This window comes from Lutjanus erythropterus, chromosome 3 (genome assembly GCF_056507025.1).
Source record: "Lutjanus erythropterus isolate fLutEry1 chromosome 3, fLutEry1.hap2, whole genome shotgun sequence".
Classification (NCBI taxonomy): Eukaryota; Metazoa; Chordata; class Actinopteri; order Lutjaniformes; family Lutjanidae; genus Lutjanus; species Lutjanus erythropterus.
In genome coordinates, this window is record NC_139319.1 from 15,888,119 (window position 1) to 15,997,789 (window position 109,671).

The 109,671-nt window shown below is 38.6% G+C and overlaps 2 protein-coding genes across 2 annotated transcripts; both read left to right on the top strand.

Moving 5' to 3' along the window:
- Positions 1–4,342: 4,342 nt before the first annotated feature.
- LOC146329816 (ovochymase-2) lies at positions 4,343–36,672 on the top strand. Its single transcript, XM_084715179.1, has 25 exons — positions 4,343–4,529; positions 7,543–7,673; positions 9,522–9,615; positions 11,364–11,504; positions 11,740–11,837; positions 13,964–14,084; positions 14,557–14,760; positions 16,130–16,342; positions 19,724–19,864; positions 21,776–22,021; positions 22,243–22,428; positions 24,105–24,214; positions 25,148–25,248; positions 27,405–27,682; positions 27,902–28,065; positions 28,298–28,481; positions 28,583–28,801; positions 29,815–29,949; positions 30,114–30,338; positions 30,459–30,641; positions 31,081–31,193; positions 31,282–31,376; positions 32,686–32,975; positions 34,457–34,617; positions 36,207–36,672. The coding sequence occupies exons 1-25, from the start codon at positions 4,370–4,372 to the stop codon at positions 36,402–36,404; spliced, it is 4,191 nt and encodes a 1,396-aa protein (XP_084571305.1). The 5' UTR covers positions 4,343–4,369; the 3' UTR covers positions 36,405–36,672.
- Positions 36,673–38,835: 2,163 nt separating this feature from the next.
- fam13a (family with sequence similarity 13 member A) lies at positions 38,836–109,414 on the top strand. Its single transcript, XM_084715180.1, has 26 exons — positions 38,836–39,084; positions 44,502–44,691; positions 47,361–47,570; positions 51,227–51,404; positions 53,818–53,965; positions 56,872–56,946; positions 57,900–57,986; positions 64,728–64,975; positions 74,503–74,544; positions 83,097–83,138; positions 83,306–83,500; positions 85,066–85,270; positions 89,575–89,633; positions 90,005–90,047; positions 96,367–96,523; positions 99,078–99,143; positions 101,522–101,738; positions 101,822–101,963; positions 102,277–102,358; positions 102,469–102,674; positions 102,895–102,978; positions 104,128–104,223; positions 105,348–105,431; positions 106,954–107,150; positions 107,903–108,004; positions 108,119–109,414. The coding sequence occupies exons 1-26, from the start codon at positions 39,058–39,060 to the stop codon at positions 108,240–108,242; spliced, it is 3,306 nt and encodes a 1,101-aa protein (XP_084571306.1). The 5' UTR covers positions 38,836–39,057; the 3' UTR covers positions 108,243–109,414.
- Positions 109,415–109,671: the final 257 nt, after the last annotated feature.

Genomic DNA, 109,671 nt, shown 5'->3' on the forward strand with positions numbered 1-109,671 from the left:
TGCAACGTTGGGCTGTGAGAGTGTGTGCCTCTATCAAACAATTCCAGTTTTCTGCTGCGTAGCCCTTTTGTTTCCTCAAATTTGTGGCCATGCACTGTCCTTCTGTCTGTCTGTATGTCCTTTGTATCCAGCACCTTAGAGCTCATCATTGATTTCTTACCATTCAGCTCACAAGCACATGCCCTCGTAACCTGTGTAACAGAGCATACATGTGCAAAGATGCACGTTTAGAAAAAAAGCACACACCCACACACCCACACATAGGGTATACACATATATGCACAAAGGTCACCTTCCCTGGCTTCATTAGAGGCTGTTTTATTATGGCTGACAGATGTGCCCATAAATCATAGGTCCCCTGGTGCAGCGAGAAGATCCAAAACAAACTGAAAAGGGTGAAACACAGTGGGGAAGAGAAGGGGAGAGACAGGAGAATACATAAAAACATATCAATGCACAGCAGCTATTGAAAATGTCTTCAACGGTGCTTTGAACCATCACTCTGCCTCAGGAATGATTTCTTCCGTCGTCTTCGGCGTCCCTGTGGAGAGATAAGGAGCTTTTGTTACATCACTGCCTTTTGTCACACAGAGAAAATTGAAGGAAACTTCTTATCGTGAGAGGAAAATGAAGTGTTAAAGATGTGTTTTTGCGTGACTTAAATGAATACAAACAAACCCTTTAAAGATGCCATGAAGTCAAAATCAATGTTTAAGTGTTTTTATCACATAGCCTATATATTTTTTACCTACAGTATCTCACCCAACAATGACAAAAAAGTTGCTTTATAGATATTTGTGTATATTATTAATGATTTTTGATAGTTTGTCTTTTCCTGGAGAACAATTTGAAACTGTTAATCATATTTTATGGAGGAAATATTTTCTGTTTTCCTCTCTAAGGTCCTCCAAAGGCTCAGCTACAACTCTCAGTTATTTAATCACAGAACTTTCCTGATGGATAAATGGTTCTAGCTTACTTGTTGCTAAAGTAGCTAACTGCATGCAATTTGTATTAAGGTGCCTGCAATAAGTGTTAGTAAGGCCATTATAAGATGCTTATAAACATTAATATATGTCAAGATTATATGTGTTAATAATAGCATAACAAAAATGTTTATTATGAGATTCTTATAATCATTTATAATAGCATTACACACACATTTATTGAATTTAACTAACTTACCCACCTTATCATTGTTAAACCTTCACTAAGCTTTTGTTGTTGGTTTATTAAGATTCGTTAGACTTTGCATGCTTTTTTTTAATCATGCATTTACTAGCAGTTAATTAGGCACATATGAACAGTTGCATTTTGGGGATATCAGATGCAAAGTGTGAACAGTGTTTATTAAAGTTTATTAATATTTGATTGTGCACTAATTAACAATTAACTATGCATTTTAGGAGTATCAGATCTGAAGTGTGAACAGTGCTTGAATACCTTAAGTGTAACATTTTATATTAGGGTGGCTACAAAAAATGTAATAGGTAATTAAGCCATTGTAAGATGCTTATTAACATTATGTTAATAAGATTATATAGGTGTTAATAATAGTATAATAAACATGTTGAACAATTAGAATATAAGATGTATATGAGAAACTTGATAACATTTTGTAGGCTGCAAAAGAATGTTAATAAAAGCCTGCTTGTAATAGTTCATAAGAGTATTATGAACCCATTTGAGTTCAACTAACTTGCCCAATAAGTCATTGTTAACCCTAAATGATTAACCATTAATTAGTGCATAATGAAGCATTAATTAAACTGAGTAAATGTGGTTCACACTTTAGATCTGGTACCCCCAAAATGCACAGTTAACTGTTAAAAAAATCATAGTTAAATCAGAGGAATACATACACACAGACGTCAATGCACTGCAGCTATTGACAGCGTCTTCAACAGCGGTTTGAAGCATCACACTGCCTGAGGAATGATTTCTTCCCCGAGGAGAGATAAGCAGCTTTTGTTACATTACTGCCTTTTGTCACACAGAGAAAATGGAAGGAAAGTTCTTATCCTGAGAGGAATATGAAGTGTTATAGAAGACAGACAGACAGACAGATTGCTGCTTCAGATTATAAAATATCCAAAGTGAATCCAGGAGATGGACCTGATAAAACCTAATCGAGCGTCTTTGTATGGAGATTCAGATCCTCCCTGTGAAACTCATTACCTCTGACCTCGGTGCTTTTGTTAAAACGCAGCCGGTGACGCTCTGCATTGTCTGAAACACTGCAAAGGAAGTTAATCCACCTTCTTTTACCTGAATAGACACAGAAAAAACTCTCCTTAGGTCTGTGAAAGAAACTCTTTGAATAGACATCACAGTTATGATTTAGGATGATATCCATTTTTGAATGTGCAAAGCAAGGACTGAGTCTTCAGACACAAAGATGTTTAAATGCTGTTATCTCCTTTTAACCCATGCTACCCAACTTTTCTAGGTTATTATAGTCCACGAGTCCCCCTCAATGTGCCCTTCAATATTTGACCAAAAAGCAGACAAAAATGTGTTTTTTAAAAAAATTTACTTGAATTATTTTTAGCAGTGCTAGCAGGCAGGCCAGCTGATTGGTCCATTAGAGCCCAAGTCGGACAACGCATCACCCAATTTTAGGGAAAAGTCTAGAAAGTGAATACTGGGCTTAGGTTCATCAGATGAACAGAAATTGGACTCTAAATGAATGATAATGTTGCTCCATAACAGTTGGATGTGTAAATAAGCAACTGTTTGCTAACAAGGTCGCCATATCCACTTAATAATTATGATGCGTCAATGCTGTGTATCGTCTGCTAACAAGTGGCCCAATAAGAATCAGTTATTGCAAGTTTAAAGCACTGAAAGATCTTTGAATTCTTTCAGTTGTTCCAAAGATCCTGTCAGAGGATCTGAGAGCAGCTGAGTGTGTTGAACATCAACTGGACATACATTTGAATGTTTTATAGCTGTTATTTATTAAATTCAGTAATTAATTTTTTACTATATTTATGGTTAAAAATATGTTTAATCCCTCTTATCTATGTAATTTGTAATTGTATTTTATCTATTTTATTTTTTCAAATGTATTTTTTTGGTTTTATTATAATTTTTATGATCTTTGTGTCACATGTAAATTAGTCTCACATTGTTTTATTGTGTATATTTTTACTGCCTCATTATCAGCTTGTCAGTCATCTGTGAGGCACTTTGAACTGCACCAAGGTGCTTTCAAGGTTCAAGTTCTCAGGGAAAGGCCTGAAGGTCATGGCGGTTCTGGACCAGTTTTCCTGGGGAGCCAGGTAAAGACAAAGACAAAAAAAAGTTGCAGCAAAACAAAAGCGTCATAACAGATGTGACAAGACAAACAAGATGTAAACAACACACAAAAAAAGATGAAAAAGATGTCAAAATGCATCGAGACAAAAAATACGTAACAAAACAAAACAAAAAAAAGATAAAAGATGTAACAAGATCAGGAAAGACATAAGAAGACAAAAAAAGATGTAATGAGAGAAATTGATTGATTTACCTCTGCATTTAGTCCATGAAATACCCACCATCTGTAAGTGGTTAGTTGAAAAATGTAAACCCCCAGGTTGCTTAAAACTAAAAAAGTGAACAACAGTGAGGACACTGAAGACAGACTGTCCTCATTAGTAATGGCCCTGAGTCACAGTCTATGGTCAAGGCTTTCTGCTGATTTAAATCTCTTGACTATCAATAAATTTCACACTGAGAGCTGTTTATGAAAGAGCTATAAATAAAACATTCAGTCATCAGTTTTTAAGATAATGAATTTGCTGCTTATAGCTTTTGCTCGCCTGTAGTGAGCACTGTGAGTAAAAGACACGGCACTTGATTTGCAAACAAATTTGAATGTCATTAATAAAAATAATAACTTAAAAGACTATAAAATACTGTATTGTTGCATAATTTTACAGTTCACTTTTTTATCACAGCAATTCCCTTGTTTCTTTAGCATCCTGTAAATACTGAGGTTAAGTCAAAGAGTGAATAATCATGCTAATAATAGGATCTTTCAGAGGATTCATGAATAATGTACTGAACTCTGAGCATCTAAAACCAGCTTTTCTGTGCAACAGGTGAGAGGTTTGTCTTTTACCTTCTATTGCAATCCCTTCAAAGATATCCTGCTGACCTTTTGATTGGGACACAGTCAGTGTTCATTAGCTTGCCATTATGATACTGTTATGATTTATGGCTCGGCCTCATCCACACCTCTCAGGCTGACATGTTGAAAGAGCTCAAGGTTTATCTGTGCTGTCAAAGTTCAGTTCAGACCCTGGTCCTCCTCCTCCTGTTGATAATAAAGTGGTGAACTGCTGGATGAGGCACAGTTTGGAGCATCTTCGCCGCTGTGAGGATGAAGACGGATTTGGAGAAGGGTCATCGTCGGTCCAGGGGGATGAGCACCCTGGAAAAGTGTCTGATATGTCTCTTTGTGGCCATGACCGGCGTCTGCATCGGGCTTGTGGTCGTCTATGTCACTGACAAATCTGACTCTGACTCTACTCAGGAAGAAGGTGAGTGTATACTTAGAAAATGTTTTGTATTTTCCGTGTACCAAAATATATCTGAGATACAATACTTACAAACAAGCTGCAATATTGTGCTGATGCTGTTTTGATATATCACTAACTTACTGTACTCAGCTGCATGTAGTCCTTGTCAGAAAAGACAACTGAACTAAAACTGAACTCAGCAGCACAATAATCTCTAAAGGTCCTGTGTGTAATATTAATGGGGATTTATTGTCAGAATATGGCAGAAATTGAATTAATATTGATAATATTCATCAAGAATTATTGTGTTTTTGTTACCTTGGAATGAGGCATTTAAAAACACGGGTAAATTTACGCGGGCCTTGGATGTTTTTCACAGGTTTTGGAACCAACATAGTTTCTCCCCAATGATTAGAAGGGGAGGGTAAGGCAAGTTGGTTGCAATCACCAACCTCTGGCCTGGATGCCACTAAATCTGACGCTCTGGTCCTCTACTGTAAGATAACAGTAACAGTCAAAATACAACTATATGATAACATTATAATGGTAACATTTCAGAAAACTTAAAAGAATTTAGGCGTTTCTAGTATTCTGCTTGTAATCATCATCAACAACAACAAAAAAGATAATGATCTTGAAAGTGTAATATCAGCCTGACAAAAACATATGAAAATGCAAACAATTCTGAAAGTCAGTTGTACCTTGTTTTAATCCACTCCAGTAATACCTTTAGTGGATCCAGGGTTCCCGACCTGATATGACCAAAACTTCAAATTGTGCAATACTTGGATTTATAAGCAAATTCCTGCAACTGATGGCATTCCCATCAATCTCAGCTTCTTTGTGTTTATTGCTAATTAGCGAGTGTTAGCATTATGAATACTGAACTACACCTGTAACATGGTGTAAACACCTGCCTAACATCAGGATGTTAGCATGCTGACATTAACATTTAGCTCAGAGTACCACCAGTGTGGCTGTAGATTCTTGTTGTAAGATGTCCTTTAATTTGAAAATTACCACAAACTTTTCTGAAGCAAATATCAGAAAAGGATTGTGAAATAAAACTTGTAAGAGAAGAGATAATTTGCTGCAATGTAAAAGATATGTGTTACGATTGTTTCTACCTGTTGCGGGGGGAAAAATGCAAATATCCTAAATAACCACATTATTGACAGCTTCTCAGTAAAATCTATTTTCCAATCCTCCCATTCTCTTTCCTATTCTCCCCTATTCTCTGCACAGCAGAGCAGAGGGGACACAAAAAGAGACAGAACTGTAATACTACGATTCGTACAGCTAACTGTCACCATAATTTCAAAGTAATAATGTATGTGTCATCACCACATATGTAGTTCTTCCTCCTCCACTTCTCCTTCATCTCATTCCAATTTCATTTTTCATTTAAGGAACACATTATTTATTCTGGTCCTATGCAAGTAAAAAAAAGACCTCTTCAGTATGAGAGCAGACATGTTCATGCTGCCTTCTTTTCTTTGGAAATCGAAGTGGGTGAAATTGAAATTGTTTGGGTTTACATGAGCAGAATAAAATAAAATGAATATCGGCTGAACCTATTTGCTCTGAGCATTACACACCTGTCTGCATGACAAGTGTGCTATCAGATATGACACGCAGTGACGAGTGAGGACTTGCAGACTGTTGTCACATGCTCTGAATTATTTATTCATGCACTATTTCAGTGTCGGATCTTCATCATCGCAACCGATGAAAAAAAGCAGCCTGTCTTTATAAAATGCATTAAGAGGATCATTGCCCCCCAAAACGACACGGCTGTTTTACATAACAGAACAACAATGTGATTATGATGACAGTTATGTTCTGCCTAAATGACAAAATACATTCCAGTTTTTTATTGTTAAACACAGCTGCGCTCCAGACTCCCAAACAGAAGCTGCTCCAGCCACAGGGGAAAGCATGCTGCGACCGTGCATGATGACATGCTGTATAATCAATGCTGTTACCAAGGCAGCTCGATTGATTTTAATTTTTCACTGCAGATACTGTAAGGTGTTTTTAGTCATTTGAATTTCATGGTAAATATTTCTCCTCTCCTGCGGTGAAATAAACAAAATGACAATTCTGTTTTTTTTAAGTCATGGTTCTGTGGACAGTATAGGTTAGTTGATCCACTTTGAAAAAAAACATCAACAACTACTGGATGGTTTGCTGTGAAATTTGGTGGAGACCTTCATTTATTGTATACACACACCGCTCGTTTTCCGCTAAAATCATGCACAGCTCTTATCAAAAAGATGATGTCCCACTGCTGTGTTGCAAGTTGTAAATCGTATAATTGTATGTAATCTGTGTTATCATTTCATCACCTCCTGATTGGCATCTGAAAAGACAATGTATAGAGACAATGGGCCATATTTCAAGATTACACAATTACAGCTAATAATTATTGTTTGATAGTGTTACATTATACAAAACAGGCATTGCTTAATTCTGAAATATCAACACACATCTTGGACATTTATTTCAAACTAGAAGTAAAACACACTATCAAACTGTAATATTAGCTGAGAGGTCATTAAATGCTTGCATTGGCTGTTGTCTAATGGGTTATCAAGCATGTTATTTTAGTTTGAAATATGGACCGATGTCCCTCCAGATTTCCACTATCCATTGTCTTTTCACTCGCTGATCAATTGGGAAGCGATGAAAGGATCATTTGTCAGATTCTCTACGATTTTTTTAGCTTGCAACCTGAGATCCTTTTGATAACAGCGTTTGACCTTCCCACTCTGAGCAGAAAATGGCTGCTATGTGACCATGGTGAATGTTTCCCAGAGGTCCCAGGCCAACTCTAAGAACATGTATGAAAAGCCCTTTAGTCTTGTTTTGGGAGAGGAGTGCTGTAAGAGGCTTCTTTTCTCCATGAGCAGCACCATTATTTAGTCCATGCAAGGTAAAAGCTCTTTTTTACTGTAAGAAAAAGGGTTTATATTGCTTGAATTTAAAGAAACACAACACAGTAACAAGCATCCACCTTTGTCGTATATTTCAGGGACGCCCTCAGGGTGCGGTGGTCCTCAGGAGCTGTCTGGAGAGTCCGGCACCTTCACCAGCTGGAACTACCCCAGCAGCTACGACAACGGCAAGAGCTGCTCCTGGCACATCACTGTGGACCCCAGCAAGGTGAGTCACGGTCCCTGGGTTAAGGGCTACATTAGCATAAGACACCCAAATCCCCAACTGAACTGCTAGCGCTCAAGCTGCAGTGTGGGTGATATAGGCACCAGGTTCTGACACGCAAGAAGAATACATGAAATCAGAAAAAGAAATATTAGTGGTTCTGTTGCACTGATTTTGATCCTTTTGAAATTGCCACCGTGAGTCAGACAGTGTCGTGGGAGTATAAGGCTACATTGGAAATCTTTCATTAATTGTAAGATTGACTAGTAGTGTGCATAACCAAGAAACTGAACTATCAATATCAGATTCTAGATAAAAGTTAAAAAGCTAAAAATGTGAGTTTTGAAAGGTCACTTTATTGCAAAAGACACGACTGATGTTACTGTGTTCAGATTCTGAGGCAGATAATTCAATAGTTTGAGTTCAGAGCTACAAAAGAAGCTTCACTGTGTGACTGTAATGCCCCAAAATAATAAACACATTCATCTCATCTCTTTTTTTTTTACAGGCTGATCAAAACAATTCACTCATGTGTCTGTTTCAGACTGGCTCTTTTATACCGTTCGTGTCTGGTGTCTAATCAGTTTGTCAAGTTACTGTTGTGGAAGCTGTCTTATGTGAGGCCAAGTAGTGGAGGACAGCTGAGATGAATGCAGCGGCAGCGTTTGGACAGATGGCTGCCTTGTCTTCTTCATTCTCCTCAGCTCTCCTCCCTCCACACACCCACAGGACGAAACAAAATCCTTAATTCTTCTCTCTCTGTTCGGCGGCCTGCCTCTCCGCCTGCTGATGCAGTGGCTGCTTTTCATCTCTGTCTCTCCTCTGCTAAATTCTTAGAAATGAGGGTTCCAAAAGGGTTCTTCTTCAAGGGTTGAGGTTCTACTCAGAACTATTTGATTCTGAAAATCCCATTTTTTGGAGAAATGGTTTTCGCAAGGGCTCTTTGTAAGACTAAGGACCTCATTAAGAATAATTTTCATTCAAGGAACCCTTTTGGAAAGAGAATGTTCTTCAAGGATTATTGGAATCCTTGTCAAGCGTTCTTTGTACCATACCATAAAAGGGTTCTCAGTAGAACCACTGGGTGGATTCTCAATAAAACAAGAGAACTCTTGGGAGAACTCCTCCATGTGGGTTCTAAATAAAATGCTTGGAATTTAAAAGGTCTCGTGGTTGAACCTTCTCATGGGTTCTAGATAAAACCCTTGGTTATAAAAGGGGCTTTGGCAGAACCCCTCCTCATGGGTTCTAGATGAAACCCTTGGGATATAAAAGGGTTCTCAGAAGAACCACTGGGTGAGTTCTAGTTAAAACTCTTATGATATAAGAAGGTTCTCTATAGAATCCGTTGGGTGGGTTCTTGATGAAATGCCTGGAATATAAAAATGTTGTCAGTAGAACCCTGAGCATGTTTTGCCCTCATGGGGTGTTGTAATTGGAACCATTACACTATATAAGGGTTCTCTGTAGAACCTTTCACAGCTGAATCTAGGTATGACCATTTATATTGGGATCTAGGTAGAACTCTCTGAAAGTGTAACCTTTATAGACGGTTTTGCCAGGAACCAAAAAAAAAAAAAAAAGGTTTGCCTATTGGGACAAGCCGTAGAACCCTTTATAGTTGTAGTTTGCACCTTTGTTTCGCAGCTGTTTCAACTGTAAACCCTCATAAACAGACACACAGAGACACACATGGCTGCACAGACTCTCACATATGTTCACAGGCATGAACTCATATCTCACACCGAGCCTCTTCTGCCTCATCCACCGTCAGCAGCACGTTTCTCCCACAGCATTAGGTTCTCAGATTGAAACAGAAAGATGAAACACCTCTGCGTGCTCCTGTTGCAGGTGATCCATCTGTGGTTTGAGGAGTTTGCTTTGGAAGACACCCAGCTCTGCACAGGAGACTTTGTCACACTGCGAGACTCCCTGGGAATCATCGGTAAATCTTGCATTAATTCCAACCTGAGCGGGAAAAGAAATAGGTTTTATTTTTAGATAGATAGATAGATAGATAGATAGATAGATAGATAGATAGATAGATAGATAGATAGATAGATACTCTTTCAGCCTGCAGTAGCAGCTTTGATGTCATCCCCAAATAAGTCCATCCATCCATGGGCAGACTCAGCTACTGATCCGCTCAGTCCTGCTGGTCCACTGCACACTGCTCTACTTACCCTGGGCTGCAGAGTTTAAAGCAGTGTGCTTGGTTCACAGACATCTTTGATTTCTGCTCTCTCGTAGTTATTTAGAGGCAAATTAACCCACAAGCGGGCCACACTGGGACACAGATCCACACGCAGGGGCACAGTTGTAATAATACATTCAAAGCCAAGGTTCTTGGCAAGAATACACTTTACATTATTGATAGTTACAATATTTATTCGTTGTAATATAAATGAGTGCCAAACGAATGACTTTAAATATTCTCATTTCAATAAATATCTGTTTTTGCAACTCCCAAAAAAAAAATCCTTCTGCAGTCATGGAAGGATTATGAGACAAAGGGCCTTGGACACAGACATGTAAAAGGCCCCCTCCCGTCCTACATGAGAGCAAGACACACAGACTGAAAGAGGCACAAAACATTTTGTGCATCATTAAGCATCATTCTGTGGTTGTTCTACAACGCATTATAGTCATTTTGCACCTCTTTGTGGGGGTTTGACTTTTAATAATAATAATAAAATTTTGGTACGATACGATACCACTTTAATGTCAGTATACACTGAAATTCATTTTACATCCCTGGGCAGCTCAGCTCAAAAATTAGACACAGATTAAACTTACAGTACACATAGGACACTTTACACAAAAGTAGTGAATCACAACAAACAGTCAAGACAAACAAACGGTGCATATCATATCATTTGGATTTTGATCTCATTTAGCAGCACACAGATTTGTTTTAGCAATAGGACAGACTGTAACAGAATTCAAACAAGGGGAGATATTAAATAGTAAAATATGTAAAATATTAGAGCATCACTTGGTTAAAGGCAGTGTTGGATAAATAAGTTTTCAGTAGGGTGACCACGTTCAAGTGGTAGAGCACATGGTCCGTGTACTGAGGCTATCAGTCCGCTGCAGCAGCTGTGGGTTTGTCTGCAGCACATTCTTCCCCGGCTCTCGCTCCCTCTTTCCGTTCATATCTTCAGCTGCCCTGTCCTTTGAAGGCCTAAAAGCCCAAAGAAAATTTAAAAATGGCAGCAGAGGATCTAAGAGGCCATAAAGGATTTCAAAAGACAATGAATCGACAATGTAGTTCAGTCCCAAAGCATTAAAAGCCTCTTAAACAAGTGATAGAACTTAAAAATCAATCTCAAATCTACATGAAATAAATGCATGCCTAAGTTTTTCAGCATAAAAACGGCCTTACCTCAAATGACAGGAAGCTGCTTTGGTCATCTTATTTATGTGAGATTTAATATTTAAGTCTGCTCACCTTTTCAACAAGTAATGTTAACAGCTGCTTAGAGAGGATCTAATACCAACAAGCTAACAACCTCGCACCTTTTTACTCAGTAGTGTGGCACATGGAGTGGCAAATCATATTCCCCGTCTCTGAAATTAACAGCTTCATGATTTGTGTTATTCTGTTGTGATAATTAACCCCATCTATTAATTGCAGATGAATAAGCTGTGCAGAAGCGTACTATTTCTACATAATGTGTGTGTTATTTGTAGGTAAATACTGTGGCTACACCAAACCTAGGCCGATGGTGTCCCTTACAAACCGCCTGACGGTGTACTTTGACACCAATGACAGAAAAACAGACCAGGGATTCAAGGCTCATTACAAAGCCGTGGCTCCAGAGCTCGCACCAGGTAAGAAGATGAGTGGAAATCCATTTCAGCAAGAAAATTGCCTCGACTCTGGCATAATGTTGGATGTCTGTCCTACAGTGATTGACCTAGAAAGTAAATGTTGTAGGAATGGGTGGTGGATGAAGAGATCGGTAGGAGAAGGAGAATGAAAATGGGGTGGGGTAGGTGGGTGTATTGTGGGTATCCTTGAGGTATGTGTAGAGCTGAAGTGCCCTCCCTCCATCCCTGCTGCCAGAAATAGCCGGAGCTGGTGGCTTTCTCCAAGGTGACCAGGGGGATATGATGACCCCCGGCTTCCCTGAGCAGAACTACCCAAATGGAGCTCTATTCCAGGTACAGTACTGACACACACACACAAACAAGAATACACAGTATAATAAAAACTTGTTTCTTTTTTCTTTTTTTTTTTAATGCATATGAGGAAGCACTGCTGACCTGTAAGGATGTTAAGTTGTAGTTCATCATACTGCAGTGAGCAAGTCTGCAGCAGACTGGAACTGGGACAAAACCAGTGCTGTAAAGAATACTGAAAATCTTTACTCAAGTACAAGTACTGATGCATTGCTAAAATGCTACTCAATTACAAGTAAAGGTAATGCCAGAAGACTTATACTTAAGTAAAAGTCTAAAAGTATTCGGAGCAAAAACTACTCAGAGTATTAGTTACTTTTAACCGTTGTTGCCAGAGTCACCTCTCCAAACTAGGGTTGCAAATTTTATGCATTTTTCTGAACCAATAGTAGAAGAACACTAATAATCGATTGATTATTAATAATTTTTAAGATACAAAACATGTTTTGTAGTCTACATTTATTAATGGCTGCAGATAGCTCTGCCAGACAAAACAATGTCAGACGAGGTGCAGTTTCTGTCATGTCTATTGATTAAATATCCATGAATAAATTTTTCATTGGTTAAATTAAATCGATTAATGCTTATGCATTAACATCCTTACTCCAAACGTGCTGCTGCACCTTATCGGCTACTAAAATGCAGATGAAAGTTTGGATTAATTCAAATTGTACTCAACCATGATTTTAAAAGTAACGAAGTAGATTACATCTTGCAACAAAACATCTTAAGTACGAGGAGAAATACAGACTTTTAGAATTTAATTACAATAATTTGAGTATTTGTAATTAGTTACTTCTACCCCTGGCCAAAACCATATTTTGAGGGGGTTTTGATTTTCACTCTTCAATTACACTGGATGATGAGGGTGTTAGATATCTGCCTTGGCAAACAGCAGTCGCAGTAATTTACTGACCTCCCAGCTGAGAAGCCACTATCGCTGCCAGTCACAGTCAAATAAAATGCAATATTAGCACTAATATAATAATTCATGTAAATTCAAATGAGTTATCGGTTGTTTATGATCTTGTACAAACATGTAACACAAAAGATATGGTAATTTCAAACAGGCAAGCAGCGTGGGGCGATCATGAATACTAGAGGTGCTGCCAGATGTTTAAAACTGTGGTAGAAGAGGCAGGTCATTTCACTCATGTTTGATCTGAAGTTGTCTGATTCTGGTATTTTATGTCAAGCTAAGTTAATCACTTCCTGGCTCTTGCTTCATGCTTAAAATATAAAGACATAGAAGACATTGCTAATAGAAAATAAGCAGCAACTTTAGAAATATGCAGCATGTGGGGACATTATTTAGCTGTGGTCTACTGTTAGTCTTAGTTAGAGTAAAAGATAAATCAATCAAGAGAGTTTTCACAGGTTGTACTGTTTAGTTTTTAATGTAACTGTATAAAATTTATTTGTAGCTTAACTATATTAATTTAAGGGCCACCTTTTTGGTACTATTTGAATTGAGCCTTCAATAAAGCACAGTGATGAGGTCAATTCAGGAGTTGTCACTCATTGTTTAAATCTTTGCCTGATCTCAAAACACGATCAATTTAGAGAGAGAATCAGATTAGTTACAGTTTTCTGTTTTATTGACTGACGAATATTTTAGTGTACCATGTTATATGCAGTGTGTCAGTATTGATTATATGATATGGTTCTAAACAAACCTAAAGATTTCAGATTACCAACTCAGAGTAAATCTATTACTTATGGATTTCAACACAGTCACATTGACAGCATTTGTGGTTTTGATGATTAAAGCATCCAATTAAATCAGAGTCAATTTTAATGTCAGGGTTTGCACGCTGAGTTTGGATATGGAGTCATATGGTGTTATTTGGCTGTCATCATGATTTCATCTGGCGGTGCTTTAGCTTGACAGTTCACCACCTGTCCAAACAAGAGCAGAATCAGTGATAAAATTAGTTATGAGTTAATGGTGTGTCAAAATGCAGCTCTGCAGGATCATGAGGTTTAAGCCATTTGCACATGCAGATCAACTGTGCTTTAAAGGGGAAATGATTTGGGGAAATCTGTCTATGCAGGTACAAACAATTGATGCATGTGTCTGTTGGTGCTTTATTTCTATGTTGCATCAGTGGAGAATCACGGTGCCTGAAGGCCAGAGGGTTCGTCTGACAATTACTTCCTTTGACCTGGTCCCCGATGTCTGCGGAGACTTTGTTCAGGTGTATGATGCGACCACCTCCTCTTCACTCGGTAAGCATGACATTAAAAACATGTTTGCAGCATGCAGTGAGGACTACAAGGAAAAGAATTTGCTTCTGAAATAAATATATGTGCTTTTCATGTATGAGATTAACATATTTTAAAATATACCACAATATTTTCACACATTAGCACAGATTAAGTCGGAGCTGGCTGTGTGATCAGAGGGCAAAGGGATGTGTTAGAATTTCAGAATAGACTGTGGGCTTTGTCCAACATTAGCAATGTCAACTATGTGGTGCCATGAATAAAGATGAGCTCAATTAAAAGTTTGAGAAGTTGTACAATAGACAGAGATTCTGGAGTCTATTTTTAACTTAATGAATGTAAGTCTGTCTGCGTAGGCTTCATTGTTAAAGCAGCACTGATTAATTGTCAATTGTCTCAACTGAAATTTGAGGATGGTAATGTTATTGCACAAGCCTCATCATCACGTTTTAACACTGACTATAATCCATTAAAGGTAAGTTCTGCGGGGGGACGATGCCAAAGCCAGTGGAGTCCAGCGGCAACACAATGGTGGTCCGCTTCAAATCAGACAACAGTTTGACTTCTAAAGGATTCACTGCAACTTACACCAAGTCCGGCCTTCCTCCAGTGACAACGCCCAAGCCCGCAACCACACCCAGACCCACGATACAAACCACGGCACCGCCCACATCTTCAGGTAAAAATTCTCTCTAAATCTACCTCTGTGTTTCAGTTTCATTCTCGTGCACTTAAAGGTCCAGTCAGCGTATAAGATTTATGGGGATTTATTGGCAGAACATGGCACAAAGGGAATATAATATTCATAAGTATGTTGTCATTTGAGTATAATCACAATTGTTGAATTGTTGTCTAAGAATGTCTTCTGTCAGAAAGGGCTTTCTGTCAAAAAGTCTTTCACAGAATTTTCATCTTATATGAAGTGTGTGGTATGCACTTGCTTTGGACGATGTCTGGCAAATTGGTATGTGGCAATGTCCACAGTAAAACAGTAAATCTGTTACGTGTGTCGGCAATAAAGCTGAAAAAAAGAAAGTAGATTCTTCTTTTGGAAATAGAAAATAGAAAAAATGGAAAGCTTACCAGTGCTTGCTCCGCCTTTTTAAAACCAGGAAGTGAGACAGGGGTCCTTCAGATATAACTAAAACCTTTAAAGCCTGATTAAATCATGTTTTTGTAAAAATCTGACTGAGTTGATGGAAATCTAGGACACAAATTTAAAGGGGCAACATTTTCATTAAAGATTTTTTTCAATCAAGGATGAGCATAATAGTATATTTCTAGACATTTGTTATCAGTGGCTATTCTTAGTTTTAGATTCTGAAAGGCTTTTAACACATTTTTAAATTGTTTGAAATTGTGAATTCTTGTCTGGGACAAGGGTGTTTTCTGGCAAGTTGGCAAGTTTGGAAATTAAAAAAATTTAAGCAAACCAAAAAATGTCATAAATTACATGTATTTCATAGCTATATAAATCTTTAGAGAATACATTTTCATGGTATGGAAATGGTTTCGTGGAATGGGTGTTATATTTGATAGCCTCAGAAAAATCATCCATTACCATCCTTTTTTAGCTGACTTAAGAGACTTTTTTATCAGACCCACAAACTGTAATCAGTTAATGCTGATGCACAATAACCTATTGTTGATACCATTATCAATATGCTCACATGGTTTATGAGGGTTGTTTCTCTGTCTTATGTAACTGAAATGCCTCCCTGTGCATGTTTCCCTGCACAAACACGCAGGTCTAATCAAGTGACAGCTACAAAATAAGGATGAATGCAAGCAGCTCTGTGCGAAGGCGTGGGGAGATCCCCCTCGAGGATTATCTATTCATCACTGTATTAAAGCTATTGGTAGACAGAACAATTCTCTCCAGTGGCCAATTAAGGAATTTCATAAGAAAAAAAGAACGAAAAAAGAACTCTATTAAATGGAGCTGAGAGACACAGAAAACCCAGCTTTTTATTCTAAAGACAATCTTCATAATGAGGTGTGAATACGATGAAATATTGTTCTCAACATGACTTCCTATGTTATTACAGGAGGTGGTCCAGTAATCCTCAATGGGCGTAAAGGAGTGATCCAGTCCGAGGGTTTCCCAAATCCATATCCTGCTCATTTAAGAAGCGCCTGGAAGATCTCTGTGCCCAAAGGACTCATGGTTAAACTGCAGATCACTGACATGGCCATCACAGGAGAGACTGGACAGTGCAAAGAGGACAAACTGGTCATCTCAGATGATTACAGCACATTAGGTGAGCCAGAACTGAATCCTTTACTATTTTTAATTAATTACACTGATTGTCTTTTTCTTTTATTTACAAGTTGGACATTCTGCCTGTTTATGTGTCTTTAAGTTAGCATTCTGACCATCTCTTAGACTATAACCTTATATTAAATATGAGGACTTTGGCTTGTGTTGGTTGCACGTTGAAAGACTGTTAACAACTCTTGTGCTACAGTATAGCTCTGTATCTGTCTCCTGCTGTAAAAGTGTTGATTAGGATCTTCATTGCAAAGAGCCCATAAATTACCTCTCCTTATTATTCAGTTGAGTGGCTGCGGTGAGGCTGATACAGCTTTATCTATTGCTGAGTTCTCAAGGACTAAAGCGCTGAGGTGCGGGCGCACGCTCTCCGTGAAACACACACACACGCACACACACAAAGATAGGTGATGAGAGTGTGTTAGTGGTGCGTCCTGTTATTTCAGGGGGTGTGTTTGTAGAGAGAAATGAAAAGCAGACAGAGGTACCAGCTGAAGGTCTGTTTTGAAAACCGGAGAAGTGTGAAAAATCATTATCTGTAAACGTCCCTTGAAGTCAGACTACATGACTTATAAAAGAAGAAACACACTATTCCTTTTACAAATGAAAACTTAAATATACAGTAATAAAATGCATTGTAGCTCATATCAGCAAACTGCTGCTCCAGTCTTACTTGGTCTGGTATGACTGTTAGCTTATAGTTGCTAATGTTGGCTAATGTTGGCTAACTTTAGATTGATATTGATATTGTGTAATATGCTGTGTAACTGAGATTACACAGTCAATTATTGACTTTATGGGCCTTCTCTAAGTTTCTAACTTATAACTTGCTATAGGGGTTAAAGAATTTAATACTAGTACTATAGACCCCACTGGGAATCAACTCATCTATCTGCAGGTTCTCAAATATGGTGACCAGATTTCTGAAATGAAAACTGGGAACTTTTCCAGTTTGGCGGTCAAAATATTATTGAAATATCAAATGTTACTTTCTGACCATGGTAACTGTTACACTATACTATTGTGCAGGCTGACTGGAAAAATCGGGTAAATAACTTTAGGACTAACTTTGTCAAAGATAATTGTGGTGATTTAGTGGTTTCATTTGGCACCTGCTAGCTTCTGGACAAATTTTCCACAGCAGTTTTCTCTCTGTTGGCAAAAAAAAAAGAAAAAAGAAAAAAGAAAAAAAAAAAGCACAGGGACTTTTCTGGGGACAGGCTCCATTTGAAAATGGGGATGTCTGGTTGTCCTTTTCTGAAATCATAATACGCTCACGGTTTTGCTCATATAGAAAGGTAAATACCTCATTGGCCACTTCTTTATATCTTTGCAATATGTTGGCACAGTCGCCATATTGGGGAGGTCAAGATCTGTCAGTTAACAATACAATGTGCAATGTTATTTGCTTATTTCTGACTGATTTTCACAAAATTTGGGTTGTTATATACCTGAGAAATTCAACATGATGGTGATTACTTGTTGGAATTAAATTCAGGTACTTATCTAATCAGCGACCCCAACATGGTAGACGGGCAGATGCACGTCAAATCATGAATTCATGCAGTTTCTGTTTCTATGGTTTTGCTTTTACAGCCATACCTGGTCTGTTATGATCAGTTGCCTAAAGTTGCTAATGTTTGCTTATGTCAGCTAACCAACAGACATTGTTACATTACAATTTTAGCATTTAACATTTTTTGCAGCTATTGTGGCTATAGCAGCTGCTCTTTAGGAAAGGTTTCATAACCTTATGCTAAGCCAAAGCTAACAAATGATGATTATAAGGGGAAAGGGCTAAAGGGCTAGATTCCACTGGGAATCGACTCATGAATCTGCAGGCTCTCGAATCACATTAATACAGTCATGGTTTTGCTGCTCCAGCCTTATCTGGTCTGGTACAACCATTAGCTTATGGTGGCTAATGTTAACTAATGTTGGCTAACTTTAAACAGATGTTGCAGTGTAACTGACATTGCGGAGTTTGTTTACTGACCTCTGTACTTATGCTACTGTTTCAAACATTTTACAGTTTAGCACTTGTGTGGGCGACAGTAGCTCTTTAGCAAAGGTTTCATAACCTTGCATTAAGCTAAAGATAATAAATGACTCGCCATAAGGGGAAAGGGTTAATAGTTCTGTAGATCCCACTGGAGAGACTAATGTTAAATTATATCAGTCTACTCAGGGTTTTGCAGCTGCAGCCTTTCCTGGTCTGGTATGAACAGTAGTTAGTCACTATAGTGGCTAAAGTTAGCTTATGTTAGCTAACTCTGTACACGCTTTTTGTATAACCAACATTACAGAGTCAGTTCGCTGACTTCTCTACTTACATTTTGGCATTTAACATTCTTCTGTAATTGCAAGTTGTGGCCACAGTAGCTGCTCTTTAGCAAGCATTTTATACCCTTGTTTTGAGCTAAAGTGAACCAATGTTAGTGTTGCAGATCCCACTGGGAATCAATTCATGAATTGGCAGCTTTTCAAAGCATTTAAAAGACTTCAGCCAAATGTTTTGGTTTACTTTTGGTCAAGAGTCAGACAATTTCTCATGAGGGCTGAAAGGCAAGAGAACATTGGGCTTAGATTTGTCTGGTGGTGAGAGGGTTTGCTGTCAAAATAAATAATTCTGAGCAAATTGTGATAGAAAAGAGTTTTTTGTGTAATGCACATTGGAACATAGTTCACTGCATTTATTTTACAAGTGATTATGTACACATATAAGTCATATAATTTGGTCATTGAAAACTATGGTGAAAACTATTAATTAATGGCATTTTTGCATGGTGAACACAACAGTGCAACTACCAAATAGTAATCTCTGAAAATTATATGATGACAAAATGACTACTTGGAATAAAAAATGGGCTTGTGATCTAATTATTGTTCACATGTTGTCTTATTTAACAGTCTGCATGCATCTTAAGAATCACACGCTGAATGCTAATGCTTCTTCAGAAGTTGATTTAGCTGCACAAATAAGCAGCATCTCGCATTTCAATAGCCTTGTGTATTTACCAGTAATCTTTGCTAACATTACCAGTCTGCACCATCCTTTGTGTTCACAGTCTTTTGGTAGGAACAGTGTTCATATTTCACCTGATTTTGTGTTCAGTAGCTGATGAAGTCACACACAGAGACAGTAAAGTCACCTTCATTTGTTGGTGCTTCAGCAGCCCCATCCATCAACCACTGACCGCACCCGACACACTCCGCCTCACACAAGCACACACTTATTTACACCCAACGGTGCTCACAGTATTTACCACTCTTTATCTGTTTATTCTCTGAACCATCCCTCCATTCCTGACTCTAATCTCTCCTTTTACCTCCACCTTTTTCATCTGTCCTTCCTCTCCCTCATCCTCAGGCACACACTGTGGCTACATCCTTCCCCCCGTGATCATCAGTGCCGGTAACACAATATCTGTCGCCTTCCAGTCCGACAGTCGCCTCACAGACCGTGGATTCTCTGCCAAGTGGGAGGCTGTGTATCCTGAGGATATTGCAGGTACTGAGGACACACATACACACGCTCACGCGCACATGCACGCGCACACACAGGAACAAACTCACACCTGCCGAAGCAGCTCCACACCTCATTAAGAGTATCATAAAACATCTGACTCCTCTGTCACATTTGTAAAAAACAGCAAAGTCAGTGTGCAGGCAGTGTGCACTCAGGTCAGAGTACAGTGTGAAGCATAAAAAGCAAGATAAAACTTATTTATCTCCTTCTTTATCACTATTATCAGGCATGAACATAAGCCTCATGTGCAGTGGTGGAGAAAGTACTTCAGTAAGTTTTTACTTAAAACTGTGGAAGGCAGTTGCAGAGAGATAGTTGATTATTGAGCCTAATTCCCAGGTCTTCAAACTTCTGTTTTGTGAGGAAGACTCAACAATCAACTATCTTATCAATCTGTGATTAGCAAAAGTTTCCCATTAAGGGCTAGATTTTCTAAAGCCTGAAAACAGAGCCAAGAGAAGGAGCAGTATTTTTCTCTCTGACCACTTAAATTACATTATACTTAAAGATTATTATGGACGTTAAGCCCAATGAAACCAAAAATAAACTGCCTGCCCCAGCTTTAAATAAAAATACACAACGATATATGCCCCAGACATAGGCTATAACAGTTCAAGGTGCTACATCATCTTTATTATTACAAAGTAAAACTTGCCTAAATGTATCCTGTAGTTGCCAGATGTAGATGTAGGCAGCTTACTGCTACTTTGGCACATATTTCTGGCTCTGTCCTAAAATAGTTGTTGGAAATTCTAATGTCATATTGTACATATGTAGTTATGTGCCACTTTCTCGTACATATCTATGATCCTTACCCTTCATACCTGGACACGTCTATATTTTGGATTTTAACCTTACCATCCACCAGTTGATATTCATTATCACTTCTGTTAATCTCTGTACATTTTTTTGGCATAATGGTTTTTTTTTGGTTCTGCTCCTCCCTGTTAACCTGTTTACCTTTTAGACATTGTGTATATTTGTGTACATTTGGTTTGCACCTTATTTATAATCTGTACATTTGTCATATATTTGTTTATGTTTGCACTAAAGATATTTTCAGTCTTTGTACTGCAACTGCTGCACAGCAGTTTCCCTCTGTATAAATAAGGTCCTATCTTATCTTAATATTTCCCTCTGAAATCTAATGAAAAAGACCTATAAATTAGCATAAAATGGAATATCACTCAGTTATGAGAAATATACATGAAAACCTTATTTAATGCATTTAATTAAAAGTAGTTAGTTACTGTGCTCTCCACGTTACACAGAAATGCTTCTCTGTACCAGAACTAAATGAGTAAAAATGGAGCAAATGTTTAACGAAACAGCAGAATATAACTGTGATATGTGCACGTTACTTGAGTATCACCTCTGACACTTTTTACATCTCTGCATTTACTTGACAGCTTTAATGACTTTGCAGATTCAGATTATTAATGCAAAATGTAATCAGCTAATAAATGATGATTTATTATACATGAGATTATATATTAAACTACTCAGCAGTACATAAAGTGATAAATGGGCTCCACCTTTACCAGCCGCAACATTAAAGTAATGAACACATCAATGCATCAATAATTCCAGTAATATAATACACTTTGTACTTTTACTTAAGTAACATTTTGAAGGAGCTTTACTTGTAATCGATTGTTCCTACAGTGTGGTTTTGCTACTTTTATTAAGTAAAGGACCTGAGTACTTCTTGTACCACTGCCAACAGCTGAAGCTTCTACTTTGCCATGAAGCTCTTCACATTTTGTTATGATAAAATTGTATATTTACTCTTCAAGGCTCTCTCTTTTCACAGGCAGATACTGTGGCCCATCTACTCTTATCTAATTGCAATCACACATTCAGTTTCTTGATCACTCCCTCTTTCTGTTTCAGAAATCCAAGGCTGTGGCTTTTCTTCCAAAGAGGACACCGGGGTTATCAAGTCACAGAACTGGCCCATGAACTACAAGGCTAACACTGAGTGCATGTGGAATATCGCTGTGCCGTGGGGGAATAAAATCACTCTGAACTTCACCCACTTCGACCTCGAAGGCAAAGATTTCATAATGAATAAATGCTATGATAACATCATGGTGTACGACATCAACGGTATGACGAATGCACTGATGAAAAAGCACGGTAAGTTAGCTTGTGGAGTTACTACATGACTCACTGATCTCAAAACTATTTCTCACAATACTGAGTCACATTTAAAATAAAAAAAAACAAGACCCAGCCATGAATTCATTGACACCATTTTTAAAACTACATATGTACCCCATTACTGTATAAACACTAGTACATATATGGCCTCTGTGTCACTTTATTTATTAAGGACAAAATGTCTTTCAATATTTTAGGTCCATTTTGTGGAACTAAGATGCCCTCAGCCATCAAGACAAGAGGCAGCAGGCTGCTGATTCGTTTCCATACAGACTTGTTTACAGAGGCCAAAGGCTTCAGGGCCTACTGGACTACAGATCCCAGCCTGCCTGCTCCCACTGAACCGCCTGTTCAGCCCAACCCCTGGGACAACATCCCCATAGGTGGAGTATCTGCGTGAGCCTCATATGCATTTTCATTACGCTGCACTGGTAAAAGTGCATTTATATCTGCACTAAACTGTCTTTTTTATGTTTACAGTGAATTAACTGACGATGAACCCGTCATCTCATTAACTTAATTTCACAGCAGGCAGAAAAAGTTTGTAACGAGCTGGTGAACATACATCAAGCTGGCAATATGTCATCCAGCCCAAATCAGTGGAAAACTCGTGGTTTCGTATGATCGGTCCCTCTAGGAAGTTGCAATGTTGGGATTGGTTGATTTTGCATTAACTGCTGTGATTGCAAAATCACAATTTTGTCCAAACTTTTACGCAAATTAGTAGCGTCCCACTAATCAAAGCAGCCCCCCACACAAATGTCATGCACGTACGTCTCGATGAACTGAGTCAGTCTCCTGCCTGACGTGCACAGTGTGAGGGGAGACGGAGGCTATGCTGCTGCCAGAGGAGCACTGACTAAGATTACAGCATGCTGTGTGTGTATTTCTCACTTTCCCTCGACGGTCTGAATAACTCACAAGATTTGTTTCAAGTCGCTTGATTTATATATTAAATATTTTGGCACCCATCGCTATAGGTAGGTAGTGGACCAAACCACTGAGAGGCATTTGAAGGAGTTGGGGCGCAATCGTTCAAAAATTAAAAATGCATTATTTTGCATCTATAACTTTATAAATAACATTGATTAGATACTAATGGACAGCAGTGGTTATATTTTGAATTATTTTGAATTATTCACAATTATTGCTATGGGATAATTAGATATTGGTAGTCAGCAGTAGACATGTCCCTACCGTCTCTACCCAGTTCTCTGCCGTTGTGGTTTACACATCTCTTCAGTTACTGTATAATATACAGTGCCTTCAGGTTAGCAAGGCAGTATTTTTCACCAGTCAGATAACCAACATTTAGTTTGCTTTAGCGGCACAGAGACCTGCCTTACATTCATCTGATTCATGCCTCCTCACATCTTCAGCCCTTCCTCACACCCCCACCTCTCCCATCTCCTCACCGCGCCTCGATGCGCAGTAAAACAGGGTGATGTGGTGTTGCTGAGAACATAACGTGAACTGGCCTAGTGCTTCACTTTCCCCGGCTGTCACCCGATCCTCATTCTTCACCCAGCGATGAGCCCCAGGTGGCCTCAGCTCCTGCCAAGCCAATTGCTGAAATAGAGTTTTATAGATGCACTCTGCTGCTTCTGTTTTTTTTCCCACCTGGGCTGTGACCAGAGGTGCCCTGTGTGTTGGGGGAAGGAAGGAAAGAGAGGGGGATGACGGGTGTAAATGTGGGATAAGAGTGACTGGGACAATTTAACGTCGACTCCTTGGATCTCCAAAAGAAATTTATATCTTTATGTGTGCTGATGTCAAGGAGTCTGGCCTGAAAATGGTGATTTTTACAAGTCCAAGGCAGAAGCCATTGTTTCTTTGCAGCAGGAGGACGGTGTTATTGGAAAATTATTTAAAATATATGAATCAGAATGACAGAGCCAGTGACTGAAAGCCCCTTCCCTGCAACACAAAGGCTTATCTGTTAGCTGCAGATATGTTCTGTATATTCAGGCTTTGTTTATCCACAAACAAACCACAAAGTCATACATGCACAGTGAAGCAGACACAGGATATATTACGGGGTTTTTTTCTCATTCTCTAGACTGGCCCAGTACATGTGGGAAACCAGTCATTCCTCCTACTGTTGTGTCACGCATTGTGAACGGAGAGCGAGCCCGACCGCACTCCTGGCCCTGGCAAGTGTCCATGCAGGTGAGAGACTCTGCTAATAAATATAGAGCATTCATGTAAAAATACAATAGTCACATCAAAATTTACGGCACACTGTGAAAAATCCTACAGGAATTTAGTGTAATCAACTGATCGGTTCTCATTAAAGGTCCAGTGTGCACGATTTAGTGGGATTTATTGGCAGAAATGGATTGTAATATTCCTAAGTATTTTTTCATTAGTGTATAATGACTTGAAAATAAGAAATATTATGTTTTTGTTACCTTAGAATGAGCCGTTTACATAGACAGCCATGTTTCTACAGCAGCCCAGAACAGACAGACCAAACTGGTTCTAAATATGGCATTTTGCATTTCAAGTTTCATGATGTCATGACTGTAAGATAAGTCATGGTTGTTTCTTAAATCTTAAGCTTATTGAACATGTTTTCTCAGGTACAACTGAATTAGTATCAAGTTTATTTAACTAGAAAAGTTTATTTGTTTTGAACATTTACAGAATAACCTCAGCTTTTATAGGTGAAAACAAACAGTTTTTATGGTGCATAGCATATCATTGATTTCAAAAGGGCCAATTCAGATACAGTTAAACAAGAAGAATTATTATTTATCATAATGTGATATCAACAAGTTTTTTTTCTCTTCTTCCTCTATCTTTTCTATATCTTGCATTAATTCACTGACTGACACCATGAATATACAGTTTAAAAAACTGCATTGGTCAACGGTGTATATAATCTTCTTTATTGATTTGATTTGATTTTTTTTATTATTATTATTTTAATTCACGCATATATACAAAATAAAATGCAAGCCAACACTTTAGTTGGAACAAAACTAATCTGTCTTTTCTAAGATAAAGACTCATCTAATTGTTCACTTAGAAATCATGTTGACTGCACTTTATTAATGATAGTATTATTAATTTTTATTTGTCTGTGTGTGTTTGTTTCAGGTTTGGCCCTCCAGTCGTCCAGATCCCACTTTCTTCCACACCTGTGGCGGTACTCTTATTCATAAGAACTGGGTTCTTACAGCTGCTCACTGCTTCATAAGGTAAATGCTCTCTGTCATCATTCTTCAACACATGGACAAAAACACTGAGAAATCGGAACAGTAGTTCAGGTTTTTCAGGAATAATTCTAGTATTTTTAAAGCTTGGCCCTATTTTTCCCATATTTTGGGGTCTAAATGGCCATAAATCTTTGATATAACCCTCTTTTTTGTCTCTTCCCCTGTAAATTACATTAACAGTTCCTTTAATTTGGATGGTGTTTTGCAAAGATGCTCCCATTCCTTATGTTTCTGAAGGTAACCTCTTAGTTGCAGGAATCTGTGGAAGTCCGGGGCTGGAGTTCCTGCCTAAGTTGTTTGAATGACTCAGTGGTTTTTCCATATGACCATATTTTCATTGTTACCTTGATCCAGTCATCACCAATCTTGAGTTTCTTCCATGTCATGTCAGTCAAGAATGGAAGTGATTCCAAAGGTCTCTACTGACATGTCTTTAATGATCCATGCAGCCTGATAGTAATTTTTTAAATTGGGTAAATTCAACCCACCACCCTTTCAGGCAAAGAGGGGTTTTATGTTTTATATTCAATTCTGGCTCCTTATTTTGCGATATGATTCTTGATATGATTTTGCCTGGGGTCTAAATGACTAATAGATGCAAAAAAGATATTTGGAATTGGTTCAGTTGATTGTCTCAGCCAGCGGCCGTGAAATGGGCTACAAAAACAGATCTGAACTAACGTGTTGAAACACCAAAGTCGCACAGTAACACAAGCAAATTAACAGATCAGCAACTCCCGTGTTGTCAATGGAGTCTGGTGGATTTGAACAGAGCAATATCACAGCTGCTCTCTGATTAAACACAAAGGTCTATCTCAACAGGGATTTTTTCAATTATTTTCTCAGATACTTAGAATAACAACCCGAGTCTATCAGTGGCAAAAAAAACAAGTAGACATACTTTTAGGGGTTTATTTGGTCCCAGAGATTATGTTGCAGCCATGTTGCTGACTGAGGCCCTACTGGACCAATTCCAAGGAAATTACTGTTCCTAGACTATCATATGTGAGTTATGGTCCGATTATTAGGTTCAGATTTATTTGTCCTTTATTATTTAAGAATTAATTATTTAATAAGCCTAAACCTTTATTTTTGTAATTTGTATATATATTTTTTCCCTTTATTTTGAACATTTCTCCTTTTAGATCAACTGTTTATAACTGTCAGTTGTCTGCTGATGTAAAGTTAAGCCTGTTGTCTTAAAAAAAAATCCCACTGCTCTGAAAATACACACAGGAGTTTGAGTGAAGTAACATCCTGTCTCACTGCCTGCCAGACTCCATTACCATATTGCTCAAATTAACTGTTAAAAAACATCTACTCCTTGTAAAATATATTGATAATATTGACTTGTTACAACTCATAAACAGACACCTGTTTATTCTTTGAATATTTGGCATTAATTTGAACTCTAATTAACGTGAAATTAGCAAACTGAAACAGTTATTCTCGCCCAGATGTTCCAGCTGTTGTTAGAGAAGCGAGTATATCAACTTAACATGTTTCCTTAATATCTGGTGACATATCATGGTCATTTAATCATTTTTTACAGTAAAAATATTGCAGACTTCTCCTTTAAAATGAGCACTGATGCAACAGAATACTGTATGTATAATGTTCTTGAGCTCACTGAAACATATTTGAACATATTATTCATTTAGACCCCAAAATTTGTCCCCAAAATAGGCCCTGTTTTTACAAACACTGGAATGACCCTTTAATGCTACTTTTTTTTTTTCCAGCAGAGTTTTCTCAAACTTTCTGGAAGGCCATTTGCTTAATCTCAGAAGGCAGATATTGGTGTCTGTGCTTTTACCTCAGGCTTATTACAGTGCAAGAGCAATGGCTTGTTAGAGACGCCTCAACGCCTGGGATAATGGTCTCCAGTGCCCTTCAGACAGAGATGCTGTGCAATGAGGAGCCTGTGCACTGTATAGTTCTCTGCTGTCAGCCTGAGTAGGCTGTACACAAGTTTATGTGCCACAGAGGTGCAACTCAGAATATGCTGTGCACACTGCAAATAAATTTGTTTTTGTAAAGCTAGAACTGTGCAAAGCTCTGATATCCTGCCAGCTTATACGGTGCAGTGACAGAGACATGAGCCTTATTATTGATTCATCCGCTGATCTGTTTCCCAGATATGCTGATGAGCTGCAGCGATGGCACATGTGCCTCGGCAAACACAACCTGACCTACACAGAGCCGAGCGAGGAATGCTTCAATGTGACTGGTATCTATCGCCATGAGGGGTTCAAGTATCCCACAGTGCCAACAGTGGAGTTTGACATTGCCCTGGTCAGGCTGGACGGAGAGGTGACACCCAGTGATGAGATCTCGTACGCCTGCCTTCCCTCCAAGGAAGAGGTGCTACCTGGGGGCAAGAAGTGCTACGCCACCGGCTGGGGAGACGAGACCGGTACTGCACCTGTTTATACTCAGATATTCAACTCTAATCTCACCTTTTTGAAACTGGTTATTTTGCACCATTCAGGAGAGACTCACCCCTCATGAAATAAAAACTCATTGTTGGATCATTGGTGCGCCCTCTGCTGGACTCCATGTGCAAACACCTTCTGTGTTTATGCTCCACAGTGTTGAAGGTTTTTCTAGCAGTTTATTTTGTGTGATTTTTCAGGTGATTCAATGAATGCTAAAGTTGCAGAGGCCCTTAACCAGGTAGCCCTGCCTGTTGTGCCTTTTGATACCTGCAAGAGGATGGATTACTGGTGGTTCCAGGTCAAGACCTCCATGATCTGCTGTGGTTATACCCTGCCTGATGAGCTCAAGTCCGTCTGTCAGGTAGAGTGATGGTTTTATAGCATACTGTTCAGGATATTTTACACACCTAACTCTTAGGGTTCTTATACAGTTTTTTTTTTTATCATATTATGTACATGTGCTCATCTATGGTATTGAATTCTACTATTTTAGTAGGGCTGGGCCTTTCATAAAGTTGCAACCCTACTAACTGTACACAGATGGTATTTAATAACTTGCTGATGGTGTTTTTGATGACTCCGACCTCTGACAGGGAGATTCAGGTGGTCCTCTGGTGTGCCAGGACGCCCCCAATGCTCCGTGGGAAGTTCATGGTATAACCAGCTTCGGCCCTATTGGCTGCATCATGAATAAGAAGCCGTCCGTGTTCACCCGCTCCTCTGCCTACCTCCCCTGGATCGAAAATGTCATCCGCAGGGACATGTACAACGAGCACAGTATGAATCCAGCTGCTCTAAACTGACCCACTTTGCTGAAAAAACTAAATATGGCACAAAGAATTTATGGCTGGTTTTCACCCTCTGTCCTCCCTGTGTAGCATCTGGCTGTGGAGGACCAAAGAACCTGAATGGCACAGGAGGCACGCTGTCCTCTATGGGTTACCCTGCCAGCTACAGCAACAAAGCCAGATGCCAGTGGAGCATCCAGGTGCCCGTCGGCAAACTGGTCCACCTCCACTTCAGCAATTTCTCCCTGGAGGAGAGTCAGATGTGCATGAATGACAAAGTCAGAATCGCAGACAAAACAGGAAGTCTAGGTATGTGGATGTCCACCTGCTCTTTGTCTCCAGATGATCAGGAATTTGCTGAGTCATTTATTGATGACATGTTAATGTTGCATGTTAATGACTTGTCCCAGCAATGTCTCACTCTTGTAACTTTGATACAATTTGTTTTTTCAACTTATCAGGACATTTTGCCAAACTGCCCTCTGCACAGTGGTGGAAAGAGTACTGAAAATATGTAGAAGTACTGTTACATTGCCAAAATATTACTCAACTACAAGTAAAAGTACTGGTGTTACTTCAGTAAAAGTACAAAGTATTCTTCTCAAATCTAGTAGGTCCAGTATTATTTATTCTGAACTGCTGATTTTTAAAGCATTATCGGTAGCAGACATTCATTTGAAAGGAGTTTGTGTTTTCTAAATTACTCCTGATAAGGAACCAACAAGAACAAGAGTACAGGATATCAGTCAAAATAGAAAATATCTTGCATTCAAATTAGGGAGGCAATCCACAAAATGCAAATGTATATGCTCACATATAATTCTCAAATTCAATATTTGAGGTCAAATAAAGAAAGTAAATTTTATTTTTTTTAAGCCAGTGCATGAAAAATAAATGTACAAATAATTGCTGAGCAAAAATCAAGTAAATAGAAAACCATTGGCAGGAAATTCATAAACATAATAATGCATTTGGAAATGAAAATGAAAATTAAATATGAAGGAGGAGCAACTGTCCCTTAATACGTTTTATTAAATTCCTTCAAAGTCTTGACTACATATATTACTTTACTGTGCAGTAAAGTGACATATGAAACACACTGGCAGGTGTTGCTCTGAGCCTACTGTCAATTGTAATCTCCTGTGTCTCAGTCTTAAATGTTATGTATACATGTGTATCTGTTGTGCAGCATGTGTAGTATAGAAATAGACAGAAAGAGGCAATAAAGATGTCAACATGCTGAAACGTCATACACAAGCTCTCAGGACAGAGGCTCCATAGAGAAGTCAGCCTAATGGTTCTTTCTGCTCATTTCTCCTCAGGCACATTCTGCAGCCATGTACCCCCTCAAGACCTGGTGAGCGATGGAAACACACTCCACATCAGCTTCTCCTCCAACGACAAGGTGGTGGACACGGGCTTCACCGCCACCTGGAGGGCAGTGGACCCTACAGAGGGTACGACAGGAGAAAAGTGAACCTGACAAGTCACTGAGGGAAACAGCCTTCAGGCAAAAAAAACTAATGTATCTCATTGTTTCTCTCCCTCTCCTTACACACACACACACACACGCACACACACACACACACACACACACACACACACACACACACACACACAGCTCCTTGTGGAGGGAGCTTCAGCAGTGCTCAGGGTGAAATCACCTCTCCTAACTGGAACATCGGTGACTACCAGGCCCAATCCGTGTGCACATGGCGTATCGCCATTCCTTCAGCAAAAAGTGTCCATGTAGCCTTCACTCACTTTGAAATGCAAGCTGTAAATCTGATTGGAGACTGTGTGGACTACGTGGAGATCTTCAATGGAGAAAGCATGCAATCACTAGGTTGGTTATCGTACTATCGTCTTGTACATTTTGTTTTTGAAGTTTTGGGGTGTCAGTGTCTGAGGCGCTGTTGTCACTTTACTGCACAGTGGTTAAAAAAAAACCCTCTCTGGTTTGCAGGTCGATTCTGCGGCTTTGCCCCTCCACCCACCATCACCGTCCCTAGCAACACAGTCGTCATTCGCTTCCTGAGTAATGGAGAAAATCAGCAGAGCGGTTTTCGCGGTTACTGGACGACTGATGCCAGCGTTGTCCCAACTTTACCTCCTCCACCTGCTAACCCATGGGACAACATCACTATCGGTAAGTGTGTGCTGAGCTGAACTCATATCAACCCTGTCTCTGATGAGTGGGGTCATACGTTGGAGTCAGACTGAATTCTTTTGAAAAATTCTGAGTGATACTGAAGTTGTGAAATGATTTGCGGTATTTGAAGGAATGATCAAGGATTATGGTGTGACTTCTGGACCAAAGATTTTTTAACCCTATAGCCTCATTTGTATCATCCTTGATACACAAGTTTCTGAGACCTCTAAAACATCAATATGATCAATACTTTTATAAAAAGAAAAGCTGTTTTAGCAGTGCACTGCTGGCCGTAGCAGACCTGTGAGTGCAGAATCCAACATGGCTGCCTTCACGTAGTAACTCGCCTGTTTTTGGCAGGGAAGTCTTTGCTCATTTGGAAAAAGTTACAGTAATATTAAATAAATTAATATAATTGGATATTTTCTCTTCCCAGACTGGCCAGTAGATTGTGGAAACCCAGAAGTGAAACCCAATACAGCCACCCCGAGGGTGGTTAACGGGGAGGAGGCGATCCCCCACTCCTGGCCCTGGCAAGTCTCCATGCAGGTATAGTCAGCTCCTGTTTCTCTGTATTCCTGATTACCAGTCATAGAGAAGAAATTTTATTTTGAACAGATGTCTTTCTCTTCTCCAGGTTTCGGCGATGCTTCTCACGCCGTACATGCACAGCTGTGGAGGGTCTTTGATTCATGAAGAATGGATCCTAACTGCTGCTCACTGCTTCATGTTGTAAGATACAACCACAGTACATGCCATTTTAAAGCCTCACAGTCATTTAAAGCAACTATAAAGTTTATTTTTTATCATGCCAGTGTATCAGATGACACTGTGAAGACAATGTGAAATGAGTCATTTATAGTGCTGTGAACTCATAGTCCTTAAAAATTATTGTTTCCTACTACTCAACAGACAGACACACACATGAAGTTAAAAGAAATGATATGCCAATGTTATGTTCAAAACTTGCTTCCACTGCACACATGGTAAAAAAAATCAGTTATTGTAGGCTTGAATGCAGCTATTATGAACTCTTTTTTCCCTTCATTTTAATTTGACTACCTAAGTCCCGCCCCTTTTTGCTCTGTGCTCCAATAACAGCTGAGTGTCTTTGGTATCCTTGGTATTAACATTTGCCTTAACCCCAAGATTAAGCCTAATTGTAACCTCAAACAAAGTTGATTTTATATTTTTTGTGATCATCGATTTATATAGATACACTTAGATTTTTACTCCTTTTGTCGGTGTCATAGTTGTAACCGTGACAAGACCACCCTGCAGATTTTCAAGTGACTTTTACCTGACTGTTGGTAAATTCTCAAATTGACCTTTATAACCTTGTAGCAGAAATATAATAGCATTATATAAGGACATTTAGATGTACTACATTACGTCCAACAACAAAAATCTACTCCGATGGGGGAATCTGTGTTTTGATATCAAGGCAAGTTAGCATCTTCCACATGAAACAGTCTTACGAGGGAGACGATCAGTGTCCATGTACAGACTGTAGGTGTGAGACCTAATATGCAAATGACAGGAAAACATAAATAGTACATTCTGTATGTCTTCATAATTGACATGCATTAAATAAACTGATCACATGTTGTATGCGTGAACTGAGACACTCACAGAACTTGTCAGTGAGCTTGCCGTAGCGTGCACTACTACATTCTGCAAAACCACACTCATACAGGTGATATAGCAAGTTTTTATGGAGTCCCCCGACTAGCCAGCTAACGATTGAAAATCTGAGACCTAATATTAGTTAGATAACTTGTTCAGACGTTCTGCTAACATTCGCTAACTTAAGATGTGAATATGTTGCTTTAGCGGGTCCTCCAGCAACATCTTTTAACCATTTCAAAATGTGTTTTTCTCTGCAACATGCTGTGTACATGTGAGGTTCCACTGGGTACCAAGCTTCCTCCACTGTTATTGAAGCATGGAGCAAAAACAGGCGGGGTTTAGGAAAGGTCAACAGCCAAAGGGACAAGTAAAGCAAATTCTAATTTTGACTACCATTCCACCTGCTTTCCAGCCCACTGAATAAACCGTCTTACTGGCGCATGTGTTTGGGCAAGCACCACATGAACTCCTCCATGGACGTCCCCTCAGCGGAGGAATGCTATAAGGTGGACGGCATCATCCGCCACAAGGGGTTCGTCTACGAGCAGGATCGCAGTGACATCACCAATGACATAGCCCTGGTGCATTTGGCCAAACCCGTCAATATGACGAGGGAGATCAGCCCCGTCTGTCTGCCCAAACCTGAAGCTTTGATGCCTGCTGGGAAACCCTGCTTCGTCACCGGCTGGGGAGACGAGAAAGGTAGAAGTGATCATGAATTTCAATGTCCTGTAAAAAGATCTGTAATTATAATGTTTCTTCAGCAACTAGAGGTAACTGTGGCTGTACGAGTACGTATCATCGCTGCTCCTAAAATTGTGACTCCTTTTTATCATTTTTGATCACTTTTATTGTTTTTCATTATAACTGAACATCTAGGAAATCTGTGACACCAATGTCTATAATACATTACATTTAATTATAAACATACAATAATGTGTTATACTGTGATTATAAAAATGTCTAATTATTGTTATAAACAGTCATAAATATTTAAAATGCTTTATAACAATGACCATAACACATTTTAAAGCGTTTTATATATCTTATAGCTTCAAGTATCATAATGCCTCATAACTGCTTGTCACTCTGACATTTTTTGGCAAGAATCAGAGTGTATTAGGTTTGCAACAAATGATTATTTTGAGTGTTGATTAATCTGTTGATTATCTTCTCAATTTATCTATTAGTTATTTGGTCTATAAAATGTCAGAAAATTGTGAAAAATGTTGACCATTTTTTTCCCAAAATTCAAGATGATCTCGTTTTGCCCAGAATTTAGACTTTTTTTTTTCTTAAAATAAATAAATAAATAAAAATAAATAAAAAATAATAAATTATAAAAATGCATAAATTATAAAAATACTTTTATAATACGTTATAATGTGATTATACTGTATTTTTGGGAAACATTTCATTAAGGGACTGTAAATGTTCATCATTCAGTTGTGCATCATTAAAAGGATCTGTCAAACTGGAATACTCAATTTAAACTTAAAGCAAACAATGACCACTTATAGGGGCTTATAACCACCTTGTAATGTATCATATCTGTATATTCAAGAGGAACTTCATTGCTTTACTTAAAGCACAGAAGGACCACTCAGAGTAACTTACAGTCACATTATAGCAGTGATTGCAATTACTTTTCTATCGTGTTTGAATGTAGATTTTTATGATTTTATATTACTATTATTTCAGATTTTTTATATTGTAAAGAAACTGTCTAATTACAATTCAGTTGTTTATGGCTTCAACAGTATAAGATTTTCATAGCACAATAACAGAACATCTCAGAAATTATCATGGTATACAGATTTATTTAATTAATATCAGTAACAATAACCCTTAAATGAATGAAAATAGAGAGGGTTTTTTATCCTGATCAAAATCCTTATAATGTCTCCTGCTTTGATATTGTTACAAAGCATTATGAAAAGTTGACTGCTTATGACTATAATTAGACATTAATATAAGCACAGTATAACACATTATAAGTATGTTTATAATGCATTATGTGGACATTGTTTGGTGGCTTGTTTTCATGTACTTGGTACACTCCATGATGAGAATACCTTGGTCTGATTGCTACATATAAAATGTATGTTGGTGTATATGTGTGCATCTCTGTGTCTCTGCCTCCTGCAACAACATAAACTTTTACTTTGTCACTTCTGTCTCAGGTAACCTTTTCCCCAAAGTGTCTGAGAAGCTGAATCAGGCTGCCCTTCCCATAATTGACTTCGAGACCTGCAGTAAACCTGCATACTGGTGGGACACCTTGAGGCCCTCCATGATCTGCGCTGGTTATGAGTCCCCGGATGAGCTCAAGTCAGCCTGTCAGGTGAGAGGACAAACAATCAAAAACCACAACAACTGTTTAAATGCACACACTGGTATCTGTCAGCTGCGGATGGCACTTGGTTGTTGAAATTCTTGTCAAGCTTTTCTCACACATTACATTAGTACGCTGGCCTCTCATGATTGTTTTGTCTTTTATGTAACACTCTGTAAACTGTTTTGTTTGGGATCACTCAGCCCTGATTGCAAATGGCTTCAGGCATAATTGGACAAAAGAACATGGGAGCGACCATGCATGGGAAGATTAGAAATTCAGAAAACACTTCAGAGCAGTACCGAGGGCTTTAAAAATTCAACAGGGCTTTACAAAACACAACGCTGGCACTTCCTCCCTCAGCAGAACTCTGTCACATTTCTGATAAACACTGACCTTTACAAATTCCAGATGATTTATGGTGGCTGCCAAAATTAAATGTTCACCAATGAATCTTCTTCACTGTTAACAACACTTAGCTCACTCAACTCACAAGTTTATTGTTAACAGCAAACAAAAATGTTCATGTTTTCACAGAAAATCATTTTGAGCTAGTTCAACTTAAAAATGGAAGTTATCTCAACTTAGGTTGAATAATTTAGTTTAAAGTCTTATTAAGTTTTGTAAAATCAGCTGAGCTACGTTCGCAGAGCTTCAGAAAACATGTCCAATTACTTTAAGAGTTTAAGTTGAACCAACACCTGCTCATCACATTTACGAATATAACAAAAAAAAAAAAGGATTCCCTTTTATTTTCTCTGTTTGAAGAGAGAGGGATTTATTTCACCCAAAGAACTCACGGCTTCAGCTGCGCCTGTTGGAGCTTCTTTAATCAAGCTTTTTTTTTTTTTTTTTCAATTTTTGCACTCAGCATTAAACTGCAGCTCATATTGTAATGATGTGCTTTTGTTATGTTCAGCAAACACACATTATTTGTTTTACTGAACAAAAAATTGACAACACACCACACATACATAAAAACACTGACTGTGTATTTTTACAAAAATATTTTTAAACTTCATTCCACTATCAAAATATCTGATTTTTAAATTTTTGCAAAACTCAAAAATAAAATTTTTTTGACTTAAATCTACTATAAGGAAAATTCATATTTTGATTTTGGAGCTCCCTGTGATTAAAAAAGGTAGTGTTTCCTCTACCATAACCAAAAAAATATAACATCAAAAATAGAATTATCTAAATAAAAATCTCCTCCTCCTTCCTTTTAACTGGCTAATGTATGAGTCACTGTAACTTTTCCTGGGAAAATGTAAACACAGGCTCGTTTTATCTGATTTCAAGGAGAATCTGACAGTGGCAGACATTAAGAACAACGACACAGAAACAGTCAGTCTTCTCGCTGATGGTCTTGTTTGCTTGCAGTATGTAGGCCATATAGAGGCATCAGTAAGAAACTGAAACTGTTTCATAACCTGTCAAAAACTCCTTGTAGCAGCATTAAAATAAAATTATGTCAAAATTAAAAGGACTGAGTGTTTGTGACAAGTGTCTTAAATATTTGTGCGGACACATTATTTTTTCACACTTTTACCTGTAGAGTAAATCTTTCATGACCGTTTTCTCCTGCTCTCCCGTAGGGCGACTCTGGTGGTCCTTTTGTCTGTGCGGCCCCTGGAACAAACACGACCTGGGAGGTGCACGGCATCGTCAGCTTCGGACCTCAGGGCTGCATCAGAGACAAGAAACCTTCGGTGTTCACCCGCGTCTCTGCCTTCAGTGACTGGATCAGCGACAACATCAAAAAGTTTATCTATGAAAATGGAAAAACCAACTAAAACTCATATCTTAAAGTGAATATTTTGTTAATTTGTCAATTTCTGTTGTTTTGTTTTCAGCTGCCACAGACCAAGTCACTGTAGCTTTTTATTCAGGGTTTGCCTTTAAGTATTGTTCTCTGCTGCTAATAGGATCAAAAGTATTATGCACACTGATACTGTTAAGCTGAACCATCTGCCTGGCAGCAAGTGGTAACAACTTTTATTGAATACTATATTTAATATTTTGTGTATTTGTACAGTATACAAATTTTTTAAAAACATTGCAAAATATATTTAAATAAATCACAAAGCAATTTTACTATTTTTCCCCGAAGTTAGGTAGCTGCACTTACAAATGGAGCAAGATGTTTTCTGTATGACTGACTGAAACAATAAACTTTACATTTGTTTGTGCAATTCTTTCGCTGTGCTTTCCTATAATTCTGATGTTTAAATGTAGATTTTTATGACTGACTGATTACTCTAATTATAATATAATATGCAATATAATTACAATTATTACAATACAAAACTGAAATACTGACTTTGCAAGTGATGTTTTGTTTTAAAAACAGTTACATTTCCTTTTTCTGTGTTGTTTTACTGTGGCGACAGTTTTGACAGCAACATGACTTTCTTTCTGTTCCTGTGGTGGAAGTGCATTTACTCGAGTCCTGTACTGAAGGACAAATTAGCAGTACTCGTCAGTCCCTCCAGGAAGGAGAAAAGTTGCGATTCATGCCAATTCAACCAATCTCTGTAAATTCTGCACAACCTTGCAATTTTGTCAGATGCAACTTTTCCACAACTTATAAAATTATAGCTTCCTGCGCAACGTCATACATGTAAGTCTTAATGAAGCAACTCAGTGCTTTATCATTTATTATTTTTTGTATTATGTGGTGTTATTCTCTCTGGAACAAATTGCCTTTCATTTTTTTTAAAAAAAATATTCAGATGAAGATGCAAGCCTTTTTTGCAATTTTCATTTATTCCTGCAATTTAATTGAAATCAGGCATTGCAGGCTGCAACTACAACTACATTTAGCTGACAGCACTGTCCCTTTATGGGCTGAGAATATTCTCCCCTTAAGCAGGACTGGCTTTACACATTGAAACTTTCGTGCAACTTTAATTGGTTGAAACTTAGGTGAAATTTGCACCTGAGTTGTCTGGTGTAAAGTCCTCTGCTACACACTTGAAACTTGACACTCTGCAGCAACGGTTGCAAAACTCTCAACTTTGTGAAAATAGTTTCAAGCAAATCAAAATGCTGATAACATAAACACCAAACATTTGACAGTCCAAACATTTCAACCAATTTTTCAGGATTCAGGAGGAAATTATTGGCATAGGCTTTGTGCAAGGTTGGTAACACCGTCAACAAACAAACTTGAGTGAGAAAAAATGTTTACATTGCAGTTAGCTCCTTGAATAGACTGTGACATTGACTGGTCTCTCTTTTGAGTAGCCAGTAGGCCATGTTTTTTCCTCCAGCAAATCAATAAGCATCGATGCACTGATAACTCTCTTCCTGTTCATTGGAATAACCATTATGAAACAAGGTAGCTGATACAACACTTCCAACTCATATTATCCAGCGAGAAAAATTATATAAAATAAGACAAAGATGCAAATGTATTTACAATGACACGTCCGACTCGATATTTAGCAAGAAAGCAAGTATAACAAAAAAAAAAAAAAAAAATCAATCTAGCCAGCTAATTTTAGTGGCTAAATTGTGTTGCACAGGACTTTATTAACTGTCAAGTTGCATGGAAATTATGTTTCATGCAATTTGAAGCCCACAACTAGTTTCACTGCGTAAAGCCAGCTTTCTCAGATTATCTGAAAATGCATCGTCACAAAGCTGAATGCACAGCTGTTTTTCTGAGCTCATGAAGTCTTATAGACCATGATGCATGGCTGTTGAGTGAAATACCAAACAGTACATAAAACAGTTAAAATAGCACAACCTTAAACATCTACAGCAGTAAAATGCAACATACTGCTGCAGTAATTCTAATACAAAAACATCAGATACAACAGTAAAACACTGATAGGGACAATCAGTGCTTTCACTTTTCATACTTTAATGACATTTTAATACTTTTACTTAAGTAAGGGTTTTTAATGCAAGACCTTCACTTGTACTTGAGTATTTCCACAGTGTGGAGGTAGTACTTTTAATTCATTGAGGGATCTAAATACTTCTTTCACCACTGTTCAGTTCTCAGAGTTTGCGGGCTCCCTCCTCCTTTCCTCCTTCAGTTGCAGACAGATGAATCCTGCAGGCACAGATTTAAAGTTTTGGGTTTTAACCCCTTAATCACATGACCAGACCACTCGGCCAATGGGAGAGCTCGGCTCAGATTTCAGCCTAGGAGGAGAGAGGGGAATGAAGAGGGAGGAAGAGAAAGAGACAAGCTCTAATCTGTGCTCATGATTTGGACAGCCTGCCGGCACTGACAGCACTTTAGCGCACTCTCTCCCGGCTTGGATTATATCTGTGTTGTGTTTCTTTGGAGTATTTGGATGGCGCATTTTGAGGTGAAAGGGATTCCCACCACTGGGAAAAGTCCTGGGACAGAGTGAGGAGAGGAGGAGGGAAGACAGCAGCAAGTTTTCCCCTCATCTTTGCCTCCGCGGGCGTTTCTTCTTCTGTGGGAGAATGGGGGCAGGAGCTCTGACCATCTGTGTGAGTAGAAGCTATAAAGCAGCCAGAGTTGGCTCAAAGACTTCCCATTCAACCTGTGATTAAGGGCTAAAGAATGCATTACAGGACTGTGCTGCTCCTTCTTTTGTGACGGTCGTGTGTGTATTGAATGTTCTGGTAGAAATAAGTGGCTTCTTAAAATGTCAAGGAGGGACAAATGTGTCCTCCTTCAATCTCTTCAAGCTTTCCCTCCTTAGGTTAAACTTTGTTCGCTAAATACATTATGAAGATGAATACTTTCACTTGCAGTCTAACTGAGAAAGTAGATTCCTTGCCAACCACCACTATTTTAAGTCTGTCACCCTAGTGCAATTGTGTAACAGTAGTATAAGAGAAAAAACAGAGATAAAAACACATGGTAAGCTCCATACTGTAAGTTTTTCCTTGCAGTGATTCAGTGCCTCGATGAGGTCACTTTCCATAAAATCTCCTTAGTGTCTTTACAAGAACTAAACCACTTCACCAGTCTAGTTTTTGTATGCTTTTTTAAAACTGCTTGCCCCTAGCAGTTCTTTTAGTTGAGCAGCTGTTGCTTCTGGTGCCTGTGGAGCTTTTGCTACCAGTTGCTTCAATGGCCACCCACACAGGGACAGAGGCAGAGGCAGAGGGAGGGCTGGTGGGAAAAGAGGGCACATGCTTGGACTTGCTATTCTCCTCATGAGCAAGTTAAAAACACAGGAAGATGGCCTTGTCTGTTTGTGTTTAGCCTCTTTAAATTTAACTTATTTATTCACCTTAACTGCACAAAATGTCTCAGAAATGTATCTCAATCAGGCACTTGAGGTTTTTGGAGACGTTTCTCAAGAGGAGAGGCAGACTTGCAAGAGTCACCAGCTTCTAGAGTCACTCAATAGGCCTTTGACAATAGGTGCCTTTTGCACTGTCAGAAGTTGTGGTGTGAGGATACTTTAAGGAGGGTGGGGGAGGGGAGAGGGAGATGAGGATTATTATTATTAGGCTAATCACTGCAGACTCAGGCAAATGGGTACCACCAGGAAGTGTTTCCCTTTATTGCTGACTGCTTTGGTTCATGCATTGGCTCTGTAGCTGTTTGTTTTGCCAAGGAACAACTTTCCAAAAGCCTGAAAATCGACTGTAAACACTAAGTATAACTGCCTAACTACAGTTCATCCAGGAGACGGACTCTCTGGTATGAGCTGCAGCTCAGAGAGAGGGCTGTGATGTTTTTATTTGCTTAGTTTACAGTCATTTTCACACTAACATAGTGACAAAGGCCCAAGTATGTGTTTCCAAGTGTTTTACATGTGTCCAACACTGTAGCTCAGCTTTGGTGTGAAGGTGGGAGAACAGATGACACACTGTCTGCAAATTGGTCCTCTCACATTTAAATTACCATCTTAATGGTAATTTACATACTTGTAGAATCTAAGTTGTTGTGTCACCTTTTTGCAAGATGAGTTTAAAAAAGAAAGAAAGGACTGTACCATCTGTCGTGTTAAATCACTGTACCAGTCATTAAGAAATTATTTATTTAAACTTTTGAGGGCTTTCAAGGATACTTATTATTGACCTGTTTCTTGTTATTCTTAGAATCAGGCCTAATATTTTCTTATTAATAAGTTATTCTCATATACGTATGTTTGCTGCTCTGTATTTATTTTGCATATTACAGTGAGAGTTAACTATTTCACCTGCATGAATTGCCTTTTTTTGTTCTTTGATATATGTTGTTGAGGCTGTTGATCACATTTTGGTGTTGTTTGGGATTAGATATTAGATATTCTGAATTTAACAGACTGTTCTTGCTGTTCTATTTTTTGTTTTTACCAACGTAGACATTATACTCATATTACTGATGATTATTTATCAAAAATATCATGGTGTTAATATTTTGTTAAAGCACCAAGTCAAAATTGTAGCAATATTGAGATTTTTTGGTCTAAAATATCAAGATATTAGATTTTTTTACCCCCCATGTCACCCTGCAGCCCTGCTGTGGGTAGTTTCATCAATACATCATATTCTATACGATCATCATATGTTATGTGGCATGTTTAAGAGAATATGTGTATATCAAGATATATATTATTTATCGCAGCATAGAGAGATATTATGTATAAGTCATATCACCAAGCCTTATGTTGACATAATTCTTAGTAAATCACGTGTAAATGTGTAAATTAATTTACCTGAATGGTCCTTGAATGTGAAAAGTGAACCAGGTATTAAACTGTGACAGATGAACTCATATAAAAAGGTCAAAGTGAAACCCGTTTCAATCTGTCATATCATAAATGTAGTTTGTAAGTGAATTAATAGGGTAGGGGAAGGCAACTGGCCAAAAAGTAATATCACAATCATGATCCACAATCTAAACTGCAATCTTTTATTCTCAGTTTTGAAATGGCCTACAGACAACAGCCAGACTTTAAATGGCCTAGTACACAGTACACAGACAGCTTTATGAATGATGGATGTAGGTATGAGAGTTCATACTGACACCATTCATACACCTGTGTGTGCAGACTGATAAAACCAGTGTGAGGTTAAAAAATAATGTTTCTATGAATATCTCAATGCCAAGAAAAAAGACTGTGTGTGTGTGTGTGTGTGTGTGTGTGTGTGTGTGTGTGTGTGTGTGTGTGTGTGTGTGTGTATGTGTGTTTGTGCATGATAGTAAAGACAGATTTAAGCGGACATCTGTTCAGTATCAGAGTCAGATCTGTAGCTCAGACTGGATTAACTCTTTAACACCTGCATGAGTTGTAGTACCACTGCAACCAGTTTGTAGCTACTTAAACAGTCCTGTGACCTACTAACATCATTACCACCAGTGGACTGTTACACCTGTACAGAATACTACAGAACCATATGATCTGTCCATCTAAAGTTACAGAATGATTTTTTAAAATGTTGTTATTAAAAAAAGGCTGCATTTTAAGAAATCACCATCATTAAAGTTGTGTTATAAATCTTCTTCAGACATACAAAGATATATAAAACTTAAAATGTATAACTTTTCACTCTGTTGTAATCTTATTCTCTCTCATAAACCTGAAATACACACACACGCACAAACAGGACCTATAGACAGTCATATCAATGACTATTGATAATTTAATAATATTGGACTGTGACAGAATTTTAATGTTGTTTGTGATATAATGATAAATAAATCTTATCTTGTATATTGTTGCAAAATCAATGCAATCCTCAAAAAATCACTATATCGGCCATAATACTGGTAATATTGTTGTTTTTCCCTTCTAAAATCATTGCAGGTGTCAGTCTCAAAAATCCAGTACTGGTCAGGTTTAGATGCACTAATAAAGGCTCTGAGAGCCTGAAAATTTCTGGTTCAGGTACTTTGAAAGTGCTTGAAAATCTGTGTGAACCCTGATATCATTAAAATACAGTATGTCATTGTTAAACCCATTAATTCATGGTACTTTGCAGGCCATCCAAGCATGAAGCAGCCAGAATCAAAACTCAAGTGTTTTTAATTACCATTTGACTTTCATCAGGAGGGTGCAACTGGCATATCTTGCTGTACCTGTCAGAGAGGAGTGGATGAGCGAGCACCATTAACACATACAAGCTTCTCAGATTCACGTCGTATTAACTCTGCCAGAGCATCTGCCATGGTAAAGATCTTGTCTCTTTAGCCACCTCAGCACCATCTGTGAGGTGGGTTTTAATCAGCTGACCTGAGCGGGGCACATGCCTGCTCGCACCCATTCTGTCTAAACAATTGTCCCCATAAGGAGTAAATTCAGTGGCGCTTCCTCTTCTCCACCCACTCCCACCATCCCAACACTGCTGACCTCACTGTGATGAAGTCATCGGGTGTCGGGGCCTCTCATTTCACTGTGTGGGTCAGTTCACTCATTTGAAGCACTGAACTCTGGACAATATGTCACATGGTGTAGTCGTAGCTATGGATACAACAGTAAAACTTGTTCTGAATCTGTGCAGGAAGTCTTTTCCTCGTCAGCCAGTGTCCGAATCCTGCCTCTGGTTTGTGTGCCTTAACTCTCTTTACTCTTAGTACTGACTGCAAAAAGACAGATGCATTATGCTGTAGTTGAATGTGACTCAGTAATTTTCCTGCTGCTCTCTGTCTGATGTTGGCTGGTTACATGGAGATGTCTGTGTGCACTCAGTGTTTACACTCAGAGGAAGACAATGAGAGTGTGTGATGTTCAGTCGCACAGTCAGAGACAGCATGTGGCTCTGTTTGCCTTGACAAGTTATCAGATAAGACAAACTAAACAGCTGGTGTATTAAACACAATAAATATATGCTTAGACTGGTTTACAAGGTGTGTCCACTGAGGGGAGACTGGACTCAGTTTGGAAATCACAGCACAGCAGAGATGGAAAGTAACTAAGTATATTTACTCAAGCACATGATTGAGAGATCAAATATACATCTCTGTGTCTGCTGTCTATAAAACTCAAGTAAATCACTAAATAAAAACAATCAGTGTTATGTCTGTAAAAAAGAAAATGTTTTCATATTGGCACATATTCCCGCCTGAAGCCCATTTGCTGCGTGTCGTGTCCCCCTCTGTCTTTACCCCCTTCCACTGTCATATCTTCAGCTGTCCCCATCAAAAATAAAGGCAAGAGCCAAAAAAGCTCCAGCTCCACCTCAACTAGCTGTTACACTAAAATGCTATTTACACAATAATTAATAAAATAATAACCATATGATAATACCAGTACAAGTACTTTTATTGTAAGAACAATATGCTATTAATACTTTAAAATAAAATTTTGAACGCAGGGCTTCTACCTGTACTTTTTTGGTATTATATTATTGCTACTTTTATTTATGTAAAGGATCTGCATAGTTTTTCTACCACTGGAGCTCACTGTATCAAAAGAAGTTTCTGTTCCAAGTGCCAACTGTTCTTGAAAACTTCTCCTCTCAGTTCATACAGAAGCTTCATAGAATCCTAAAAGGCACACAGCGGTTCATCAGAAAGCTTCTCAGTAAAACCTTATTTTCTGCTAATCTTTCATGTCTAAATATTGGAATTCAAATAAGTATTTGTAGTTGTCAATAACAGCTGGCCATCACCTCACCTGAGCATATTTGTGTGTCTACATGTCTATTTGTGCAGGTGCGTGTGTCACTCTGGCAATGCCTTTCACCAAAGGTGTTGCATGGTAACCTGATATTTGTCGTAGCAACAGCCTGCGCGGCCAGCCCTCCCAGCCCAGTCCATGACAGTGCGACTGCAGGAAAAGTGTGTGCATGGACTCCACAGAGACAACCCCACCACCACAAGCGCACACACCTTTTAGTCCGTGGAGCAGAGTGAGCCTCTCTCCTGCAGGACAGGTGTCTGTGTAGTGATGTTGGCTCCAGCGCTGCCCTCTGTGTCAGTAGTGTCAGTGGCTGACTGCTGCTCTCTGCTCTTCTCCCTGCAGCACAACAAGACAGCGGTGCAGGTTAAAGAGGACATGAAGAAGATTGTCCAGATACCCATCCTGTGGCCCAGGACAGTCCAGCACACCAAGCTGTTTGGAGTGTCCCTGTTTGAGCTGCAGGAGAAGGGCCTGCTGAAGGATGGTGTCCCTGTGGTGGTGCGGAGGATGGTGGAGCATCTCCGCAAGCATGGTGAGGAAGACAGAATAAAACAACAAAGAATTATAACTCAATCATTTGTAAGATTTAATCAAGAATTTCCTTTTTTTGTTTTTGATTAATGTACAAATTTAGTGTTTTCATTTAGTGTAATTTGTAACATCATAGTTCCCTCTAAATAAGACAATATATTATTAGTCTTACATTTTTAACCTCTTATACTCCTCTGACCAGCTGGTGGGTCAATACAAACTTATGCTGTGTAGCTAAACATTGTTCAAACTCAAAGAACCTTATATCTAATTCTCATGGAGAGGAAAATGTTTACAAAAGTGCTAATATGTCAGTCTGATTTTGGGGTTAATGTGTATAAAATGATGCACAGAACATCTATAATTAGAATATTTACATTTGATGGAGCAGCCATAAAACACGGGATGTTGAGTTTGAATATTTCACTCAGTTTTAACAAGACAATACAGAATATAAATGTAATACTGTCCCAGTGTGGTATTAGATGGGAAACAAAAAGCAAAAACATGCACATGTAGCATGATATGAATACAAATGATATGTTACAGTCTGGCGTCTTGTATTATTGTGTGATTTGGTCCAAATAAATTAACGGTTTTAGCTGTGCAATAATCAGAGATTTAACCATCACAATCTATGCTCAGGATCTACTGATGTGTTGTCATAAATTCTCCTAGAATAAGATAATTCCAGTGGTTTTGCTTGTAGACAACATGCTGCAAATCGCAAGTTCTTCACTATTTTGCAACCCATTAAGCTGCATTTCCATAGTCAGGATTTTCATATTCATATTGTTGCTGTCAGACAGAGAGCTTGTATGTCAAAAACTATTACTTTTGACTTTTTATTTTTGAATACTTTTCAGCAGTTAATCAAAATAGTTAGTGATTCATTTAATAGTTGACAACTAATCAATTAATTGTTGCAGCTCTATTCTTAATAAGGAGTCAAAATAAAATAAAGTTTTATAGAGAAAACGAAAAATGCATTATTAAATACTTAGAAAGTACAATATCATTAATCCCACCAATTTGAAAACATACTGGTGTGAAGTGTTTGAGACTGACCTACTATATCATAATGTGTAATTCATCTGTTTGACCTCTAGATGTCAGTACAGGGAAGTGGAACTCCCTCCTCATGGCTACTGAGACTTAACACACATATAATACAACTACTAGAGTTAATTACTGTTACTTTACACTTATGACTATCTCCTAACAATTTAATGTGAACACAGACACAAAGCGCCTCTTGGAAAAAAAAGCACTCTGCTCTATGAAGAGTTTGGCTTTTTTCTTTTGGAGAACTCCATCACCGAGGTTTCTACATCCACCCCAATACAACGGGAGTCAATGTCTGAACAAATGAAACATTACATTAAAAATGCAAAAGTAAAAACTCTTTTAAGAGACTATGCTCCTGATACGTTTGATAATCGACAGATCACACAATCAGCTGTTTTCGTAGGAACTATTTCTTGGGTAGAAAGTAGTTCCAAATGACCGCTCACAACTTGTGCGGATTGTTCAACCGTTAATTTGCTCTTAATTTTTTTTTTTTTTTTTTTTAAACAACAGACTCTTTCACAGAACAGTGGCAGATATCTTTGAACACGAGCAAACAACTATTATCATTTAAACTGATCGATATCACTACAGTACAGTACCACTACTGAGAAAATATATAGTCTTGTTGTAATTTAGGTGACCCGACCTGTTCCTGGTAAAACATGGTTCTCTGGTAACATCTAGTGGTAGCCATGGAGACCTACATTAACAGCGGTAAACTCAAGTGGCCCCAGCATCGTCAGTAAACTAAAATTTGAGTTAGAAATATCAGGTTTACCATCACAATAAGACAGGTAAGGCTACATAATGTTCAATATGTCAGCGTCTTTAAAGTTTAAAGTCAAGAAGGATTTGCAAATTACAATCAGTAACTGCTCAAGGATAATGTTAGTAAAAGCTGTAGCTAGTTTACCTTCTGTTTAACGTTTCAGCTGCTAGCTAACATTGTTCAGACAGACGAGAGGCTAGCATTAGCAAGAAAAGGCACATTGAGAGTCGATTCAACTTTCACACGTTAATGTTAATCCACGGTTCACACAATTTATTTATTTATTCATCTATTTTTTGTGACCCAAGTTTTTTTTTCTTAACCGAATTTGAATTTACATAGTTCATCAATTCAATTGGATTATCCCATAAATCCCTTACACTTCTACACTTATGGGATCAAAATCATTTCCTCTGACTCTGATGCAGATTTCAAGATAATCTGTTAGTATGCCTTTTTGACAGCACCCATACTGATATGAAATAGCAGGATAAGTAGTAGGATAGCTGTCATATTCACTATCACATTTAATGGAAATTTTGCTTGCAAGAATTGTTGTTTTAATAGTTGTTGGGGTTGCTTGGATGAACACTGTAATCTTAACATCAACTAAGAACTAGCCACAGTAGTGAAGTAAATTAAAATGATTTTAGACTTGTATTAAAAATATTTTGCAGCCCTCACTGGAAAACATCCTAATTTGATCATGTTTGTGGAATCAGCTTATTTAATTTCATTCCCAGTCAGTTTTCTTATTGAACTTTTTATAGATAGGCTGATACCTGTAACTAAATGAGACAGCTTACATTGTTTCTCCGATTTTCCTCCAGCCTTGCATCAGGAGGGTCTGTTCAGAGTGAACGGGAACGTTCGTGCTGTGGAGACCTTGAAACAGCGGCTGGAGAGTGGAGAGCATGTGGACCTTCTCTCTGAAGCTGATGTGTGTACGGTGGCCAGCTTGCTCAAACAGTACCTCAGGGACCTTCCAGGGGGTCTGGTAGACTCAGCAGTCCAGCAGGCACTGATACATCACTACCAAGGTAAGGGAAAGCAGTTTGTTACAACACCAACTTGTTGCCCCAGTTCTATCACGTGGTTATTTTTATTTCTTTTTTTTTTTAACGCTTATGTGCTTATTTGTCTTGAATTATACCACAAGTTCAAGGAAATCCAGTTTACAATGCTACAACCAACATGATTCCCAAATCCACAATTTGATATTAATACCCCCAAGTGTAGTGAGTATGTAGGTCATGGCTCTGCTCTTGGATGATAAGCAAAATTATCTTTCAGTCCTGAAATCAGCACTGCAGTCATTGCAGTTAGATGAATTAACTAAGTATGTGAGTGTGTGTTAGTGTGTGTTAGAGAGAGATATATGTGACTGGAGAACTGATGAACCTCATATTTCTGTTAATATTCTTGGAGGTCATAAAAGGTAAAGTGAGTGATTTGGCAGGGGAAGTGTCTGTGCTCACTCTCTGCTCTCCTCTCTCACTGGGCTTAATCTGTTTAATGGGAGAGGAGTGCACATTTTGACTGCAGTATTCGTTTTGCCCTCATAGACCCCATAAATATCAGCCTAGTTTTCAGGGCCTATGGCCAACACTGCAGTGGAACAACGCTCTTTGGCACAACACTTGGCAATAACTACTGAATAAAATGATTTTGGTGTACTTTGTAAAATTGGTTTGGCCATGTGTGATGAATGGATAGGAAAATTAAGTTGCAGTAGTGACTGACAGTTCAGTATATGACCAGTATAATTGTGCAATGTGTCATCCATCAATTAAGTTAACAATGACTAAACATATGGTAAGATAGTAAGACTAAATGGCTAATATGTAATATTTCCACATTAAAATGTCTGAAAACAACAGGACTTAATTTATATATTTTGTTGAGATGTGTACCTATATTGTCCTAAATGTTCCCAAAAATGTTCAAACCAAGAAAAGTCTATAATTTTATTCAAAGTAACCGTGTTTCATTTGGTCACCTGTTAAGGGGTCGTATCCCCTTTACCGCCTCTAATCGCTATAACTTTGTGGGAAGATACGGGAAACAACTGATGATATGTTGGAGAGTGAGGAAGGACGTCAGTGAACGTGACTAAAACATAACATTAATAAAACTTTAATACATTACCTCATCACATCAGATAGATTTTCAACAGCAGTAGTGGTTGCTTAACAATGAAGACAACAACTGTTGTGATTCACTCTCATCTCAAGCTCAAATTCATCTTCATATATTGATTTGATTGAGAAACACCTAGTGGCTGAAATTACATACTGTGCATTTAAGAGAGACTGTGACCTGAATTAAATAACTAAAACAACATTCCATTAGGGTTGAAAACTTTGTGGTATATTTAATTTTTGGGTATTACTCTCCTATAAAGTGTATCATATAGTCTATTGATTTATTGATTAGCGGATCAATAACTGCTGCAAATATTACAAAGTAGGAATTAAGAAACACTTCTGCAGCTGAGTGTGTATCTGATCAGTCATGTATACAAAAAGACATCACAGTAAAACTGCTTCATCTCTAAGATGAAAAAGTAAAAGCAAATTACAGGATGAATAAGTAATATACAAATACATATACACACATTTGTATAAATGAATAGAACATGCCCAGTTTACTGATATAATACAACACTTAAAAAAAAAAGCAAAAACAAAAAAAACAAAACAAAAAACACTGGCAATACCTTTCATTTTTAGTGTAATCTCTTTTACAAACAAAAACATTCAAAAACAGTGTACAGTTTCTCACCTTAAAGTCGGTCTCTATGTCCTTGCACAGCGTATTTCATTCTTTGCAGTGATTTGGTCTTGGTCTTTGGTCTTGATCTTTTGATATTCATTGTATGTATGATGTGGCCTCTACATACATACAAGGGCATAAAGTAGTTTTTTTCCACCCCTCAAAGTGTTTGTCTAATGCTCTAGCCTGTAAAAACTGGACCAATTCATGATGATAAATAGTTTTAAAGCCACTCGCAAAAAAACTCACATGTGACCTTGTACTTAACAAACGTGCGCACACACACACACACACACACACACAATCTGAACTTTATTTAACGGCATCAAAAGCAATTGTGAATGTTCTAAGGCATTATTCCCCCCTTCCTCCCCCCTACTTACCCAGACAGACGTACACGCATGCCCGCCTTCACATGCACACTCTCACGTAGACACACGCACGCAGAATGTTTTGCGTCACTCATTCATTAGGGATCAGTAGCCATATCCGTTTATCCAACTCTGACCCAATTATGTACCCCGAGTAATAGCATCAACATATTTTCAGGCTCTTTGCTCTAATGCTCACGTATTACTAGCCACCACAACTCAAGATTAGATGTTACAGAGAGCAGGCGGATGGAACTATCACTGCCTGCTGGAGCCCCGCTGTAAAGCTATTTACTAAACTTGCAAGGATTTGAACATTATTTACTAAAAGTCTACATTTTATATTTTGTGCTTCAAAGAAAAACAAGTTGGTTGTGGCAAAAATACAAATATGAGGTTATGGGATGATATAATCTGTGATTGCCATTGACCTTGGCAGTTTTGTCTGGTTACCAAGGCTATTTTAAAACAAAATGTCACACATGACACATAAAATAATTATGAAAGATCTGTCTCATTGGCTAAATTCAATCCAGTTCTTTTTGGTGTTGTATGGAGTACGTCCTCTTCTATTCTAGAGGATATAGATGTTGAACAACATTGACAAAGAGGTCTGAAGTGAGACCAAAAAATATGAGCATGATCAACCATGATTTCTCCACATTCCCTCCAGCAGCATAGTTGAGTGCTAGTTTGCTTAGGCTTCTGTTTGGGAGTGATAAAAAAAAGAGTTTTTTCAATAGAAGTCTCACCAGATCCAGGAGGTGGTGGAGGACAACTCTGTTTCCCAGGCATTCAGCCATGTGGCTTCAGTTATATCTGTCCAGCTCGTTTTCCCATCATTGTTTCACAATGTCTCAAGTGTCCTTATTAAGTAATGTGATGACATTGTGTAACTTGCTCATGAGACTATTACTGTTTCCTGACTTATAAGCATCACTCACTATATGAAAAACAATCTGTGGCTCTATTAGATTAGAACTTTTTACCTTTAAAAAAATAATATGACTAAGCTGTTAATACCTGTAAAAATGCTGCCTATCCAGCTCATATGCTCCCATATCTTCTTCTATCTTGCATATGGAAGTAATAACAGAATAGATCGATTTGCCTGTATCCATGATCTTGGGATGCTGGGGTAAATTCAGGATAATATACTGGTCAAACTGTTTAACCTCTCTTTGGAGTTGTAGATGTTTAACCACTTCCAGCCATACCTTCTGTGAGATATTCACCCATTGACTTGACATCTGTAATATTTCCTTCTCCACAGCCAAGCAGCGATAATTCCATAGTGTCCCATTTGGCTACATAAGATAGGTTACACCAGTATACAAGAAGCCTCAACAGACTTGGTGAATACTAATCCCTCAGAGATGGGAAGGCCATGCTCTCCCTCTCCTCTAGCAGCTAAAGAGTAAAAAAATTCCCCCTTGGTCTCTTTTTATCCTAAATGAATCGTGAAATATCTTAACTCCATTCTCTAAATTGTATCTGGGGGATTTCTACATTGCTTTGACCTGTTCTGATGTCCTGCTCTGTGTCTATAGAGTGCGGTGACGATGTCTCTTGGTCAGATATGAGAGATCTGCTCCAGCAACTTCCAGAAGTTCACCACAGCCTTCTCCGCTACCTCTGCCACTTCCTCACCCTTGTGGAGTATAACCACAAGGAAAACCGTATGACTGCCCTCAACCTCGCCACTGTGTTTGGGCCCAGTGTCTTCCAGTGAGTTGAACCTTTTCATTTGGTCAGGCTGGTAAAATAAATACCCATGGATCAATTTCACCATCACTCCAACATTCTGTTTTTACTTCACATACTGTAAAAACAAATAGTAATCTGTGAAACTGCAAAGGTCCAGTGTGTAAGATGTACATGTTCTTATTTGCTATTATTTGCTATTTCACCTGTATCTACGAGGCAAAAATTTACATTTTATGTACATATATACATATGCACGTGTGTGTGTGTGTGTGTGTGTGTGTGTGTGTGTGTGTACATACACACACATATACACACATTCCCTGCTTGCAGCCTCGTCCCATAGCAGCTCTCTTCCTCTCTTTCCTCACCTCCGTCTCTCCTGTGTGTAGAACAATCAGGGGACTAGTTGTTGAGGTTGAAAACTATCCTGAGCTATGTACAGTATGCCATGCGTGGTTGATGCGCTATGGCACTGTGCTTGCTATTGGCACTATGGCTGGCACTTGGCATGTATCATATGCTGCACCATGATGCCATGCAGGCTGTTTTAGCCTTATAATGCTCTATAACTATGAAGAGAAACTCTTATATCAGATGATAATGGGTTTCTCCTTACAAGTGAAACTTAAGGAAGGCTGTGAAAGCTTGAGATTGCAGCATGTGATGAAGTAACAATAAAAGAACAGTCAGAAATCTACAACTATAATCATTTTAAAAAGGTTTACCATTCAAAGTGTAAGCACCTTATCATTACCATAGTCACAATCCAATTTTCAATTACTGGGTTAGGATTAAATGAATGCCTCAGTCTGACATTGGGTTTAATGATTCACACTCAAGGGCATCAGAGTCAACATCACTTAACTAAGGTAAACTAAACTTATTCAGTAAAATGTGCAATCCTTTTTACAGACTTGCTTTGGTGTGTTCATATCCTTGAAGAGCATAACTCGCATTCCTGAATGTTTTGGCAAGTTTGGCGTCTTCACTGTGACCTTTACAAAACATGTTTGTTGCCATCTTTAAATAACATTCTCTGGAAGCAGTTAATATGGCTAAAGCTGAGGGATTCAGGGATGTAATCATCTTTCCCGTATTTCTGTTTAGTGAGTCATGTGTATAGTCAGTTTCATATGTCAGAGCAGCTGGACGGGTAGAATGATTCCACTCTTATAACATGCTGTACATATTCAGTAAGAGCCACAAGACAAGTGTACTCAATGGACATTCCAGCTGATTTTTTAAAGTCTGTCCCAAAAAAGGCTTCAGATGGTCTGGCCCATGTATCAGAATGGGAGACCGTCTTTAATTTTTCAGTGCAGGCAAATTGCTGAAACAAATTAATTAATAAAGAAAAAAAATCAGGGTAATGTATACTTACAAACAAATGAATCTGAAAGTATCAACACACTGAGCACGACTGCTGTCAAAATATGTGGCCAGCAGATGGTGCTCTAACTTATTTAGTGAAGATAAAATCATGACAGTGTAGAAGTCGACTGGTGATATACAATATACATTACATTACATTATATTGTTCATAAATATCCCATTAATGTCATTGCACCTTTTGATCGGCATGAACCTCTAGAATCAGATGTTCAAACCTTCAAGTCTGACATTATATTAATCAAAGGTCACATGCTGTAGGTTAAGAAAACTAATTGAATCTAGTGAGCAATTTTGAAGTAAATGTCATATGACATATAAGAGACGGTTGATGCTAATGTGTCTCCACAAGTTACTCTGATGTTCATAAATAAATAATGCATCAGGGGCTCATGTGCCTCCCTGCAGCTGCTGAGCTAAGTACCTCTGTACTCACTAGTCTATTTTTGATGGGCTACTGGGTAGTAAGTTTCAAATAATGCTCGTACATTTTGACCTACAGTGAGTGTTCTCCAGACTGGTGACACTGGTGAGCATCTCCATTTATAAACTGGGGTATCCAGGCTGGGAAACCCAGTCTGTGAAAAAAAAACAAAAAACAAAAAAAAAACAGGTCTCAGAATAGAGGCAGAAGAGAGATGAAGAAACTGTAACAGATTCTCTTTCATACTGTACAACCTGTTCTCTCCATCTGAGCCCGTACTTGTGTGTGTGCGTGTGTGTGTGTGTGTGTGTGTGTGTGTTGAAGTTATATAATTAGGCCTACAGTTAGGCCTACAGCCCAGTGTACACCTCACACAGCTGTTCACTGACATCAGACATCATACTTACTAGGGCAGCTGAATTCTACTTTGTTAGTCAAGTCGACTAACCGATCATTAATGATTAATGATTTCAGTTTCAATATCAAAATAACTGTTGAATGAAAACCATAAAGTCAATCAGATATTGAAAAGGAAACTGTAGGAACCCTGTGTCATGTTTGAAGAATTTGAAGAAATGTTATCGGTTTGCATTATTTTTGTTTCTTCTCCATCTTTTCCAGTGTGACTACTGGTTTTGAAGCAATCAAGGACCAAAATATCTGTAACAAGATCATGGTCAAGCTCATCCAGAACTACAGCAATATATTTGAGATGGACAGAGATCGAGAAGGCTGCACAGAGGAACAGTCCACACTTACTATTGTCAAGGTGATGTATACTCATAGGAACACCAGATGCTGATGATTATATGAAATAGATGTGCTCTGCTGGTGGTGTACAGTACAATGTAGTGCAACTGGTAAGACAACTGAGTCACATGTTGTGCCCATGCACTTTAAACAGTGTGAGTTCTTCTCTGGTCTGTGACCTCAACCACTGCCCGTCCACTTGGAGGAGCAATGGTTTATAAATACAGACTTACACGTCAAGCTAAAATTGATTTCACTATCGATCTTATATCACGGTGTTGCAGGAAGGACTCCTCCACAGGTGGCTGTTTTGAGTTTCTGGTTGTTGATTTACATTTGCTGCTTCCATGGCTGATGTTTTTATTGATTAGCTGGCTTGTCTGCTCTCTGCCGGTTTTCCTGGCAGCATCTTGCTGCTGCTTCTCATGGTATGATAATACCATGATAAAAAATTGACAATTTGATAGTTATTGCGATATTAATTACCTTAGGAAATAATAAATATGATGTGTAAAGCATTGGTTCTTAAAATAATGATAATTATGAAATTCACTTTTCCTTTTAACTCTGAGTGATTTCTTTTTTTGATAAAATAAAATAAAAGCAGCCAGCCATGACATCATAATGTGCAAAAAAAAAATGCACCAATGCATGCATCAATTGTCTTTGGGAACCAGTAATTAACTATGTAATGTCATGGTAGATATCATCAAAGTCTGGCACTGTGTTGAGACATTTTTTTATTTTCAATTTCCTAAATCACTTGCATCAGCAAACAGGGCTATCAACAAGGAGATTGGCGATTTCTGTATAATTAATCATAATGTCTGCCACTGGGTCCGAGTCTCTGTGAAATCAGATGAAATGAGCCTGTGTTTACATTTTCCCAGGGAAACTTCCCAGGGAAGCAGGAAGAGATTTTAATTCTGATAATTTTACTTCTGATATTTTATTTTGTAGTTATTATGATGGAAACACTACTGCTTTTGTCTCCAAAATCAACACAATTTGAAAGTTCTTTGTAGTAGCTTTAATATTTCTCAAAATACATGAATAATAGCATAAATAGATTTTGATTATTATTTATTTCCAATAGTTTCACATGTTTTGTGAGTCACAAACAAATGTATATCTATAGCTGTAGCCAGGGTTTAAAAAATAAAGGTCATAAATTCAAGTTCCCCATACGCAGAATACTTTTGACTAGAAACTAAAACTAAAAAGTCAGATTTTTACATATATATATATATACAAAGCCATAATTGACCAATCAAGTATGTATCAAGCTGTGTAATAAAATACTATAAAACATAATATAATATATTATAATACTGTAATTAGAATTAAAATCACAATAAATATAAGTTTGTTCCAGTTCAGTAAAGAAGGTGAAATGAGAGGAATATTTATTGCTGCAACAGCTGTAGTATGAGTGTCAAGCTATCACGAGTGGAATTGCAAAACTTTGGCCAAATTTCCACTTTTGGAAAGACGTCCTTCACCACAGTCTATAGCAGACATCTCGATTGTTGATTGATGACTGTGTTATTGAAACGTGACATGGGCCATCGGATGCCACGGTGGGGACCACCGAGTAGGGTGATCTCCTGGTGGGTTTGACCTCTCATCTCTTCTCTCAGGGCAGCTCTTCTACTATTTTGAAACATCATCAAGCATAGCGTGTCCCATCCCATGTGATACTATGCTGACCAGGCAAAATAAAACTGCAGAACATGCTAATAATGAGAATGAGGTCATCACATGTAGCCTGAGCTCATTAAATCCAAAGGTCCAGATTCATTGTAGTAGTAGAATTAATACTGGAAATATGGTGTCATTCTTTGTAATAACATTTTTTGAGTCATAGATGTCTGTGCTGTGTTGTAAATGCTTGTAAAGGCCCTGCCACATGAGACCTCGCTGACCTATGGGAAACCCCTCAGTCAGAATGAGATTGTCTTACACATAAACATGCACACATACACATAAACACTAATACATATGCATAGGCACGCGAGGACTGAGGCCCCTCTCCTGAATGTCTTTGAACGCAGCACATATGATCACCCGTGTTGCCTTTTCCCTCAGTGACAAAATGCTGATGAGCCGGAGGTGTACATATAAGTGTTTATGAGAGTGTATGTGTTTGTGGATGTAGGTTGTAAAGGTGTTAAAATCTATTCTGAACACTGTTGTTAAGGCTCACAGTGGAAAAACAAAAGTAGAACACACATATTCAGGATAACAGTTCACAGAAGACAGACAGTGTTTACGGTCAGGTACTGGTGGACTGCAGGAACATCTTGAGAGAAGATCAAAATAAAACACTGCACACTGAAGTGACTTCATTGTGTTTTCATGTGGCGTGAACAACACGTTTCACCTTCTTCCTTAGCTTCTTCAAATTCTGTCAGTAAAATTACATGACTAGTTATCATATTATTCATTTTTTTCCCGACCATTTCAACATTTTTCCAAAGGTGAACATTTATCAAAAAAACATTACACAAAATTACATTTCAACAGTTAATATTACACAATGTTACAAGAATTACACCAATTTACATAATTTAATTTAATTTAATTAGACAACAACCGGCTGAGTAAGACATGTTAAAAATCTTAATATCTTAAAGAAAATCTAAACTAAAAAATAAAAAGACTACAAAGACAAAGATTTCTTTACACCAGTAGTCTAGAAGGTTGTTCACATGCCCAGGAGTTCTTCTAAAATGACTTCCTGGTTGTTCAAAGATCTTTCATGACTACTTTATATATAAAGCTATAGTTGCAACAATAACAACTGGGGAACAAAGCTGCCTGGCTTCTGTTAAGGATAATTTGTTGCTGCTTTGGTCACTCTTCTGTATATATGACATGGATTACAAATGAGACCGTCTTCTTTTGTCCTGTTTCTGGTCCCAGGAGGCGCACGTGACGGATGCAGACACAAAGAAGTCACCCGATGCAAAGACACAGACACCAGTTCCCAGGACAAAGGTGCACGTTTGACTTTACAGCAGCATGCCTGCATGTGTGCAACTTTGCTTATGCATTAATTCTCCTCAGGGTACACACTGTGGAAATGTGCCTGAGTCTGTGAATTGCCATGTTGTTGTTTATGCGTGACATGCCCAGGTCAGACTTGCATGAACACTTTAAATTCCCTTACATAGTCCTTTTTAACACCAACCATGTGATCTGTGTGACGTGATTAACATAACATTGGCATGTTTTGGAAAAGCTGTTTTCTAACACCGAAGCCATTCCTGTGTGCGTCTCTGTAGGTTTCTGTGGGCTTTAAAGATGTTATCAGTGTCAGCTGACTTGTGTATACTGCCTGGAATTGTTTTCAGGTCACTCAGATGACAACCTTTTTAATAACAGGCAACTGACAAGTTATCATTTGTTTTCAGGATTAGAGGCTTTACTAATATCACTGTTTAGATGAGCATTTTCTTACACTTGATGATAACATGAAAGAGGTTATTCTATATTCAGATTTATAGAGAAAACATCACATGCACTTGGAGGCTACTGTGTTGCACTGCCATGTGTTTACAATAGCCCAGAAGAGACAAACCAAACACTGGCTGCTGGTTGCAATCTACGAGCTCCCCACTGCCTCTAAATCCTACACACTGTTCTTATAATTTACAGTAAAATTTAGCAATAATAAAACATAAAACTTTTTTCTTCAAGAACTGCCAATGTAGCATGAAAGATTTTGTCAAATTAATGATAGAAGATGAAGAAAATGTAGTAAAGTGATCACTTAAGGTTATTTTGATTCATGATTTTTATAACAACATCTAGCACATTAATTAGGATTATCTTGCAACCTGACATTGATTCACATACTCTCTTATTTCACACACACATTCTTCTACATTTCATTGCTATGTATTGTTTTATAAATAATGTTTGTATTTTCTCTCCATACATTTTCCAAGGCTGGACAAAAAACCCCACCACAAAATGCAGAACCTCTGAACAAATCCTCCACTGACACTCCACAAGCGAGGCCAAGGAAAAGGAAGGTACAGAAAACAACAGCATTTTGTAATTAATTACTACGATAACCCGTTCAGTTGTTAGTACAGTCTATGTCTCACCTATCTAATAAATGATTCATGCTTTCTTATCTGCTGCATTGCCTTGGTGCTGATTAGGCTGAGGCCATCTCTCAGACTGCCTCTGATGCCTGTGGCCTCGCTGTTCAGGTCACATGATGTGATTTGATAAAGGCAATCTGCTGCAGGAAACAACAACAGGCTTATTTGCAGAGAGAGTCAAACATGGGCTATGGTATGCTCTTCCGACTGTGTTGTGGTATTATTACAGATGAACTCTGCCACAAGAGCTGCATTAAGTCATAAATGTGATTACAATGCAGGCTTAGAAATTTCCTGTTTGTGTACTTGTAGTAGAAACTGAGCTCTGGGTGCATTATTTTTTATCAAGGTCAATAAGAGAGCTACAGTTATAGAAGTAAATTCTAAATTCTATGCATAGGTGCAGACTCAGGTGCATGTATGTTCACATTTATGTGATAAAATGATGAGTTATTTCTGTGAGTTTGGCTTCAGTTTGACAACAGTGACAGACTGAAATGATCTCTCTGTAGTTGTTTCCGGAGCAGTTTTAAAGAAACATCTGATATCGTAAATGCGGTCTACATTTCAAGAGCAGTGTCACTGTTGAGATAAAAGAAATGCTGACTGACAGCAAGATGAAGAAAAGTGTAAGAATGTTTTTATATCCCTGAAATTACTTTAAGCTATGAAGGTAGCTCCTCTATCTCACTGTGCTTGTAGGCGCACAGCTCTGCAGCAAGCTAAACACACTTTTAGTAAAGGGTGTTGACAACAGGTTGCCCTTGAAGTTTTTATTGGAAGCAATTTAGTATTGGACAGCAAATTCAATGACAGTGATTACAAACCAGGAAAGGATGAGATTCAATTACAAAAGTTAGACAATAGGTATTGTAAACACAAATTAGTAAAGGAACAAGGAAACAGGATTCACAACAACTGTGGCTGCTGTCAAATTACTTACTGTATATATTGTGCTTCATATCCGGAAGAAAAAATATCACTAAGACCAACATTAATTTGTCACACACATAGCATCCACACAAGTGAAGCTTAAAATAATAAATATTACATGGTTCCATAATAATAAATATTCCAATATTAGCCAACAGTAATTCAGCAGTTAGTTTAAGGGAAAAGTTGGGACTTTCCTGTGGTTATCCAATCAGTGTTGATGGTAAATGTAGCCAATTGAAGCAATACATTCCTGCGTTCTGTACCGACAGAGAAAACTGAATTCTCCAACAGCAAAATCTGTTCTTCTTTTTATACAGTGATGCCATTGCATACGTGGAAGAACTGCAGGCTATTTCAGCTTGAATTTCTAGTCTCTTCCTCTCAGTAGCTGGTGCTAGATAGGCCTCGGTGTCGGTACTCGATAACTTTAAGGTGTTAACCAAAATAACCCAAGTGGTATGGAAACTTCTCGAGTGAAGCGATGCAGAGTTGGCAGAGTTGGCAGTTGAGCATTCTGAGATGTCACCAAAAGTTAAAAAGTATAGCTACACTACACCCCTGTGGCATCTGGTCTGGTAAAAATAAATACATAAAATGTAGAAGGATTATTTCAGGATTGCTTCCATCCACATGATGGATGTTGAATGAAATAGAAAAAAGGTATCAAATGAAGTACATATTGGTACTGTTATTGGTACTGGTATGATGTTTTTTTTAAATAATGCTCAGCTCTAGTGTTAGCTAAGTCTTTTCATCACATAAGACTGTAGGCTAGGGTGGTGATACATGGCAAGGTGGACGTGGGTGTCAGAAGCTTGTGCACAATTCATCCTGGTACATGTAGGCACTGCCAACATGGCTTCATGATGAGCAGGAACATTTAGGTTTCTTGGTTGATATAGCGCACACTGAAGAATTAATTGTTTCAGCTGACTACATTTACCATCAACACTCACTGGACATCCACGTGAAAATTGTTGAATTTTACCTTTAACTAGAATGGTGTATTAGCAACACATGAGCTCCACATAGCTTGTGTAGTGACTAGCAAGTGCTAGTGCCAGTAATGTTCTTGTTGGGTCTCTGTAAATAGTATTATAGTACAATCTAGACCTACTTTATATGAAAAGTGCCCTGAAATAAATGTGATATGATTAGGCACTATATAAATAAAATTTACTTGACTTAGTTACCAGTAAGCTCATCATTGAGAAACTAAAATCACAAAACAGCTATAGGACCACCTGCAGATAATGCTCCAACAAGGACATCTTAGGAGTAGATAAAAGATATCAGTGCTTCCTCAAAGAAAGATTTGATGGTGCATGTAGCAAAGTCAGTTTAAGACCTGTGGCAGTAGTGGTTGCTACTAGCAACAGTATGTTCAACTGAAACAACCTGATGTTGTCAGAACAGTAGCCAGCAGCAGTAAAGCAATCTAACAATACCGAGAGTCTCTGTTTAGGAGCTTTTGTAACACTAAACCCATTAACCTGAATATCCAACTGCTGATTCCAAAAGACTCAATTCCTCTGAAAATGACAATTGCTTTTACTGCTCTAAAAGGTGTGACCTCCTTAATGATTTATCAAGTGATTCATCATCGCCTTTAATATTAACTTTTATAACTACATTTCCCAAACACTGCTGGGAACCCCTTCCATAAAAAATGTGTCACCCTCAAGGCCAGACAAAACAAAGATTTGGCCTTTAATGCTTGCTAAGATTTATAAATACTATTGAAGTGTAAGTTTTGGACTGATCTCCACTCACACGTCACCACCAGAGCTATACCATACTGGATGTTTTGCATGGTGTTGCTGTGGTGTTATAAATTATACAGTATTTACTAGCCTCAGGTCAGGTCTAGTGGTGAGAGGAAAGCACTCAAACAAACAAACACACCCACACACACTTCAGTTAGAGGGCCCTAAACATGTCTGTTGTAACAGTTTGATTTATGATGCACCTGTCATTAAAAAGCATGAACGTGTGACCAAAGGGGAACTTGTGTTTTGTTGAACACACAGAGATGTTCATACACACACTGAGAAATCCAAAAGGAATACAGTTATTATTGGCAGTGTACTAATTCCTTGTGGTTGCATTAATTCAGCATTGCAAAAAAGCCCTGTGTTGCTATGGTTAGAACCACAGAAACATGTCAATACTTTTTTGGGAAATATGCACATGTCAGCTTTGCGCTTATACTAACAACCACTATTTAAAAAGGTTCAGTGAGAGTAGTTGTTGTGGTTGTGCAAACAAGAACAGCTATGGATCAGTTTGTAAAGACACTGCTGAAAAACTATACATCTGACAAATGAGCTGTTACCAGTCAGTAAATAGAGATCGGTTAAGAGAGGCAATTGCCTTTTCATTTTAGCAGGTTACAGGAAAAAAGGCATACCAAAAGTAAAATATTAAGTTCTCAAGTTTTTTTTTCTGGCTTTCTTTGCAGTCTTTTAATATTTTAGTCACAAACAAACTATTAGTTAATCCATGATTTAGAAACCAGGTCACATCCTCATTTTGGACTGTCAGGCTTCTTTGCCATCTGGCCTATTTAGCTTCCACTTGTTGTTGCTCCATTTGAGCTCTTTTTTATGCATAGGCAGAAACTGAGAACCAGGAATGGAGGCAGCATGACGGGTCAATGGTTAACACTATTGAAAGCGACCTGCAGTTTGATTTTTAGCTATCGCTGTCAGGAGTTTCCATGACTGTGTCTGAAATCATTCACTGCTCCCTATATACACTATGTCACTACCAGGCATAGAATTTCATTACTTTAGGCACAAGGTCACTTAGCCTTGGGTGCTGTCAGTTTTTTTAAGGGCACAAATTCCAGATCAGCAATTAATTCAAATAAAACAATGATTATAAGTGCATGGAAATTTTAACTAAAATGTTAAGGATGATTTTATTTTTATTCAGTTTTTGACTAATTTGTTAAAGGGATAGTACTGATTATTTGATGTAGGTTTGTGTGGGGCACGTATCGATAGTCAGTGTATTACCACAAAAATATTCTGATTGTAGTGTACACTTAAAAAGAAATTGATTGTTTTAGGTTGACTTTTTTAAGTGGCTAAAATACCTCTTGTTGCTGACCCTGTCCACTGCTGGGTCTTTCTGTTGGTCACAATGCAGGTGCTCTTTGAATACTTAAGGTATTTTGAACTTATTCTTCAGGTGAAGGGCTCATTGCATGGATCAAACAGTCTTTGCAAAAAATCAAAAATGCAAGGCTCCTTCAAAAAGACATAGCACTTTTCATATACAGCTTGTCTTACCACTGCATGCAAGCTCTAAGGTAACAGTGTTGAGGAACACCTTCCTTTTAACAGGCAGAAATATGGAGGTTTTGTTTATTTGTAGTGTGTGTGTGGTGAGGATTATTATACACTATATAGCAAACTGAAATGATGTACACTCTAATTTACTATCATTACCATCATACATTGCATGGACAGAGGATATTTTAATTTAGATGAGATGCAGATGAAAGGAATGAAGCAAGTAGTTTTCACATTTTTTTGGACTGGTTAGTTTTCATCATACCTGTCAGACAAGACCTTCTCAATTAATGTTCATAATAATGCTTCATCTTCTGAAGCTCTGTTCTGCAGTGTTCCCCAAGGTCTGTCCCTGATCTGATGCTGTTTGCTTTGTACCTGCTCCCTATTGGGCAGTTAATGAATAATTTTAAAGGTATCTCCCAGTATTGTTATACAGATGATATTCAATTATATATTTCATTTGAGCCTGTGTATCCAAACTGACTGTTCTACTTAATTGCCTTAACTCGATCAAAGCCTGGATGGCTGATAATTTTCTGCACCTTTACACTAACAAACCAGAAATTCTATTTATCCTCTTCTATAAAACGTAGATGGCTCTATGGGCCAAGCTATGTGTCTTGACCAGCACATAAATGCTTTGCTTTTGTTTCTATCACCATGGTAACATTGCTAATCTCAGGGCCATTGTCTCCATAGCTGAGATGGAGATGATTATACCTGCATCTATTTAATCCAGTCTTGATTATTGTAATTCTGTTTTCACATGTCTTAACAAAACATCCATAAACTGCTTACAAGCAATCCAGAAACGCTGCTGTCAGGTCCTCTAAAAGGTCTCATGTATCACCAAACCTGATGTCTTTACACTGGCTTCCCGTCAGGTTCAGAGTCAAGTTCAAGATTTTTGTAATCACATTTAGAGCCTCACATAGGAAGGCACCTGCCTGCATTAAAAGAACTACTACAGACATATAATACCAGCAGGAATCTGAGGTCCTCTGATCAGGGTTTGCTGGTTGTTCCTCATTCCAGACTCAACACAAAGGGTGACTTTGCTTGTGAGATTGTTACTTCTACATGTTGGAACTCTATTTCTTTGGCCTTGTAATCTGTGGACACTGCTGACACCTTTAAAAAACAAGAGCCATCTTTGAAGACTTGCCTTTGTTTAATCACTTCTGTTTATTTTGGTTTTTAGTTGGTCATTTAATGTTTAATGTCTGCTGTTTGGTCTCTTATTTGGTCTTTTTTTTATTTTTGTGAAGTAGTTGTTATTAAGAGAAAAAATTCAGTTCCCGTTTTTTATACAAACACAAAATTGATGCAGTGCCTGTATGAATGTCATAACTTTCAATCAGCTTTGTTTGATAAACTTTTTTACTTTTTTCTTTAAAGCAAAATAAGAATACAAAAAGGACAGTGCAGTCAGAAAAAACCTAAAACCATAAACCAACCAAGATGACAGCACCATGTCACCAAACACCATTGGAGTTTTTGGTTACCACAGCACTGTTTTCTACTTGGATTTTAGGATGGGGATGTTTCCCTAGGAAAAACAAGCCAATGTCCACATTCATTTTCTCTTTCTCTGTTTCTGTGAATAACAAATTTAGCTAAACCAATTACTAAGCCCTGAGAGGCAAAATCTATACCAGGTCTCGCTTTTTTCCAGCTAATTATGTTCCCAAAGATTCACCCATTAAGTGCACCAATGACTAAATGGAGGCAGCGTCCATAGATTTTAGAACAACCCATTAAGTTAAACCCCAAATGGAAATGTTCTGTTGATAATTGGTGTAAAGAAAAGCAGAAAGCCTTTCAATTCAACCAATGTTTATCTAGAGCCCAGCCTCTTTTAGCACTGGTTGTTTTTGACCATCATCAATACTCAAGCTGCTGGCGTCAGACCCATTTCATACCCTGTTTACCACAGCCAAGCGGCTATTTGGCTTCAGCTATACCAGTCCTCTCCATATATACTAAGAGAAAGCTCTGTGACACATTCTTTAATACTTTTCTCAGGCTTCCTTGGGTAAAAATGCAGAAGGATTCTTCTCAGAAAGTGGCTGTAGTTAGGTTGAGGTTCTTCTCCTACATTAAAATCAATGGTTCACGCAGCTTATACCCACTCAGGGTCAGCACGGTAAGACAAACACCAGTCTAACCTTACAGTATTACTCACTAACCTCTTTTCTCCCTTGCCACTTTGATGGCTCTTTTACTGCTCTCTGCTTCACCTTGGAAGATCTTCAAATGCATGTATCTTCAAATGTAGTAACCCGAGAAAAGGTTGAAAGCTTGTGTGTGGTTGTATGATAAGCTTGATTGTTCAGAAATGTTAGTGTATCATTTACGTCTCATGCTGTCTCATGTTTCCCCGTCACGAGACTCACCTGTTGTTGGCATGTCCCTCTGTGTAAAACAGGTGAGGAAAGGGAAGAGTGACAGCATGGCTGAAGTGCTTCCTCAGCCACGCCGCTCTGCCGGGTTGCCCCATGCAAGGCCCCTGTCCATACCAATAGTTTTGCCCCTGACCTCTGAGCTGAGGAGCTCCAGTCCAGAGGTGATGGACACAGCTCCGGTACCCCTGGCTCGTAAAGATACTCTGGACACTGGATCGTCACTCAGCCACCTCGACATCAGCCTCACTGGCAGCATGGAGGCCCTCAGCAGGTCAGTGTTTGTAAGAAAACTATAAATACATACTGATATTTCTTGCAAGTCGCAGACTCGGAATAATAAGCATATTTCTGAAATCACCGTATGACCCATTTTTAGCATGTGGTGAGTTGATTACTGCAAGTTAAATACTATGAAAAGTTAAGCTTGCGATAAAGATATTATATTCGTAGATGCATTATGTTTACTTTATTGCTTTAAATGTACTACAAGTAGTTTTTAACTTGTTAGGAAAATGTCTCAATTTATAGGTATATTATGCAACATTTCCCTAAAATACAATGTGTAGATCCATTTAAAAAACATACATCTGAATCATCACTTATGACCCACTACAATTGTGTGGTGTGTCTGTATTTACAGAGACCCTACTTGTATTTTGTCTTATTTTTCTGTATTTTGAATGCTTCTGGGATTTAGCCTGTTTTGCAGTAGTGTTTAGCCCCCAGCCAATACAGCTAGTATGGTTTTGAGGGCAGAAATAAAAACTAAACGATCAACAGTTACATTACACTCACTTTCCTCTGGTCTTGTCTGTGAGAGCTACAGAAAGAGTTTTACACACAGACACACAGAGCCTATGTTTAAATTTTCAGAGTTACATTAGCCAGGAGCAGGAAGAAGAGATTTTTCTTCAGATAGTTGTGTTTTTTTACATGATATTTTATGGTGACGGGCCTCTAAAATCAACACAATATGAAAGTTCCTTGTAGTAGCTTTAATTCATTATTTGGGAAGGCTGTTTTTCAAATAAATATCTTCATCTTCTTAACAAGAGTGAAAAGAAAAGCCCAAAACTGAATTCGCTCTTGCAGTTAATGTTTTTGTTGGGATCACAGACTTGTCATTTTCATTATATCATATCAGTGTTGTCATTATTGGCATTGGTCAGTTCTCATTCTCATGTGCTTGTTTGGGTTTTCTGCGGGTACCCTGATTTCCTCGACTATCAAAAACACATATGGTAGGTCAGTTCTCCAGTACAACTGACCAAGAACTGGAGTTGGTCCCTGGGTGCTGCACAGCTGCTGGGCTAAATACACTGACTAAATCTCAGTGTGTTACTGTATAATATCTGCATTTGTGACCTTTACCTTTACCTTTATCTGTATTATGAAGTGTGACCATTTATGATATAAAACCTAAGGTCATATACATACACAACACAAAACAAAAATTCACTGCCACATACATAACAAAAATACTACTTGTTAAAAATTTAAAATTTTTCCTTTTGTGATGTCCAGTGTCAATGTGGAAAACTAAGGGGATTCTAGCTGTGGTAAATAGGTTATGACCACTGTTTGCGTAGGTGATGTGCTATCACTGGAGGGTGAGAGTGAAGAATCCCGCTTGTCTGACAGCGATCGGGGATCTAAAGCCCAAAGCCTCGTGGCAATGTGCCTTTGGCATGCAAACAAGCCTATTATAAGAAGCTGAAACTGGAACCACTCGGTGTTGAGTGTCATCAGCCCTGGAATAGCAAGGCTACAGCTGTGTCTGTTGTTGGGGCTCTCACTGCTTTGACCAAGGGCTCAGACTAGTATTCACCTTGGCTGTGTCCACACCTGCACCTGTACTAATACATTGTTGAAAACTTTTCCTCACCCACTCCAAAATGCAGTTTATCCACTATGCCTGTTTTCATTTGTGGGATTTTTCTCAGTGACCCCCTTTCCACCAACTGGAACCTAGTGCTGGTGCTGGGGTGGTGCTGGAGCTGGTTCAAAGTTGGTTCAGCTAGCGAACCTTCTAAGAACAAGCTTGCTTTTCCACAGGCTAGAGAGCCAAGTCATTACGGAACTGTATACGCCTCCAGTTTCATAGCACTTCTAATTTCAAGCGCTACTTTTTTAACTATTACTAATTACTACTGCCTACAAACGAACGATTGTGTCTGCCATTATTGGCAGACTGATCACACTGAAACATACTCAAGCAAGAAATAAATTCATCATGACTGTCTGCCGCGACCTCACCTGGTGTTACACTAGATGTGGTAACCCATCAGATTTTGTGACCCACATTCTTGGATGATGTACTTTGTTTGGCTGTGACTGACTGATGTATTGAAATGCTACGTATGCATTAACTCATCAGTATTAATTATAATCATTAATCATATGACATCTCCAAACCAGGGGGAATCTCATGGTTACTCTCTTGCCTAAAAAAACGCTTAATTAAGTGACATTAACAGCATTTAGCTTAACTCAAAATCTCCACCACAGTAGCAGACATTTCCTTTTGGTTGGTCATGATAATACCCCCCTCAGTCTTTGATGTAACCGTTGTTACTCTAGGCTCGGCAAAGACTTGGTGCCACCTTGGAAACAGTTCAAGGCTAAGAGCCAGTTCGTTGGCTGTCAAAACACAAAGTACTGGTTCAAAATTAGGCTCTGGCTCCAAACCAGCCCTGGAACTGCCTCGGTTTAAAAGAGGTAGTAATTGAGTGTCAGTATTCAGTCGGAAATATACGAAATATTAAGCAAATCAATAAATGGCATTCTGTATGTGTGATATTGAAGTAGTAAGATGATGCCGTTCTGGCTTCTACTACAACTTGTCGAACACACCAGTGACCTTTGGTATGACATTAATCAGACTTTGAAACTGTGTCAGCACCAGATCCATTAACACATTACATAAAAGTTTAGTATGACACGCACAGGGGTGTACTCTCACACATACCTGGATACTAAATTACACATCTCACTTCACTCACTTATGTACTTTGTATTTAAAAAATTATCCTCCAGATCAGAGGTTAGCAACTTTTTTGTCCCCCTCCAGTGGTTTCCTGTGCCTTTGACAAATAAATTCATGGAAATTAATAACGGTTCTACTTTAAAACATTAGAATTTTTGTTTTTCATTGTTGTAGGCTTAAAGTGAGTCTTACACTTACACTACAATTTTGAATTTATTAGTTGTGGCTCCAGACAGACTTTTTTTTTCATTTGATAGTAAAGGTTACTGACCCCTGCTCCAGATAATGCAAACTATTGCATTTGCGACCATCACTTGTTATGGAACAGGTGTTCTTGTCTGTATGAAGTGGCAAATGTAATGCTTCCAAGGTGGCAGGAGCTTTCCTCACCATGTCAGGGTAACAGTAAATCTCCTGGTAGCTTTCCCTCACACCCTTTTAAATTCTCCTTGTCAGGTCGCACTGGGGTACTGATATACACACAGTATGACGGGGAACCCCAGTAAAGTGCGTCAGCAGTCTGAACTCTCTGGTATTTACTAATAAACACCTGTGGTTTACAGAAAGACTAAAAGGATTTTACTATCTCTAATGCTAGAAGGCTTTTGATACCCACTAGGAGTTTTTGGTAAATTAAAGACACTGGAGCTTTCAAATATTCAAATTCAAAGCATTCATGTGAATAAAACAAAAAACATAACATTTATGAGTTTGTATATGAAAATAGCTTTGATTTTAAAGAGCTGTGATTTTGACACATAAGCCCATTGCAATTGCATGATAATTTTCCATAAGTGGGTCCATCAGTGTTTTCATCTCTGTAGCTGTTCTCATGCGGGCTTGTCAGCTTGCTCTCACTTTCTATAGGTATGTGTCAGACATATCTGTGTCAGCATAATGCAGCACACACAGCCAACTGGGCTACATTTGAATTAAAGAGAAAGAAAAGAAAAGAAAAATGCCATGTTGGGCAAGTAAATCTGGCAAAAGAAATTGAACTATTAAACTATTTTGATAATCAATTAAATGTGAAATTAATTTTTCATGAAAAATGTCAGGAAATGTTGTTTGCAGCCTGTCAAATATTAACTTTTCCAAATTTATTATGATATTAAACTGAATATGTTTGGATTTTAGACTGACACAAATTAAGGCAAGGCAATTAAGGCAATTAAGTTCAGTTGTTCTTTGATAGCAACCAATAAGTGACACAGTTTGTATAGGGGGAAGTAAATATTGACTTCAGGCAAGTACATTTCTGACCCACTTGCCAGACCGGACAAGTGGGGAAAAAAAATATTAACATTGAACCCTGTAATTTATCCATCTAGATAGTTTTGGTGTGAGTTGTAGAGTCTGCCTTCTCTTGAATGTATTTGAACTAGATGGCACTTGGCTAGCGGCGCTCAAAGCTCCCGAAAAATACATTTGAAGAACTCAACAGTAATGTGTTCTGTCAGAGTCCCATGTAGAACTACACCCACCAAATGTATCGTCTGTGAATTATCATGTTTTTATTATGTTGTTATTTTTTGGAGCTTTGAGCACCATAAGCCAAGTGCCATCAAAATCTAATATATTCGAGAGAAGGCAAACATCTCTACAAGCTGATATCACCAAAACTTGACAAGTCACACCAAAGCAATCAAGACGGATGAGCACTACACAGAAAAGGAATAATGCATATTTTTGATTTTGGGATGAACTATCCCTTTAACATGTTTAACGTAACACTTTGCCTCCTCTTTATCACAAACACTAATCCATTAATTTTGTATGCCACAGTGCTCTCACCTGTACCTGAAATATGACACCAGCCTCAATCACCACACAGAGCCAACATAAGCCAACATAGCAGCGTCATGTGAACTTATTCTGCTCTCAGCATTGCGTATTTTTCACATAGGGAATGCATACAGGCTTTTGTGTAGAGTTGCTATGGTTCACTGACTCTTGTGATGTAACTATTGGGTTTCTTAGAAGCCCATTGGAAATAGGTGGGAGTGAGGAACGTAACAGTGTGGTGTGAGGGCAGGTTCCCTGTGGGTATAACAGTATTGTTGGCCGCTTGTCAGGAAGTCTCATCCGTCATCCTGAAAGCCTGACGGCACATATTTACAGCATGTCCTGCAGGCTGGATCAAACTGGTTCTCCTGCACTTTTCATGTTAGTATCTTTCTTTTCCAAATTTCATACAGGACTATGACCCTTAATTGTACTAAGATTTAAGGTCTATAAAGAGTCTCAATCAGCTCACAGGATATCTAGAAGTGCTAAATCAAAGCCAACCAGATATGCAGATTTATTCTTGAAGATATTCCCCACCTGACGTGAAGACTCCCCACCAGGGGCCAAAGATAAACAAAGGCCCTCCACATTCCCTGTTCTCTGTCTTTTCCATTTCTTGAATAAATAATAAATCTTAAAAAATAAACTTTCATTTTGTCTGTGTGCAGACGATGAATTGCTGAGTGTCACAACCTTAAAACAGAATCTGTTCTTAAGTCTAGTGGTATGGCAGCAGATACTTCTGTATCTCTTGGCAGATGGCAGCAGGATGAACAGGCTGCAGATGACAGCCTGCATCCTTTAGTATCCTTCTGCTTCCATCTTTTTTCAGGTTAGTTTCCCTTCTTCCCATTCAAATTAGTGGGAAGGTCCTGAGACACACATACACACAATTAAGCATTCTGATGCCATTTCAGCACATGGATTTTTAGGAAAACATAATTAATTAGTGAAAATTAATACAGATATTTTATTGGGCCCTTAGTATCTTTGGGTCTAAGGCAATTGCTGACATTTGACTAATGATACAGTAGAAAGATGACATTCTGCATAATAAGTCTGATGTTCATGTTCAGTTACTGACCTAAATTTATGCCTGGATTAATTGTAAGGGGAAAAATGATTGCAGGTGTTACTAAGTAAGCAGCCAAAATCATCTGTACGTCTTTTAAAATGTAACTATTAATGAAACGACAATTTAATTAATTGTTCAAGCAACCTTTCAAAGATAAATACCAAAATTTACTTGTTTTAGCTTCACAAATATGATTTGTTGCTTTTGTCTGAGTTCATTTGGATTTTGAATTGTTAAAGATGAAACTTTGGGTGCTGGTCTCTGAGAAATTGTGAGGGGAATTTTTTAATATTTTCTAATATATAAAGAGAAAACAATTAGGCAAAAAAGCAAATAGATTCATTAACACGAAAATACTTGTTAAATACAAGCTTAATTTCACTTAGTATTTGGAATTCTTTTAGGTCCTGCAGCAGTAATGGTCATGATAAAGAGAAGTGATGCAAAAACTCCATCTGAGAACTGAGGACTAACAGGTTTCATCTGCAAGTGGTTACATTTGTCTGCAGGTCTAATCGTGCCTCAGCTTAAAACCTGAAGCATGATGGTTGATGGCTGTGCTGCTTTAACACTGTTTTCTCTGCTGGAATGAGTATACTAAGCATAGCTTAGCCAGGCTTATCCAACAAATGCTTTAGGTCGTGACCACCAAACAATTTGTACTCAGAGATATTCTAAGAATGTCTAACACCCATCAAAAAGCTGATGGTTTGGGGGTCCTGCATGGAGTGGAGACTGAACAGAGGAGATACACGAGGGGACTTTGGCTACACAGGTCCTGAATCCTCAATAACTCTTTATTAATTAGTGCAGTAAATTATAAAAAAGAGAACTTCACTAAAGAGTTGATGCATTTAAGAGCAACTTTTGTCAGTTTTCCTTAACCAGACTGTTCTTCCCCCTTTTTTTTTTTGCAGTACTAGCTCAAAGAATAGCCTCACTTAACATGTTTTCAAGCAAAGATATGGCACCACCAAAATTGTGTTCGTATCTGAAATTCAATAAGAACTGAACTTATTTACACTATAGCGAGTGTTGTTGCATTGTGTTGTAACAGATTTTGGAAAAGGTAAGACAGGGTGGAAGGAGAGGGACCCTGCCAAGAAATTTCTCGAAAAAATGACCAGCATCCGTTTAGCCAGACTATCTTTGTCTACATATTTTTAAAAATTTTGAAAAAGTGGAACGTGTCCAGATTGACCAACTTGTCATTGGTAGTTTTCCGTTCACCCTGGAGGGATCAGGCCCTTTCTGAGTACCCCTACAAAGCTTCTCGTTATCCCCTCAGTAAGGTAGTGGGTAAGCAGGATTTCCGCTTTTGCAATTCACGGCGGCAGTGACGGCACACATTATTTTAATACGCTTGCCAGACTGTGTAACACCAGTTAAGAACAAGGGAGTGAGGAAAAAAAACCATTCACCCCTGTGGTTCCAAAAGAATTTGGAAGTGTTTGTGGTGAACTACACCTGCACCGAAGAACACAGGCCCGTTTCCTGTACATTGTGTCATTTGAGAAGAGTTTTGAAGTTCAATGAACTTTGGCCCATTTCGATTCCTGCCTGAATTGAAATCTAAATCCTTTGTTTTTAACTTGTTGAGGTGCTGCCCAAAGGGCCAAAGTGGTTTCCCCTCCTCTCGACGAGCCTGCCCCTTACAGTAAGCCACATGAAAGCACGTCATGTACCAAAACACACCAGGGAACCAAACGTTCACTGATTGGTCCACTCAACAACAGCTCTGTCTTTTGTGTTTCAGAACATCAACATGTTTACAACCTACAGTCAGACTGTTCATTGTGCAGTAGGCAAAGGTATCCAATATTGGAATGTGTCTCAGTTGAGGTAGAGACCTCATTTCCAATGTATCTGAGGTTTCTGTTCCCCTTTAACACCTCAAACAAAACCAGCAAGACAGAATATTTTACTGCTGTGTGCATCATCAGTGTGGTGTGAATGCTTCTTCTGGCTGCTGCTGATCTGTCTACTGTCTGGTTATAAAGGACAGGAAACTTTGATTACAGAAGACGTTTATTAATTTATCTGCTGATTATTCACCTGATTTTGGTTGTGTACTTGTTTGTTCATATAATGTTTGAAAGCTGTGACAAATTACTTAAGTCCAACCTGTCACACACCACATTGCTTGTTTTCTCCGACCAACAATCCATAACTCAGCGAAAAACACACAGAAAAGCAGCAAATTATCACAATGAGAATGTGCATGTAGGTATCTTTGCTTAAAATAGTTCTGCATACTTGTATTGAGACATTTAGAGTAATAGTTTTGGAGAACAAACACAAAGTTATGCTGGGCTCTTGTCACACACTAAGTGATAAATACTCAGTTGAGTAGTTGACGTGTCAAAAATAGTCTGTAATGTATGTTCTCTGCATCTGCTGAACCTGGTTTGTCAACATTTTTTTTACGCTGACCTTTTGTCCAAATCCTTTCTGTTGCATATTTGGAAATTGAGAGCACTGGTAGAGTTCACGTTGTCCCAACAAGTGTTTGCTTGTCACGGGTGAATTTCCAAAGGCAGACTGAATAGTGATAAACTGTCACACTGCTGTGTCGTGTTTAGTGAAAAAGTAGGCCATTTTCACAGCAGACATGCTGACCTATCATAGTAGGAAAAGTGCAGGTATTACTAACAACACTGACACTGGCTTTGTTCTATTCAAGTATCCTAGTAAACCATAACAATTAGCCTGTTTCCACCAGCACATTGCTACATCATTTCTTTTTGCAAAAACCAAAGGCTCAACAGTAGTGACCAACATGCTGGGACAAATGGAAAAAAAGACATAATTTAATGTATAACATTTGCTGAATTTACAAGAATGCCCAAATAATTAAGAATTTGTCATGGGCAGCATTTCACAAAGTTTATAAACTTTCTCCCAACTAAACAACTCACAAAATTGTGCAGTTTTTATGGTAGTCTGGGAACTTAATCCCTGGACAACAGAGACGTAGCCTGTGCTGGTTACTGTTTGTGTATTTGTTAACTTTAACACAATTACCAACAGTAAAATGTTGTCTTTAAATATTTTGTATAAATGATGAAATCAGTCTAAACGGGGTATTCAAGTACTTAGCTGCTAAATGTTAGCAGGTAGACGCACTTCAGATGCAGAGTAGCCACTGGTACAGCAATGCAACAACAAACTGACTGACTAAAATGTTTTTTTTGTTTTTTTACAAGGAAATTTAAAAAAGTCAGCATGCACATTACCAGGGCACTGAAACTGATGCAGCTAAATAGGCTTTGACCATCAATATTTTTAGAATTTACAATCTGGTTGATTTGCAGTTATAAAATACATTTAATATAAAGTTTAGCTGACACATCAAGTCATTGTAGCAAGGCATGAATTAATTTATAAAATAAGTGGCCCTTACCAAATTAACTAAACATATACAGTATGTAAAGACAGCCTTCATTTAACAAATTTATTTGTTACATGATCTAACTGGTCAGATTTGGTTACAGTGTTTTTCTTGCTGCTTTGACTTTGGAGGAGATAATACAACATTCAGCTCTGCCTAGGCAAACAAGACTAGGCGATTATGAAATTTTCAGTGTCTAAGTGCCAGGATATGAAAATGTTAGGCAACCTCAACATTCAGTGCCAACACCGAGTTCCTCTTATCGTTGCATAATTTCATCATGTGTTGCTGGCATACATCCAGTGGCTGCCTATATTCTAGAGCAGCACCCATTTCTCTCTTGGTTCATAATAATTACCAGAGACAAGTTCCACAAAGCCACTGATCTGCAGCACAGCATGGCTATTATTCTGCAGACAAAAGCCAGCCTTATGCTCCTATTTTCAGCCCCAGTGACATGTAGAGATGAAGAGGGGGCGCTTCATGTTTTTATACCATAGTACTTTATAACCACATCCTGCATCCCGTCTTGATTGTGTGTTTGTTTTCATATTGCAGCTCCCAAGAAGAGGAGAGGCCAATATCTCCCTTCTACATGAGGTAGGCCTCCTGTGTTTGTGTTAGAAAGCTGGCAGAACTGGGCGACAGTGTGTTGTTTTGAACTGGAGGTGTGGGGGAAGTGGCTGTGTGCTGCCTTACTGCATTATCATCGGAAACAATGGAACCACCAGTTAGAGGGAAAGCAGGGCAGCGTGCACATGCAACAGTTTGCTCACCACTGTTTTGGTTATTGTGGCGGAGGCAGCCACAGCACATGTTTCAGACACACCACTTAAACAAAACACATATCTGGGTGAAGACACAGTGTTTCACAATGGTTAGATCACTGAACAGTGTAGGAAGAATAATAAGTAGAACTATTTTGATTAATTTTATTATTATTTTTTTATTTCAACCAGATTATGAAAACTGAATATTCTATTTCCTCACTTGCAGAAAAAAAATGCGTGAGCATTGCGCTGATCATATCTGACTTTATCAAATCAATATTACTGAACTTAATGTCTTGTCTTGTCAGTAGTGACAGCGTGGGTAAAAATGAAGCCATTACAAGTGAATGTAATGATAATGTACAGCATTTATACAATATACAGTAAACTCCACGTGAAAGTGATAATGTTTCATTACAGTTTCATTACACCTTCTTGATAATCACCTGTTAATCATCAGTGACCCAGTTTCCCCTCAGTTTATGTTGATCTAAATTCAGCAGCTTGTTCAGTCAGTGTTAATGTCTGGTTCATCAGTTAGTCATTTGACGTTGGAACATTTTGGCTGATATGACCTCGGCACTCATATGGCTCCATTGTGGCTGTTTGTGTAATCAGTCATTTTTATTGCTTTTTCTCAAAAAGAACTGAATAGACTGAGGACAAAAGCTTCAAAGGAAAATACACTTTATGATTGTGTGCTTCATATAATAAATTGGCCATTCAAGCTTGAACGCTAAAAATTCACTGAGACTTTTACTGTCTGATTACACCTTGCTGTTGCAGGGTCACAGTTAAAAATACGTAGGTGACCAAAATTCTTAAATACAAACTTTTGTAGCTTTTGCAAAATCATTTTACAGTGTTACAGCTGTAAACTTGGATAGAACAAAAAGCCTCTGTATTAACTCTGACCGGGACATCTTGTCTCTTGTTTATAATGTAATAAAACAAATCCTTTCTATCCATGAAAGAAGGTCAAAGGTCCCAATTTATGCACTAATCCAAGTCCTAGATATGTAATTTTCTGAATTTTATGTATATAATCCAAAACTATTACCTGTTTTACTGTAGCGTGAGATATATAATCTCTTTGTCTGACTGACATAATCTCTGTACTCATTAAACTGGAGATGACCTTTTACTACTCACATTTGCAAGTCACATGAAGTCCCATTTACGACATTACATAGGTCTCTATGACTCATTATATGCATGTAAAGGCACTCAAGTATGTATACTTATATATATTATTTGTATACAGTAACAATGTAGTTGCACATGTGTATATGGCTACTGCGCATAAGGTACATGTATATAAAACATAATTGATGACTCTTGATTGAAAATAGTTCAAATTTGACTTGGAGATCCATCCAATAGTTGTTGCGATATTTCACTAAAAAAAGACATATATCAACAACATCCAGAAATGCCAGTGATTTCTCTGGACCCAAGCTCATCTGAGATGGACTGATGCAAAGCGGAAAAGTGTGCTGTAGTCTGACGAGTGCCCATTTGAAATTTCTCTTGGGAACTATGAACATTGTGACCTCTGGGCTGAAGAGGAGAAGGACTGTCACCAGTGCTTCCTTCAAAAGCCAGTATCTGAGATGGTCTGGGGGTGTGTTAGTGCCAGTGGCTCCATGGGTAACTGTCACATGTGTGAAGGCCCCACTGACACTGAAAGGTACATACAGGTTTTGGAGCAACATGTGCTGCCATCCAGACAATGTCTTTTTCCGAGACCTCCCTGTTTATTTCAGCAAGACAAAGGCCAGACACATTCTGCACATGTTCCAACAGCGTGGCTTCATAATGAAAGAGTTCAGGTACTAGACTTGCCTGCCTGCAGTCCAGACCTGTTCCATGTTGAAAATGTGTAGTGCATTATAAATACAAGAACAGAAACCCTGTCATATTAAGAAATGATGATGAAAGAATTTCACTTTCAGAACTTCAACAATTAATATCCACAGTTACCAAATGCCTACTGTGTGTTGTAAAAAGAAAAGGTAATGTAACACAGTGTTAAACAAGCCCCTACCTCAATGTTTTTGGGACGTGTTGTAGGCATTAAAAATTCAGAATGAGTGTGTATTTACAAAAAACAAAATGGTTTATCAGTATGAGCATTAAATATCTTGTCTTTGTACTGTATTTAGTTGAATATAGGTTGAAGAGGACTTACAAATTATGAAATTCTGTTTTTATTTATATTTTACATAGCATCTCAACTTTTTTGGAATTGCCGTGATTGTATACGTAATGTTTATGAGTTTGGGACTGTTATTTGGGCTAAACAAGGCCTTTGAATATGTTGTCTTGAGCTTTTTTTATACACTAAAAGATTAATCAGTGAACCGAAGAAATTCTTGACAGATTAAATGATAATGAAACCATTAGTTGCTGCCCTTATCTGGCTCACTACAGTGTCCTTGAATGACTAAGACTACTGTCTGTTGACGCTTTCTCTCCCCCTTTACTTCTCTCTGTCTCTCTCCCATTCACTTCTCTTGCTCACGTTCATCAATGACTAACTACATGGCCTACTTGCACTTTGGCACATACACACACACACACACACACACACATCCCATACAGACTTTCTGTCTCTCTGCTGAAGTCTACTTTCATTCCTTCACATACAGAGACTCTCAAGCTGCCACCACATGGGAGCTTAACCTCAGTCCAGTCAAAATGGATCATAGATCAACTTAATTTTCTTCTGTGAGTGTTGACCAAAGACTCTAAAGGTCCTGGCTAATATCTGACTGTGGTGTAATATTGGATTACCTGAATGGACGCCTCTGGGTACACAGTGTGGGGGATTTAACTGGCATAAGCCTCTGCTGTGGAAGCTTTGGAGTTGTTTCCGCCTTGCTTTTTTATGCCTTAAAGAACAATTGACTTTAAAACACCAAAACAGACACTAACTAGTGAAACATATTATTTTGTTCTTATTATTGTTTGCATAGCAATTTTCTCAGTTAGGAGGTCCTGAATGAAGCAATTATATACAGCAAACTTTAAGCTCTTGTAAAACAAAAACTGGCACTGCTGGCCTTTTATTCACACTCAAAAATAGAACATTTAAACCTCTAGACCTATAATTACACTACAGACCTGACTTAACAGTTCAGTAAATCTCACAGGAAAATAAAACAGTTGATGACTTGTAAATGGTCACAGGGTGAATTCAAAAATTGTATTTTGATCGTATTATATATACCTAATTGAATAGTTAAATAATTAAATGTTCTTCTTCTTCTATATCAAATATCAAGGTTATAGCTTGGCTGTGCCCAAAGCTAAAGAAAATCAGTCTGCCAGCACTTCCAAAGCTCACTAAAAGGAAAAAAGGAGAAAACCCATCTAACAAGATGATTCGACCTTTAACTCTGGTTGTGGAAGACACTGCTATCAGAAACATAAGCAGTCAGGCAAACATACAGCTGTCCTGTCTGTGATGTCACATGGGTCAGCAGAACTGCTATCTGAAATGGATCAACCACACTGATCTGCTCTTGGGACAATGGCAACTTCTGGTGGCAGATGGCCTCCACCCAAGTAGATCTGATGGGTCATTTTCATTCAATGTACGACACATCCATCAGGCAGGCCTAAGATAATACACAGCAGCCTTTATGCCACAAAGACAAAACATCACAGCCTCAATGTCAAGAATGTTGACAACCAGCTCATGGGTCAGTGTCCTATTTCCTCCTCCCTACACTCTTTCCACTTCCCTGCCTCATCCCTTGCGGTATACACCGACAAAATAGAAGCACTTGTTACTGCTGGCATTAAATTCACTCATCATTGCCCGCCACATCATCTGCCTCCACCCCAACCAAGTACGTTCTGTAACCCCAACCAACCTTGCTGATAATGAAGGTGATGAAAAGAGAGAACAGCTCTCTCTTGGCTGATCTGTCAAGACTGATGAGGCCAGCAAAGTCACCAAAAGTTTGCTTCTTCAGTAATGGATGCTACTAAGCTGCAGTATGACATCTTGAATCACTACCATTCAAATCAACACCAAGCAAATCTGCCTGGCATCGGCGCAGACAAGAGAGAAGCAGCTATCGTTAGAAGCAACTAGTGATTATTTTCATAGTTGATTAATCAGTGGATTATTTTCTTGATTAATTTATGAATAGTTGTTTGTTTTAAAATGTCAGAAATAGATTAAAAATGTCAGTGTTTCCTAAAGTGAAATGGCATCCTCAAATGTCATGTTTTACTCACAGCCCGGAGATATTCAGTTTACTGTCAGAGAGGACTGAAGACACCAAAAAATATTCACATTTAAGAGGTGTTGTCTTAAAAAATTACTCAATCTAATTATTCCATTATCAAAATAGTTAGCAATTAATTAATGCTTTTCTGTCTTATGGAATCAGGTGCTATAAAAATACCCTCGCTTTGATATATATACTGTATATGTGATTGGTACCATGTAGACCTAAACCTTTAAGGTAGTCCTCACTGCATTGGCCTTAATCCAAGTTCATGTTTGCTCTGGACTGGACTGACTGCAACAGACCTTGACCAAACTGTTATTGTTATACAGCTTATTGTGTATTTCTCTTCAGGGTTAAGTTGGTTCAGTTAAGTGCAGTGTTTAGTTTTGCCACAGTACTTGCTGCAGTGACATTACATGCATGGAAATGTCTGAAATTACTGAAAGCTGCCTCTCTAATCATTAAATTAATTCATTAAAGAAAACATACATATATTGGTACAACACACAAAGAAAAAAAAAGCAAAACACCCAGAACATTTGCACTACACAACATTTTAAATGCAACATAGCCCACAAGGACCACTCTTTGTGTAAAGATTACCATGACCTGAATGACTGAGAATCTTCACAGACCTACAGAGACTAGAAGAGGTGGAGTGAAATGTCTATACAAGTGTGGGTCTCTGAATTAGAGAAAATAATTTGTTTGGGTGGGTAGGAGGTGGATGATTTATGCATACATGCAGATTCAAATTACACCAATCTGGGCATCACTGTCCTTAGACACACATGGCAGAGATCTACACTCTACTGAGCACTCTTATACTTTTCTCATGTTATACTTCAACAGTAACAATAGACAGTGACAGGGAGTGACCCCAGTCTAGAGGTCTTTATAGCTAAATAAAGTTTTTACAACAGGGTAATGAAATTACATAACTATGTTACAGAATCACCAGCTGACTGATTCCTGATTAAACATTGGACTGGGGTTAGTCGTATCATTTTATATTTTCAGACTATATTTGATTAAGAAGGATTGTCGACTTGGCTTGATCATATTCTAGTGTTGAGACAGTATTTGTTGTGGTTCTGATGAAATGATTCATCCCTCTTGCCCTATGCACTCTTTTGCCAGTAGGTTATGACTCAGACCGTCACCATTACACACCAGGCAATAATCCTGTCTCATACCAAAGTGGTTTCACACTGTTGCACCTTTAAAACTAAAGTGGTGCAAAGGTCTCCCCTGGTGATGTACCAAACTGTCACGCTTTGTTTTTACCGTGCCAACCCAAAGTCTATTTAGGACTCTGATGGCTGCCACAAGATATGTAATTACAACTTACAGGCACTCTCACTCAGCTGCTTATTTCATTAACAGCCTAAATGTGTTACAAGCAAAGATACAGTAGAAGAGACCTGATTTCACATTAAGGTCCAACATAGATAGCAGGTATGTGCTTGAACAGTTATTGTATTTCAGGATGTCATGAAAATGAAGTACAGTCCAGAACACCATATTAGGAGTTTTTGACTTCACTCTTAATTTCTAGGTAGAAGAAACAGTTCAAACAAACAAAAAATGTGAATTGAAGCAATTTTCTTAAGTGATTTGACATGGTGAAAGCTATAATATGAAACATTTCTGCATTAAAATGTATAAAAACACTAAATATATTTTGTTGAGGTGTGTACTTGCATGTTTCCAACAACAGCCAGTCCCAGAGAAATACTTATTATTTCTATTTATTCCAGGTAACAGTACATCTCCTGCTAGCCATTGCTAGCTGGTTACTAGTTGCTATAACTTCTGGGAAAACATGGCATACGTCAAATGTACAAATGTAACATGAATAAAAACTTAAATATCACTTCTCCATGAACATGATTTCTGCCTGAGTGACATCCAGTAGATTTTCATCACCTTTTTGATTGTTTAAAAGTGAAGATAACAACTCCCATGATCGCACGCTTTCGTTGTTGTTTTAATGTGGGACCCCTAGCAGCAGAATTTGCTTAGTATGCTTCTAAACCAGTCAACTCCTATATAGTCCAATAATAAATTGTAGTCAGAAGATGATTAAGAATATTTCAAAATATATTTTAGTTCTTTTTTTTTTTTTGTGCCCTTTTCTCATTAAATATGGCTTCATTAACACTAAAGCCATAACCTGGGATGAGGAGTCACCTTGTGACTATACACTAGGCAGTGCTGTGTTTTCACAGATCACAAACCACTGCAGGAACAACTGTCTTTAACTGTCATGCTATCAGTGCTAAAATTGCACCATAGAGCAGGGAACACTTCATATGATAACTGTCCTCCCCTGGCACATACTCCGGTTATATAATTGACTGTCTTATTACCTTTATATGAAGAGCAGCAGCAACGTGCAGGACAGTCCTCAAAAGTTGTAAACACATCCAGAATCTTCTGTGATATATCAGGCCTTAGTGTATCCACTGCACCTGCCTCATTCATGCCTCTGACATTTTTAGCCATTATGCTCTTAGGTCAACATTAGTAAGCCATTAAACCATTTTCTGTTGCTTTAACCTGTTGCATGCAGTGCCAAGTCTATAATTAGGCAGTGGGCTAATGTTTTTCCTGCTGTGCCCAGAGATAATCAAGTTGTTTAGTCTGCTGCCTCTGGAGCATCTGTGAGCTTTATCTGTCACACTTTTCACTCCTCCATCCTCTCACTTTCCAGTTCTCTGAATAAAATAAACTGAAGTGAAAGTGACGATCTGTGTAATTGTTAGTCATAAGCTCAGATGTTGAAACTGACCATAAAAAGCACCAGAAATTTACAGCTCCAAGTTTACGATTTGAACTTAGTAAACTCATCAAAACGATCATCTGGTTATCACAAGATCGGGCGTGCCACCGCTATCCTCACACGTCCCTCCCATTTTACGCAGGTTCACCTTCACACCATCACTCCATTATTATCTCATCCTTTATCAGTGCACTGTACAGGGTCTCCGCCAAGCTCTGCTGTTACTGTCAACACAACTGTTTATGGAAGATTCTTTCAGGTCACCTCACACATTGACATAGCTGTACTCCAGGAAAAGCAGGTGTTACGTCTGTCAGTTGGCAAAAGCTCATAGGATCTTATTCAGGAGAAAAGATGAAGATTGGTGAAAAAAAAACTTTCTCAAAAGTTGCAGAGAAATTTTATTTTATCTTGATTAAAATATTGAAGTTCTGAGATTTACTGTCCAGTGTTTTGTACTAATTTAGGACAGAATCCCTCAGAAGGCTTTTTAGGGAGTCTGATGAATGACACCCTGTTAATCAAAATAAATGGGGACTGAACCATCATGGCACTTGTAATTAGTTCGTGCTTAAGTGACCTTTCCTAAGTCCCTCCCCATTTGGAACCTCTGTCAAGTTTGTCTTTTCCTGTTAACTATACTTACAAAAGAAAAACAAATTTTGAAGATTGTAAAATGAAGGTAACTTAGATGTCCCCCAGTAACATCTTTTAACCACCACCACATAGACATGCCTGGCACACATCACAGCATTAAAGTACAGGACACAGGAAAGGACAAAGTTGGCAGAGTTTCTGCCAATACCAAGCTTGCTTAACTGTTATTGGAGCACATAGTAAAAAGGGGTGGGACTTAGGAAAGGTCTTCAATAATAAACCAAATTCTTTAGTGAACACGTTACTACTTGTTTGATGCTGCCCTCTGACTCTGATATAATAATAATTCACTATATTTATATCTAGATAAAGATAAATTGAATAAGATACAGACACACCCCTGCACATGTAGTGTAACCACCTATCATTTGTTTATTATCAGGTTCCTGCAGATTACATGCCTGAATGTGTGTTGTGAGAGAGGCGGAACAACAAAAAAGAAAGATATAAATGAAGCCATCAATCATTATTGAGAGTAGCAACTGACCAGATACTCTACTGTAGGACTCATTGGTAGCCACAGAAGCCGGTGAACACAGCTGAACTTAACACTCACTCATGCACGCTGGATGCCATGATCACCTAGGGCCAGCACCAGAGCTCAAGGGATTTTCAGCGTTGCTCAGTGACCTGTTGTGACCACCTGTTTCTGTTGCATTAACTCACCTTCTCCCCCTGTTGTTTTTCTTCCAGTAACCACCTCTCCCCTGTCCACTGCAGACCAGATGTGGCAAAGTAAGTCGACTCACCATATTGGGATGAAATGAAGGGCATTGTTCCCAGGTTTTGCAGTTAATGCATTTATTTAGAGATAATTTCTTAAATTCTATCGCTGAGAGTAATTGGACCTTAAAGTTGCAACTTTCTTAACCAATTTAAAAAAAATTTTCTTTGTCCTCAAGTTTTCTGGACAGGACGATACGTTCAGCAGTGGAGCAGCACCTCTTTGATGTAAACCCTTCAAGGGATCAAAGTTCAGGGGACTGTCAGTTGACCCCATGTCCACCATCTCAAAGTGTCACACCAACTGCCCGACAAAGACGTCGACACCAGAGAGCGCGACAGGAGGAGGAGCTGAGACACAAAGAAAGAAACGGGTACAGTGACTCAGAGATTGTCATGACGTTGGTAGTTGATGGTACCAGCATAAAATTAGTGACGGTTTGTGTTAAGTCACAACACTGAAATGTTCTGCAAAAATCTTGATCTCATCACTTCCTTGTTTTTAATTGTGCCCTTAAAGGGATAGTTTGGATTTTTGAGGTGGGGCTGAAGTTGAATCACTTCTATAGTCAGTGTATTATCTACAGAGGATGGCAGTCAGCACAGGGTCAGCAACATGAAGAATTTTAGCCACACTAAAATTAGAACGTTTACACAGCTTTACCTTTTTGTCAGACAGCCTTTTCTGCTGTTACATAAGCCAAATATCACTCTTTCCACCCAACCAAACTCTGTAGGTACAATCAGTAATTTTAGCTTGCAAAACCCAGGAGTTAATGGTCTGCTGCTGCCTTGAGAGGTTAGATAGTTTGTGTTATTGCGTGACTTGCAAAGTCACAGAAATTCCTAGTACAGTGAGAATAATTCAGCTTCTTTTCTGATGTAAACCAAAGTTGTTAATTGATTGATCAAGTTTCATTTTCTTGAGTCTTTTACAGAAAGTGTCCTTATTCTGTCTTATTTCTGTCTTCTTAAGATCAAGACAAATTCTTTAAAAAAAAAAAGTATAGTGATAATATAATAGAATATAATAATTTTTTACTTATCTATTCCACCAACCCACTGAACCATTACATTTATCCACATAATTGGAAAATTTCTACATCACAAGATAAATAAATACATTAAAATGAAGCAAAATAAAACATTCTATAAAAAAAGTAGGGTTAAATAATAATTGCCTAATAAGGTAGTTTAATGTTGTCACTCAGTACTCTACTCAGTAGGATTGTAGACAACAAAAATAGGTTAACTAATTTACTAATTTCTAGACTGAGTTCACTGAGGTTAGTGACTTAGCTTGAGCATTCCCACAATATCATCTCTTGATGAAATTATCTGTGGAAGTTTTATTCAGTTTATCCAACCAAAAAGTATAGAAAATATTTTAATAGAAATTCTTTTCTATGGAAACCACCTGGGTCTCCACATCTTTTACTGCGCTGGTAAACCACAATAAGATTCCATGTATTACTACAGCCTGACCTCAGTGTGCTTCAGTACTACCTCCATGTTTTTGTCACAGTAAGCAATCGTAAGGGTTCATTCTGTGTGGTAAGCTTGTCCGCTGAGACATAGCGCAGTCATAACAACTGGAGTTACTGCAGTAAGAAGCTAATCCTTGTTGATGGAGATTTGGTCGAGTCTGAGTTATCAGTGACACATGGATTAGAGAGGAGTGCATTAGAGCAAAGACAGGAGAAAATGTCAATAAGAGCGTGGACAGTAAATAGACAGTAAATAGAATTAGCACTGAAACTAAACAGCACACGAGCTGCTGGAGAAGGTATAAGTAAATGAGGTTTCAGTATGACCTTCTCATTTAGTTTCCTAGAGCTTTTTCACCCAATGTCAAGCTGATGAAGACCAGCTACAGAGAGAGTGAGATGGAAGGCACATGTCTCGCATCCTCACCGTTTTCTTCTCTGTCTGACAACAGAGTTGCGCCTGTCAGGGCAGACACCAACAAGGAGAACATCCCGTCAAGCGGTGGAAGCAGCTCCAGCAGCCTGGCGGAGGACACGGGCAGCAGCATGGACTCACAGGGAGGCCAGAGTGATCACACTGAGCAGACCCCCAAACCCAGGAAGTCAAAACACAGCCCAACACTGGTGCAGCTCACTGACAACCAGGACACCCGCGCAGTGAGTCATCACGCCTTTTCTTCTTGTCTCTGTTTGTCTTTGTCATTGTCACCATCTTGGCAGTGTCGCTCCTACTCTTCTCTGAGAGTTATTGTGTGTTTTCTTTTTGACTGCCTTCTTTCTCTTTTGTTTTAGTTAGTCATGTCTCTCATTATGACAGCTCAGTTTTAGGTGTAGGTCAATATATATAATATATATGTTTCTTTCAGTGTTGCATTATTTAGGCTACTTTAGATTGTAGTGAAATTTTACATACAAAATACGACATTTTATCAGTAGTTACAGGGCTTTTCATCACCACACACCCTCTCCTCTGATGCACCTGTGATGCTTATAGGTTGTTAAAGCATTCAGCTCAGCCCTCCTGTCATCATCATTTCTGACTCACTGCAAATAATTGTCAGTTGCCGGTAACAAGAATCGCTAAATGCAGACAGCGGCGAGTTGGAAGATGACAGGAAGCAGTGCAGCTGCCTAATGGCTCCTCGCCACTCTCATTGTACAGCGGCTTATAATACACAGCAGTGCCACACTAATTGTTGACCACTTTTGCCAAAAGCAGTGCAAATGTAAGGGCCACTTATGAGTGCGCAATTAGCTGCTGCTTTTATCCACTGGAGAAGATGATGCATCAGAGAGCAAGTTGTCCTTTCAGTTGCTGTCATGTGGCACTGGACCACAATGTTTGTATTTATTGAGTATTCAGCGTCTGTATCATGTAACAGGGAAATGATTGAGATACAGTAAAGTACTGTATGTACTTGTGAATTTAAATCATTTGTTTGACTTTCTTTTTTAAGCTTAAGAGGTTTTATTGTTTTGTTTTTTATTGTGTGGGCTTTACAACTTTCACACTGAAGTAGCTTCTGTTGGGTGATGGTCTACCATTTCTACCAAGGTGTGTTATCTCTGTGATTTTCAAAATGGCGTCAGGGGGACAACAGGAGTCCTTGAGTGGATTTAGGGGGTCCCCAGCAAAAGAGGGAGAAAAATGTTTTAACTTTCATCACATTTTTTTGAAGTTGGTAGGACAAGGAAATAAGTATGATTGGCTATTTTAATTGATTGTAATTTATAGTGATGCTAGTTTCATCATTGATTGACTATGAAGAATTAATTATCTTCAAATGCAAAAATGAAAACACAAAAACACTCAGAGGGGATTCCTCAAGACAAACTTACGGGGTCTGCTCTAATGTGCATCTATTGTGGGGGGCCTTGACATGAAAAAGATTTGATTTAGTCAATTTTAAAAATTAGTGTGTGGAGTGCCCTTGTAGCTCATTTGGTAGAGTGTACACCCCATGTCCTGAGGCTATCAGTCCTCTGCAGTGGCCACTAGTTCAGCTCCCACCAGTCCATTTGCTGCATGTCATTCCTTCTCTTTAACCCCTTTCCTGCCATATATTCAGCCATCCCTATCAAATAAAGGCAAAAAAAGTTCCAAAAAATAATCTTAAAAAAGTGTGCAAGATTGAAGCGCCTTGATTTTTCAGGGATTTTAGTTGCAGGACTTGGCAAAAAATGGACCATGCCTTCTGGTTATCAATAATGTGATATAAAATTACTAGGACTGGGTTTTTGGCTGCAACTGAGTTGTTTCTACAGCATAGAATATCAAAAGCTTGGAAGTTGTTGAGCACTGAAGCTCACAGTGAATACTTAGATGTGTACTCTTATCTACTTTGTCCTTGATTAGAAGGTTAAAAGTTGGGTCAAAATGTTGTCTGTTTTACACTTCGTATCAATAAGAAAAAGTTCCTTTGTGTTTTTTATGTAGAAAACATTTACCATGTCAGAAGTCTGACAGATAACTAATTGCTAACAATTTTGTTAATTTAATAATCATTTAGTCAGCTTTTAAGAAAAAAAAATCTGATATAAAACGAAGAAGCTGGTTCCATCTTCTCAAATGTGGGGATTTTATGCCTTTATGTCATTGTAACTTCAGCATCTTTGGGCTTTGTTGATTTCACAAAACAAAACAGCAAAGTGAAGACATCACTTTGGGCTCTTGGAAGTATGTTCTGCCTTTTTATAGAACAGCAGTTAATTAACTAATCACTGAAATAATCAGTAGATTAATCAATAACTCGCAGTACGCTCAGTTGAGTGCAAATCTCTGCCAGGCAACCTGAAAAGAATTTATGGATGGACAACTTTTTTACTCACTAACATTTTGATTAGTGACTGTAATCGAATTACATATTTTTTCTCAGTAACTGTAACAGTTTACAATTACATTTATTTTGTAATTAAATTACAGGGTTAGCAGTTACTCCCAAACACTGCTAGGTAAGCCTTGTTTTTAGCCTAGCAGTTGTTGATGAAATGCACCGGTCAAAGTAGGTCTGCTAAAAGTGTGTTTTTGCCACTGATGGCACCAACCATCCTCCCCCAACCCTCCCTAATGGTCAGTTACCAACATACCTCAGCGACTATCTCAGTCCAAATCAGCACAGCAGTTCAACTCAGCTCACTTCACTTCCAACAACCCGACACAGACGAAATAAAAATACCATTCTGTCATGGACCTCAGGCTCTGGTGGATCAAACATGTCTGGGCATGTCCAATAAAGCTGCTAGATGGAGAGCTGGTGTTACAGGTCATTTTCAGGTCATAGTGGTGTTTGATATTGAGACAGCAGAGCGGACACACCCCCAGCTTTTCAGAGCAGAGAAAAATGCAATTTTTTCATGATTTTAGGGCCTAGTGTTATATATTTAGCAATGTTTTAATCATCAATTTCAGTTTGGTGGGTAGATGATAAAATACTTGGTCAGCTATCTGTTGCCTCCCAACCAGGACACAGTGAGTCACACTCAACGGTTATGTAGAGCAGTGAGTGAGCAATCTACGTGCAGAGTGTGAAAGCATTCAGATTCATGATGAGGACATGGTGTGAACCATGTACACTTGGTGTAGTAACATGATCCAGTTCTTATAGACTCTTCTTACACCACAGCTGCATGAAAACATACTGAAGTATTATTCACACTTGGATAATAAATGATATGGGTTAATGTAAAGTTGAGCTGCATGGCCAACTGTTGGAAATAGATTTGTTCAATTTACACCCTTGAACTCCAGGAACAGCATCCCAATGCCAACACCTTACATAACAGTACAGATGACACACGATGCCTTGACACACATTCACATATGGTGTATATATATATATATATATATGTATATATATATGTGATAGCTAGCACAATTGTGATTGGCTGGACGAGTGTCGTGCTGAGTGGCTGACAGCAGTGTTTGTTAGTGACAGTCTCTGTCCCTGAGAGTGTGAACAGCCATCTCTGTGAATGTGATCTTGTTATGTCAAGAGCCAGGCAGGGTAATTAGGTGGCCCTCAAATCCTTGTGAGAGTTATCTCTGGTGCTGTTCATTGTACAGCATCACAGCAGGATACACTTTATGCAATATTTTTTGTTCTGTGTAATGTTTCTGATAGATTTCAGCCATTGTGTGAAATTGTTTATACAGCTAAATCCAAGGTGTTTTTTTTTTTTTTAATTTTCAAAGTTAATGCTTTTAAAGATTGCACCATTTCACATTAGTCTCCAGCCTCTATGGCTGGGTTGTACCACCAAAGATTAATTTAATCTAAGATTACTGCTAATCAAAGTTCAGCAAAACTAGGTTTAAAATAAGTAAATCCAGATTTAAAGTTGAGCAGTGCTTTGTTGCACAATTAAAAACTAATGTCAGTTTAGTAAATCCTAGTTTAGTGATGTAAACTAAAATTAATGTGGAGGCACTTGCTTACACCAATGAAAATAAATTAATAATTAATGAATAAGTTAGCTAAAACAAAATTTTACAGCCAAGTACAAGCCAAGCAAGTACAGCCAGAGAAATACTGACAGTTTCTGAAGCAGTGTCTGATGAACTGTAGACGTGTACACTAGTCCCTCAGTGGCCATCAGTAGTTCAAGAAATCATTCAAATTACATGTTAAAGTTTAAAATCTTTATATCGGTACTCAGTACATACAGTAATCCAAAACAAGAACAACAACCATATACAGAGATAAACATATAAACAGGTAAACAAACTAAGTACTAAGTACTAAAACAAGCAAATACTAAGTACTTTCTAGCCTCCATTTTTGAGAGCACACTATCAACAGTTATGGCATATTTATGAATAGCTGAAAAGACCTCCCATGATATACCCATGAAAAGTTTAAAGATGATAATTCACAAAAATCCATACATAGCTTTTCCCATTTTGATGGAAAAATAAAATCATCTATGTACATAATTTATGTTATGTATCTGTCTTTTTCCAGTTCAAGGAATGTGTTGGTGAGAGACCTGGAGAAAACCACATGGATACATTTCAGAGAGAGTAAGCTCTTCAATCTTTAACTTGATCCTTGTGAGAATTTAAAGAAAATGTTATTATATGTTATGAATCACTTTTACCTTTCCTGTAAGCAGACAAGCTGTAGCACCTGTTACCTGAATGTTTGTTCTACATTGATAAGCTACTGGCTGCCACTAGCAGGTCTGTTTGTGCGCTTCGGGAATCTGTTTGGAATACTGCGATGTTTATAACAGATGCTTCATCTGATAAAAACAGGCAGCAAAGGTGTGTGTGTGTGTGTGTGTCTGTGTGTGTGTGTGTGTGTGTGTATAAACTGTCTGGGGATTCCTGATGTTTCTAACTGGAAGATAAACTATCTGGGGTTGATTCATCATGTTGTTGGATTTTTTCAGGAATGACGTCTCGACAAAAGACGGCCTTTCTTCTCCTCCACAGGTTGGTTCAAGTTCACGGTTCCTTTCCTGTACATCTCTCACTGTTAGGTTGCACTTTTTGTTTCAGCTCTCCTTCTTCCTCTTCTTACACAGTAGATCTGCTCTGCCAGGCATGTGTCACTCAAGAAAAATAGAGTATGAGATGTTAGGGAGATGGATGGTGGAGAGACAGGGAAAGGCTGGGTATTGAATCATAATACTATTTTGGTACCGACTGGAGTGTGTCAGGAGCGCCAAGTCTCAAAACCCGCCAAGTTCCGAAAGCATCAAATGCCCACTCAGATTAGTACTTTTCTTAAAATAGTTACTGATTTAAATGATTGTATAGCTGCGTTTGTGTAGTCAATAGTAGTAACTATAACTTCCAGACATCATATTTGCTCTCCTTTTGTCCTTTGGATTGTGCCTGGGTCGACACACACCCACCATCACACACTATACTACAGTACACTGATTTCTTTCTTCTGTCGTGTTTATTTTCCTCTCTCATTCAGACTACATTATTTTTTTCTTCTTTTTCTTTTCTGGTTACCTCCAGAAATCCTGAAGAACCCCGACCTCATGACAGCTTGGCCCATATATACCAACTGATGTAGTTACTAACACACAACTGTCTCAATCAGCTGATTGTCAAAGGAGTGTGCTGAGACTCCATGTCTGTTTTCATTCCCCCGATTTCATCATATGTATACATAATTCATGACTGTAAAAGTCAATATTAAAATCATAACTTTTGCTCTAAAAGTTGACATTTAACATTTCAGAGGGTTGGTCTTTCATAGAGACAAATATTTATGTCACTTTAAGTATAGCAAAAGTATTGTTTTGGTATCTGCACTGAAATGCAGATATCTCATTCACACTTTTATCAAAAAATTTCAAATGATACCCAGAACCAGAAGGATGAGCTGAATAGTTCAACATAAGACACAAAAAGGCAATAAGACAAGACATAAAAACTGGATTGACAAAAGAACAAACAAACGATAAGAGAAAATATTTCATTGAAATAAAACAGAAGAATAGAAAATGCAGTGAAGAGAGAGATATGAATAAATGTCTCCATTTACCAAAAAGCAGTATCAAATAGAAAGTGTAAACACTTGGAAAAGCTCTAACCACAGATGTTTTTTTTTTTTATCATTGTGTTTCTGACCTTCACACAATGTTGCCGTGTTACTCGTCAGTGTGCCGATTTGCTGAACAGAAACTCCTCTGCAGTTCCACAGAAACATAATTCACTTCTGACAAAGGGAGATTTTACATTTCTTGCCAAAAGGGTTTTTCCCACCATTATCCTTAAACAAACATACAGCACTTCTTCGGTCAAAATATTGTGGAAATTTACTTTTGATTTCAAGGTTTGTGTTGCTGGGGTGTGAACATAAGGAAACAAGTCAGCTTCTCCATCTGCTCGTCTCCAGTTTTAATCTGGACCAGCACTGCTGACCAGAATCATGCAGCTCTGCACCAATATGGTGAATCTCTTTCTAAGCAGTCCAGATGGATTTCAGTAGCAGCTCAGGCTGCAGCTCTGCCACCACCACCACCACCACCACACTGTGCCACTGAGTGGCCATCTGGAGCCGGCGTGGCGCCGCTCTGAGAGGAGGCTGGTGCAGCAGCCTCTCAGCCGGGTTATAAAACCAGCATCAAACAGACGTGACTGTTACCATCAGGTCATCTTTGTTGCCTTCTAGGCTATAGTTACTAAAATAAATTAATAGACTGATCTTGTTTGCATGGTGACCTGCTGAAAATTTGACTTATACTATTTGGTGATCTGGCAAAAATTATGCGGCCTGTTATTGAATGTTTAACTAATCAGTCAATCAAGAAAATTAACCAACAGACATTTTTATTATCATTTAAAGGGGCTGTATATGATATTCAGTGACACCTATTGTTTGCAACGTTTGCAGATGAAATCAATAATATCAGTAACAGCTGGTTAGTTATCATGCCTACTATAGTCGGTCACAAATGGAAACATGTAACATTATGTACCATTGTGTGTCAAATTAATTAAGCATCGAGGAGAAGAAAAGCCAACTCTGAGTCAATTTGGAGCCCTTTAGCAGCTCGTAGCCCACATTCCCCATGTGTCCAGCCCAGCTACCAAAATGAGCTGAGAAGGTCGGATTACAAGATATATGAAGGGGACATGATAGAACCTTTGAGACATTTATCAAGAAAACATAAAAAAACAGATATTTGTTATTGTATCATCCCAGTGAAGTACTATTCTGCTTTTTTCTCTTTTATTTTAGTACAAATTGCATATATTTGGGTTTAAAACTTGGACTCAATGGACACTTTTTTTTTTGACATTTTATAAACTAAATGATTGATCAAGTAATTGCAAAAATCTAAATTTCAGGACAAAGACTTTCTTCCATTTTCTATTTTATGCAACTTTCTAAAAAATTCTTACACACACAAACCCTTGATCTTAATGTGTTGGTGTGTTGCATGTCTCCATATGTGTCCATGTGTGTCTTAGTACAGCTTTAGTCTCTGTAAACCGATAACACGCGTGACTCCTCTGTCAGAACATTTTGTACCTACAACCTAAGAAAACTGATAGATGGATATGACGGCTACACTGTTTTTAGCCACCTCACACGTGCAGGTCAAGTTGGATGTCTTAAAATGTGCCTGCAATTCACATGTTAACTACATGGCAACATAAATAGCACATTAGAGGTTATTTGCTGTCTCTTACTTGATGAGTTTTGTGGTGCAAAAAGACACAAAGCAGCAGACAGTGGACTTGTATGTCTGCAGGTGCTTTGAAATAAAAAGTGTGGAGGAGTGTGGTGTCAGACAGGAAGCTTATTTCAGGCCAAATCCTCCACAGTTTATGTGTGTGTGTGTGCATGTTTGTGTGTGTCCCCAAGGTTATATGCTTGTCTGTGTGCCATCTCAGCAAAATGCCCCTTAAATTCCTCAGTGTGTTTGTTTGTACACTGAGTGTATAAGCCCCCCAAATACAGCTTAATCATTGTCTAATGCATCCCACACACACACTAGCTCTGTCTGTTTTCCCCCTCCTTTGCACCAGCTGGACATCTCATGATGATGTAATCGTGGTTCCAGTGTGTTTCAGTGAACACAGTGGCTGATGTTCCAGGGAACGTAGTGCAGTGTGTGTGTGTGTGTGTGTGTGTGTGTGTGTGTGTGTGTGTGTGCGTGCGTGCGTGTGCTCACGTACATTTGAATTATACTGGAGCACAGTGGGATCCTGGTGAGCTGTAACATCTGTGCTCCTGTTAATCCACCGTTAGTCCTGCAAGCATTTTAAAAAGGGTTTACATTAATAATAATAATATATTTATCTAGCACCTTTTACACAAAACACTGAAGTGAATTTTAAAAAACGAAATACAGCAATTAAAAATCTGGCAAATAAATTAAAATTAGGCAAGGTGATAGCCTGGCTTAAAAATACATACATATACATTACATTATACAGTTATACAATATTAACATTACACAGTACACTGCTCTGTCAACACTGATGCAGGGATTCTGCTGGTGATTTTTGTTTGATTAATCAGTTAGAACAAGCAGGATAAACTAATCATCAAGTGAAAGTCTTTAATGAGGCATTGCTTATAAAAGGATCTGACAACAAAAATTCACCTTGCTTAAGAAACTTTTGGCCACTTAGGAGTCTGAAAAGATGATATAATCATAGCAGTATTATGTGACAAGGTGTTGTTCAGTTGCTCTTCTCTCAACATCTCTCACCTCTGAGACTCATCACATTACATAACAGTCACCCAGTACACACTTCTGTTTTAAAGCCTAATGAGTCCGTGCTTTAATTGCATGATTACCATCAGCTGTGCTGGTCACACAAAGTACAGTAATTAACAGGCAACGAGTATAGAACAAAGCAGGCACAGACTGCTAATTATCAACTGACAAGTTTTTCTCAGATCAAAAACTTTAAAAGTTACTTTAGGACAGAATGTCATTATGTTAATGAACCTGCGTGTAGTGTTTAGTCTTGCATCTGCATACCGAACACTGTCACATGAATTGTTCTTGATTAATTACAAGAAAGGTGTGAATGGGCACAGAACTAATTACTTATTACTTACTACATATAAAATCAATAATTATAACTACTTCACATGAAAATTTATTATTGTCCTAGGAAACAATAACACAACAACAAAACAACCAAAAAAAGGAAGGAAATGGAAGGAAATGGAATTGGTTAACACCCAAAAAAAAAGGTGACTCAAGGGTCTGCTTACTAGCTTTTTTAAGAGCTTGAAGGTCCAGTGTGTAAGATTTTACAGAAATATATTGGCAGAATATGTCAGGAATATTCCTAAATATGTTTTCATTCGTGTATAAAAGTAAGAAAAGATGTCTACAGAGGGCTCGGGTCGTCTTCCGGACTGTCATGTTTAACCGCCATGTTTCTACAGGAGCCCTGAATGGACAAATGAAACACTCTAGCCATTTGTCAATATGAGCATCATGACATCAAGCATAACAATCCCGAAGCCCTGTGTGGAGTAAAAACATACATGTCACTCTACACATTTTGTGCTATACACCGTCGTATTTGCAGTTGCAGATTGCAGATGATTACGGCTTAACTTCCTATCTTAAGTCTTCAGTTAAGGAAGAGTCTAAGATAAGATTTTTCTTAGTTTGGTATCACAGAGGCCAATTCTAACTAAATTTAGGAATCTTATTTAATGTTACATCATTTTATCCTATCTCAGGTTGGGAAATCCAAAATACTCATTTTAATATTGTTTATCTACTTGTTACCGAGCAACCAAATTGCTTAAGTAAGTAACTTGTATAAAGCAAAGTGTGATCCTGCTAAACTGAGCAGTAGCTACTGAGAAAAAAAAACAATAATCATATTCAGAGAGCATTTATCAATATTCACATCCATATGTCATATTATTTGCTCACACAGAAACACTAAACCTGTCTTTATTCTTGATTTGTTCCTTATTTGTACTCTCATGATTAGTTTCTATTTTGTATTCCTTCTTTTGAAGTCACAGCTATGTTTGTTTCTGTGTGCGCTGGATCTAGAGGGTGATACAACTGAACATGTCATTGCTCTGAATGTTATTTGAAGGAATACTCCTGCTTGGAATTGTGATCAGGGGACCTTGAATGTTGTTTGAGTGAGCTGGTAAAGCATGTACTAACTCATGGAAGCACGGGGGGAGGGTTCCTGATTTGACTGTAGTGACGGTAAGTGGTGCTCAGGGGAAATTTCCCACTGTTAGTGTATGAGAGTGTGCACGTTCTCTGGACACCAATACCACTTTGTATTCTATGTGATTCCCGTCACGTCAGACTTGGTAACTCCCTGTTTTTGCCCATCGAACTGCTTGTGCAGTTACACTATAATCTCTCACAAAACTGCCAACAACAACAACTCTTAGTATCATGGGCAAAAAACAAAACAAGGACTGTTGTAACCAGATTCAAATGCACCCATTCCTGTAAGCCGTCTGTGGCATTTATGGGTTCTAGTAGCAGTATGTCTTGATCTGTTTATCCTAAAAATAGCTTGGTCCCACGCCCAGACAGAGGAAATGGGACCCCATGGGCTTAGCGCTAAGTGATCCATGGACACGTTCTAAATGCATGACCAGTTGGGTATGTTGTTTCCCCCCCCAAATTATTTACACTACACTAGAATTTGATTACACAGCTTTCTCGTGGAGTCTGAGAAAGTTTGAGCTGGAAGAAGAGAGGGGAGAAGCTGGTGGATGATGGGTAAAAATCATGAGGAAAATAGAAGAAATAATGAGAAGGCTTGCATGTAATATTTCTGCTCTGTGCTGAATGTTTGCCTGCAGAGGAGACAGATAGGAGAGAAAAAAACACCCAGTCAGCCTACGTGTGCTGGCTCACAATCTGCTCGCTTTTTTTTTTTGTCCTTCCCTCCTCCCACCCTCCCCTCCCGTGTGCTCTCGCTGCTGTGAAACAAACAAGTCCAGAGCGGCACCAGGGTGGGGAATATATGCATGTCAGGCAGCAGAGAGAGCAAGGAGGACTACTGTAGAGAGAAAACAAGAGAGGGAAAGAGCCGGGGAGGGGTGGGGGTGAGGGATTCCAGTGGGTGAAAGACGAGGGCGGAGCCAATCCACTCCAGGCAGATGGGCGGATGTTTTGGCCAGCCACGGCGGCCAATTGCAGGCATGGAGCAGCCCCCTCTGTTAGGGCAGGGCCAGTCTGAGGGAGTGTGTGGCTCAACTTAAAGAGTGTGTTCACAGGCTGGTCATCGTCTGTTTAGCGCTCCTTTCTTTTCTCTCATGGTTGTGCAGACGCTAAGGATGAAGATCCAGGAGTCGCCCGTCACTTGTGACACGGGGAGGGTCGGCGGCGGAGGAGAGGTGCGAGACCCGGATTGCGAGAAGACAAGCTGCGAGGACGTGCCCCGACTGGACCTGACAGCACTCACTGAGGACAACAACTGGGGAGGTGAGGCTGTAGGCCACCCGAGTGCTGTTTTCATGTTTTGTCTTTATTCTTACATTTCTAAATACTATCTGGAATACACACTTTTTTCACATAAACACACACACACACACACACACACACACACACATACACATGCCCAGACGACCCATTCTCTGCCCTCCACCCAGCTCTGCACATGGGTGTCTGGGTAGCAGCTGCACACCTTCTGCTGCCTCTCCTCCTCCTCCTCCTCCTCCTGATGCAGCTCCTTCTGCCTCTCCTATAGGATTTAATTGTTAAAGATCCTCTTAAGTTCTCTAGACACCTATATCTGGAGGAGAAACGCTCACCGGAGACGTGCTTGTTTGCTTGGCTGGCAGGATAAAGCCGCTTTACTGCAGACAGTTGTTTTGTTGAATTAGACCACATGGGAACTGTGGATCCCATGCTCCTCTCTCAAGAGAAAATATTAAAGTGTAGCTAAGTTTAGAGCTCCACCTATGCTTTTATTTAAAGATTTATCAGTTTCTCTGTGATTTCAGGAACTGGGTTGTTTCCAGACTCAGCCGCCGCTGTCAAATTAATCATTAAAGAGGAGGTCAAATGGTGATAACAGTGTACGAGTCAGCTGGCTGTGGAAACTGGGCTTGCATTTGGAGAGTTTATTGAATTTTTCAGACTCGTGCTCCAGTTGAAATATTTCACTCCAGGAATAGTGATGATGATCTGTGCATGTGCACTCAATGGCACTTTTGCACAATTTAAAATTTAAATGAAATATGTCTGGTTAATTTATTTCAAGTTTAATTTCTAATGCAGAGTTTGTAGAAACGGTCACAACGAACGCTGCATTATTCATATGTCTCTCCCTTCTCCTCCATTCTGCTGTCAGACCTTTTTTGAGTTTGTTATTAATGTGTTTGCTCAGGCAGTGTTGGCGTTTGTGCAGAGAGGAAATCATGCACAATCGCCGTGCATGAAGACACTGATTGTTTTGTTAGGATGTTGCGACACAGCAAGCGGAGGTGGGTGCGGGTTTCTGAGTGTGTTTAGCAGTGAAAAGCCTAACGTTTTGCTCAACTGTGCACTGGAATGATAACCAACAGGTTAATTCCTACAGTGAAATACAGTTAAAGGGCAAGTTCTGGCATGTTTGTCACATATTTCCGCTGAAAACTTCATTCCCGCCACCACTGTTTCCTGTTTGATGTGGCACTGAGAGCAAAATTGTTCCAAGCAATAAATCTCTTAACTTCAACAGCCTCATGTTTGGAATATTAGCAGACCATTGCATGTTTTGTGGAGCTCTCTAGTGGCCAAATGTGATTACTGAAAATCAGGTTGAGAGGTTGCTCTTGCCGCTGTGCAGCATTTGCTGCACGAGAGAAGAAATGTCAAGTACTTAGATATTGTGCCCAGGCCAACAAACTGTTGCTTTGGTTTTGCATAAAGCTGTGCTGCTAGTTGTTTTGGCTCTCATAGTCCATACATGGTGTCTCTGATTGTGTGTTCTTCTCACTCTATGTTCAGGAAATTTGCAATCCAGGTCACTGTTTAATACTGACATTATGAAGACATTTTGTATTAGATCACTTGTTTTTCTTGGCTATTCTTAAACCCCCGTCCTGTACATTCTGTCTTGAATACATAACTGACCACATGGCAGCAAGGATATCACAAGGAGCCTGCATCATTGGCTGTGACAAGCCGTTCAGACATACAGTATCTCTGTTAGGTGCATGAGATGGTGAACACGTCAGGTCTTATGAAGCATGCGAGCAGCAGGGCTTGCAATAGAGTTGTCAACATACCAGAATTTAAAATTTTGATCCAGCACTGGTATAAAAACATACTCAATACCTCTGCAAAAAGAAAAGGAAGTCCTAGGCATACAAGATAGTTTTGTTTCTCTTTTGTTTTTACACACAGTGCTGATACAGAAACATTTGAATACTATAAATAACAGATATTGTGTCATTGAAAAAGTATTGCAGCAAGAATATTTTTGACAACCTTCACTTGTGATACCACAAACTGCAATTGTGTAAATGCAATGTGTAAAGTTGAACTTGTGAGTTTTTTTCTGTGACACTGGCACGTTTATTCTTTACCCAGCAGAGCTGAAATGGGATTTGTGTTCTAACAAAAAGCGCAGAGCTGAATAAGCAGTTTTAAAGCTGCATAATGGTAGTAAGTACCGTTAGGTGATGTGTGCATACTGTACAGAAGGCGTAATACTGTACAAACGGGCTTGTGGGTGGATGAGGGCATTAGGCAGTGGTGTGAGACCTTTGTTCCAGTACACTTTGTGCCAGCGCCTGTCATGGTGACCTGATATTTGCTGCTGCTCTGTACTTGCCTGTCTGCCAGTGATGGTGGAAAGATATTAGAAGACATTTTAGTGAAGAGAAACCAAGACACTGAGGCTCATAATGTCTCGTGAGTTAATTAAGGTTTAGGGATATTAAGATGTTCATTGCAACAAGAAGGAAGCAGGCTGCTCTTTTCTTAGGTCTGGTTCCTTGTTTTCTTTCCTTCATCTTGTCCTTTCCTTCTGTGTCTTTTGTTCCTCTAGATTCTCCATTCTTTAACACCCCCTTCCTTGATTTCAAAAGCATTTTTCATCAGACTTGCTGTGATGGTAAGTGTAATGTTACATCACTGTCAGCACTGACTTGCTTTGCTGCAAATAACATGTCAGAGAAAGAACGAAAGAAAAGGCTGTCTGTCTGAGTGACCTTTTCCACTGCATGGCAACATGCTTGAACGATCTGGAACATTGTGTCTGAGCGTCGTTCTCACAACAACCTTTAGCGAAATGGCAAACTGGCATGTTTTTTTGTTTTTTTTGTTTCATTAGTCTATTTAATCCTGAACCATCAGCGAGCACTTGATTTAAAGGATTAATTTCAAATGCCATGGAGCCTTACTGGCCCGCTGCACCGTACCACTCTCTGAGCGAGATAATAGAGCTCAAAGGAAGACATTCGGTGTGATTGAGAGTTCCACCTGCTGCTGTGAGCAAGCCCTAACATGCTACTTGATAAACTGCACGTACGTAGAAGTACAGGAGGTCTCCTAGGAGTCCCAGACCTGGAATTTGAGATAACTTGCTTCTCGTAGGCCCCAACTCACCCCAGCTAAGAAAAATATGCATGTGCAGTTTTAGACTGGGCGTGCGTATTTTCTTGGGTGCTTTCTGACACCTTGTGTTTACACTGCTGGTTGGTTTCCTCCTGAGCTTGTTTTCTCTCCCTCCATCTCTTCTCCTGCTTCTCCTTTTTCCATGAAATCTACATTATGGTTCCTGCTGAGTTTCATGTTTTCTATAGAGTTTTTCCTCCTTATTTTAACAGTGAACTGTGTCTAGTCTTTCTCTCACGCACACGTGCTTGGACAGACTCACAGACTGGGTTTATCTCTCAGCATGCAGAGTGGAAACTACAACACAAAGTCATCACTGTACCTCTCAACAGAGGTCGCGCCCTGACATTATCCCACTGAGAGCCAGGCTTTATTAATAGCCCCAAGATTGCCAGGGGTATCTGCATGGCTATTTTCACCAGACGTAATTATTGCCACAGTGGAGAGACTGTAACCAGGGGATGAACAGAGACAGGCAGGGTGGGCGTGTCTTGCGCCCCAGTTTCAGGACATCTGTGACTGTCGAGCCCCAGAGGAAGTTTTTTATTTTTCCCACAACAGTTTTAGAGACAGCAGCTTCATGTCCAGTGACTTCCACAACGACTGAGAGGATCCAAAAAGGGATAGCGTAGTGTGGTGGAATCGAGTAGGTGCTGATCTTTGGAAAAATGAACATCTTGTTGGACTTTCCCAGAACACTTTGACCCGTCTTGTAGAACAAATTATATCAGGAACAAACATGCTGCTTTTTCAATTTGGATTTGGTTGCAAGTTGGCAAAATAAAACCCCTGGCTTTTGTATATAACACATTTATCTTTTTTTAATTAGCAAACTTGGAATCAAAATCAAGATTGGAGTGGTAACAATTAATCGATTTGTCAGTTTGCAAAATTCAGTCAGAAACCATATAAAGATCATTTTTTGAGCTAAAATGTCAAGTATTTTCTGGTTTCAGCCTCCCAGTGTTGATGCCTTTCTTTGTCTTATGTGATCACAATATTATTTTGAGAATTGGTTGGTCATTTCAGTCATTTTCCATCAAAAATGTCAAACATTTGCTGGTTCCAGCTCCTTTAACTGTGAGGATGTGTTCTGTTTCTTTGTGATTTATATCACTAAATGACTGTTGATTGGACAAAAGAAGTAATTTGAAGATGTGAGTTTGGGCTTTGGGAAATTGTGATGAGTATTTTTCACTTTTTTGCCATTTTATTGACAAATCGATTTATTGTGAAAAGAATCTGCCATTACTGGATAATGAAAATCATCATTAGTTGCAGCCCTAGATAAAATATTGATTAACTTTGAGATTGTCACCTCTTGGTTGGAGAAAACAAGCAGCTTGAAGACCACCTTGGGACTAAACTGTGATGGGTGTTTTACACTATTTTTGTCATTTTATAGAGCAATCTATTAATTGATTAATCAAGCAAATTGTCTGTAGATTCATCAGTATGGGAAAAAAATAGTTGCAGCCAAAATCTAAGTAACAATCATTTTCCATATAATCAGTTATTTAAATAATCTGTCAGGCAGAGTTGTTGTTGTAGCTCCACCATTTGAGTTTGTTATTTATACCTAGTTAAACTATGAACCTAAATCTATTTTATGAAGGATGTGAAAGAATTTTATGAGTTCATAAAATGTGTTTGAACTCCAGAGGAGACAGTGTTTTATTCTGTTATTCTGTTGCTGCAGAACTCTTGGGCATAATGTAGTGTTACTGTATGGAGGCGAGCTGTGTGTTGTCTGCTGCCTAGCATGCACCATATTTGACTAACCTGTCTTTTGTTTGCATATCTTGTGTTTACATCTTCTGTTTGACAGCAGTGTCACATTTTAATACAGAGCGTTGTTGTTTGTGTGTCCCTCAGAGCCAGTCCCAGCGTACTCGTCACTGCAGAGGGAGAGCATGGACCGTGAGGAAGCTCGACTGTCCCCTCACGCTGGGGGACGCCTTATCCGCCAGCTGCTGGAGGAAGACAGCGACCCAATGCTGTCCCCTCGCTTCTACGCCTACGGACAGTGCCAGCAGTACCTGGACGACACTGAAGTGCCTCCCTCGCCGCCAAACGCACACTCATTTGTTAGGTAAACACCTGACATGGTTTTGTATGTAGAGGCTGAAGTGTTATGGAGCTGCCAGTGGCAATAACAGTGTTGAATTTCTGCAGTCGCAGACGGAGTTCCTCTCTTGGCTCCTGTGATGATGAGAAAGAGGAGTTGACATCAGCCCAGCTCACAAAGAGGATCCACATACTGAAGAAGAAGATCCACAGGTTTGAGGAGAGATTTGAAGAGGAGCGCAAATACAGGGTAAGAAACAACCTTTCTGTTTAACACATTAAAATTAAAAGGATCTCAGAAGACATTTTTTCCAAACCATAAGCAAGGTTACAGACTGTCCCAGTAAACTAAAAGACTATGATTATGAATAGAGAAGAGAGGTCTGCAACCGTTTTTGACCTTAAGCCTTTTAGAGTCTTAAAAAAAGGTGATGATTCCACACAAAGATCTACCTGAGGTGTGGGTCATTAACTCTGTTTGCATGAACAGTACTCACAGGTGCTGCTTTAATTTTGAAAGGAGAGTCTGTTTCAACTCAGTGCATTGCCTTTCTTCCATCCAGCCCTCCCACAGCGATAAAGCTGCAAACCCAGAGGTGCTCAGATGGGTAAATGAACTGGCCAAGCTTCGTAAAGAGCTAAAAGGTGAGACATACGCATGAACAGTATTCCTAAACACAACTGAAACTAAACCCAACAAAGCTTGTACATATATATATATATATATTTTCTCTTTTTCTCCTCTTCCTTATCAGAACACAAGCTGATGAAGTCAGAAGAAGACCTCCCGCCTCTGACCCGCCAGCGCAGCAACACGCTGCCCAAAAGCTTTGGCTCTCAGCTGGAGAAGAAGCCGCAGCAGGAGAAAGTGCCGAAGCCTCCGGTGGAGAGCACACTGGAGACGATTCTGAAGAAGCTGCAGGAGAAGAGGGAGGAAGTGAACCGGCCCGAGGACATCAAGGTATGAGACCAGGTTACATTCTGACCAAGATCAAATAAATAAAACATAAAGAGATATATCCAGCAAATGGATGTTTCATGTAAGAAAAGCAACATCAATTTTAACACAAGCAGTTGGGCTTGAATTTATTATGGTGCTGGAATAACAATGTTGCAACACAGAGTGAACTCAGGTCACTTCTGAGATGTTTTGACTCACTTCCTCTCCCCTCTGTTGACAGGATATGACACGGGAACAGATTGGAGCAGAGAAAGTTGCCCTGCAGAAAGCTCTCCTCTACTACGAGAGCATACATGGCCGACCAGTAAGTCATCCTCCAGAATTTGTATTAATTTTGACAACAAATTTCAATTTGGTATTAGATTTTAGATATTATATTTTACATTTAGATTTTTTTGTAAGGCAGATTTAATGGCTTTTCAGTAGCTTTTAATACATGCTTATCTCACCAGATTACAGCTGGCTAATATAACTACAACTACTATAACTAACTACACCTTATAGCCTGAAGCATTTTTCTGTGACTGTGGCAACATGCTGGCACTGGGAATTTGAAAGAAGAATTTGAAAATGTGAAGAACAGGGCATAAAACTAATTAACTGTTGGTCTTTACAAACCAAGACAAGACCGTTATGTGCATCTAATCTTCCTGCCACACAAAGAGACTGGATCTCTTTTTGACTCATCCCACTCTAACATTTTTGTCTTGTTTTTATTTGTTGGTAAAAGTGTGACTTGATTTCATTAGTTTTGGACATAAATTACTTCTTGTTCAGTTATTGTCTTGTTTTCATCAGTGAAAAATAAGCTAACAGGCACATGCTACCTGCTGAAATGTGCCAATCCATACTGTATATTTGATCTCCTGCCAGCCATGTCGACTCAAACAGAGAAAATCCTGTTTTCCTCTTGATTGTGACCCAGATTGCAATTCAAGGGTGAATAATATCTCAAGACAGAGTGTACTGTATGCCTCTGGTCAGCTTTCACAGTGCGTGTCTGTTAGCTAAAAATGTCTTGACTTTATAAAAAATGTATCTTTATTTGGAAAATGTGTCAATTAATGCTATTAGAGAACAGAAAATTTGTCATCCCAGCATTTTAAGGACAATTCTGCTGGAGAATTGAACTGTAAAGGAACTGAGACACACTTTATTTGATGTCAAATCCAGTTGATCAGTGCTAGCACTGTCGTATATCAGGAAGTAAAGCTGACCTTTCTGTAACCTAGGTCCCTCCCATGCTGCGAGCCTCTGTGGTGGTTTGTGGTTAATGACTTTCACGCTCTGAAGAGCTGTTGTGGGCCAGTCTGGATTAGCTGTCAGTTTGGGTTATGTTAGTGCTGCAGCTAGTTAGTCTGCAGGGAGACTGAGGATGACAGAAAGAGGCTAACTCTGTGCTAACAAGATGTCTGTGTTTCTTTTCTTTTTTTTTTATTTTTTCCTACTTAAGGTCACCAAGTGTGAAAGGCAAATCATGAAGCCACTGTACGACAGATATCGCTTGGTGAAGCAGATCCTGTGCAGAGCTTCTACTATCCCTGTCATTGTAAGTATCTCTATCATCTTTAACCTCCCTTCTTCTTCTTTTTCCCTCCACAGCTGTCCAGTTGTCCTGCTGCTCTTTGACAAGCGAGCGGCACTTGTTAAAACGTCTGCAGACACTTTAATCCTCAGCTCACGCTGGCTTTAGTGCTGGCCGTGGGAACCGGGTGGCAGCCATGCCACAGACGTGTTATCCACCTTTCAAGGCTCTAAGTCCGGCTTTAGCAGCTCAGTGAATCCCCCGGCCGTAAAGGAGCTCATAGGTGGCAGATTGAGTTCACAGGAAGTGACATCATGAGCAGTTGAGTGTATGAGAGGGTCAGAAATACTTAACTGTGATATGAGGTGTTTGAATTGTAGATAATAAACAGGAAAATGTTAATACCACTTTATGTTGCATTAATAGTTGCATAAAAGACTCGTGTGTATGCTTCATTTTCCCCATTATGTGTGTATTCAACTGTTAATAACCATTTCTATTATATAAGATATGACTTACATTATGGTTCTACAGTGTATATCCGTTATATAATGCACTATCTCTACAGTAATCCCCATTATGCAAATTGGGACTGCTGCCATAGATTATTCTACACAATAGAAGTAATGGTGCAGCATTTTTATTATCCTGGAAAATGTCAAATGATGTTGGAGTTTTTTCCAGCTTTTAACCCTGCAACATTCACCTTTTGTTGCTTCATCTTTGTACTGAAAAGAAAGAAATGCTGTTCCCATAACCGTTTGATTACAGTCGTGATCCTGGTCTCTTTTGAAAAGTAACACCGGTGTAATTCTAAAAAGGTCAGAATTGGTTAACCTACGCAAATTTACAGAGTTTTTGTTGTGATGTTTGGATCATAAATTGCTCATCACAAATAAGTCAGCTAACTCCAGTCTTGACCCTCATTCAGGACACTGTTAGAATCAAGTTAGGTTTTCAAAATAATGGTCATTTGGACGTTCTGTAGAAAATAATGTGTTTTTAAGCTGGAAAAACGGGAAAAGTGAGAGAAAAGAATCGAAAAAATGTCTTATCTTCACCTCTGATGAAGGTTTAGACGTAGAATTTGGTGTGGCGTTCTTCTCGTGGCCTTGCTGTAAACGCCTCCTTCTTAACCGTCACCACAGGGCTCTCCCTCCAGCAAGCGCAGAGGTCCCCTCCTTCAGCCCATTATCGAGGGCGAAACCGCACTCTTCTTCGATGATATCAAGGTGAAGAGCTGCTGCTGCTGCTTGAACAATCAGTCGCCAGCTCCTCTGCCCTGCCCCACCTCCCTCCCGCCCCACCCTAACTTCCATCTACCCCTCTAATGAACCTGATTGCTGCCTGTTGATTGGTTAGTTGCCTGTTTCGTGCCACCAGCACCTGTAGAGACGTTGAATCAGTAGCTGCCTGGATCTGACGTTTGAATTGCTCTGTGATTATTGATCTGAATGCGTGAACAGTATATGTTGTGTTTTAAAGGTTAATTCTGGTTTAATACAGCTTGGGTCTTATTTGGTTAAAAAGGAGTCAGATGACAGTCAGACAGAAGAGGATGGAAGAGGATGCAACATTTCATTACCTAAACTACATGTTTAAATTAAGAACAGTAACACACACAGCCAGATCATTACAAACATAACAAGAACCACAACTTGCACATATAGAAATATAAGTTTTACGTTCAACTTTCTGTGTTAAAAAATGTTAAAACAAAGTTACATAGATATGTATATATGTATATATCTATAACTACCTGTTAACCACAACACTATTTTTCTGGGCAATAAGGGTTTATTAGCCAATATTATTAAACAAATTAAGTAGTTTAGATCACTGATTCCCATCCAGGGATACTTAGAAATATTGTATGACTAATGTGAACAAATACAAATTCTGATTTAATTTGAAAATATACCCAAACATTTGTGTTAATGAGGAAAATAAACAACCAAATAGGATTACAAGGTGGTGATCTTAAGCACATTTGTTGTCACAATAGCCAGTAAACTACCAGCTGGGATAAAGCCTCCACATGAGCAAGCTGAGTTAGTTGTAACACCATGTAGGGATGGGAACGAATAACCAACCTGTCAAGTAAATTATGTGACAAAAACATTGTGATGAAATTCACATTTTTATGACTAATACTCTTAAGTAACAGCCAGTTAAAATTAAGCTTGAATGAGGGGGAAAAAGTTTGACAACTACTAGTAGAGAGATTCCTAATAAGTTGCTGCTTTGTTTACAACTTGTCTGATCATCTGACTGTGAGCGTACCTGATCTCAGTAATTACTTTGATGAATGTAAACTTATAATGAGTAAAAGAAACAGTCCAAAAATAAGTCCCAAGTAGTAATAAACCAGAATGATCCTTTAGGGGTGTTTTTAGGAAAACTATGATCTAACTGAATCATTTTGGTGCATTTTGCTGGATATTTAATGTGGACTGTTTATAGTTGGTTTAGGACTTTCGGATGACATGAAGTTGGTTCTCAGTAGACTGTGTGTCTTCTAGTTGACTGCCTTCATTAACTCCATCTCTACATACTAATGAATACAGACATGAATCACCAACAAGGACCCTGGAAGTGCATTTAGCTGCTGTACCGTGATGATTTCTAACCATTGATGACTAACACTGCACGATCCTCACGCTCTGCAGTGTTTGAGCCTGGAAGCCTCGGTTGTTTTCAACACCACAGGCAGTGTGATGTGGCCTCTGTTTGACCCTCTCTATGCTCCTGCAGGAGGAAGAGGACGGCTCAGAGGACGACGGAGACACAAAGACACAGTTCACAGTGACCGTCCGGCCCGACCTCAGCGTGCTCGGCTTCCTGGACCACATGGACGAAGACGCTGACGGTTTCATTTCACCTGTGGACGAACTCTCACCCTCCAAGAACACGACGGACATGAGGCTGTCCAACCTGCACTCTGCCACCACGTAAGTCAACCAGGACTGTTCTCATATCATAATAACTAAGATTACATTTACACAAGAAGCATTTTAAGGTACTTTAACATTACTTGAGTATTTCCATTTTATGCTACTTCTACCTCTCTACATTTCAGAGGCATATATTGTACTATATATCATCACATGATGATCTTTTCGTCTTGTGACCCCTCCAAAGAAATCAGTGTCTAGTTTGGGCCCCTTGTTAAGTTTCAGATGGCTAACCAGGAGTGCTAGGAGTACTTTTACTTTTGATACTTACATTTTTCTGAAAATGTTTCTGTCTCTTTAAGTAAAATTTTACATGTAATGTTTTAAATGCAGTAGGATTTATATGTGTGGTAAGAGATAAGAGAAGACAAAATAAGATAAGATCAGACTTATTAATCCTTCTTGTACTCTTGTATTAGAGATTGCTCAAAAAAGCAATAACATATGGTAGTAATATGGAGTAATAAATATTATGTGTATAAGGAATAAATGCAAAAACCGTGCTAGTACAATAACATTAATAAAAGTAAGATAAGTTCAATAAACTTTTAAACTAAAATAGAGAAGTAGTACTGGCCATATTAAAAGTGATGAAAAACGTAATATTGCACACATTGATATTATTGTTCCCTGGTAAGTATTTTTCACATTGTTTTATGTGTAAAAGATCTGAGTTCTTTTTTTCCACTACTGCATAATAAACCACTCCAGTATGAGATATTTAAATATTTCCATACTGTCTCTTACAGGCAGGAACTTGTGGAGCAGCTCCAAGAAGCCCGAGAGGAGAAGAAGAGACTCCGCAAGGACCTGAAAGAATTTGAGGACCAGTTCTTTAGACAAAACGGAAGGTAAAAAGAAGAACTGGTATTACATAAGAGACTCGACATAATAAGGACGTTCAGAAAGTGAGTTTTCCACTGCTGAACCTTCATTCCTGAATGTTTGTTGTCTTGTTTCCATAGAAACGTGCAGAAGGAGGACCGCTCCCCATTGGCAGCTGAGTACAACGAATACAAGCACGTCAAAGCCAAACTGCGGCTGCTGGAAGTCCTCATCAGCAAAAGAGACTCCACTAAGTTCATCTGAGAACAAATAAAAGACTCTAAAAGGACTCAGGCTTAGTCTCCACATCTCACCGTTTGACAAAATGTCCGTTTCTCCTCCTTGCTGCCATCTGTGCCGCTCATGTTTCTGGCTCATGGTGAAACGGCCTGTTAATCCATTCTGTCGAGCGCAGCGGGGTTTTCCTCTGGAGCCCGCGGAGAGCCGCCGACCCACAACTGTTTCAGAGCGACACGTGCTTCACCTGAAAAGTTCATTTTCCAACCAAACCTCACCTTCACAAGAGGACATTTCTCTCAATGACTAAGCAAAGACGCACACAAATAACCTGAATCACACTTTTATTGCTAATAATTTATTTCTATCCTTTTGAATGTTTTTATTGGAACAGAAAAAGTTATTTTTCTCACACTTTACTGTAGAAGTCTTAAAAAACAACATGTAAGTAAAATAATAGAGATGAAATTATTACTATTTTTAAAAGAAGGATTTTGCGATCAAGATTTATGTGTATTTTTTTAAGGGAGACATTACTATTTGTGTAATTTCAATCAGCTTAACAGTATTCACTAAATGAATAGCTTTCTCTATTTCAGTTCTGACCATCGTATAATGTCTGAAATAATCTTATGTTGCTTCTCTAGAAGTTAAAATCGAGTATTGCTCACTAAAATAAGTGGTTTCTGATTTTAATACAACCCAAAGACAGTGACTCAGAGTACAAACTGCAAACCAAAATCGCTCACATTCAATAAAACTGCTTGTTTTTGTGATCACTGGTACTTTCTGACTGTACATTTTATGCATTTTTCCCATTTATTTCATGTCAAATAAGCTATTTCTCCTCTTGGAATCACTGGTATGTTTTTGCTCACACTGATGAACACTGACAAACACGTTTGTGACACGACTCTGGAGGACAGAAGTGATCATTTTCCCAGCGATCTGTGTTTCCTTCTCATCCCAGAGCTCGTCTGTGTTCTGTTGTAAATATGGATCACTATGTATGTTTACGTTTCTGTGAGCAAGTACATTTTCCTTTCTTTCTCCAAAATGGATGATTTATCAGTGTGAATTTCGTTTTTACTGAATGTAAACACTGGCGAGGCTAAATGAATTTTGAGTGTGTACATTTTAGTACATAAACTGTATTTGTATTTTGTATATAATATGAATGAAATCATATTTTTACTGAAGTTTTTGGGCTTTGTGGATTTTTTTTGTGTGACTGAGTTAATATTTAAGCTTCATCAGCATCACCAGTAAAATAAATAACAATTATTTTCATTACTGATTAATCAACCGATAGTTTGCTCCATGGTGATTTCTTCAAATGTCGTGTTTTGCCCGACTATCCATTTAAAACCCAAAGAGCTTTAGTTTATAATCATATAAAACAGAAAAGCAGAGAATTCTCACATTGCAGAGGCTGAACTTTTGCTTTAAAATAATT

Bases quoted from the DNA above. Each gene is read 5' to 3' on its own strand.
- LOC146329816 (XM_084715179.1), top strand. From the start codon at position 4,370: ATGAAGACGGATTTGGAGAAGGGTCATCGTCGGTCCAGGGGGATGAGC. The intron at 31,194-31,281 runs GTATAGTCAGCT...TCTCTTCTCCAG, and splicing joins CCTGGCAAGTCTCCATGCAG to GTTTCGGCGATGCTTCTCAC. The intron at 31,377-32,685 runs GTAAGATACAAC...CCTGCTTTCCAG, and splicing joins GCTGCTCACTGCTTCATGTT to CCCACTGAATAAACCGTCTT.
- fam13a (XM_084715180.1), top strand. From the start codon at position 39,058: ATGGGGGCAGGAGCTCTGACCATCTGT. The intron at 85,271-89,574 runs GTGAGTCATCAC...GTCTTTTTCCAG, and splicing joins ACAACCAGGACACCCGCGCA to TTCAAGGAATGTGTTGGTGA. The intron at 107,151-107,902 runs GTAAGTCAACCA...TGTCTCTTACAG, and splicing joins AACCTGCACTCTGCCACCAC to GCAGGAACTTGTGGAGCAGC.